Source organism: Pantherophis guttatus, chromosome 2, assembly GCF_059756535.1.
Source record: "Pantherophis guttatus breed Tessera chromosome 2, ASM5975653v1, whole genome shotgun sequence".
NCBI lineage: Eukaryota > Metazoa > Chordata > Lepidosauria > Squamata > Colubridae > Pantherophis > Pantherophis guttatus.
The window spans coordinates 254,821,468-254,953,605 of NC_142064.1; the positions used below are offsets into that span (position 1 = coordinate 254,821,468).

Here is a 132,138-nt window from a genome sequence, read left to right on the forward strand (position 1 = left end):
ACATTTATGTTGGGGTGCTTCTCCTTTCAGTCTGAAGTAAAACCTTGTTTGAGCCGAACTCAGCTCCTGGTGACTTCTTGGATATATCTGCCTGGCTTTCTTGGCAACTATAGCTAACTGGGTTTGTCACCTCCTCCTTTGGGGATATTTTTCCAATTTCCTAGTTTAGCTGTCTACCTTCAGATCTCTTAGTGGCCCCCTATCCCAATAACAACCAGCCAATGTTGCTTAGTTTCCCAGAGCAGACCAGGAGACCTAGAGTCATGTCACTGAAGAGAATTGCAGTCTGGAGATAGTATTGTTCCCTCTATCAAAACAACATGAGCAATTTGCTTCAAAGGACTCCTGATATTGTTTCTCTTCTTGGTCAACATTGTGAGGTTCTCCTGCTTGAGCAGGGGGCTGGACTAGAAGACCTCCAAGGTCCCTTCCAGCTTCTATTCTATTCTATTCTATTCTATTCTATTCTATTCTATTCTATTCTATTCTATTCTATTCTATTCTAGGCAATATCTATGGAGTTTCTCAGTCATCTAGGTCATGGTTGTCCTAAAGGTGTTTTTTCAAGAGGCAACTGGACTGTTTGATTTTTCTTTGAAGACGTTTCACTTCTCATCCAAGAAACTTTTCATCTTCAGACCTGGAAAAGCTTCTTGGATGAGAAGCGAAACGTCTTCAAAGAAAAATCAGACAGTCCAGTTGCCTCTTGAAAAAGCACCTTTGGGATATTCTAAGGGCAGTTTAAAGTAGAGCAATGACCCAGCCATGGTTCCCTATCACTGTTTGCGCTAAGACTAAGTGGGGCAGGACTGCCATCTATTGGGGAAGGCCGATGTATACTCCTGTACCACGCCGGCCAGTGACTTAGGGGGCCTCTCTAGCCCTCCATTTCTCTGAGTCTTTTTCCCCTTGCATTTGATTGACAGGAACTCCAGCATTCTTTTTCTGCTGCTGCATTCTCATGACTCTGTTTTCCTCTAAAGCCCAAAAAATCCTGGCCAGCCTTAATAGTACACCCTGAGCTATACAAGTGTTTTCCCCTAGGGTTGGGGAAGGAAATTCTATCAGCCAACAGTCAAGGAGGACCATCTAAAAATATACTTGATCAAGCAATAGTATCTGTGCAATTTCTGCAGAGATATGCAACCGGGACTCTGATTATTCTACCTCCTAGATCCATGTTTCTCAAACCTGACCACTTTTAAGATGTGTGGACTTTACTTTCCAGAATTCCACTAGAATAGAATAGAATAGAATAGAATAGAATAGAATAGAATAGAATAGAATAGAATAGAATAGAATAGAATAGAATAGAATAGAATAGAAGAGTTGGAAGGGACCTTGGAGGTCTTCTAGTCCAACCCCCTGCTTAGGCAGGAAACCCTACACCACTTCAGACAAACGGTTATCCAATCTCTTCTTAAAAACTTGCAGTGTTGGAGCATTCACAACTTCTGTAAGCAAGTTGTTCCACTGATTAATTGTTCTGTCAGGAAATTTCTGCTTAGTTCTAAGCTGCTTCTCTCCTTGATTAGTCTCACCCATTGTTTCTTGTCCTGCCTTCAGGTGCTTTGGAGAATAGTTTGACTCCCTCTTCTTTGTGGCAGCCCCTGAGATATTGCAAGACTGCTATGATGACACCCCAGTCCTTCTTTTCATCAAACTAGACATATCCAATTCCAGCAACCATTCTTTATGTGTTTTAGCCTCCAGTCCCCTAATCCTCTTTGTTGCTCTTTTCTGCACTCTTTCTACAATCTCACCATCTTTTTTACATTGTGGTGACCAAAACTGGATGCAGTATTCTAAGTGTGGCCTTACCAAGCTATTATAAAATGGTATTAACACGTCACCTGATTCTATCCGTCTGTTTATGAAGCCTAGAACTGTATTGGCTTTTTTGCAAGCTGCTGCACACTGCTGAGTCATATTTAAGTGATTGTCCACTAGGACTCCAAGATCCCCCTCACAGTTACTACTATTGAGCGAGGTACCACATATACTGTACCTGTGCATTTTGGTTTTCATGCCTAAATGTAGAACCTTATTTTTTTCACCATTGAATTTCATTTTGTTAGACAGCGCCCAATGTTCAAGTCTGTCAAGATCTGTTCTTCTTGTTTACAATAAGTTAGAATGAAGGAATGATCATGAGTAAAGCATGTAGCTGTAAAATGGAATGAAACCAGTGAGTGTCATGGCAAAGGTTGGTGTGCCCCTTACAAAGTAAGTTTGGGCAATTTTGTGAATCAATTGCTGGGGTGTGGAAAATCCTCTGCGCTCGTAAGATGTGTGGTTCATGAGTAAATAGCTAATGCTGTTTTGCCAAGTGCCAGGTATTGGCCAGGTGCCAGAGAAATGGTTCTTTTTAGGATCTGGAGATAATGAACAACCAGCAGCTAAGGAGAATTTTAAACCTTTGGGTTAACACTACAGCAAGTCAATAAAACAGACAGACAAAAAAGCAACGTATTAAGCAAGGTTTTTATTTATTTCCTGTAGTGTAACAGAATACAGTATTAACCACTGTTTTTATTTTCAGTACTCATGCTGTATCTTCTTACTGGGAGACCCTTGTGAGATCCAGCAGCCAGAATCTGTGGACTATGATAAAGTCACCCTGCTTGGGGTACACCACACATTGCAGCCAGCTGAGTAAGATGCGGTTCCTTGAGCTGTTGGGAGCCCCATTTTCAAGCAGCGGAGATACTCCAAGGTCCTTGATGCACAGCGCTGAGCCTGTGCGGAGGCTCAATCCTAGTGAGCAATTTTCAGGGGTTTATTAAAATTCGGCCTCAAGATTTCATGGCCTCCAGCTCAGGAGACAGCATGACCTGGCCTTGGCGAGATAACTCTGGAATGGGACCAAAAGTCTGATAAGGCAGTGCTCTCTGCAGCTGCGTGAAGATTCCTCTCCCCTTCTTTTGTTCAGCAAAAGAAACAGGATCAGAATGGGCTATAAACTTCTAGACTTTTCCTAACATGAAAGAGAAATCAAAATTTGTCACTGAACTCCGCAGCATACAATGGACTCCAAAATGCCACTACAGGCACTTATTGTCTCTCCAAAACAGCTAGGAGTGATCAGAAAGAGAATGTATTGCTAGCATCTGGCTTTATTGATTGATTTATTTTTATCCCCCCTTTATTATTTTTACAAATAACAAAAGGCGGGGCGGGGGGGCACACAATATCCCTTCCTCCTATTTTCTCCCAGGTGGGTTGGGTTGAATGAGAGTGATTGGCCAAGGCCACCCAGCTGGCTTTCATGGAGAAGGCAGGACTAAAACTCAGAGTCTCCTGGTAATTGGCCTAAAGTCACTCAGCTGGCTTTCAGTCCTGAGGCAGGACTAGAACTCACAATCACCTGGTGATTGGCCCCAAATCACTCCGCCGGCATTCATGCTGAAGGTGGGACTAGAACTCATACTCTCTTGCTTTCTAGCCTAGTGCCTTAACTACTAGACCCGTGATGGCGAACCTATGGCACGCGTGCCACAGGTGGCATGTGAAGCCATATCTGTGGGCATGTGAGCGTTGCACTAGCTTAGCTCCAGCATGCATGTGTGTGCCAGCCAGCTGATTTTCGGGCCTTCCGGGCCCACTGGAAGTCGGGAAATGAGCCGTTTCCAGCCTCCGGAGGGCCTCTGTGGTGGGGGTGGGGAAGGCCGTTTTCACTTCTCCAGGCTCCAAGAAAACCTCTGGAGCCCGGGGAGGGTGAAAAACAGGCCTACCAGGCCCACCGTGCCATCACGTGCCAAAAGCAGGGGGAGCGTGGGGGGGGGTCACGCGTGCATGCGCAGGGGGAAGGGCACGGGGGGACATTGAATTATGGGTGTGGGCACGCGCGCGCAAGACCCCCCTGCACTCCCCCCGCTTTTGGCACACGATGGCAAAAAGGTTAACCATCACTGTACTAGACCAAACCGGCTCCATGTTTTCCTATAGCTCAAGCAACCGCCTCCCCAATTTTAATAGTGGGGGGGGGATGATGATTGACAGATGGAGAGTGCAAAGCTTCACAGAAAATTTATTTATTTATTTATTGGTTCGATTTATATGCCTCCCTTCTCCGGAGACTCAGGGCGGCTTACAATGCGTTAAGCAATAGCCTTCATACTTTTGTATATACCTGCTTAGTAGGGCTTTTGCCCCCCCCCCAAGCGGTGTTCTTTTTTATACAAAGTCAGTTTATTGCCCCCACAATCTGGGTCCTCATTTCACCTACCTTGGAAGGATGGAAGGCTGAGTCAACCTTGAGCCTGGTGAGATAGAAAGTTTTCAGAACTTTTGCAATACTTTTACACACCATACTTTACAACTCCCTGAGGTATGTTCATCTACTTCAATTCTTCAATTTTGCCTTAAGATTTCCTTGACTGTCTTCTACACGTACAGAGTGCAATCCATGCAAGACTGAGATTGATTTCCCCTTGCATATTCGAGGCTGGAAAATTGATTTCTGTTGGATTACCATTATTTAGAAACAACAACTTTGTTTCCAAACCGAAGACACAAGGGTACTTTGACTTTCCATCAATCGCCACTGCCTCCTACCAAGCGCCAGGTGAGAGAGCCTTACCTGGAACTAGAGAACTCTGCACACTATTCATTGTTATTTTTTGTAACTTTTACCACTAAAAATATGCCTTGCCAAACTTCCTTTAGTTTCCATCCCATCAAGGAAAAAATCCTTATCACTGTATCCTTCCCACATATATTTTTGTTTTCAAGATCTGGTAAACAGAATGGTGGAAATGTAGGCTGCCCGTAATATTCACACCATTGTCCCAACTGTGTCCCAAAGGTGCTTTTTCAAGGGGCAACTGGACTTTCTTTGTTTTTCTTTGAAGACGTTTCGCTTCTCATCGAAGAAGTTCTTCAGCGAAATGTCTTCAAAGGAAAACAAAGAAAGTCCAGTTGCCCCTTGAAAAAGCACCTTTGGGACAACCATGACCTGGATGACTGAGAATCTCCATAGACATTTAGAAACTCTGCTGTATTCTGAGCTCTCATGTTATGGTATGTTAAGTCAACAAGATATGAAACCCAGGGCAATTTTAGAGAATAGACATTTATTGACTATTTTTAGCATAAAAGCAAGTAACGTAGGATAGCTATTTAGTATAATGTTTAGTAACTTCAGATGATTAACATAGTTCTTATACGTGGTAGAAAAACTCTTAACGAATCAATAAAATAAAAGAGACAAATATTAAAATGTAAAAGTAACAACTGAAAGGCAAAAAGTTAAAAATCTTATTTAGCTGATTTAAGATTACAACAATATATATAAAAAAACAGAGTGTATTAGCAGTTAAAACTTGTACGATTAACCAAATAAAAGAAATTATTATTTGGAACTGTTATTTGACAGGGGTGTCAAAATGGATTTCTTCGAGGGCCAGATCAGCATTGTAGTTCTCCTCCGCGGGCCAGCGGGGTGGGGTGGGGGAGACAGGATGGATGCCTCCTGCAGCACCAGCCAGCCAAAATGGCTGAACGGCCTCCTGCAGCACCCTGCCGGCTAAAATTGGGCTGCGTTGAGGCCTCCTGAGGCCCCCACACGGCCCGTTTTTGGCCTGCCGGGGCGTCAAGCAACACTCTGCTGGCCAAAAATGGGCCATGTGGAGATGGCAGAGTGGTGCTGGAGGCCGGGGAGGCCAAAAACGGGCCACAGGGAGGCCGCACACGGCCCGTTTTGGCCAGCAGAGGCACCACGAGTCGGTCCTTTGATATTTTCAGCCCGGCCCTATGGGCTGGATTTAAGCACCCCATGGGCTACATCCAGCCCGCGGGCCTTGAGTTTGACACCCCTGGTTTAGCCCAAAACTCAGTATTTAATTACTCTGTTCATCCGGGCTGATTGGTCAACCTCTTTCTCTTGATTTCCTGGAAACGTATCATCTAAAAGTACTTGAAGACTATCTCTCTAAGCTGGCACTCTTTTCCTCGTTAGGTACATTTTTACCATTTGGTCCTTGATGAAAAGAGATCCCCTTCTCTAAAAAGTAAAAAAAAAAATCCCTTGTTCTTAATATTTGCTATCTTAAAGTTTATTTGCAGAAAGTAAACTAGGAGTGGTTGTTAGAATCTGACCATTCTCGCATTCTCAGCATCATATGAAAAGATGCTAGAAAGACTCAAGAAGCCAGGAAGACTGAGGACCTATCACTTATATTTCAGTGGGCATAGTAATCCAAGCACTCATCTCTGTAAGAGATGATAGATCAGGCTGTTGGACCCAGCAGGGGATTGGACTAGAAGACCTCTAAGGTCCCTCTGTTATTCTGTTAATCGATAAGCATCTCCAAAGAAATACAGGCCTAAAATTGCCAACCCCAGAAAAAAAATGTAGGCATTCTATTCATTCCCCCATTAATGTGTGCACATAGATGTGTGTGTGTGTGTGTGAGAGAGAGAGAGAGAGAGATAGAGAGATTCATACTTGATTGTACCATCACTTCAAAAATGAGGGAAACCTGCAATGACAACAGAATTAATAGCAATGAATGAATGGACATTGTTTTTTTAATATAGATCTCAAGCTACTTACTGTACGTATCCCAACCCTTTTCTCTATCATAGACACACAAATTATGGAAAAAGAGAAGCACACGAGATACACTTCAGCTTTTCCTCCACTAGAAATAGCCCAAAAAGAGAGGAATGGTAGGATAGACAACCAGCTAGCAGATCAGCAGGCAGAGGTAGAGGTATCGGTCCATACAAATTGAAAGAAGATAAGAGAAGAGGTAATGTGTATAAAGAAGAAATGAAAATAGAAGTATTTAGTAGAAGCTAACATGAGCCCCCACCTCAGAAATGGTTGGCCAAGATTATTTTTTGAAAGGTTCCTGAACAACAATATCTCTAGCTGTTTCTTTTCTAGTTTTACCAAACACAAGATGACCGAATGGCCCAATTTACATTCTATTACTCTGAGGGAAATACAATAATAGAGAAGAGCCCAGACAGCCTCCATTTCCCTCAAGGGTTGAAAGACAAGTCTACATAAATTGATCGGCTTCATCCTGGGTGATTTCCCTCATCCCTTTGTGCACATTATGTTCAATAGCTTTTCTCTCTGCTTCGGGCACTTCTGGCAAGACAGCCTTCAGCTCAGAATTGATTTTTGTCACTCTGGCATGGATATTATATTCGAATTCTTTCTTTTGCTTAATGACCAAGTTCTCTATGGCTTGTCGGGCACTGTCACAGCCATCTGCTAGTTTCATACGCTCCATTCGGAATTGGGGATCGGAAGGGTCCATGGAAATAAGCCTACTCAGGCTGCCCACTTTATCCATCAAGTATTTTGAAGACACCTCGGTGTAGGTCTCAGATATCATGTGCACCAAGTGAGCAATGTTGGATGCATTGAAGGCCTGTTTATAGATCATATCTATGACAAAGTCTTTGTGGGAGTAATTCGGAATTTTGGGAAGATCTTCAGCTGATTTCACAAATTCTGTTAGGCGTTTATTGAGACAGGAATCAATGAGGTTGGAGATCATCTGGAAGAAACGCACCATTTTCTCCCACTGCTCCTTCACTCTTCCCATGGCATCCAGGCCTTTGATCAGCATCTGTTTGGCTTTTTCAAAATCAATCTCCTTTGTTTCACACTTCCTCATTTCACTGAGCACATCCAGCAAATCCTTATTTTGCTGCTTTAAGTTGTCAAAACTTTTTTGGTATTCTTCTTGACTTATCTTCAGTATTTCTTTCGTTTGCTCTATTTTCAAAACGCTGTTTTTCACCGCTGACGTCGACTCCTCTTGAATGTTTTTCTGGGATTTGGCCATATTTGGCGCCAAGGGACTAAAAGGGGACGTGCGGTTACAGGACTTGCTTCTGCTATCGAAAATAACAATATCATCTGAGAGAACGCCCATTTTCTTTATCAGTTTTTTCTTGTTTACTTCCCCTGACGCTACTGCTTCAATTAATATATTGGAAATATCTATTATATAATTACATATTTTCACTGCCAAATTTTTCATGCTGCACTTTCCTTCTTTTTTTATTTTTGCTAACAGTTGCTGAGATCTCTTTTTGGTCCATACGGTTGTGATTTCATTGTGTTTTTTATTGTAGAGGAGATCCATGTCAATATTACCTTCATCATCCACCATGGTTTGAAGGACGTCCACCAATTTCAGCATTTGAGCTGACAGGGCAGAGATGTTGTTCATGGCTATAAAGTCATTCTCACTTTCACAACCTTCCTCACTTCTGCTGTGGATTGGAATAGGCAACGTATTTTCCTTAAAGCTGAGAAAGGATGTCAGATGGGCAATTGGCAACGTCAAGGTTTCTCGTATAGTCGAAGTGAATTCCAGAATGACAGCATTCCAGCCAGTAGGAATGCTATCGATCGCTTTTCTGTAATCATCAAACGTTTCGGTCACTCTGTTCTTTATTTCTTTGTAATAGTCCTCTGCTTTCCCCTGGGCGTCTTCAGCTGCTGCCTTCCTTAGTTTCAGGTCTTCCAAGGCGCGCTTGGTTTCTGTCAACCCTTGTTCGTACTGCGATTTGGAACTTGTACACACTTCCAGGACTTCCCCAATCAGACAGATGACGTCATTGAACTTATTGTCAACTGCCTTAGCTAAAGAGGAACATTCGTTTGCAATCGATTTCAGGCTGGATAGTTGTCCAGGGAGCAAGGCATCTATCAAGGTAAGGTCATCCTGGAATAAGGTCTTGATGACCATCTTGATTTGCTCAGGGACGCTCATAGAAAGGAGCCGGATGCCATCCATATTCTTGTGGGCGATGCTGAAGGCATGCCAACCACTGTTGCTGACCTGCATTAGGGAAGCTTGGAAAGAGTCTGGATACCTCATATATTTGTAGCCTCCCTGGGGTGGGGCAAGATTGATGGCAAAGTCTCCTTGTCCTGCAGCAATGCAAGCCAGCTCCCCTAAGATGGCGATGGAGATGGGCCCAGGCATCAGATACTCCTCCCAGTTCGCGTGGGGCTTCATCATCAGTTCTGTCTCTTTTCGGACTTCCTCTGCTTTGCTGATGTTCATTATGGCTTGGGTAGCAAGTGCGCTTTTGGGCTGGACAGCCATTTCAGCCTAGATAAAACAAAAAAAAAAAGAGGAAAGGTTGAACGGTTGAAAATTGTAGTCTCTGGAATACCTGGGTTGGAAAAGATCCCAGGGACCTTAGAGTTTTTAGAAGACTTTGCCACATCCAGGATAACACACTCAGTGGTGGGTTCCTCCCGGTTTGGTCCGGTTCCGCCGAGCTGGTAGCAGTGATGATATGACGTCACCGAACCGATTCTGCCCCCTGCCCCCCCTGCATTATTCTTACCTTTTATTTGGCCCCACCCCCAATCTATTGCTGCCTCCTGAGTCCCAGCTGATGGCTAGAGGGAAAAATCCTGTTTAAACTCTTGCTGCGGGGCTTCAAAGGGCCGCCCTACAGCTGATCAGTGTTAAAAGAAAACAGATGAGTAGACCGGTGCCTGCAAAAATAAATGGGTAGACCAGTGCCTGCAAAAACAAATGAGTAGACCGGTGCCTGCAAAAATAAATGGGTAGACCAGTGCCTGCAAAAACAAATGAGTAGACCGGTGCCTGCAAAAATAAATGGGTAGACCAGTGCATGCAAAAACAAATGAGTAGACCGGTGCCTCCAAAAACAAATGGGTAGACCGGTACAGCTCTGCAAGCGGTTAAAAGCCTGGTAGACCTCTGCTAAATCCTAAAGAATTGTCACATGACCACCAAGCCACACCCACAAAATAAGCCAGGCCCACAGAACCGGTAGTAAAAAAATTTAGAACCCACCTCTGAACACACTCATAACTTTTTTTTTTTACTGACACCAATTTCCTTTTCAGAAATATGCATGTCAAGCACAGGAAATCAGGAGCTGAGGCGGTTGAAAGTTTACAACTTTATTGCATGCTAACACTCTCCACAAGAATTTGAATTACCAACCGCTAAGGCAAATTGATGATAAAGATCAATGGAATTCAAGAATGGCTGGACTTAGATCTCTTGTGGGCACGAAGGGACTTGGGATTCGAGGCTGATGACATGCTTGGCCCCTCCCTCAGGCTCAGCCTGCTTATCTCCTACAATGCAAAATTGGCCTGACTTGCTACATTTTCATGAATTAGATTTAGAAATTCACTTCTGAACCTTTGTTTCACATGTTCCTAGCTTGCTTCTCTCAGAAATGTTGGATCATAGCTCCAAAGTCAACCCAATGGCCACATTCACTAGAAATTTACAGAATTAATATCCAACACATCTGGAGAGAAAATTTTTTAATCAAATATTAATTTAATAAACATTAATTAAATGTTGTTTATTACACGTTGTTTTACCACTATTTGAATACTGTATTGTTATACTTCAATCTAAATAACTGAAAACAGCGATATGATTAAAAAAAACTAAACAGTAAAGCTAAAAGAAAAAAAAAAGAAACTATAAAGAAAAAAATGCAGGCCAATATACGAGTAATATTTTCTACTTGCCTAGTATGCCAAAACCAGTGAAATTGTAGTTATTCAAATCATTAGAGTCAATGTTTGAACAAATGAAACCAAGATTGTATGGAGACCTGTTATCTGATTTGGCAATACATAATCTATTCAAAGATTAAGAGTTGACCAATTCTGTTTAACCAAATTTTGAAGTCTCAGATATATTCATTCTTCAAAGAATAAATGTTAATCTTTAGTGCCACAGTAAAACCACAACACAGATAATCCTCAAGTTACAACCATTCATTTAGGGACCATTCAGACTTACAACAACACTGAAAAAAGTGACATATGACCGTTTTTTCACACTTATAACCATTGCAGCATCCCCACACTCCCTGGGCACAGGTGATCAAAATTCTGACAAGCGAAATCAATGGGGAAGCCAGATTCACTTAACAACAGTGTTAACAACATTGCAGATAACAACTGCAATGATTCATTTAACAACCATGGCAATAAAGATTGTAAAATGGGGCAAACCTCACTTAATAACTGTCTTACTTAGCAATGGAAATGTTGGGCTCAATTGTGATTGTAAGTTGAGAACTATCTGTGTATCAGAGGTGGTATTCAGCAGGTTCTGACCAGTTTTGGAGAACCGGTAGCGGAAATTTTGAGTAGTTTGGAGAACCGGTAAATATTATCTCTGACTGGCCCTGCCCCCATCTATATTCTGCCTCCTGAGTCCCAGTTGATCGGGAGGAAATGGGGATTTTGTAGTAACCTTCCCCTGGAGTGGGGAGGGAATGGAGATTTTACAGTATCCTTCCCCTGCCACGCCCACCAAGCCACCTCCACAGAATTTTGAATCCCACCACTGCCGTGTATCCAAATATTTTCACAGACAAATTCATTATTGTTTTATTATTCTTTTTTTTATTATTCATATTTCTATGCCGCCCACTCTCCGAGGACTCTGGGCGGCTTACACCAAAGACAGTATACTAAATAGCACATTGCCCCCAACAATCTGGGTCCTCATTTTACCCACCTCGGAAGGATGGAAGGCTGAGTCAACCTTGAGCCGGTGAGATTTGATCCGCTGATCTGCTGAACTAGCAGTCAGCTGAAGTAGCTGCAGTACTGCACTCTAACCACTGCGCCACCTTGGCTCACCTGGGCTTCAAACTTTCCAGTATATTAATTGGAAACACATTCACTTCTTTCAATGTAAGTTCCTCCTCCCACCCCCAGGAGAAACTTGGCTTATTATACCTTGAATAAATAAATAGTTAAGTATTAACTGAATGCATAAAGGAGATAAGCAAAGGAACTATCTTGTTTCTTTGGATTTCTCTTCCACTCCTTTCTGATGGAGAAAGGCGGTATATAAATAAAATAAAATAAAATAAATAAATAAATGTTGATTCAAGATTCTGATGTTGATTCAAGATTCAAGAGATTCCTCTGACACCCAAGAATCTGTTAAAAGTTAAAGTACAACTACTGATAGATTTCATCCACAGGTGAGATTTAAGGGGGGGGGAGGGGGAAAGCCACCTTGTTTTGTGAATTCAGGGAAGGTGAAGAGAAACAAGCTTAAAACTACATTCTCGCCACAATCTGACTCCCAAACCCTGAACACACACAAACTATTTTCTCAGCTTCCTTGCTCTGAGCTCAGCAATGACCCTTTTCAGCTAGTTTTGAACTACTGCTGAAAATATCAATTTTGACATCACCTTGTGAAGCAAGCACAGTGACATGTAATTTTCAGCTTTTGGCTGAATCCTGGCTTCCTGGGTCTCCCCCCATTTCATGTGAGGACGCCCCCTCTTTCACTACACAATCTGTCTCCATCCCCCTCACGGGGCTTTCATTGAGTGCGCCGTCCATAACCAGAAAATCAGCCCATCTCTTGGCTTTGCCCCGCGATATTCTGCATTTTCCGCCTCATGAGGGGGAAGTTTTATGCTCCCTTAAGCAGGGGGTCTCCAACCTTGTCAACTTTAAGACTTGTGGACTCCAACTCCCAGCAAAGCTGGCTGAGGAATTTGGGGACTTGGAGTCCACAAGTCTTAAAGTTGGCAAGGTTGGAGACCCCTGCCCTTAAGGACACAACCCTCTGGACGCTCATCTGTTCGTAAAAGAAGCCGTGAGCACCATCATAAAAAACATTCCCCCCGCCTCACCCACCCCACCCCAAAAGAGAGACTCACGTCGGCAACGTTTTGAAGTTCACACTGGACGGGAGTCGAAATCGGCTATTCGCTCTTGCGAGTATCTGCGATGCTTGTGAAGTTCAGGCAGCCGCGAGTCCTTTTTAATGCAGGCCTTGTTACTTTCAGTTTCTGCTTTGCAGCGATTCCTGCAAATCAAGCGTTTTCGGAGATGAGCCCGGGTAGTTAAAGGCAGCTGTTCTACCCAGAACCATAACCGAACCCTGGTTATCCCCCGAGGCCATTTCTGGAAACTTTGCATTTACATTTACATTTATGGAAACTCAAAATGGAGCATTGCATAGCAAAACAGTTTCTGGTTTTATAAATATGTCTCTGGACCTCCAAATGGGGAGTCATTTCAGGATTTTCTTTCTTTCTTTCTTTCTTTCTTTCTTTCTTTCTTTCTTTCTTTCTTTCTTTCTTTCTTTCTTTCTCTTTCTTTCAAATCAAAACAGTTTCTGGATTTATAAATACATCTCGGGCTCCAAATGGAGAGTTTCTTTCTTTCCTTCCTTCCTTCTTTCCTTCCTTCCTTCTTTCTTTCTTTCTTTCTTTTTCTTTCCTTCTTTCCTTCCTTCCTTCTTTCTTTCTTTCTTTCTTTTTCTTTCCTTCCTTCCTTCTTTCTTTCTTTCTTTGTTTTTTTGTTTGTTTGTTTGTTTGTTTGTTTCTTTTTCCTCTCTCTCTCTCTCTCTCTCTCTCTCTCTCTCTCTCCCTCCCTCCCTCCCTCCCTCCCTCTCTCTCTCCTTCTCCCTCTCCCTCTCCTCTGAATCTTTCACATCCATTTCTGCCAAGGACCAAGTCAGTTTCCTGCACTTTTTCCTGCTCCAGTTTAGCTAAGTGATTGGCAATTTCCCCCCCATCAAATTGGAAAGAGGGATTAGGAAGGATGCTACTAGACTCAGTCCTGGGTCTCCTACCTTTATTTTTTAAATAATGATTTGTGGGGGGGAATTGTGTATGCTGCATAAATTTGCAGATGATACACAATAGGATGGGTAAAGTTCTAAAGCAGATTCGAGTTTCAAAACCAACTTGAGAGGGTAGGAGAAAAGGCAGAACATAACAGTGCTTTGATGTTTTGCATTGTTTTAATGGTTTTTAACTATTTTTACTGTTTTAAAATGTTTTAAAGATTTTAATTCTATTATATATTTTTTAATTGTGAGACACCCAGAGTTGTTTGTTGGGATGAGTGGCTAAAGGAAAGAGTTTGGGGGAGGGAGGGAAGGTAGAAGAAAACAGAAAGAGAAAAGAAAATAGAAAGAGAAAAGAAAGAAAGAAGGAAAGAGAAAAAAAGAAAGAAAGAGGACGGAGGGAAGGAAGGAAGGAAGGAAGGAAGGAAGGAAGGAAGGAAATCTCTTAGAAAGCAATGCAACGTTCTTCACTAAAGAAATTAATATGAGTTCATACTGTATATAAATACAGGTAGTCCTTGATTTGTGACCACAATTGAGCCCCAAATTCCTGTTGCTAAATGATTCCTGTTGTTAAGTACATTTTGCCTCCTTTTTACTATCTTTCTTACAACAGTTGTTAAGTGAATCACTATAGTTGTTAAGTTAGTAACCGGGTTGTTAAATGAGTTTGGCTTTACCATTGACTTTACTTGTCAGAAGGTCACCGAAGGGGATTACACGATGCCCTTTGGACACTGCAACCGTCATAAATATGAGACTGTTGTCAAGCATGCAAGTTTTGATCACATAACCATGGGCATACCGTAACGGTTGTAAGTGTGAAAAATGGCCTTATATGTCACTTTTTTCACTGCTGCTGTAACTTCAAGTGGTCACTAAATGAACTGTTGTAAGCCGAGGACTATCTCTAATAAGGACCATCTAGACTGAGAGTTGCATTCATGAAAATGCAAAATGAGTAGTAGGGTGTATCATGTGGCTAGTGAAGGCAAAGAAGTACAAAAAAAAATATTAATGCAGCTGTTTCCATCTGACACATGTGCAATAAAACCAATGATATATTGCTAAAAGTGTGATTAGTATACCCCTGGTAAAAATATTTTATATCAATATTTCTTAAATACGTTCTGACAACTCTGAATGCCTGCATTTCTTGGAAACGGTGTGACTTCAGTTCTGCCCCTGCAGAAAAGAGAAGGAAAGAGAAAGCTTTATTTTTATCTCAGAATTGGCTGCTCCCACAGCTAGGAATATCCTAACTATATTTACACACAGAAATTGCTTTTTTAAACTGTTAGTGTAATTGATGCCAAGGCGCGTGTTTGTGTGTGTTTGCATATAGATATTGCTTAATCTTTGTTTGCAGTTAACTTCAGTGGTCTCCCTAGATCATCTGCACATTACCCTGTTTCCCCTGATAATAAGCCCAATCGGGCTTTTGAGTGCATACACTAAAATAAGCCGCCCCCTGAAAATAAGCCCTCCATGAAAATATTTAAACGCATGCACAGTCGGTCCCCACCATTTCCTATGGTTTCCTCCATGAGCCCCAAAATAATAAGACCTCCCTGAAAATAAGGCCAAGTGCTTATTTCAGGGTTCAAAAAAAATATAAGACAGGATCTTATTTTTGGGGCAACATGGTACTTCTTCTTTTAATCAAAGTTTTTATTTATGTATGTATTAATACTCCAAGAGAAAGAAATACAAAAGAAAATAGTAGGAAAGATAGGGGAGGGGAAAGGGAAGGGGAAAGTATGGGGGGAAAAGGGGGAAAAGAAAAAAAAAAGTCATTGACTTCCGACTTCCTTTGGTGCAGTAGAATAAAATAATAACATGAAATCTCAACTTTTTACTTTTTACATAATACAGGTAGTCCTCAACTTGCAATCACAATTGAGCCCAAAATTTATGTTGTTGAGTGAGAAATTTGCTAAGTGAGTAGCATTCGCTTGTGGACCCATAGGGGAAATCAGAATCAGAATAAAGCTGGAAGGGATCTTGGAGGTCTTCTAGTCCAGCCCCCTGCTCAAGCAGGAGATCCTATACCATTTAGGACAAGTGACTGTCCAGTCTCTTCTTAAAAACCTCCAGTGATGAAACTCCCACAATTTCTGAAGGCAAAGCTGTTCCACTGGTTAATTGTCCTATTAGGAAGTTTCTGCTCAATTCCAGGTTGCTTCTCTCCTTGATTAGATTCCATCCATTGTTTCTTATCCTGCCTTCAGGTGCTTTGGAAAATAATTTGACCCCGTACTTTTTGTGGCAGCCTCTCAAACACTGGAATTCTGCTATCATGTCACCCCTACTCCTTCCTTTTTCTAGACTAGCCATATCCAGTTCCTCAGTTCCTGCAACCGTTCTTCATCTGTTTTTGTCTCCAGGCCTTTAACCATCTTAGTTGCTCTTCTTTGCACTTTTTTTTTTTTTTAATTTGATTTATATGCCGCCCTTCTCCAAAGACTCAGGGCGGCTTACAATGTGCTCAGCAATAGCCTTCATCCTTTTGTATATTTATACAAAGTCAGCTTATTGCCCCCACAAACTGGGTCCTCATTTCACCTACCTTAGAAAGGATGGAAGGCTGAGTCAACCTTGAGCCTTGGCGAGATTCGAACCCTGCAGTAATTGCAGGCAGCTGGTCTTAATAAGCTTAATAACAGGGTGCCTTAAACCCCTGTACCACCAAGGCTCTTTTTTTCCAACATCTCAACCTTTTTTTTTTGTAATGTGGTCACCAAAACTGGATGCAGCATTCCAGGTGTGGCCTTACTAAGAAAGGCTTTATAAAACAATACGAATACTTGACGTGAAATGTTCAATGATTTATCAGTGCACATAAAAAGAATCAGTGGTGAAATCCAAATTTTTTTTACTACCGGTTCTGTGGGCGTGGATTGGTGACCGTGGTGCGGCTTGGTGGGTGTGGCAGGGGAAGGATATTGCAAAATCCCCATTCCCTCCCCACTCCTGGGGGAAGGATATTGCAAAATCTCCATTCCCACCCCATTCTGGGGCCAGCCAGAGGTGATATTTGCCGGTTCTCCGAACTACTCAAAATTTCCGCTACCGGTTCTCTGAACTGCTCAAAATTTCTGCTTCCGGTTCTCCAGAACCTGTCAGAACCTGCTGGATTTCACCCCTAAATATAATCCACAATCAGTGAACTGGTCCACTTTAATTTTTAGGGAGTTCCTCGATCAGATGGATGACAACATTGTAGTTACAGGTATTTCTCGAATTAGAAGCATTCACTGAGCGATTGTTTAAAGTTACAATTGCCACTGAAAAAAGTGACTGATGACGGTTGCAGCATCTCCGTGGTCTTGTGATCAAAATTCAGATCCTTGGCCACGGACTCATATTTATGATGGTTGCAGAGTCTCGGGGTCAAAGGGGGATCGCCTTTGGTGAATCGTTGATGAAGCATCTAAGGCAGCGGTGTGAAATTTGCGACCTGCAAGCTGGATACACAGCTTGCCTTCAGAAGTCGTGGGAGCTTCATCCCTGGAAGCCTTCAAGAAGAGACTGGACTGACATCTGTCAAAAATGGTGTAGGGTCTGCTGGGTGGGGGGTTGGACTACATGACCTACAAGGTCCCTTCCAACTCTGTTAATCTGTATCTATCTGGCCAGGCCCACCCCCGGTTTAGCGAAGGGGGGAAGTTGCGACATGTCACGTGACGACAACATGACGACACAAGTTTGACACCCCTGATCTAAGGTATTGTTTCAGAACTGAGTTCTTATGTTCGTTTCCACCATTAGTCTGAGGATGATGACTGGAACCTAGTCCTTGTTCGGTACCTAGAAGGTCCAAATTTAGAAGTAAATTAGGACACACAGACCCACATCAGAAATTATTCGTTGTGGTACGCCATGTAATCAATAGATATGGTTGCAGTGTCCTGGGGTCAAGTGATCCCCTTTTGCGACCTTCTAACAAGCAAAGTCAATGGAGAAGCCAGGTTCACTTTACAACCGTATTCCTAACTTACCGTAATAACTGCAGTGATTCGCTTAACAACTGTGGCAAAAAAAAGTAGTAAAATGGTGCAAGATTTACTTAAGAACCGTCTCACTTAGCAACAGAAATTTGGGGCTCAATTGTGGTCGTAAGTCAAGGACTACCTGTATTTACATACAATATGTACTCATATTGCAGATCATGCGATCAAAATTTGGGCGCTTGGCAAACCGGCATGTATTTGTGACAGTTGCAGTATCCCGGGATTATGAGATCCCAATTTGTGACCTTCCCAGCTGGCTTTCGAAAAGCAAAGCCAGGATTTGCTTAACAACTGCATGATTTGCTGAACAACTACAGTGATTCATTTAAAAACTGTGGCAAAAAACGGTCATAAAACGAGGCACAACTCCCTTAGCAACTGCCTTGCGTAGCAGTGGAAGTTTTGGTCTCCGTTGTGGTCGTAAGTTGAGGACTATCTGTTTTGTCAACTCCCTTAGCTCCAAGTTCCCAGGTTCTGCTTGGAGACAGAAAAGCTGCAAATATTCAAATGAGGAGAAAGTTCTCCTCACAGCAGCGGAGGAATTGAAATCACACCCTTTCCTGGAAGCGGCTGCATTGCTAGAAAACACAGAGGGTGAAAAGTTCAATGGGCTGGACCTCGTACGTGACCTTATTTGACTGGATGTGGAGATTTCTGGGCTTCCTCTGTATGCAAACATGAGTGTACGAGAGGAAGGTGTTTATTTGCTTAGGAAGTGGCTAATTTCCATATTTTCCCTGAACATTTCCCCACCGGATTCCAATCTTCCTCTTGCTTGAAAAGGATCAAGAAATCAATCAAATGTATTATGATCAAAATTCAGTAAGGCTACAAGAAGTTAAACAAGGCAGATAAAATGGAAAAAAGGAGTAATAAATGAATGCCGACTGAGTGTCTTTGGGCCAATCACTATCTCTCAAATGAACCTACACCACAGGGCTGTTGTGGGGAAAATAGGAGGCCAGGAGTATTAGATATATTGTATACGACATCCTTGGCTTAGTGTTATAAATTGACTTACCGTAGTTCATTTAGTGACAATTTTTATGATTTGTTTTCACACTTATGATTGTTGCAGCATCCCCATGGTCACGTGATCAAAATTAGGATGCTTGGCAACTGACTCAAATTTATGACAGTTGCAGTGCCCCGGGGTCAAGTGATCTCCTTTTGCGACCTTCTAACAAGCAAAATCAAGGAGCCTTGGTGGTGCAGCAGACTAAAGTGCTGTTAAGTAGCACTTAGCTGCCAGCAGCCTGCAATTACTGCGAGTTAAAATCTCACCAGGCTCAAGGTTGACTCAGCCTTCCATCCTTCCGAGGTAGGTAAAATGAGGACCTGGATTGTGGGGGCAATAAGCTGACTTTGTATAAAAAAGAACACCGCTTAGGGGGGGCCTGAAAGCCCTACTAAGCAGGTCTATACAAAAGTTTGAAGGCTATTGCTTAACGCATTGTAAGCCGCCCTGAGTCTCCGGAGAAGGGTGGCATATAAATCGAACCAATAAATAAATAAATAAATAAAATCAATGGGGAAGCCAGATTCACTTAACAATTGTGTTACTAACTTAACAACTGCAATGATTCACTTAATAGTGGGCAAGAAAGGTCATAAAATGAGGCAAAACTCACTTAAGAACTGTCTTGCTTAGCAGCAGAACTTTGGGGCTCAATTATGGTCATAAATCGAGGACTACCTGTATATTGCCTCATCTAAGTTTACTAACATAAATATATTGTGTCTTTTTTCCATTTTTCTACTAATGTATTCTGTTGCTGTAAGTCACTGATTCATTGTTCTCACTGTCAGGAAAATTTGGTCCGAACTGGAGGCAACCCACCACTGCTCCACATCCATTTGCACCACCCACGTGACCCTGAGGACACAGATAAACCTCCAAGTGGCCTCAACGACTCTCTAAAAAGAATACAAATGACCAGCTGTCTGCAAGGAGTATAAATCCTTCCATTCCCCACCATCCAGTCAGAGCTGAAGAAGCTTCTTGGATGAGAAGCGAAATTTCTTCAAAGAAAAAACAGAAAGTCCATGGCAGGGTTCCGATGGATGCCCTAATTAAATCATGAGTCTTGAGCCAAGCTTCAAAAGAAATCCAGGTATTTATTAGGAGGTTTATGTCAGCAGGTTCCCAACTGAAGCCAGCTCTGACCCTACGTAATTTATGCTCCAATTATGACCCTGTTTACCCCCTCCCCCCCCCCCAGTGTGTCTTCAATCACATTCAACAACAGAGCAATTTCAAGGGTTGTAGAGGTCACTCCCCTTCGACTGCTGCAGGTATCCCTGGGATACAGCCTTGAGAGAGATAAGCATGGAATGTGCATCTGTTTTTTTGCTGCTGTGCAGTTTCGCCCGTTTCCCATCCCCACTGACCTATGGCAACTAGAGAGCAGGCCAGGGATGCTTTGCGAGTTGACAGTCCAGTTGCCTCTTGAAAAAAGCACATTTGGGACAACCATCACCTGGATGACTGAGAATCTCCATAGATAATAAAAAACAAACGTTCTCTTTCTGTGTGTTTGTGTCTGTTTGTGTGTGTGTGTTTGTTTGTATATGAGAGCCAGCCTGATGTCATGATTAAGGCACCAGGCCAGAAACTGGAAGACCATAAATTCTGCCTTAGGCACAAAGGCAGTTTGGTGACCTTGGGCCTCTTCACATTTACAGTTTAAAATAATCACAATTCCAAAAATGGAGAAAAAAAAAATTTTTTTTTTGCAACGGTTGCAATGCCCCGAGGTCATGTGAACTCGTTTTGTGACCATCTGACAAGCAAAGTCAATGGGGAAACAAGATTCACTTAACAACCCTGTTACCAATTTAACAACTGCAGACAAATATCTCACTTAACAACAGAAATTTTGGGCTCCGTTGTGGTCATAAAACGAGGACTGCCCGTAATGGATGGAAATTCAACAGCAGTTGCTTACTCTGGCTTCCTTTGTAGCAGGGAAAACAAGCAATTTAAGGTCACTGTATTGAGGATTTCCCAGACAGAGGTGGGTAAAATGAGGACCCAGTTTGTTGGGGGCAATAGGCTGAATAGTGGTGGTATTCAATTTTTTTTTCCTACCGGTTCTGTGGGCATTGCTTGGTGGGTGGGTCATGTGACTGAGGGGCAGCACCTTGCTGTGAGTGACATCTAGTTGGCCATGCCCACTCAGTCACATGACCCCACCACCAAGCCATACCCACAGAACCCGGTAGGGAAAAAAATTGAATTAATACTTTATTTTTCCTTAACATCACCCATTCCCCAAGGCCCCGGAGCCTCGGCCTGCTCTCCACCCATTCTCCCTTAAGCGTGATGTGTTGCCCCGTTTCCCTCCTTCAGAGGCCCAGGCCCTTAATCTCCCTGCTTGCTCCCCCACGACCACCTCTTTCCTCGGCCCGTGGCTGCGACCTTACCTTCCTCCGGCAGCTGGCTGCCAGGGAAGGCAAGCCAGGGCTGAGCCATCGCCGCTGAGCTCCCCGCCAGCCTGTATCTTGCCCCCCTTGTCGCGAGATGTCTGAAGCCACCACATCTTTTTTTCGGTGCAGCTGGAGTCCAGCCACATCAAAAAAACAGACATGGTGGCTGCAGACTTCTTACAGCGAAAATTACTGACCTCCGGCTCCACTCCGCTTCTCGAATGCCCTGCCACCTCCCTGTTCTATGCACCAGCTGTGCACGCGCACCCCATTGCTTGCTGTCGCTGCACCAGAGGGACTTGCCTGGGCAAGTCTTATTTTTAGTGTGTCTGGAGTCCCTCAGCCGTGGGAGGAAGGTACGGTGGTGGCCGCAGGACGAAAAAAGTGGCTGTTGTGAGGGAGGAAGCAGGGAGATTAAGGGCCGGGGCTTCTGAAGGAGGGGAAACAGGACGTGTCGTCCTTAAGGGAGAGCGGGCAATGAGCAGGTGGAGGCTCCAGGGCAAGGCCAGAGCCCAGGAATGGTGCATTCCCTGACCCAGTTGAGGCAGATGGCTAATGGGCAGCGGCTCTGGGGCAATGTCGGAGCTGGGGAATGGTGCATTCCCTGACCCAGCTGAGGTGGGAGGTGGCTTCGGGGCCTCGGGGAATGGCATGTCCCTGGGCCCCGGCCCCTGACCAAGGCGAAGGGCAAGCAGTCGGCACGCATTGCTTACCTTTGGTGAGCTGAGCTGGGCACGGCGAGGCGACTGGCGAGTCGACTAGCTGGACTGCGTGGCGATGCAAAGGCAACATATATAGGGCGGGGGTGGGGAGGGCGAGCGAATGGGCAGGCAGGCTGAGTGAGTGGGCAGGCAGGCAGGGCGAGTGGCGACTGGGCGGGTGGGGGAGAGACCATCCAGAGGTCGTTACCGGTTTGGCGAACCAGGTCAAATTTCCCCTACCGGTTCGCCCAAACCATTGTGAACTGGCTGAATACCACCTCTGATGCGGACTCTATAAATCGCTTAGAGAGGGCTATAAAGCACTGTGATACGGTATATAAGTGCTATTGCTATTCAGGCCACTGATTTTGAGATGGCTAGGACTATGTACTAGGGGCTTACTTTGAAATTGGCCTCTTCACATCCTGCCCCACTCCCCCAAATAACAACAAATGATGGTGACCCAGTTGTGGCTAGATTGATACAGCTTTGTGATCCTGCGGTTGAAAATTTACTATAGAAAGTCCTTGCTTACTGACTGCCCTGTTCACATAGCATTCAAAGCTATGTGGCAACAAAAGAATTTTTTTACAGGTGGTCCTCCCACTTAAGACTGTTGCAGTGTCCCTGCAGTCACCTTATTGACATTTGTGTGCTTCACAGCTGGCTTCAAGAAGCAAAATCAATGGTATAGGCCCATGATGGCGAACCTATGGCATGCATGCCACAGGTGGCACACGGAGCCATATCTGTGGGCACGCGAACATTGCCCTAGCTCAGCTCCAGCATGCATGTGCGCACCGGCCAGCTGATTTTCGGGCCTTACGGTCCCACCAGAAGTCAGGAAACGGGCCGTTTCCGGCCTCTGGAGGGATGGGGAAGGCCGTTTTTGCCCTACCCAGGCTCCAAGAAAGCCTCTGGAGCCTGAGGAGGGCGAAAAACGGGCCTACTGGGCCCACCAGTAACCTTTTTGCCGCCGCGTGCCAAAAGCAGGGGGAGCGAGGGGGAGGTCGCCCGTGCATGCAGGGGAGGTTGCACGTGCATGGATGGGGGGGCAGGGGTGCTGGGGGGGTATTGAATTATGGGTGTGGGCACATGCGCGTGCTCCCTTTTTGGCACGCGACTGCAAAAAGGTTAGCCATCGCTGGTATAGGCCATGTTGTCAACATTTCAAGTAACGCACCCATTGAAAGCAGAACTCCGAGGCAGGTAGATTCCTCAAAGAACAATTTTATTGGATACATCATATTGGCACAACTGGTGAAAACAGACTCTGAAAGTTCCCACGGTTTTCACCTAATTAAAAAGTGAACGTTTCCTGTGTCCCCCAAGTCATGAGTCACTTTGTCCAATAGAGGTGCTGGCTGGTTGCTTGGTTACTCCACTCCTCCTCTTCCCAGCCACCTGTTGAAATGTCCTTGGTTCCCACAGGAAAGCTCTTTGTTTTGATTACAACCCCCCAGGTAGCTATTTCCCTACGTCCCTGTCTTGTGGCAACCCTGGAGCCGCAAAGATAGCCTCAGCCAGGTTTGCTTCAGGGTTGACAAATGTCGCATCCGTGGAGTGTCACTTGTGTCAAGGGTCAAGCTTTACCATAGTTCAGTATTAATTCAGAATGAATGTAGAGGTGGCTTTTGCCTGAACAAATATTTGTTTAATTAAGTAAGGCATGATCTTCAGGGCAGCCTAGTCTTAATTCTATACATTGCAATTTTGAATTCTATCCACTATTTTGAATTTTGTTGTTTTATGGGACCAATGAAATGTGCTTCTCTGTCCCAGTCTTTGCCCTTTGGAACAGCATCGCCTAGAGCAGTGATGGCTAACCTTTTTGCCATCACGTGCCAGGAAGGGGGGGGGCGGGGGAGATTCGCGTGCACGTGTGCCCACACCCATAATTCTATGCACCTCGCCCCATGTATACGACCCCCCCCTTCCCCCTAGCACACGATGGCCCGATAGGCCCGTTTTTTTTCTCTCACCTGGCTCCAGATCCTCTCTATGCATCTGGGGAGGGCAAAAACAGCCTTCCCCACCCCCTCAGCCCGTTTCCCAACTTCTGGTTGGACAGGAAGTGACTTTTTTGCTGTCCCCAGCCTCCAGAGACTCTGACGCATGCGCACCGGAGCTGAGCTGGCGTGCCAGGCGACATGGTTCCACGTGCCATCACGGTCCTAGAGATAAGGATGGTGTTCTCTCTCCTGGGTTCCAGAAATCACTCCTGCTTGATTCACTTGCGGAACTGCTTGCCACTTTGCTGGGGGGGGGGCAGGGGAAATAAAGGGAGCTATTAACCCCAAGGAAAATTGCACCCCCATTCTCCATCCTGGTATGTACCCAAGGGCTCCTTCCTTCTAGGAAGGAAGAGGGCTCACCCATCGACACCAATGCCCTCCAGCCAGCCATACCTTGTCAGCAGACTTCCAAGTCACTCTCTTGTTCCCCAACTCCATTAAGAGATTTCAGCCTTGATTCATAAATAGCCAATCGCCATTTGTCGGTTGGGCATTGTCACCAGCCAATTAGATGCAGAGACCAGAGAGTAGTGGAAAAGTGGGCAGGGATACGACATCCCTGCCTTGCACCACACAAGCTATGGGTTTCTGGGAAATGTAGTCAGAAGGCCCAGTGGTGCTGAAGCAGCCACAACTTCACCAAATTTCAATCCCATGGGAATAATGAATCCCAGGTTTTGGATGCATTCTTTAAGTTAGCCCATTTGAGTTACGTCGGTTCAAAAACTGTTGTCCTCTAACGTTTAACTTCCCCTAATTGAAGGTTACAAACAGACAAACTCTGAGAATTTAGAAGTTTATAGGTTAATTACAACTATTTTCTTCCTTTACTGGATTAATAGGCCATTGTTGTGTTTTTATAAAGAGAAAGCAATTGACAATATTTAAAATAAAAATACAAGTTTAAAGCAATTACAGGTATGTCAAGGCGCTGATTAATCCCATTCTGCCTTTGGGATAATCGCACCTTGATTAAGAGGGGTGGATCGAGACCTTTCCTTGCCAGCATACTTTAAGAAAACAAACCCGAAGATATATCTTCTAAGAAAACTCATATTTATTGTAAAGAAAATAAAACATCTAACTATCTAAAATTTAATTGTTACATTTTTGAAAAAGTTCGTGCCGGCTACTTCTCAGCAGTCGGACTTCTTGGCAAGAGAAGAAAGAAAAGAGTGTGAGAAGGAATGTGGGTGAAGAGACATGCGCAGTTTAGCTTACTGATAAGGATTCTTGGCAAGCTACGGAAAGTCTGATAGTCCAGAAATGAGAGCTCAGCTGGTAAATAAAACAATGCAGTGACAAGGTAGTCCTTGACTTACAACAGTTCGCTTAGTGACCAAAGTTATTACAGTACTGAAAAAAGTGACTTATGATCATTTTTCACACTTATGACTGTTGCAGCATCCCCATAGTCATGTGATTTACATTCGCATGTTTGATGACTGACTCATATGACGGTTGCAGAGTCCCGGGGTCATGTGATCACCTTTTGTGACCTTCTGACAAGCAAAGTCAATGGGGAACCCAGATTCACTTAACAACCGTGTTACTAATTTAATAACTGCAATGATTCACTTAACAAATAGCAATAGCACTTAGACATGTATACCGCTTCAGAGTGCTTTTACAGCCCTCTCTAAGCGGTTTTACAGAGTCAGCATATGGCCCCCAAATAATCTGGGTCCTCATTTTACCCACCTCAGAAGGATGGAAGGCTGAGTCAACCTTAAGCCTGGTGAGATTTGAACTGCCAAATTGCAGTCATTTGGCAGTCAGCAGAAGTAGCCTGCAGTACTGCACTCTAACCACTGCGCCACCGAGGCTCTTATGTGGCAAGAAAAATCGTAAAATGGGGCAAAACTCATTTGACAAATTTCTCACATAGCAACATAAATTTGGGACTCAATTGTGGTCGTAAGTTGAGACTACCTGTATATTACCTGATCTAATTTGCTAAAAGAAATATATTGTGTCTTCTTTCCATTTTTCTACTAATGTAGGGGCCAAGAACAACTCCTGTGGAAGGGCATGTGCAGCCTGGAAACTTCCAGAATAGGCCTCATCCTGCCTGAGCCAGTTTTTTGGCTGTAGAAGCATCCTCAAAAGAATCTTTCCTGCTGATATAAATACAGGTAATCCTTGACTTACAACAATTTGCTTAATGACCAAAGTTAACAACGGCACTGAAAAAAGACCATTTTTCACACTTATGACCGTAGCAGCATCCCCATGGTCACGTGATTTACATTCGGATGCTGGAAAACTGACTCACATTTATGACGGTTGCAATGTCCCGGGGTCATGTGATCACTTTTTGCGACCTTCTAACAAGCAAAGTCAATGGGGAAAACGGATTCACTGAACAACCGTCTGACTAATTTAACAACTGCAACGATTCAGAAATTTCTCACTTAGCAACATACATTTTGGGCTCAATTATGGTCATAAATCGAGGACTACCTGTATTGGAGCAGATTCGCAGAATGGGAGGTGCTCCTTAAATACAGAGCTACTAAGCTAGGAAACAGAAAACGATACAGCCAATTAAAATAACCAGAAGGGTTTTGTACAAAAAGCCAGTTGCCCAGAGCAAGGCCAGGATGACAAAACAGATGACAAAGTACCTACGGACATCCTTGTCCGCTAGCATATCCATAAGAGTGTAAGTGTTTCTGGCCAAAGTACTCGGAGTCTCAGAGAAGAATTTCAATTTCTTGATACTTCGTCTTATCTTAGGGCAGTCCAGCAGCCGGTGCTTGGGATTTTTCGCATCCAGGAATGGAAGCATGTGATGAGTGAGACTATCAATTTGAGGTTTCAAGGCATCGTAAATGAACACATAGTGGCTCGTCAGCCGAACTGCGTTTGCTTCAGAATGCAGGGTCCCCACCAGGTTAGAGCAGCCCCTGAGGGCCTCCTGCAGATTCAGAACATCCTTGTGGAAGTCGGTTAGCTGCTTTTTTTGCTCTTCCATCTCTTCAAGATTCTTCTGGGTCGTCTTAATTTTACTCTTTTGATTCTCCAACTGCTTCTCACATTCGGCAACTTGGTGCAGGGCCTTCTGTTCCTTGGCATGATAATCATTTACCATTTCCTGTGCCGCATCGGCCTTTTCCTCAGCCGCCTTCTGAGACATATGAGCGTCAATAGCCTGAATACCCCCTGATAATGGGACAAAGACAAAATCAGGGGATGTAACACGTAGCCAACAAGTTCTCCAGCCAAGATCATTCCACATATATTTACCATTTTTTTCAGACTATAAGACACACTTTTTTGTCTCCCAAAAGGGGTGGGAAAATGTCTGTGCGTCTTATAGACTGAATATTGCCAAAGCCCTGCCCACCCGCTGGCCATTTTTTGGCCTCCGCATGCTCCGTTTTCGGGCTTTTTTTCAGGCTTTTTTCAGGCTTTTTTTGTCCATTTTCAAGGCTTTTTTGATCCATTTTTCAACTTTTTTGGCCAGTTTATTATGAAAACCGGGCTGAAATAAGCCTCAAAAACGGGCCCAAAAAGCCTCAAAAATGGGCCCAACAAAGCCTCAAAAATGGGCTAAAAAAACCTTGAAAACAGGCTGAAAAAACCCCAAATAGGCCAAAAAAAGCCCCCAAAATGGGCTGGAAAAAGCCTTGAAAACGGGCTGAAAAAAGCCCCCAAAATGGGCCCCAAAAGCCTTGAAAACAGGCTGAAAAAAGCCTCGAAAATGGTCTGAGAAAAGGCTGGAAAAGGGCCAAAAAGGGACCAAAAATGGTACGTGTGGAGGCCAAAAACTTTTTGTTATTTTGTCGTCTTCTAAATTTAGGTGCATCTTATAGTCAGGTGCATTTTACAGTCTGAAAAATACGGTAGATGATTCCCTGCTAGAATTCTGGGAGTTAAAGTACGCCAGGCTTAAAGTTGCCAAGGTTGGAGACCCCTGGTCTAGTTAACATTTGGGTGGGAGACCACAAGGAAACCAGCTTATTAAACCAAGCATGGTGTTGACTCTGAAGCTAGCCTGATCGAGGCCATTTTGGAGGCTTCAGTGCTGCCACAATGGTGCTGAGGGATAGGGAGGGTGGACTAGAGATAGCTCGGGTTTTGTAGCCAAAACAAAATAGTTTCCCCTGTGAACCAAGGACATTCCCACAGGTGGCTGAAGAGAGAAGTGAAGTTCCCAAGCAATCGGACAGCACCTTGATTGGACCATGTGACTGATTTTTGGGGAAAGGGGGAAAATGTTTAATTAGGTGAAAACCGAGGGAACCTTTAGAGTCGGTTTTCACCAGCCTCTGCCAATATGATATATCCAATAAACTTGTTCTTTGAGGAAACAGCTTGCCTTGGAGTTCTGCTTGTTACGGGTGTATTATTTGGAACCCTGACATATGGTGTCAGTGTGACTCATTGAGTCAACTCCATGGAAGTCTAAAAGAGACGTGGTTGCTTTAATGAGAGATCAGTTGCTTGTGCTCCTGAGCACCCGAAAGTATTTCTTCCACCTCATGTTTTTGACATGTTTTGGGTGTCGTTAATACTCACCAATAATAGTTCCCACAACTGGTATCCACATCAACCGCAAGGCCTTATCTTTCCGCCTTTCTTGTTCTCTCATTTCTTCCACTGCAGCTTCTCTATCCCTTTTTGCCCTTTCCTTCATAGCTTTTTGGCGTTGATAGTCTTCTTTTTGCAACTCACCGCGTCTTTGCAAATCCTCCTGAAGGTTCTGAAACTTGACAAGCTCGTTCTCTTTGGCTTTCTGTTCATCCATGAGTTTTTTCTTTGAGACCATAATCTCAGAAGTCGCTGCATCCACATTCTCCAGGTCCCACAGAACCAATTCTTCTGTCTTGCCCAACTCCTCTGTAGCCTTCCCGATGTGCTCCTTTAGATCTATGTAAAAGTCAACATCTTCTTTTGCATGGTATAGACAATTGACCACAGAGGTTAACTCACATAGTCCTTGGTTGAAATGGTGTCTGACTTTTTTTTCAAATGCGTTGTCATGGGCACGCCTTCGTACAAGGGCCATACTTTCACTGAATCACAGTGGAGCCTGGTTTTCAGAGGAAAAAAAAAGAGGGAGATTTCAAAGAGAAGGTAGGATATGATTCAACATATAACTAATGGAGAACAAAAAAAAAAAAAAAGTTGCCCAAAGAATCATGGATATAGAAGCTCAAAATGACATAGCCACACTTAGTAAGGCTGGTAGCTTGAAATGGCTGAGCAAATATAAACGCATCTTCCAAATGTAAAAGGTAAAAGTTTCCCCTCACACATATGTGCTAGTCGTTCCCGACTCTAGGGGGCGGTGCTCATCTCCGTTTCAAAGCCGAAGAGCCAGCGCTGTCGGAACATGTCTCCGTGGTCATGTGGCCGGCATGACTAAATGCCAAAGGCGCACGAAACGCTGTTACCTTCCCACCAAAGGTGGTGCCTATTTTTCTACTTGCATTTTTTACGTGCTTTCAAACTGCTAGGTTGGCAGAAACTGGGACCAGTAACGGGAGCTCACCCAAATGTACAACTATTTAAAATCACAATTGCCAAAACATCTCAGGGAGACATTAGCAAGATTCAAACAGCTTGATACAATGGTTAGATTTGGGAGATTCCATTCTACCCCATACAATGAACGTACATGTATCTCTGGAGCTGAAGAGGTAGAAGATCTGACTCATATATTGTTTGATTGCTGTTTGTATAAGGAGAAGAGATAAATACCTTGAGCCACATATTAAACATATGGCCCAGTGGGAGACCCATATTAAAACAACATACCTCATGTGTGGGCAGAATCTGAAAGCAACATTTAATACAGCACAATTTCTAACTAAAATGGTCCGACTGAGATCGGCATATGTGGACATATGTAGGCTCCAAAAGATAGAAGATAGGTAAAGATTTCTCCTGTCTGACTCTAGGGGATGGTGCTCACCTCCATTTCGTAGCCAAGGGAGTCAGACACTTCCGTAGTCATGTGGCCAGCATGACTATATGCCGAGACATACAGAATGCTATTATCTTCCCACTGAAGTGGTACCTATTGATCTACTTCAGGGGTGAAATCCAGCAGGTTCTGACAGGTTCTGGAAAACTGGTAGCGGAAATTTTGAATAGTTCGGGGAACCAGCAAATACCACCTCTGGCTGGCCCCAGAGTGGGGAGGGAATGGAGATTTTGCAATATCCTTCCCCCATGAGTAGGGTGGGAATGGAGATTTTGCAATATCCTTCCCCTGCCACGCCCATCAAGCCACACCACATCCACCAAGCCACGCCCACAGAACCGGTAGTAAAAAAAATTGGATTTCACCGCTGATCTACTTGCATTTATGCTAGCTGAAGGCAAGAGAATATTAAATTCTCATGTTTTTGAATTTCCCCAAAGAGAGGGAACTGTAGTGCACCATCCCTTTAAAGTAGACCCAATTGCAAAGAGGAGGAAGCTGTCCCAAATCCCACCCTCTGGAGCCTGACCAGGGGCAACCATGACTTAAAACTAGGCCTGCTCTAAAGAAGCTGAATTGTCCTGCTTCGCTTTTATACAACATACAATAAGCTTACATGACAGCTGTGCTACAAAAGGCCCCCAGTGTCAGACAAAACTATCTATAGAAAAAGAGGAGGCTGATGGCAGCTGTTCGGTGAGACAGGTGATTACAAATAGCTTTTGCCATTCTGTTGACCTTTCACTCGGTTCAAAGAGATCTTTCTGGAACGGTTCAGAATCACTTTTGGTTTCCAATTCCTTGAAAAGGTTGCGATCGCCCAGAAATGTTCAATGCTTTCAAGTCAAAATAACTTATGAACAATTTAAAAGCAGCAACTTCTAAATTCCTTTCCCAAGAACCCTCCCTCCCTACTTTTAAATCCTATTTCTTGCTTTCTGATTTCGCCACATTAAAAAGTCCTCTTACCCCATGACTGCTAAGAGACTTAGATAAGGAACTTTTTCAAGAGCTTGTTGAAAAGCCCAATTCATGGTATCAATCTCTATCCATGGACCTATGGACCAGTGGTGGGTTTCAAATTTTTTTACTGTGGTAAAAAATTGTGGGTGTGACTTGGTGGGCGTGGCATGGCTTGGTGGGCTGGCAGGGGAAGGATACTGTAAAATCTCCATTCCCACCCCACTCCAGGAGAAGGATACTGTAAAATCTCCATTCCCACCCCAATCCAGGAGAAGGTTATTGCAAAATCCCCACTTCCTCTCGATCAGCTGGGACTTGGGAGGTGGAGAATAGATGAGGGCGTAGCCAGTCAAAATTTTTACTACCGGTTCTCCAAATTACTCAAAATTTCTGCTACCGGTTCTCCAGAACTGGTCAGAACCTGCTCAAACCCACCTCTGCTATGGACACCCTAAAAAGAAAAACTTTGAGAAGATGGGTTTGGGTGTCAGTTAACTTCAGTTAAAATTCCAAGTTGCTTCCTAACCTCAAAAAATTGTGGATCTCAGGATGAAGGTAAGAGAAGAACATAACAGAAGTATTGTTTTTCTCACACGTCCCTCACCCCTGGTGTCAATTTGAAATTCTGTGTTCCTCAAAGAAGATGCAATATTTCCTAACCCAGAGATATAGAGGGCATGATTTGTGGAGGATGTGGAGGACAGTAAGGTTTCATACTTAGGCAGGAAAAGCTAAAGGTAAACGTGCAGGTTAGGTGAAACCTGGCTCTAAAACAGTAACTGTGAAAGGGACCTGGGAGTGCTAGTAAATCATCACTTAAATATGAGCCAACAGTGTGCGGCAGCAGCCACAAAAAGCGAATATAATCCTGTTGTGTAAACAGAGGCATAGAATCAAGTACCCCTTTATAAAACCTTAGTAAGGCCACACCTGGAATACTGCATCCAGTTTTGGTCACCACATTACAAAAAAGACGTTGAGAAAAAGACTTTGGGAAAAAGTGCAAAGAAGAGCAACTAGATGATTATGGGCCTGGAGACTAAAACATATGAAGAACAGTTGCAGGATTAGAGTTTGGCTAGTCTAGAGAAAAGAAGGACTAAGGGGGACATGATAGCAGTATTCCGGTATTTGAGAGGCTGCCACAAAGAAGACGGGGTTAATTTATTTTCCACAGCATCAGAGGGCAAGACACAAAACAATGGATGGAAACTAATCAAGGAGAGAAGCAACCTGGAATTGAGCAGAAACTTCCCAACAGTGAGCACAATTAACCAGTGGAACAGCTTTGCCTTCAGAAGTTGTGGGTGCTCCATCACTGGAGCTTTTTAAGAAAAGACTGGGCAGCCACTTGTCTTAAACTGCATAAGGTCTCCTGCCTGAGCAGGGGGTTGGACTAGAAGACCTCCAAGGTCCCTTCCAGCTCTACTCTGATTGATTGATTTCTTTGAGTATCTTCAAAAGCTGTGTGCTGGAGGATTTTCGCACCTACAATTTCTCCTCCTTACAAGAGAAATAATGAAGCCTCTCCATCCTGGATCACAGGGAGTCTTCAGTGACAGATAAAGAACTGTATTTACCAAGTTGAGATAAATGGACTCAGTTGCCGTCCAGTCAATATTGATTCCTGGCAATTGCCTGGACAAATCCCTGCAGATTTCTTGGCAAGATTTTGGAAGCAGTTTGCCCTTGCCTGCCTTTTCTTTCTAGGATTGAGGGAAAGGGACTGCCCCAAGATAGGATAGAATAGGATAACAGAGTTGGAAGGGATCTTGGAGGTCTTCTAGTCCAACCCCCTGCTAAGGAAAGAAACCCTACACCACTTCAGACAAATGGTTATCCAACATCTTCTTAAAAACTTCCAGTGTTGGAGCATTCACAACTTCTGGAGGCAAGTTATTCCACTGATTATTGTTCTGTCAGGAAATTTCTCCTTAGTTCTAGGTTGCTTCTCTCCTTGACTAGTTTCCACCCATTGCTTCTTGTCCTGACTTCAGGTGCTTTGGAGAATAGCTTGACCCCCTCTTCTTTGTGGCAGCCCCTTAAGATATTGGGACACTGCTGATCTTGTAGATCACCTAGTTGGCTTCGCATAAGGCATAACTAAAACTCAGTGTCCCAGTTTCTAGCCCGATGCCTTAACTAGCACACAAAAACTGGTTCTCTTAAATTAACTCAAAGGAATGTCTTAAATTAGAACCCCTTGCTTTTTTTAAGAAAACAAAGTCATTTTGGCTAAAACTATCAAGAAAATAAAAACAAACTACCCCAAAAGCAAACATTTTGCGCTCATTTTATAAGCCTGCAAAAGATTGAGAGAAAAATATCCTTACCTTGCCAGAGTGTGCTAGCAAATGAAGAAAAAAAAATCAATTATTTAGTTTCTGTTTCTAAATCGTATAAGAGAACTTTAAAACCTCCTCCCCCTTCTAAGTACTAGTGACCTCTTCAGCCTTTAAAGTTAATAACAGATAGAGATTATTATCAAAACGAGGAAAGGAAGGAAAATATGTTTTGCTCAAAAGCCTCTCTCGGAGCTGCTCTGCAAAGCCACAAGGCCACCTCTTTTCTGAAAGCAAAGCGACCTTGGAGTTTCACTTCAATAACACCAGAAGCCCTTTGTCCTCAACTAACATGTTGTTCACTGATCTTTGAAGCAAAGGAAAACTATATTGGGAATAAGAAGTCCAACTGGTGCCAGGAGGCCAAAATATGTAAATAAATACAGCAGGTAGTCTTTGACTTATGACCAGAATTGAGCCCAACATTTCTGCTGTTAAGCGAGACATTTGTTAGTTGAATTTTGCCCCATTTCTCCAGTCTCCTAATCATCTTGGTTGCTCTTCTCTGCACTCTTTCTAGACATCTTTTTGACATCCTGGCGACCAAAACTGGATGCAATATTCCAAGTGGGGCCTTACCAAGGCATTATAAAGGGGTATTAACACTTCACATGATCTTGATTCTGTTCCTCTCTGCAGAAATGGATGGGAATCTTTTGGGGATCTGAGAAGAAAGCAAGGCAAGAGTGGACCACTCAAACCCTGAAAGGTCTCCCTATCCAGAGATCCAGAGGCTCATTTATTAAACGTGTTGCGTATAGGCAGGCGCGGCCGTAAGGTTTCACTCCGGTCCGCATTAACCGTGGGAAAATACTTTCAACCTATTGGCTAAGGGCTGTCAGCGCTAACCGCGGGAAAATACTTTAAAGCTATTGGCTAAAGGCTGCCAGCCCTCTATAAAAGAGCGCTGCCAGCCCGAAGCCTTTTGCCTTTCCTTAGTAAGGGATCAATAAAGACAAATAGTTACTTTTACCGGCTCCGACTCCATTCTTCGCCCAATCTAACTGCTTTGATTTGGAAGAGAATTTCCATAGATGCCCTCAGGAGCTACCTGAGCTCCCAGCTTCTCTGCTTTGCTGCCCCTCCAGAGAGCCAGTCATTCTGTAGAAAAGTTGCCGCCTTGATCCGGGAAAGCGCCTGATTTGCACGAATCGCTGCAAAACCGAAAGCGAAACTTAAAAAAAGGGCTGCCTTAAGGAAGGAGGCGAGTCCGCTTGAGCTTCGCAAGCATCAAAAAAAAAAAAAAAAAAACACCGGCCGAGCGAAGTTTAAAGGCTTCCCGCGGCGTCTGAATTTTCAAAGCAAGCAACCCGCCGGCGGTGGGTGGGGTGTTTATGCCGCTTTGTCGTCGTTTCTTGCAAAAGCGGCTGAGCCTCCGGAGGGTTTTGTGTGTGTGGCTTTAAAGGGGCGGAAATTTCCTCCCTCGCAAAGTGGAAAAGGCAAGTATGGCGCAGGGAGGGAGGGAAGGAAGAATTGGGAATTAGTTCGCTTTTGGGGGGTGGATGTTGTTGTTTTCCTATTTTTCTTCCTACATTTATTACTAACTCATCACCTGCAGTGATTCACTTAATTATTGTGGCAAGACAAATTGTAAAATGGAGCAAAAAACTTCATTTAAAAATGTCTCGCTTAGCAACAGGAAACTTGGTCTCAGTTGTGGTCATAAGTTGAGGATCCTGGAATGGATACTGAAATGTATCGATTTCAGGAAAGGAGAAAATGATAATAATTATATATATACAAGGGTAATAGGTAATGTACACATGAATATTCACAATTAGCGGAAAATTCCTCCCATGCAAAGTGGAAAATGCAAGTATGGCGGAGGGAGGGAGGGAGGGAGGGAAGGAAGAGCTGGGAAATTGTTAGCTTGTTGTTGTTTTCCTATTTTGGGGCTACTTTTTAAGGGCGTGAAGTTTTGGGGCGATGTATCCAACTATCATGGATGATAAGTAGAAAATGCATCGCAGGGAAGCAGATGACTGAGTCGGCTTCCCCATTAAGCCCAGTGCTTCCTGTTTGTCTCCAGCTCCTTTCAAAAGGACTCCTTTGCGAAACCAGTGGGGGAGGGCTCATGCCTTGCAACCTCCAACATGTCCCCCCCCCCCCAACATGTCTGGTTTACATGTACTGGTTTACATACTTATGACTGTATGTTAGTAACCTTGCTGCTGGTATCCTTAGGATTTATATTGACTGTTTCCTAATATGATTTGACTGCTTATTTGTTCCCTATGACTATCATTAAGTGTTGTACCTTATGATTCTTGACGAATGTATCTTGTCTTTTATGTACACTGAGAGCGTATGCACCAAAGACAAATTCCTTGTGTGTCCAATCACACTTGGCCAATAAAGAATTCTATACTATCTATCTCAGGGGTACTCAAACTTGGCAGCTTTAAGACTTGTGGATTTCAACTCCCAGAATTCGCCAGCCAGCCAGGGTGGATAAAAATCAATGATTTTTTCAAAAAAATCAGATTTTTTTTTTATTTAAATCGGATTTTTTTTATTTTTATCGAATTTATTTTAATAAAAAACTTTTGGGGTAAAAATCTATCGTAAGATAGTTTTCTATTTAAGATACATAAATAATTTAGTTTATTCAGCATGAAATGGAGCTTAGTTATGTAGCATGAGGCTGTATATTCTGCAGTACTGGGACTATCTGTGAGTCAACAGTGGGTCAAAGGAGTAGCAGAGATGACAGTTGCTCTTTAAAAATTATGATTTAAATCGAGTTGATTTAAATCAAGCCTTTTTACTAGTGATTTAAATTGTTATTTAAATCAACTCGATTTAAATCAAATCCACCCTGCAGCCAGCTATGCTAATTCTGGGAGTCGAAGTCCACAAGTCTTAAAGCTGCCATGTTTGAAGACCTCTGATCTATTCTATACTATACTATACTATACTATACTATACTATACTATATACATGCCCCCACCCTCGTTAATACAGGTAGTCCTTGATTTACAACAATTTGTTTAGTGACCGTTCAAAGTTAACCACAATACTGAATAATAGGGATTTAGGATCGTTTTTCACACATTGCAGCATCCCCATAATTACATGATCAAAATTCAGATGCTTGTCAACTGACTCATATTTATGACGGTTGCAGTGTCCCTGGGGGTCATGTGATTCCCTTTTGTGACCTAACAAGCAAAGCCAAATTCACTTAACCTTGTTACTAACTTAACAACTGCAGCGATACACTTCATAACGGTGGCAAGGAAGATTGTAAAATGGGGCAAAGCTCACTTAACAGCTGTCTTGTTTAGCAACAGGAGCTTTGACCTCAATTGTGGTCGTAAATCGAGGATCTGTACAGCAAAGCAGGTGTTAAATGGGCTTTGCCCTGTTTTGCGATGTCTTTTTGCCACAGTTGTTAAGTGAATGACTTAACAAGTTAATGACACAGCTGTTGAGTGTATCTGGCTTCTCCTTTGACTTTGCTTGTCGCAAAAGGGATCACATGACTCTGGGACCCTGGAACCGTCATAAATACAGGCCAGTTGCCAAGTGTCTGAGCTTTGATCAGATGACTACAGGGAGCAGCAAGAAAAATGGTCACAATTCACTTTTTTCAGTGCCGTTGAAACTTCGAACAGATCCTAAATGAACTGTAAATTGAAAAAAGAAAATTGGTTTCTTAGGGCTTTTAGTATGCAATGCTCAGTTCTGGCTATGCCTTTCTCAACAGATGGAGCCGAGGATGTTTTTTATTTAGAGGTTTAAGTGGCGGCAGGTCTGACACATTGAGGGGTTTCCCCGCCCTGCAGCGGCCTGTGAGAATCACCTGGAGGAAGAGACGCAGCCAGGGCCGGATTTAGATGAAAAGAGGCTCTAGGCTATTCCACTTATGAGGCCCTTTCACCTATAGTGAAAGTGTAATTTTAATTTTGCTAACAATTTGAATGCAGGCCCCTCTTGATCTTGAGGCCCTAGGCTGAAGCCTAGTTAGCCTATAGGAAAATCCGGCCCTGGACGCAGCCCAGACAACAGTGAGATAAGAAATTTCTGTGTGCAAAATAGGAATGCAATTGGAGAAAATGTCTCAGGGTTTCTCCTTCCTGGTTTACTTTAGGATAAAGGCAGGAAGCGCCTTCAGACTCTGTTTCTGTAACCCTGTAAGAAAAGTAATTTTAGGATTCATGACTTTGGTGTCCAAGGCGGATCTGTCTGGGATGGCAGACACCCCTTCGCCTCAGACTTCCAGTACTTGAAGGCAGTGGTGGGATTCAAGTAATTGAACAATCGATTCTCTGCACTAATGATTTCTTCCAACAACCAGTTTGCCAAACTGCTCAGAAAGTTAACAACCGGCTCTCCCGAAGTGGTGCGAACTGGCTGAATCCCACCACTGCTTGAGGGGCTGTACAAGAGAGGGTTGACTTATTCTCCAGAGCAGGACAAAAAGAAACTTGTCAAAGGAGAGATCCAACCTAGAATTACGGACAAAATTCCCGACAGTGAGAACAATTGAGAACAACTAACCAGTGAAATGCTTGCCTTTTCAAAAGGTGTGGGCGCTCCATCGTTAGAGGTTTTAAAGAAGAAATAGGACAGCCATTTGTCTGGAATGGTATAGGGCCGTGATGGCGAACCTGTGGCACGGGTGCCAGAGGTGGCACGCAGAGCCCTCTATGGGCATGCACACTGTCTCCAGCTGCTCTTCTGGTTTCCGGTGTGCACATGCGCGCCAGCCAGTTGGTCTTCACAGACGCTGCAGTGCCGAAAAATGGCCAAAAACCAGGCTGTTTTTTGGTCTGTTTTCCGGCCTTTTTGGGGCCGTTTTCCAGGCCCAAAACAGCCAAAAAACAGGCATGCACGTGCCAGCCAGCTGGTCTTTGGGTTTCCAGCACTCCGGCATGCACACATGCACAAACATGTATATGTGTTCTGGTTTGGGCTCTTGGTCCCGAAGAGGTTCGCCATCACTGGTATAGGGCAGTGATGGCTAACCTTTTTGCCATCGTGTGCCAAAAGCGGGGGAAGTGCGGGGTGGTCACGTGCGTGCATGACCCCCCCCCATGGCCCCCCCGCTTTTGGTATGTGATGGCATGGTGGGCACAGTAGGCCCGTTTTTCGCCCTCCCCAGGCTCCAGAGGCTTTCTAGGAGCCTGAGGAGGGTGAAAACAGGCTTCCTCTCCACTCCCCGGAAGCCCTCTGGAAGCCGGAAACAACCCATTTGCCAACTTCCGGTAGGCCCAGAAGGCCTGAAAAATCAACTAGCCAGCATGTGCACGCGTGCTAGAGCTGAGCTAGGGCAATGCTCGCGTGCCCACCAATATGGCTCCGTGTGCCACCTGTGGCACCCGTGCCATAGGTTCGCCATCGCGGGTATAGGGTCTTCTGCTTGGGCAGGGGGTTGGACTAGAAGACCTCCAAGGTCCCTTCCAATCGTATTATTCTTTGTTCACTTAACAGGCAGAAATAGAAGCAGTTCTAACCTGGGAAACCTGTTCAGGCTTTCTTCAATTGACCAACATGGCTTCAGTACGGGAAGTGTCCAGTTTCACCGAGGACCTCCTGTGCCCCATTTGCCTCTCCCTCTTTCGGGAGCCCCGCATGCTAAAGTGCGGCCACAGCTTCTGCGCTCCCTGCCTGGAGCCCTGCATCCCCAAAGGGCAAAGACGGGGCCTCTGCCCCGAGTGCCGCCAACCCTTCACTTTACGCTGCATAATGATCAACCGAGTCCTCTGCAGCTTGGTCGAGAAGGCCCGCCTTCTGAAGCTGGATGAAGGGACTCAGCTGAGTGGCACCGGAGGCTGGTTCTTCTGTGAGGAACACGAGGAGCCTCTCAAGCTCTTCTGTAGCCAAGATGAGGAGTCCGTTTGCGTCATCTGCCGGGACTTGCCTCAGCACCGGGGACATGACTTCCTGCCCATCAAAAACGCGGTTCAGACTTATCAGGTGAGAACCGGACCTGAGAGGAGAAAGAAGGTGGCCTCTGGTTGAACAAGACCCTTCCTCTCCCCCTCTCCCTCGTCTGTCTTTTTTCTCTCAATTTGTGAAATTTATTTGCCACTTATCTCACTGGGGGGCTACTCGAGGCAGCTTATTTTGCAAGCCAAGATAAAAAGAAGTATCATATATGAATCATAATAAGTATCATAATAAACAAGGATACTGAAACGAAGCTTTTGAAACCTCCCAAATATTTACCAGTAAATATAAGCTAGATTTCCACTCTGAAACGCATGAAGAAACACTAATATTATACTGAATCTGTATCGCATATATGCAATTCATTTCCCATTTCCTGAACACCCTGGAAACAACGAAGGAGTGGCCTGTGGACCTCTGCCAGTGAAAACGGAGCTTGGAAGGGTTGCATGCAGCCTTTCTGAGCTCCGTTTTTGCTAGCAGAGGGTTGCAGGAGGCCGTTGCAGCTAAAAACGGAGCTTGGGAGCCTGTTTTTGCTGGCAGAGGGTTCGGGCCACCTGACATGAGGTCAGCCCCCCCCCCCAGGTCAAACAAAGCCCTGATGTGGCCCTCAATGAAATCAAGTGTGACACCCCTGAGCTAAGCCATTATGGACTGGTTAGTTTCAAGGCACCGTTTAGATCAGGGGTCTCCAATCTTGGCAACTTTAAGACTTGTGGACTTCAACTCCTAGAATTCCTCAGCCAGCAAAGGAACTCTGGAAGTTGAAGTCCACGAGTCTTAAAGTTGCCAAGATTGGAGACCCCTGGTCTAGATCAGTGTTTTTCAATCTTAGCAACTTGACTTGAGTTGTGTGGACTTCAACTCCCAGAATTCCCCATTCAGCAAGATTATAGTTGGTAAAGTTGAGAAACACCGGTCTAGGTTGATCAATTGGTTGATTATGCACCATCAAGTCGTTTTCGGTCCTGTTGACCACATAGATTTCTAGCTTGACCAAGCCCTTACAGAAAGTGGCTGTGGAAGCTGGGACAGGTAGTTCTCGACTTACAACCTTTGTTTAATGATTGTTCAAAGTTACGACAACACAAAAAAGTGACTTGTGACCATTTTTCAACTTTCTTTTCCTTTCAGGAACAGCTGAAGGCATCTCTGAAGTCTCTTGAGGAAGGTCTCAGGCGGTTGAAAAGGAGCCAGTGCCACCAGCAGGATAACATTATCGAATTAAAGGTGCAGCTGGGAAGTGGTGAGGGTTGGGACTTCCTGTTTAATGCTAAACCAAGTGTATCTTCTCTCTCTTCATCCCAGCAACTATTGCTTTCGATGCTACCATTTGTGGCTCATTCATTTAATATTAGGTGTTTCATAGTCAGCATTTAATCCAGGCTCTTGCAATTCAGTCCAAGGAAAAGAAAAGCTACCTGCTTATTTGATTTGCATTCAAATCAACAATAAATGAATAAATATGCTGTAGTGTGGCATTCAAGTCGCCAAAGCAAGCCGGGCTAGCCTAATTTTAACGGTTTTAAATTTTAAATTGGATTTTAATGGGATGTTTTTAATTGTGGGCGAAAGTATTTAATCTGGTTTTAAATTGTTCTTAACTTTTATATTTATGTATTTGATCTTGGCTGTTCACCGCTCTGAGTCCTTCGGGAGAAGGGCGGTATATAAATATAATTAATAAATAAATAAAGTTGTCAACCATGCATTTTTCAGGATATACCATTCTGTTCCCTCTTCCCCTAGGATTCTCAATTTAGTTTTAAACATTTAGAAGCACTGTGGTGCTCTAAGCTATGGACACTCTTACAATTAGAACTTTGTGTACCAATAAAAGGGAATATTTGTAGCTCAGGTTTGAAGGGTGGGGTCCTTGATGCTTTCTGAACTTGCTTGTTTTCTTGGAGATGTTTCGCTTTGCAACTAGCTAACGTTATCTGTTCTAGAAGGGAGTGGGATTTGCACTCCGTTGTAGCACTGATGATATTACCTAGTTTGGTAATGAAATGTCTACAAAAAAATCATTCAAGCTCAGAGAGCAACAGTGTGTCTGTGTATGTAAATAAATGGAACTTTGTGTGCATTGTATGTACATCTGTGCATATATGTGTGCTGTCACTATATTATAAAAAAGGCAAAAGATTTAAATTGCTGGTGTTGCTTAGGTAATCATTATAGTGGCATCGATTGATTGATTGATTATGAGTTACCTGACAGTGAAATGTCTGGCATATAAGTTTAATAAATACATAAAATAAATTAGATGCTATCAAGTAGTTCTCAACTCCGAGCAAAACGGAGTTTCTCCATGACGATTCATCCCTTACCTGGTTTTTCAGATTTTCTAATGGTGCCCCCATTGCCACTATGTCCACCAGCTTTGCATTTGTTCTTCCTCATCTTCTCTTTCTTTCCATCTTTCCTAGTATTAAGAGTCTCCTTCAGATAGTTAGGTCTTTGCATCAGATGCCCGAAGTAGGCTGTTTTGAATCATTAGTGCTTCAAATAATAACTCAAATGAGTTGATTTGATGGTCCACTTATTCATTTCTGTATCGCTATGCAAGGTATTCTCGGGAGTCTACCCCAAAACCAACACCATTGTGGACAGGTGATCATTTCTGTTTGACCAAACCACAACTTTTTGCTGTGCCCCGTCTCTGTTTTTCCAGACCTGCTCCAAATCCTTGTCTGATCATATCTCTGAAGAGTTTGTGAAGATGCACCAGCTGCTGAACGACAGAGAGATGGCTATGAAACAGGCCTTAGAAAACCAGCGAGAAAAGAACTTGGCTCAGATGGAAACCAAGTTAAAGGAACTGGACTGCAAGGTGGCTTCATGTTCAGAAACTCTGTGCCGTGTACAGGCTGGCCTTGAATGCAAAGATCACATTAGTTTCCTTAAGGTAAGGAGGACCATGGGCTGTGGGGTTTTCTTGGGAAGGAGAAAATTGCTGGGTGCATAGATTGCACCAAACCATAGTTAGAAGGATAATTTGGAGTTCCAACTTGAGCCGGGGTTGCACAAGGATAAATAAAAATGAGATTCAGACAGTTGTAAGGGAAGAAGAAATATTTATTCCTAAAAGCAAAACAATTTGATTTTAAGGGCAGGCTGCAGAAGCCTGGTGGCGCAGCAGACTAAAGCAGTGCTGTTAAAGCACTGTTATTAACATTCAGCTGCCTGCAATTACTGCAAGTTCGAATCTCACCAGGCTCAAGGTTGACTCAGCCTTCCATCCTTTCTAAGGTAGGTAAAATGAGGACCCAGATTGTGGGGGCAATAAGCTGACTTTGTATAAAATATACAAAAGTATCAAGGCTATTGCTTAACGCATTGTAAGCTGCCCTGAATCTCCAGAGAAGGACGGCATATAAATCAAATTTAAAAAAAAAAAAGGGAGCAGAGGAGGGGTACAGTGGCAAACTTTTATAGGGGGAGTTTATCTGGGATGTGGAAGTGTTTACGTGCTGAGGTGTATATGTGTGTGGGTGTATGTTTGTGAACATACAGTTCTGCTGGGAAACTTAATTTAGTTATCTCTATTTGCATTTGCAGACCTTATCCTTTGATATGTGGATTAGGCTTGGGGAACTTATTTTGTGGGCTGAGGCAGTTTGCTAATTTAATTAAGCTGGAGACACTGATTTTCAGACTGTTGTAGGTTCTGTTAATATTTTTAAAGGAAGATGGAAACAGTATAAAGAATAAATATATATTTGGATATAAAACTTCTCACACCATGATTTGTTCAATTTAGGGTTTAGGGTTTGTCACGACTGACAAGATATTTTTTTTTTAATCTTTGTCAGCCACCCAGTCCTAATTTTATTTGTTTAAGAAAATGGATTCGGCCACCCAACTGGCCGAATCCATTTTCTTAAACAAATAAAATTAGGACTGATTTCCTGTAACAATTGCTAGATTCCACAGTGTTTGTTCATGTAAAAGAGAGATCGATCAGTACAGTATATGCACCATCACTTTGTGTTTTCAGTGGCATCGCAAGCACTCTGACTCTACAGTCCTCAATTTTTGTTTCTTCTATATGTATATAAGTTGTGATTTTATTTCACTGGGATTTTTTTTTCTGATAAGTTAAAGTAGGACATGATCTACTGAGAACAGAATGTTGTGCACCATTAAAATGCAGAAAGCTTTGGCAGGAAAGTGGGTGATAACCCATGGAAAGAATTATTTTGATTATTATCTCACCTTTCTTTTTCTTCTTTCTTTTCCTTCCTTCCTTCCTTCCTTCCTTCCTTTTCTCCCACAGGAGGCAAAAGAGTTGCTAGAGAGGTAAGTAGTGTTCCTCTTTTCTTATATATCAAATTACAGCCAAAATTAGGATCAACATTTCCTTTCATAAGCAAGGTGGTTGTTAAATGTTGACCCCAACCTTTTTTTTTTTTTTTTTTTTTGCCACCGTTGTTAAGTGAATCCAGCTTCCCCCATTGACTGCTTGCTTCAAGCCAGCTTGGAAGGTCGCAAATGGCCGTCACATGACACACACCCCCCCAACGCAGCAATTATGATAAATGCACACAGCTTGTCAAGCACCTGTATCCTGATCATGACCAACAGCTGTAAATGTGAGGATCGGTTGTAAATCACTCCTTTCAGCATTGTAACTTTGGTCTCTCAATGAATGGTTGCTAAGTCCAAGACTACCTATATAATAAATACATGAAAGGAAGAAAAACATGAACCAACAAGGAAGGCATCACATTACATTAGTTTGCCTCCTCACTGTAGGCATAATGGGCTTGGCTCGTGTCAGGGGCACCTATGGTGGCCCAGGCAGGGCTGGGGGGGATCCACTTTTGCTAATAGTTTATTTTGCTAGCACTCTGCCAGCGAAAACGGAGCTCGGGGGAGGGGGCCTGCGTGGCCACCCTGGGCTCCATTTTCGGCTGTGATGGCCTCTGCTGCCCTCTGCCAGTGAAAAGGGTCACTGTGTGCGGCCCTCCCAAGCTCCGTTTTCCCTGGCAGAGACACCGCGGGCCAGTCCTTTGTTGCTTCCAGGGCAGCCCGACGGGCCAGATCTAAACACCCTGTGGGCTGGCTCCGGCTGGCAGGCCTTGAGTTTGACACCCCTTGTTGTGGAGGAAATAAATCAATGTACCGTAAACCCTTATCTCTATTAAGATCTACTTTAACAAATGAGCCTCTGAAGCAGTTAACAAGAAATGTTTTTATTAATATAAAAACAAAACAATATCTATTCAAATACTAAATTTATTTATTTATTTATTTATTTATTTTATTTTATTTATTAATAAATTAATACATTTATTAATAATATTTTATTTAAAAATAAATAAATGAATACTAAATAGTATTTCATTACTATTCTTAAATATCCTGTCAGATAGATAGATAGATAGATAGATAGATAGATAGAGATATAGAGATATAGAGATATTTAGATGTGTTTTTCTTTTAGCCAGGTTTTTCCTGCGTAACCAAGGTTTTTCTGCAACCCTAGCTCAGTGGAGTCACATCCACTCGATTCTGGGCTTTTTTCTTTCTGGCAGCCAGCAGGCCCTTGCTGCCTAGTGAGAGACTTATATAGATCTATTTCTAGCTCATTAGCCATTATCAGTAAGCCACAGCCATATCTCATGTGGGTGTGACTCCACTGAGCTAGGGCTGCAGAAAAACCTTGGTTACGTAGGAAAAACCTGGCTGAAAGAAAAACACACATAAATCCTACGAAGAGTAAGAAAATAGATATTGTACCTTTACAGGGAGGATACATGAGATGTGGGTATGGCTTACTGATGATGGCTAACGAGCCAGAAATAGATCTATATAAGTCTCTCACCAGGCAGCAAGGGCCTGCTGGCTGCCAGAAAGAAAAAAGCCCAGAATCAGCGATGTTAGTTCTTTCTCAGAAGAAAAAGTCTGTAAACCATCAGAACTGCCCTTCTAACTGACTTTCAAACTGCTCACAGTTTTCTAACAGAAGAGCTGAACAGAACACTCCTAACTGCCAACTGCCCTTTGGACTGCCAATGGTTTCCTGTCAAGAATCTCCTTTTATACTGTTAACTGTGACAGTTAGGGGAGGGAACTATAAATAAAAGCCCTGGAGATTCAAACCCGTCAGCTGCCTTCTGATTGGCTTATTTACTTGTCCATTCCAAAAGCCATTAATAGGCACAGCAGCTGAGAAATAACTTTTCTCTCACACCCCTGATGCAGGGTATATTACTTTGCCTCCTCACTGTAGGCATGACTTCCTCTTCCACCTTTCAGAAGCTGCTGGATTTGCCAAAATGAGTAGGTGAAGCTCCTCCATGCAGTATACGGAAGGGAAGATGGCTACTTGTTTACTTCCATTAAAAAAAAACCTCTGCTACAATTATAAAGTTGGCTCCTCTTCCTTCTTGGGAGTAGAGGCAAAGCAAGGCTGATTTCGCCACGAAAAGACTTTAATTGGGACGGAAAATGTTCTTCTGGCCCCTTGGCTCCTACCCATATTACTTGTAAAATCTCTGTAAAACTACAAAAAGAAAAAGTGGAGATTTTCCTGAGTGAGTCTTCACTTCTGATGATGACGTGGGCATTTTCTTGGCAATATTATGGCCATCGCCGCCTCCTGGTTTTTGCAACTTCCCTGGGAAGTATTCATCAGATCTGAATCTACCTAACTTTTTTGGAAGTCATCCTCTGTTGGCCTTGTGCTGTTCTCTGCTGTGATTATTTTAAAAATATATGGGTGCTTCTAATAAAACCTGATTTATGGAGCAGGAGATGTCCCAGGTGTAAATGTCTTCCAGTTCTAAATCCTCCCTCTTTCCTCCAATATTTTCCTTGTGTTTTTCCCTTTATTGCACAAAATCCATTAAAGAGGCAAAAAATTAATAATAGGGCAGCATCATTCTTTTTTTGATCAGAAATGCTCAGATATCTCTCTGTAGAAGGACCCCGATCTGATTCCTCTAGTTTTGATAGAATTGGGGCAGCTTATTCTAAAATGGCTGATCCTTGGGATGCTCTTCTCCTACAGGGTCCGTAAGGAACAAGGAGCTCCGGATGAACGCGAACTAGATGCTGCACTGGTAGGAGAAGATGGGCTGGAGGCCAGCAGTGAAGACACAGATGAGTATGAGAATGAGACTGATGAAGATTTTGATGAGGAAGAAGATGAAGAAGAGACAGCAGAGGAAGAAGAAAAGGAAAAGGAAGAGGATGAAGATGGAGTGGTGGCTGTAGATTTGAACCTGGGCGAGTTTAAAGGACCTCTGCAATTCTATGTCTGGAAGAAGCTGCTGGGTGAGCTACATCCAGGTGAGTTGAGGTTTTTAGACCAAATGTATTGGTTATTGGTTTATTACTTTTATACCCTATTTTTTGTGTGGAAGTTCAAGGCTATGTACTCCAGCAATAATCTGTAATGTGATGATGATGATGATGACGTTATCCATTCAGTCATGTTCAACTCTTGGTGATCCTATGGCCCAGTTCTCTCCACATCTTCCAATTTTGCACTGCTTCTCTGGTTCTTCTATGCTCTGGCTGGTGTCCAGCTTTGATGGTGTCGAGCCACCGTGTTCTTTGACTGCCTTGTTTCCATTTACCACTAATTCTTCTAAGTATAATTACTTAACTGCTCTAATTACCCTATTCTATACTGCGTTTCCCCGAAAATAAGACCCTGTCTTATATTTTTTTGAACCCTGAAATAAGCGCTTGGCCTTATTTTCGGGGAGGTCTTATTATTTTAGGGCACGTGGAGCAAGACAGGGCTCCTCTTGCTGTCTTACCTGATTTCCAGCTCTGTCTCCCTAACCCTAATCAGAGGAAATAGTGGGGACCGGCTGTGCATGCGTTTATATATTTTCGGGAGAGGGCTTATTTTCGGGGAAATTACACCATCATGTGGTCTGGGCTAAAAGAGAGAAAGGAAGCTTCAGACATGTTGAGGATGGCAGTAGCTTTATTAACAGCTGCCTAATATTACATTCATTTGTGTCTAATTTTTCTCTGGGCCACTTTATACTCCTGCAATAGCCTGCTGCACAAGTCCGTTCTCGTTCATTCTGAATTTCCATCTTCCTTCTCCAGTCCCTGCAAGCATCATTTTGGACCCCAACTCAGCTCATCCCAGGCTGGTCCTCATGGAAGAAGACACCAAAGTACAGTTCAATCTTAACCGACGGTTCTGGCTAGAAAACCTTCCGGAGACCTTCACTTACACACCGTGTGTGGTGGGACAGAAGGGCATTACCACTGGCCGCTTCTACTGGGAGATCGATGTCGGGGACAGCACCGATTGGATAGTGGGGATGGCCAAAAAGTCTGTGAAGCGCAAGAAGCAGCTGAACTTTCTGCCCAAGGAAGGGGTGTGGGCTATTGAGCTGAAGGCGGGAGAGTACCAAGCTTTGAGTGAGCCCCGTACGCCCCTCTCAGTCTGCGGGAAGATGGAGAAAGTTGGGATCTACTTGGACTTTGAAGGGGGGCAGCTCTCTTTTTACAACAGCAGCATGACCCACCTCTACACCTTCCAAGCATGCTTCCATGAAGAGATGCTCCCCTTTCTCAGCACTCAAAGCAGCTACCCCCTCTCGGTGTAGGACTTGGAGCTTTGAGATCTTAGCTCATGGTGTAGCATTGCAGAGAACAGCCTGGTGAAAGTTGAAAACATTGAGATGCATTAAGTCCATGCTATTCCCTCTTTGCAAGCAATCGCTCAAAGATTCGAAACTGGTCTGACCTGACTATTGTGGTCCATGATGGTTGTTCTAGGTGCAGAGACTGCTATAAGTGTAGCTTTCAAGTTGACCTTCTATTTCCCACATGCTTAATTTCCTTGACCCATTGACCGTAGTGAGGCTAGAGGTTGCCTCTGTCCACCTGTGGTGCAAGATTTTTTACCTGCTTTCAATGCATTTCACTGCAGGCAAAAACAATGAAGGCAAGCCATATTTTCTGCCCTTGGTTGGGAAGGCCTTAGTAGAGATGTTCAAATATTCCAATACTTAGTTGTGTTTGTATCTGTAACAAGTGATGATTTTCCTCATCACCCTATAATGCTGTAGGGCATTCCACATCAAAACAACTAGACACAAGGACAATTGTTTCTCCCCCCACCCCTCAATGCCATCATCATGCTAAACAACTAATTCCCACAACACTGTCTTATGCCCTGGGATCCCAAACCACCCAGTAGGACTGTATTACTATTATCCTTCTCATCTTTCCCATTTCCTATTCCTTTAGCATCTTATGACTCTAACTTTGTTGTTTATATCTCATGGTTTATACTGACTTCAGGAAAGAAGTTCATGCTGAAAATGATCTTCAGTGACATGTTCCACTTCGTGATCTTGTATATTGTCAGACAGTGGTTCTCAATCTTTTCTTCACCACAGACTGCCTTTAAATACCTTTTGTGGCCACAGATCCCCAAGATTTAACTCAAGATTGAAATCATAACATTTCTTCAAGCCTTCACAGACCACCTGTGATATAGTTTGGTGCTCTGCAGTTGCTAAGAAAATTCTCAATGATGTCCTTAAATGCTTTTCAGGCCATGTTCTTCACTAACCTTCTAGCTTCACTAACCTTCTAGCTTCACTAACCAATTTTTGAACTGCTTGTCATTGATGAGGTATCTTAATAAATAATAAATCTCTCATCTGATCTGTGGACCAACTAAACTGCCTTCCTTAACTTCAGCATCAATTACTTTTGGAAACCTCTGTCTCAACCAAGAAAAACTTTCACCTTATCACTTTCACAAAATGTTTTATCAATCTGATTTTTATGTGGAGACAAAAATAACTTTTTCAGGTCAACAAGTGCCATGTCACTGGAGATTCTCGGTCATGCAGGTCATGGTTGTCCCAGAGGTGGTTTTTCAAGAGGCTGTTGAAAAAGTTGAGAGAGGGCGGATACATTTTGGAGAGAGAGGACCACTGCTCAAAAGAGTACTGAAAGAGGCCATCTATGTCAAACTTGAACAGCCCTCCCTCAACAGACCTAGGCTTACTGAGTCAGTACAAGACACAATTAGTCCCAAACAAACCTATTTTATTGTAACAGCTGAGAATTACGTTCATTCCCAGCTGAGTCCCAATTAATTGCAAAGCAAGTCCTTCGGAAGAAGTCCTTCAGGATAATCACCAACCTTTATCTTATCTACAATGCAGTCCTTTCAACAGTTCCAAGAAGGCTCCACATCCATTTGCACCACTCAGGTGACCCTGAGGACACAGACAAACCTCCAAGTGCTTCAAAGACCCTCTAAAACAGTGGTTCTCAACCTTCCTAATACCACGACCCTTTAATACAGTTCCTCATGTGGTGACCCCCAACCATAAAATTATTCCTGAAACCATTGAAAATATGTGTTTTCCCATGGTCTTAGGCGACCCCTGTGAAAGGGTCGTTCGATCCCCAAAGGGGTCCCGACCCACAGGTTGAGAACCACTGCTCTAAAAGAATGCAAATGACCAGCTGTCTACAAGGAATAGAAATCCTTCCATTCCCCTCCATCCAGTCAGAGCTGAAGAAGCGAAAAGTCTTCAAAGAAAAAACAGCCTGGTAGCCTCTTGAAAAAGCACCTTTGGGACAACAAGTGCCATGTTTTTTCTGTCCTGGAACCAAATTATTTTGGAGTGGCCATTTCTTTTTAATGTAATGCAGCTCTCCTGCATAGCTGTCCCATTTGCATGTATGACGTATTTGGCCTATCTCAGCTGCCTCTATTTCTGGATCTCAACAGATATTCCAATTGTGCTTGATATGCCAGATGTGTTTTAAGAACAGTTCTATATTTTTATGTTTCTTTTGTGTGTGCAGCACAGACCACAGATCATGAAGAGTATATGATGTCATTATATAACAACAGAATATTTCTACAAAGCAATATGTGATAGGTTACAGGGTTTTTTTCCTGATTAACAGCCAGAAAGAAAGTGCAGCATGAAAAATTTGGCAGTCAAAGTATGTAATTAGATAATAGATATTTCCAATATATACTAATTGAAGCAGTAGAGTCAGCGACATAAACATTAAAAACTGATAGAGAAAAAAAAACCCAGAACTCTTAGATTTGGGTTTTCCCAGATGTGCCAGTATAACTGTTCTAATAAATGGAACTTTGAAAAATGCCTGCCTCGGAGTTTTTACTTGGAGTTGGGGACTTTCTGGAATGCTGACAGACATGTTAATCTGTTGGACCTAGAATTGACAAGGCATCTCCAGATAGAAGAGTAGGAGACGATCTTCCACTCAAGGATTTTGAAGCAGTCTACTTACTGCCCAATATGTTTGGGTTCAACAGAAGAGTAGCTCAAGCGTTGTACGGTGAAGATGTTACCCAGTTGGGTAATGAAATGTCTGCAAGGAAACAACCAAGATCAGGGAGCACCAAGGACTCCAGGTTTGCTTGCCTATGTTTTCCACCAGAAAAAAAGAGAAGAAAATGCAATAATCAAAAAGAGGAATGGCTATATACTGTAAAAGGAAAGAAATTGTGTATTTATATATTAAGTCAAAATAAAAATGACCAACCTGAATTTTACTCGACATCATGTCCATGCTCCGGCAGAACATGGATACCCGGCTGGAAGGGGGGGGTTGAGCCACATGGGTGATGGTGGTGGAATAGGCTTCCGAGTAGGCGTTTATGTGCACGGGTGCCTTATGGGGTCGCGTGGGATTAGCTTACTACTCTGAGAACACTCTAGAAAAGTGACGGCATCCCAGTACGTCCGAAGGAAATGAGGAAGTACGAGACCTTCCAGCTGAAGGTAATCTGGAAGGAACTATATAAGGACTCGCTTGCAAGGGCGTGACAGCTGCGTCTTTGTTTTGCTAGCTTTGCATTCCGGTTTCTGAAAGCGCTGATTGCCACGATTAAATGAAGATACACCAGCTTAGCTTCAAGCGTGTTCTTTGAGCGTGGACACAGTCCTAGGGGAGCCGAGAGGAAGACGCAGCTCCCCCTTTTCACAAGCCGTTTTGGAGCCACCCCCCCCCGTGAAGGAAGGAACGGGATGGCAGAGGGCGTAGCGGCCGACGTGCTGCCGGAGGATACAGCGGAGACCGTGGGCGAAGCGGAGGAGGAGGCTGACGCCGGGATGGATGGGGCGGCCAGCCCGCCGGTGGTGCGGCCGAAACAGCATGAGCCCGGGGTCGAAGGCGCCCCTAGTGAACGAAAGGAACGCGAACGCAACGCCCGGGAGACGCCCGGCCCAGAGACAGGTGGGATGCGTCTTCAAACCCCGCCCTATGCCGATTCCCAGTTCCGGGATTGGAGGGAACGGCGATGGCTGGAAGACGAGGAAGGGGAATGGAGCCACTCCACTGGCCTGGGGCCTTCCACCCTAGAGATCCTACGCGACCGTTTTGGCGAGGCGAGCTTTCGCGACGCGCCCTCCTGGCAGCCATGGGCGCCCAGCATGGAGGGCGCCACCTCCTGGTCGGGAGGCGGTACGGCGGGTGGGAGTTCTGACAGCAAATTCCGCCTTGCCAGCCCGAAGCTGAAGTTGGAGGGGCGTGAACAACGCTGGGTGAGTGGAGAGCGGAGACAGGCTGTACATTCATACGGTGGGGGCGAGGGCAGCCACGCAACTCCCGGTGCCGCTACACAGCCCGGGAGAGAGAGGAGAATAGATCCCGTGAGAGACGCCCCTCGACAGCTACCCGGCACAGGAGATAGGCCACCACAACAGCGTTACAGAGACCCGCTACCGGCATGGGGCCACGGTCCCTGGGCACCCCCCCTCCAGCAACATCCCTGGGGATTACCGCCTGTGCAGGCTACATTTGATGGAACTGCAGGAAAGGTGGCACTGTTCCTGAGTCAGGTAATAAGCCATATGGACCTTTATGGCAGATTATATCCTTCGCAGTGGTCCATGGTCGTGGCGGTCACAGCAGTGCTAACGGGGGAGGCAGCTGAATGGGTCGCCGATTTACATAGTGAACACGCCCGCGAGTTAACGGATCTGGGCCTGTTCCTTGAAGCATTACGCAATAGGTTCGAGGATGAAACTCGGACCCAGGTCATCGAAGGTGAATTGGTCAACCTACGACAGCGTGGTCGCCCTGCCAAGGATTATGTCAAGGAGTTCCGTAATCTGGCAGGAAAACTCCATTCGTGGCCAGAGCGATTACTTATCCACCAATTCCAGGCAGGGCTAGATAGAGAAATAAAACAGGCCTGTGTATACCGGGGTCTAGGCCCACGATTGTCCGAATGGTACAAGGCAGCGGTGAGCCTAGACGTTGGTTTACGAGAATTCAGGCCTCGGAACACACCACCATTCCAGTCCCGTCGTGGTCCAGGTGGCAGATCCAGTGACCGCGGGGCGTTTAGAGGAACCCCGGCATACGGGCCGACCGCTACCGAGGCGAACAGACGCCCGTTCCGGTGCTTTCGATGCAACCAAGAGGGTCATAGAGCTGCGGACTGCCCCGTCGCAGCCCCGCGACTGTCAACTCCCCGGCCATCCGTTCCGACTACCACGCCACGTGACCGATCCCTACGAACACCAGAACGCTCTAGGGTGGCCACACAGACGCCCTCGTTAGAACCGACAACCCGGTCCAGTAATACCATGCCAGGGACGGCTCGTGTCCCCGACGCATCCGAAGAAAGCGACAACGGAGATGAGTTGCAGGATCCTATGGTAAGTGACCCTGTACACCCCTTCCTGATACCAGTGACCCTTAGACATCCTATCACTAAGAAGGAGTGTGAACAAAAAGCCTTAATTGATACAGGCTGTACTCGATGCCTTATGCGGCAGTCGGTAGCTGAGGGCCTGGGCCTTCGGATCCTGACTCTTCGTACCCCCATTAAATTCGAGCAGATGGATGGGTCCATCCTGGGAGGCACACCTACCGCCAGTGTTACAGAACCCGTATTCCTGCAAATAGGAGCCCATCAGGAAATGATCCGGTTCATTGTAGTAACCCAGATGATCGAACCCATCATTCTTGGGCTCGCGTGGTTGGACAGGTGGGAACCACACATATGGTGGGAGGGGGGTTATCGTAGGCTCAGACTGCCATGTACAAAAGAGAGGGTGGCTCTCCAGCAAGAAACAACAAGACAAGGTACATACCCCCAAGCATATAATGACCTCGCCCGAGTATTTAGCGAGGAAGAATGTGACATCCTGCCCCCCCATCGGGATACGGATTGTGGTATCGAAATACTTCCCGGAGCCCGGTTACCAAAACCCCGTATGTACTCGATGACACCACAGGAACTGAAGGAATTGCGAACGTATATAGATAAAAACCTGGCCCGGGGATTTATTCGTCCCAGTCGTTCGCATTTAGCGGCACCCGTCCTCTTTCGAGGTAAGAAGGATGGCGGCTTACGTTTATGTGTTGACTACCGGGGATTGAATGCTGTCTGCGTAGAACCGTTGTACCCCCTGCCGCTGATAACTGATTTGTTGGCTACCCTGGCGTCAGGGAAAATCTTCACGAAATTGGACCTCCGCGAAGCCTATTATCGGGTACGGATACGTCAGGGAGACGAGTGGAAAACCACATTTAACACTCCCCTCGGCAGCTACCAGTTCCTGGTGATGCCTTTCGGTCTACAAGGGGCACCAGCGGTGTTTATGCAGCTTATAAACGGTATTTTACATGAACACCTATATCGGGGCGTCTTAGTCTATCTGGACGACATTTTGATCTACTCTGATACAATGGAAGAACACGTCCAGCTGGTTAGACAGGTCCTGACCAAGTTGCTGGATGCACATCTTTTTGTAAAACTCTCAAAATGTGAGTTCCACCAGGAGGAGATCGATTATCTAGGTTTTCGAATTAGTCGTACTGGTATCCAGATGGACCCGAAGAAAGTAGCTGCGGTCTTAGAGTGGAAAGCTCCGCAAACCCGTAAACAACTGCAAAGTTTTTTAGGTTTTGCAAACTTTTATCGACATTTCATTCCGTCCTTTGCAAAAACAGCATTACCATTAACGGAGCTATTGCGAACAAAAGGTGTGGTGGCCCCTGGGAAAAAACCTAGGCCGGGATACAAATTACAATGGTCATCTGAATGCCAACAGGCCTTTGAAAATCTTAAACGGGCTTTTGCCACTGAACCCGTATTGATACACCCTAACACGTCACAACCGTTCGTAATACAAGCGGATGCTAGTGACGTGGCAGTAGGAGCTATTCTAATGCAGAAAGATGCGAACGGTATGTTAAGGCCTTGTGCATACACCTCCCGAAAATTTACAACCGCAGAAAGGAACTGGGCAGTGTGGGAGAAAGAGGCCTATGCTGTAAAATGGGCGTTACAGACATGGCGGCACCTACTGGAGGGCAATCCCATACCGTTCGAGGTCTGGACGGATCACAAGAATCTACAGGCCCTCCAAACACCTCGGAAACTGTCCCCAAAACAGGTGAGATGGGCACAATATTTTCAGCGGTTCCGTTTTGCCCTCGTGTATAAGCCAGCTAGAGGAATGTTTTTAGCGGATGCGTTGTCACGGATGCCGCAATATCACAGTAAACGAGATGAGGGTTTACAAGCAGTAATCTCACCCCTAAAAGCGTATGTATTGACAGCCCCGCAGACCGAGGATTGGCTCACGCTTTTACGGAAAGCCATTCGGACGGACGCATGGGCACAAAACAATGCAGCATCCCTGACCCACCGTGATGGCCTAGCGTGGTGGGGAGATAAACTCTATATTCCAGCAACATTGAGACAACGAGTGTTACTCCAGTGCCATGATAGGAAAACCGCCGGACACTTCGGGTTCCTTAAAACCCTACATCTGACGCGCAGACAATTCTGGTGGCCTAAAATGAGGAAAGACATTGACCAATACGTCCGGGGATGCCACACATGCGCGGTATCCAAGCCACAACCAGGGAAGCCACTGGGCTTATTACAAACCGTAGCCGAACCAAACAGACCATGGGAGGAAATAGCCATGGATTTCATTGTAGACCTTCCCAGTAGCAGAGGTTATACCGTTATTTGGACAGTAGTCGATCTTTTCTCAAAGCAAGCCCACTTTATTCCATGTAAAGGCTTACCCTCTGCCCGACGCCTGGTACGTTTATTCCTACAACATATTTACCGTTTGCATGGAGTGCCTAAGAGGATAATATCAGACAGAGGGGTACAATTCACCGCCCGATTCTGGAGAGGGTTTCTCCGTGATATAGGGTCAACCCAGGGCCTTAGTTCAGCCTATCACCCTAGTACGAACGGTGTTGCTGAACGCACGAATGCCATGATAGAACGATACTTACGCTCCTACGTTACCTACCAACAAAACGATTGGGTTGATTACCTTCTATTTGCTGAAACGGCATACAATAACGCAGTACATCGGAGTACCGGATTTACTCCGTTCCGGGTAGTCATGGGGAGGGACTTCCCTGCTATCCCGGAGTTAGACCTTTCCCTCCAAAAACCTATGACTCCCAATGACTGGGCTACTAACGTGAATGCTGTGTGGCCTCACGTAAAAACCGCTTTGACACGGGCAGCTGATGAATACAAGCACCAGGCAGACAAAAGGAGGGCTACATGTCCATCTTTTCAGATCGGAGACCTGGTTTATTTGTCAACAAAATACTTAAAGCTACGATTACCAAGTAAAAAACTAGGACCCAAATATATAGGCCCATTTCCTATCATTAGAGTAATTAACCCCGTAACATTCATGCTAAAACTACCCCCCTTATTGGGAAAGACCCATCCGGTATTCCACTCTAGCTTGTTAAAACCGGCCACTGCACCCACTGCAACACCAAAACCACCTCCTGGCCCGGTAACCGGTGCCCACTATGAAATACAAGACATCATCGATTCCAAACTACGTAGAGGCCAGTTATACTATTTAGTCCGCTGGACAGGGTATCCTGATAGTGAAGCATCCTGGGTACCTGTAAAAGACATAAACGCCCCTAGATTACTGAGAAAGTTCCACAAAGCAAACCCCCAGAAACCACATCCCTTACCTGACCATTAATATCATCTCTTTTTGTCTCCTCCTCTTAGACGGACGCCTGGTAGGGGGAGCCGCCTGTCGAGCGTCAAGAAGCACTCGACATCATGTCCATGCTCCGGCAGAACATGGATACCCGGCTGGAAGGGGGGGGTTGAGCCACATGGGTGATGGTGGTGGAATAGGCTTCCGAGTAGGCGTTTATGTGCACGGGTGCCTTATGGGGTCGCGTGGGATTAGCTTACTACTCTGAGAACACTCTAGAAAAGTGACGGCATCCCAGTACGTCCGAAGGAAATGAGGAAGTACGAGACCTTCCAGCTGAAGGTAATCTGGAAGGAACTATATAAGGACTCGCTTGCAAGGGCGTGACAGCTGCGTCTTTGTTTTGCTAGCTTTGCATTCCGGTTTCTGAAAGCGCTGATTGCCACGATTAAATGAAGATACACCAGCTTAGCTTCAAGCGTGTTCTTTGAGCGTGGACACAGTCCTAGGGGAGCCGAGAGTTTGCACCAAAATGAACAGTAGATGCTTTTCAAACAGGATACAATGATAGACAAATTAGAGTATGTCCATGTGACATGCTTTCACATATAGTATGTAGACACATGGATACAGTACATGTACATATCAGGGATCATCATCATCACCACCATGTTTATTGCAACTCTCGTAAGTTAGCTATCCTCACGTCTCTACGTAGACCTATAAGATCTAGGTCACAAAAATCCAGATAACATTCAAAATAGCAGCAAAGCCCTAAGTTTTCGCCTTCCCTAAAGATGCCTTTTTAAAGATTTGTCCTTATTTCCAGCAGGAACTTTAATAATAAATTCTTTTGCTTTTGTCCCCGATTTGCTATCTTGACTACTCTTTTATTATGCTTCCTGGCCCCACAGAACTTTGGAAAGCAATTATACATAAATGACCCAGACTTCATCTGTTGATCTATCTTTCAGGATAATACAATAGCACTTATATAGCGCTTCCTAGTGCCTTACAGCCCCCTCTAAGCAGTTTACCGAGTCAGCGTGTTGCCCCTAACAGCTTGGGTCCTCATTTTACTGACCTCGGAAGGATGGAAGGCTTGAGCCAATCTTGAGTCAATCAGGGTCAAACTACTGGTAGTGAGCTGAATTAGCCTGCAATACTGCATTCTAACCACTGCACCACCACTGCTCTTAATGCTCTGAAAATCAAAATAAAAGGGAGAGTGAAACCAGAAACATAAAGATGGAATTTGAAAATGGACAGGTTCTGGAGCATTGGAGTAAGCCACGGTGGAACAGTGATTGGAATCCAGTACTGCAGGCTAATTCTGCTGACTGACTGACTGCAATTTGGCAGATCGAATCTCACCAGATTCAAGGTTGAGTCAGCCTTCGATCCTTCCAAGGTGAGTAAAATGAGGACCCAGATTGTTGGGGGCAATATGCTGGCTCTGTAAACCACTTAGAGAGGGCTGTAAAAACACTGTGAGTCTATTGCTATTTCAGAAGGCTCAGCTGAGTGGGAGATGGGGTTATAGCTTGGGATGCTGCCAACTGCTCAAAGATCCCCTACCTTCTGTAAGAAATAATTACACACCTCCCCCCCCCCCAGAGAATGAAATATTTTGGGGAATATCAAAAGAGTCAGAATATTATATTTCCCCAAAGGAGAAATGGAGAAACATGCTCTTAAAGGCAGAAAGCAGCCCCAGTTTTCTGCATAGTAAAAGAGCCCCCAGCAGATGCCTGAACTCTTTAGAAATGATTATTTTGTGTCCATTCAGGAAGATTGGGCCAATCTATTCACAAACAAATCACCTTCAGCTCCAGTTGATAGGATTAAGAATTTGCATTCCGCCACCCAAACTCTTAAGGACAGGACTTGATAATAGGATTAACCCACCACCATTGAAATAGCAAAAGATACAAAAACCTCTTCATTGCACAATCCCAAAAACAATCAAAACTTTAAAGTCACAGAAACCTATTAAGATCCATCCACTCCTTCAGCCAATTTGTCAGCTGTCCCAGAATTTGATATCTATTGCTGAGCACATTGTAAGCCGCCCTGAGTCTTCGGAGAAGGGCGGCATATAAATCAAATAAAAAAAAAAAAAAAAAGAAACTACTTGCTGTTGTTGGTTCTGCTCATCAATAAACAGAGTCCTTCTTTCCAATCAGCCTCCATTTTATTTCTTTTCTTTTTTAAAAAAAATATTTTTATTAAACAATTTTTTTAAAAAAACAAAAAAAAACAGATATTTACATCTTTTTCTTTTCAACATCTTCACATCAGTGATCCATATTTATACATTTTCTCTTTCTTATCTTAATATATCTTTTATACATATATTTCTAGTATATCATATATATACCTTTATAATATATTCTATCATTCTAGTTATTTTATTTACATTTAACATAAACATGTACCTCATTTTCTTTCCACAATTTTTACATCTTCCCATTTATTTCTATATTTCCTCACCTAATTTAATCATTATTTAGTCTTCCTTTGTCCCCCTTTCCCCCCCTTTCTTCCAACCGTCTATACCATTTCTCCCAGACTAAGTAATATTCTGTTTCATCTTTTTCTTGTACCTCCTTCGTGAGTTTATCCATTTCCGTACACTCCCCAATTTTTCTAATCACATTGTCTTCTGATGGTACGTCATTGTTTTTCCAGTTTTGGGCAAAAACTATTTGTGCTGCTGTAATTATGTGAATGATTAACTATCTTATTTCTTTTTCATATGGCCCAGTAATTATTCCCAGTAGGAAAGTTTCTAGCTCATTTTATTTGTTGATTTATAATTTCTTCTATTTGTGTTTTAATTATTTGCCAAAATTGTTTTGCCTTATGGCAAGACCACCACATATGATAATAAGTTCCTTTTTGGTGTTTACATTTCCAACATAACGGAAGCCTCCATTTTATTTCTAGCACCTCTCTCCCAGATTGGAACCAGACGAAATTTTTCTTCCTACACTTGTTACTAATTTAATACCTGCAGTGATTCATTTAATTATTGTGGCAAGAAAAATTGTAAAATGGAGCAAAACTCACTTAAAAAATGTCTCGCTTGGCAACAGAAAACTTGGTCTCAGTTGTGCTCATAAGTTGAGGACCACCTGTATCCATTTCAGGAAAGGATGAGAAAATGATAATTATATATACATGGGTAATAGAAAATGTACACATGAATATTCACAATTAGCAAATCTCAAATTACTTTCCCATCCACCCACTCTTACTGTTCTCAAGAAAGAGTTATTGTCTTAATAATAAAAAGAAATGTATTACTTGTCATAGAGGTTTTGATAAGGATTTCGAGAAGCAAGGCCTCAGTTAACACACATTCCTTCTATCTTGTTAAGATGTTCAGGAATTTGTTTTCCTCACAACCCTTAGGACTATGAAATTATTCTTCCGATTATCTTTTCATTCATCTGTCGATTCTTGCAAGAGATCCACACCAGACCAAAAACCTGAGTTCTGTGGTTGCATAGGAAAGAACTGGGGATGCACAAATAATTTGAATGATTTAATTCAGAATTATTCCTTTCTTATTTCAAAGTAAGAAAATGTTTCTTTAAAAAAGGGGGGGGGCTTCATGGCCATTAAATATTCTTCAAATGAAGAAGGCTGGAATAATCGTTTCAAACGTTTAATCGTTTTCCTGAAGATTGTGTCAGCTGCCACCTTATGTTTGCTTGTACTTCAGGGACAAACTGCCATGAATTGTGGGGAGGGAGGAGGGAGGAAGGCAAGGGGGAAAACGAAAGTTAAGTTTCAGAAGCAGGGAGGAAAGTAGGGAAACGAAAGTTAAGTTCTGCATCTCCTGCATATCTTCCTGTACACAACTGGACATTACAAAAACATTCTACCTGAACTTGATTGGTCGCACGGGGTGGGTGATGGGAGGGGAAGATTAAACGTGGGGCTTTTGCATTCGATGCCTTTCCTGCAACACCCTTCGCATAAAGCCCTGCCTTTCTCAACAGATGGAGCCGAGGATGGCTTTTATTTAGAGGTTTAAGTGGCGGCAGGTCTTACACATTGAGCGGTTTCCCCACCCTGCAGTGGCCTGTGAGAATCACCTGGAGGAAGAGGAGGAAGAGACGCAGCCCAGACAACGGTGAGGTAAGTAATTCCTGTGTGCAAAATAGGAATGCAATTGGAGAAAATGTCTCAGGGTTTCTCCTTCCTGGTTTAGTTTAGGATGAAGGCAGGAAGCGCCTTCAGACTCTGTTTCTGTAACCTTGTAAGAAAAGTAGTTTTAGTGTTTTTGTGACTTTGGTGTTCAAGGCGGATCTGTCCAGGATGGCAGACACCCCTTCGCCTCAGTCTTCCAGTACGTGAAGGCAGTGGTGGGATTCAAGTGATTGAACAATCGATTCTCTGCCCTAATGATTTCTTCCAACAACCAGTTTGCCAAACTGCTCAGAAAGTTAACAACCGGCTCTCCCGAAGTGGTGCGAACTGGCTGAATCCCATCACTGCTTGAGGGGCTGTACAAGAGAGGGTTGACTTATTCTCCAGAGCAGGACAAAAAGTAACAGATGGAAACTTGTCAAAGGAGAGATCCAACCTAGAATTACGGACAAAATTCCCGACAGAACAACTAACCAGTGAAATGCTTGCCTTTTCAAAAGGTGTGGGCGCTCCATCGTTAGAGGTTTTAAAGAAGAAATTGGACAGCCATTTGTCTGGAATGGTATAGGGCCATGATGGCGAACCTGTGGCACAGGTGCCAGAGGTGGCACGCAGAGCCTTCTCTATGGGCACGCACACTGTCGCCAGCTGCTCTTCTGGTTTCCGGTGTGCACATGCGCACCAACCAGCTGGTCTTCACAGGCGCTGCAGCACCGGAAAATGGCCAAAAACCAGGCTGTTTTTTAGTCTGTTTTCGGGCCTTTTTTGGGCCGTTTTCCAGGCCCAAAACAGCCAAAAAACAGGCATGCGTACGCCAGCCAGCTGGTCTTTCGGTTTCCAGCACTCCAGCATGCACACATGCACAAACATGCACGTGTGTTCTGGTTTGGGCACTTGGTGCCGAAGACGTTCGCCATCACTGGTATAGGGTCTTCTGCTTGGGCAGGGGGTTGGACTAGAAGACCTCCAAGGTCCCTTCCAACCCTATTATTCTTTGTTCAGTTAACAGGCAGAAATAGAAGCAGTTCTAACCTGGGAAATCTGTTCAGGCTCTCTTCATTTTTTTTTTTTTTGAATTTGATTTTTATTATAACATATAGTGATACAATCGGTACATTTTCGGTTCATTGGTGCAATTATATACATATATACATCTACATGCATTATTGCTTGTCTTTTGTTGATATTGTTTCTTGAAGCTAGATTTAATTTCAATACACTTAAAGATAATAGTGCTCAACTCTCTAAGACTAAATATAATACTATTCATATAGATTTTGTTAATTAGTTAATATTTAATCTCTATTACCTTCTTTATTTCTTTCCCCCATCCATTCGTACCACATGTCCCACACGCTATAAAATTCTGAATCTTCTCTGTCATTAATTTCTGAAGTCAATTTGTTCATTTCGGCGCACTCCAATATTTTTCCAATAACATGTTCTTGAGGTGGTATTTGTTTTTCTTTCCAATACTGGGCAAAGGAAGTTCTAGCGGCTGTCAGAATATGTATAATTAAATACTTTTTCTTTTTTGCATATTCAGTTTTCAAAATTCCCAGAAGAAAAGCTTTTGGGTCGAAATCAAAATTTTCTTTTATTATTTCTCTAATCCACACCCATATCATCCTCCAGAATTTTTGTGCCTGATTACATGTCCACCAGCAATGATAAAAAGTACCCTGCTGATGGTCACATTTCCAACATTTAGGGCTCGAATTGGGGTAGATCTTCGCTATCCTAGCTGGGGCCATGTGCCATCTATAAAACAGCTTGTATTGGTTTTCCTTATAAGCCGTCGCCTTTGTCATTTTAAGATTATTATTCCATATTGAGTCCCATTCGTTCAGATTTATATTCTGTCCTATATTTTTGGCCCATGCTAACATCGGTTCTTTAACTACTTCCTCTGCCATATCGTACTCCAATAAGTAATTATATAATTTAGCTAGAATTTTGTCGTCCATACCCATCCATATCTTGTCGAATCCATTTATGCTCATTTCAATGCCAAATTCCTCCTTATCTTTTTTATATCTGGATTTAATTTGGTTATATGGCCACCAGTCTATAGAAATACCTTGTTCCATCAATTCTTCCCTTGTTTTAAGGTTCCCTCCCCCATCTAATAATTCATAATTCAACATGGCTTCAGTACGGGAAGTGTCCAGTTTCACCGAAGACCTGCTGTGCCCCATTTGCCTCTGCCTCTTTCGGGAGCCCCGCATGCTAAAGTGCGGTCACAGCTTCTGCGCTTCCTGCCTGAAGCCCTGCATCCCCAAAGGGCAAAGACGGGGCCTCTGCCCCGAATGCCGTCGCCCCTTCACTTTACGCTGCATAACGATCAACCGAGCCCTCTGCAGCTTGGCCGAGAAGGCCCAGCTTCTGAAACTGGATGAAGGGACTCAGCAGAGTGACACCGGAGGCTGGTTCTTCTGTAAGGAACACGAGGAGCCTCTCAAGCTCTTCTGCAGCCAAGATGGGGAGCCCGTTTGCGTCATCTGCCGGGACTTGCCTCAGCACCGGGGACATGACTTCCTGCCCATCAAAAACGCGGTTCAGACTTATCAGGTGAGAACCGGACCTGAGAGGAGAAAGAAGGTGGCCTCTGGTTGAACAAGACACACTCGCTCTCTGTCTCTCTCACTCTTGCTCATCTCTCTCTTGATTTGTAAAATGTATTTGCCACTTACCTCACAATGGGGCTGGTGAGATAAGCCTCTGGTTGAACAAGACCCTTTCTCTCCCCCTCTCCCTCGTCTGTCTTTTTTCTCTCAATTTGAGAGAAAATTTGAGATGAGCCCTGTTATTAACATCAAGCTGCTTGCAATTACTGCAAGTTCAAATCTCACCAGGCTCAAGGTTGACTCAGCCTTCCATCCTTTCTAAGGTAGGTAAAAAATTTTTTTTAAAAAAATAAATAAATTGTGAAATTTATTTGCCACTTATCTCACTGGGAGGCTACTCGAGGCAGCTTATTTTGCAAGCCAAGATAAAATACAAGTATCATATATGAATCATAAGTATCATAATAAACAAGGACACTGAAACAAAGCTTTTGAAACCTCCCAAATATTTACCAGTAAATATAAGCTAGATTTCCACTCTGAAACGCATGGAGAAACACTAATATCATACTGAATCTGTATCTCGCATATATGCAATTCATTTCCCACTTCCTGAACATTCACCCTGGAAACAGTGAAGGAGTGGCCTGTGGACCTCTGCCAGTGAAAACGGAGCTTGGAAGGGTTGCATGCAGCCTTTCCGAGCTCCGTTTTTGCTGGCAGAGGGTTGCAGGAGGCCATTGCAACTAAAAACAGAGCTTGGGAGCCTGTTTTTGCTGGCAGAGGGTTCGGGCCACCTGACGTGAGTGACATTAATCTGGCCATGCCTTCGGCCACGCCTCCCCCCCCCCCCCGCTCCCAGATCAAATAAAACCCTGAACTAAGCCATTATGGACTGGTTAGTTTCAAGGCACCGTTTAGATCAGGGGTCACCAATCTTGGCAACTTTAAGACTTGTGGACTTCAATTCCTAGAATTCCTCAGCCAGCAAAGGAACTCTGGAAGTTGAAGTCCACAAGTCTTAAAGTTGCCAAGATTGGAGACCCCTGGTCTAGATCAGTGTTTTTCAATCTTAGCAACTTGACTTGAGTTGTGTGGACTTCAACTCCCAGAATTCCCCAGTCAGCAAGATTAAAGTTGCTAAAGTTGAGAAACACCGGTCTAGGTTGATCAATTGGTTGATTATGCACCATCAAGTCGTTTTCGGTCCTGTTGACCACATAGAGAGATTTCTAGCTTGACCAAGCCCTTACAGAAAGTGGCTGTGGAAGCTGGGACAGGTAGTTCTCGACTTACAACCATTCGTTTAATGACTGTTCAAAGTTACGACGATACAAAAAAGTGACGTGACCGTTTTTCAACTTTCTCTTCCTTTCAGGAGCAGCTGAAGGCATCTCTGGAGCCTCTTGAGGAAGGTCTCAGGCGGTTGAAAAGGAGCCAGTGCCACCAGCAGGAGAACATTATTGAATTAAAGGTGCAGATGGGAAGTGGTGAGGGTTGGGACTTCCTGTTTAATGCTAAACCGAGTGTATCTTCTCTCTCTTCATCCCAGCAACTATTCCTTTCGATGCTACCATTTGTGGCTCATTAATTTAATATTAGGTGTTTCATAGTCAGCATTTAATCTGGGTTCCTGCAATTCAGTCCAAGGAAAAGAAAACTTACCTACTTATTTGATTCACATTCAGATCAACAAATAAATAAATATGCTGTAGTGTGGCATTCAAGTCACCAAAGTTGTCAACCATGCATTTTTCAGGATATTCCATTCTGTTTCCTCTTCCCCCGTGATTCTCAATGTAGTTTTAAACATTTAGAAACACTGTGGTGCTCTAAGCTACCATAAAGAACTCTCGCAATTAGAAATTTGTGTGCTGATAAAAGGGAATATTTATAGCTCAGTGTTGAACGGTGGGGTCCCTGGTACTTTCTGAGCTTGGTTGTTTTCTTGCAGATGTTTCACTACTCAACTAGGTAACATCAACAGTTCTGGAAGGGAGTGTGATTTGCACTCCGTTATAGCACTGATGATATTACCTAGTTTGGTAATAAAACATCTACAAAAAAACCAATCAAGCTCAGAGAGCAGCAAGGATCCCACAGAACTTTGTGTGTCTGTGTATGTAAATAAATGGAACTTTGTGTATTTATATGTATGTCTGTGCGTATATGTGTGCTGTCACTACATTATAAAAAGATTTAAATTGCTGATGTTGCTTAGGTAATCAGTATAGTGATTTCGATTGATTGATTATGAGTTACCTGACAGTGAAATGGCATACAAGTATAAAAAATACATAAATTATATGCTATCAAGTAGTTCTCAAATCCGAGGAAAACGGAGTTTCTCCATGATGATTTATCCTTAACCTGGTTTTTCAGATCTTCTAATAGTGTCCCCATTGCCACTATGTCCACCATCTTTGCGTTTGTTCTTCCTCATCTTCTCTTCCTTTCCATTTTTCCTAGTATTAAGAGTCTCCTTCAGAAAGTTAAGTCTTTGCATCACAAGCCCGAAGTAGAATGTTTTGAATCATTAGTGCTTCAAATAAGAACTCAAATGAGTAGATTTGTTTGATGGTCCACTTATTTATTTCTTTATCGCTATGCAAGGTATTCTCAGGAGTCTACCCCAAAACCAACACCATTGTGGACAGGTGATCATTTCTGTTTGACCGAACCACAACCTTTTGCTGTGCCCCATCTCTGTTTTTCCAGACCTGCTCCAAATCCTTGTCTGATCATATCTCTGGAGAGTTTATGAAGATGCACCAGCTGCTGAACGACAGAGAGCGGGCTATAAAACAGGCCTTAGAAAACCAGAGAGAAAAGAACTTGGCTCAGATGGAAACCAAGTTAAAGGAACTGAACTGCAAGATGGCTTCATGTTCAGAAACTCTTTGTCGTGTACAGGCCAGCCTTGAATGCACGGAACACATAAGTTTCCTTAAGGTAAGGAGGACCATGGGCTGTGGGGTTTTTTCTTGGGAAGAAGAAAATTGCTGGGTGCATAGATTGCACCAAACCATTGTTAGAAGGATAATTTTGGAGTTCCAATTTGAGCCGGGGTTGCACAAGGATAAATAAAAATGAGATTCAGACAGTTGTGAGGGAAGAAGAAATATTTATTCCTAAAAGCATAACAATTTGATTGCTTAACGCATTCTAAGCCGCCATGAGTCTCTGGAGAAGGGTGGCATATAAATCAGATTTTTTTTAAAAAAAGGGAAGGCTGCAGAGGAACGGGGTACAGTGGCAAACTTTTATAGGAGGAATTTATCTGGTATGTGGAAGTGTTTACGTGCTGAGGTGTATATGTGTGTGGGTATATGTTTATGAACATACAGTTCTGCTGGGAAACTTAATTTAGTTATCTATTTGTGTTTGCAGACCTTATCCTTTGATATGTGGATTATCAAAGGATAATGGGGAACTTATTTTGGGGGTTGAGGCAGTTTGCTAATTTAATTAAGGTGGAGACACTGATTTTCAGACTGTTGTAGGTTCTGTTAATATTTTTAAAGGAAGATGGAAACAGTATAAAGAATAAATATATATTTGGATATAAGACTTCTCACACCATGATTTGTTCAATTTAGGGTTTAGGGTTTGTCACGACTGACAAGATATTTTTTTTTTAATCTTTGTCAGCCACCCAGAATCCCTGAGTCAGTTGGGTGGCCGAATCCATTTTCTTAAACACATAAAATAAGTAGGACTGATTTCCTGTAACAATTGCTAGATTCCACAGTGTTTGTTCATGTAAAAGAGAGATCGATCAGTACAGTATATGCACCATCACTTTGTGTTTTCAGTGGCATCGCAAGCACTCTGACTCTACAGTCCTCAATTTTTGTTTCTTCTATATGTATATATGTTGTGATTTTATTTCACTGGGATTTTTTTTTCTGATAAGTTAAACTAGGACATGATCTACTGAGGACAGAATGTTGTGCACCATTAAAATGCAGAAAGCTTTGGCAGGAAAGTGGGTGATAACCCATGGAAAGAATTATTTTGATTATTATCTCACCTTTCTTTTCTTTTTCTTCCTTCTTTCTTTTCCTTCCTTCCTTCCTTCCTTCCTTCCTTCCTTCCTTCCTTCCTTCCTTCCTTCCTTCCTTCCTTTTCTCCCACAGGAGGCAAAAGAGTTGCTAGAGAGGTAAGTAGTGTTTCTCTTTTCTTATATATCAAATTACAGCCAAAGTTAGGACCAACATTTCCTTTCATAAGCAAGGTGGTTGTTAAATGTTGTCACCAACCTTTTTTTTTTTTGCCACCGTTGTTAAGTGAATCCAGCTTCCCCTGTATCCTGATCATGACCAACAGCTGTAAATGTGAGGATCGGTTGTAAATCACTCCTTTCAGCATTGTAACTTTGGTCTCTCAATGAATGGTTGCTAAGTCCAAGACTACCTATATAATAAATACATGAAAGGAAAAAAACATGAACCAACAAGGAAGGCATCACGTTACATTAGTTTGCCTCCTTACTGTAGGCATAATGGGCTTGGCTCGTGTCAGGGGCACCTGTGGTGGGATCCACTTTTGCTAAGTTTATTTTGCTAGCACTCTGCCAGCGAAAACGGAGCTCGGGGGAGGGGGCCTGCGTGGCCACCCTGGGCTCCATTTTCGGCTGTGATGGCCTCTGCAGCCCTCTGCCAGCGAAAAGGGTCACCGTGCGCAGCCCTCCCAAGCTCCATTTTCCCTGGCAGAGACACCGCAGGCCAGTCCTTTGTTGTTTCCAGGGCAGCCCGACGGGCCAGATCTAAATACCCTGTGGGCTGGATCCGGCCTGCAGGCCTTGAGTTTGACCCCTCTTGTCGTGGAGGAAATAAATCAATGTACCGTAAAGCTTTATCTCTATTAAGATCTACTTTAACAAATGAGCCTCTGAAGCAGTTAACAAGAAATGTTTTTATTAATATAAAAACAAAACAATATCTATTCAAATACTAATTTATTTATTTATTTATTTTATTTATTAATAAATTAATACATTTATTAATAATATTTTATTAAAATAAAAATAAATACTAAATACTATTTCATTACTATTCTTAAATATCCTGTCAGGTATATATATATATATATATATATATATATACCTGACCATATATATATATATAGGTGTGTATATATATATATATATATATATATATATATATATATATGCCTTCTGAACTGCCCTTTGGACTGCCAATGGTTTCCTGTCAAGAATCTCCTTTTATACTGTCAACTGTGACAGTTAGGGGAGGGAACTATAAATAAAAGCCCCGGAGATTCAAACCCGTCAGCTGCCTTCTGATTGGCTTATTTACTTGTCCATTCCAAAAGCCATTAATAGGCACAGCACCTGAGAAATAACTTTTCTCTCACACCCCTGATGCAGGGTATATTACTTTGCCTCCTCACTGTAGGCATGACTTCCTCTTCCACCTTTCAGAAGCTGCTGGATTTGCCAAAATGAGTAGGTGAAGCTCCTCCATGCAGTATACGGAAGGGAAGATGGCTACTTGTTTACTTCCATTAAAAAAAAACCTCTGCTACAATTATAAAGTTGGCTCCTCTTCCTTCTTGGGAGTAGAGGCAAAGCAAGGCTGATTTGGCCACGAAAAGAGTTTAATTGGGACGGAAAATGTTCTTCTGGCCCTTTGCCTCCTACCCAAATTACTTCTAAAATCTCTGTAAAACTACAAAAGAAAAAGTGGAGATTTTCTTGGGCGAGTCTTCCCTTCTGATGATGACGTGGGCATTTTCTTGGCAATAGTATGGCCATCACCTCCTCCTGGTTTTTGCAGCTTTCCTGGGAAGTATTCATCAGATCTGAATCTACCTAACTTTTTTTGGAAGTCATTCTCTGTTGGCCTTGTGCTGTTCTCTGCTGTGATTATTTAAAAAAATACATGGGTGCTTCTAATAAAACCTGATTTATGGAGCAGGAGATGTCCCAGTTGTAAATGTCTTCCAATTCTAAATCCTCCCGCTTTCCTCCAATATTTTCCTTGTTTTTTTCCCCTTAGTGCACAAAATCCATTAAAGAGGCCAACAAATAATAATAGGGCAGCATCATTCTTTTTTTGATCAGAAGCACTCAGATATCTCTCTGTAGAAGGACCCCAATCTGATTCCTTGATAGAATTGGGATAGCTTATTCTAAAATGGCTGATCCTTGGGATGCTCTTCTCCTACAGGGTCCGTAAGGAACAAGAAGCTCCGGATGAACGCGAACTAGATGCTGCACTGGTAGGAGAAGATGGGCTGGAGACCAGCAGTGAAGACACAGATGAGTATGAGAATGAGACTGATGAAGATTTTGATGAGGAAGAAGAAGAGGAGGAGGAGGAAGAAGAAGAGGAGAAGGAAGAGGATGAAGATGGAGTGGTGGCTGTAGATTTGAACCTGGGCGAGTTTAAAGGACCTCTGCAATTCTATGTCTGGAAGAAGCTGCTGGGTGAGCTACATCCAGGTGAGTTGAGGTTTTTAGACCAAATGTATTGGTTATTGGTTTATTACTTTTATACCCTATTTTTTTGTGTGGAAGTTCAAGGCTATGTACTCCAGCAATAATCTGCAATGTGATGATGATGATGATGATGATGTTATCCATTCAGTCATGTTCAACTCTTGGTGATCCTATGGCCCAGTTCTCTCCACATCTTCCAATTTTGCACTGCTTCTCTGGTTCTTCTATGCTCTGGCTGGTGTCCAGCTTTGATGGTGTCGAGCCACCGTGTTCTTTGACTGCCTTGTTTCCATTTACCACTAATTCTTCTAAGTATAATTACTTAACTGCTCTAATTACCCTATTCTATACTGCGTTTCCCCGAAAATAAGACCCTGTCTTATATTTTTTTGAACCCTGAAATAAGCGCTTGGCCTTATTTTCGGGGAGGTCTTATTATTTTAGGGCACGTGGAGCAAGACAGGGCTCCTCTTGCTGTCTTACCTGATTTCCAGCTCTGTCTCCCTAACCCTAATCAGAGGAAATAGTGGGGACCGGCTGTGCATGCGTTTATATATTTTCGGGAGAGGGCTTATTTTCGGGGAAATTACACCATCATGTGGTTTGGGCTAAAAGAGAGAAAGGAAGCTTCAGACATGTTGAGGATGGCAGTAGCTTTATTAACAGCTGGCTCATATTAGATTCATTTGTGTCTTAATTTCTTTCTGGACCACTTTATACTCCTGCAATAGCTTGCTGCACAAGAAGGCTCTTGTTGATTCTGAATTCTTTCTATCTTTCCGCTCCAGTCCCTGAAAGTATCACTTTGGACTCCAACTCAGCTCATCCCAATTTGGTCGTTGTGGAAGAAGCCACCGGGGTCAAGTTCAATCCTGGCCGACGATTTTGGCGACGAAAGCTGGAGCGCTTCACCTCCACCCCGTGTGTGGTGGGACGGAAGGGCATTACCACTGGCCGCTTCTACTGGGAGGTCGATGTCAAGGACAGCAACGATTGGATAGTGGGGATGGCCAAAAAGTCTGTGAAGCGTAAGAAGCAGCTGAACTTTCTGCCCAAGGAAGGGGTGTGGGCTATTGAGCTGAAGGCCAGAGAGTACCAAGCTCTGAGTGAGCCCCGTACGTCCCTCTCGGTCTGCAGGGAGATGGAAAAAGTTGGGGTTTACCTGGACTTTGAAGGGGGGCAGCTCTCTTTTTACAACAGCAGCAGCATGACCCACCTCTACACCTTCCAAGTGTGCTTCCATGAAGAGATGCTCCCCTTTCTCAGCACTCGCAGCAGCTACCCCCTCTTAGTGAGGGTCCTGGAGCTGTGAGAGTTTAGCTCATGGTGTAGCATTGCAGAGAACAGCCTGGTGAAAATTGAAAACATTGAGATGCATTAAGTCCATGCTATTCCCTCTTTGCAAGCAATCTCTTAAAGATTCGAAACTGGTCTGACCTGACTATTGTGGTCTATGATGGTTGTTCTAGGTGCAGAGACTGCTATAAGTGTAGCTTTCAAGTTGACCTTCTATTTCCCACATGCTTAATTTCCTTGACCCATTGACCGTAGTGAGGATAGAGGTTGCCTCCGTCCACCTGTGGTGCAAGGTATTTTACCTGCTTTCAATGCATTCCACTGCAGGCAGAAACAATGAAGGCAAGCCATACTTCCTGCCCTTGGTTGGGAAGGCCTTAGTAGAGATGTTCAAATATTCCAATACTTAGTTGTGTTTGTATCTGTAACAAGTGATGATTTTCCTCATCACCCTATAATGCTATAGGGCATTCCACATCAAAATAACTAGAGACAAGGACAATTGTTTCCCCCCCAATGCCATCATCATGCTAAACAACTAATTCCCACAACACTGTCTTATGCCCTGGGATCCCAAACCACCCAGTAGGACTGTATTACTATTATCCTTCTCATCTTTCCCATTTCCTATTCCTTTAGCATCTTATGACTCTAACTTTGTTTTTTTATATCTCATGGTTTATACTGACTTCAGGAAAGAAGTCCATGCTGAAAATGATCTTCAGTGACATGTTCCACTTCGTGATCTTGTATATTGTAAGACAGTGGTTCTCAATCTTTTCTTCACGATAGACTGCCTGGATAGCTCTGCAGACTAAGCACTGTAATTTAACACCAGCTGTCTGCAATTAAAGTAAGTTCGAATCTTGCCAGGCTCAAGGTTGACTCAACCTTCCATCCTTTCTAAGGTAGGTAAATTGAGGACCCAGTTTGTGTGGGCAATAAGCTGACTTTGTATAAAATATACAAAAGTATGAAGGCTATTGCTTAACGCACTGTAAGCCACCCTGAGTCTCCGGAGAAGGGCGGCATATAAATCAAATTTAAAAAAAAAAACAAAAAAAACCTTTTGTGGCCAGAGATCCCCAAGATTTAACTCAAGATTGAAATCATAACATTTCTTCAAGCCTTCGCAGACCACCTGTGATATAGTTTGGTGCTCTGCAGTTGCCAAGAAAATTCTCAATGATATCCTTAAATGCTTTTCAGGCCATTTTCTCTAGCTTCACTAACCAATTTTTGAACTGCTTATCGTTGATGAGGTATCTGATCTGTGGACCAACTAAACTGCCTTCCTTAACTTCGGCATCAATTACTTTTGGAAACCTCTGTCTCAAGTAAGAAAAACTTTCACCTTATCACTTTCACAAAATGTTTTATCAATCTGATTTTTATGTGGCGACAAAAATAACTTTGTCAGGTCAACAAGTGCCATGTCACTGGAGATTCTCAGTCATGCAGGTCATGGTGGTCCCAAAGGTGGTTTTTCAAGAGACTGTTGAAAAAGTTGAGAGAGGGCGGATACATTTTGGAGAGAGAGGACCACTGCTCAAGAGTACTCAAAGAGGCCATCTATGTCAAACTTGAACAGCCCTCTCTCAACAGACCTAGGCTTACTGAGTCATTACAAGACACAATTAGTCCCAAACAAACCTATTGTCAGCGTTCCAAATTATTGTAACAGCTGAGAATTACGTTCATTCCCAGCTGAGTCCCAATTAATTGCAAAGAAAGTCCTTCGGAAGAAGTCCTTCAGGATAATCACCAACCTTTATCTTCTTTAACACCCTGCCAAAGGCCGGCCTTGGCAAAGCCCCACAAAGTTCAGAAACAAACAAGAGATGCCGACTGGAAACAGAGTTAGCAACGTTGCTTTCCTACAAAAGGCCCAAGTGCCTTTGTTTCTCTTTTAAGCCTTAAGGGAGGGGCCAATCATCTCCTGGCCTTATTCCCGAGACGTCCCTTTTGCTTTAGCTGCTCTTGCCTTCTGGCAGCTCTGTGCATGCATGCACGCACTAGGAACAGGCTCCTCCTGTTCCACTGCCTCTCTGCTGTCCGACTCTGGGGGCTCTGGAGTCCATGCATCATTCCCAGATGGCCCTGGCCCCATCACTGCCTCCGATGCAGAGCCCTCATCCGGGCATTCCACAGACTCCACTGTCCAACTCCGCTGCCAGCTCCACAGGCTGCTGGCGGACCACAAGAAGGGAGGGATACGACATCCATCTCCAATCTACAATGCAGTCCTTTCAGCAGTTCCAAGAAGGCTCCACATCCATTTGCACCACTCAGGTGACCTTGAGGACACAGACAAACCTCCAAGTGCTTCAAAGACCCTCTAAAAGAATGCAAATAACCAGCTGTCTGCAAGGAATATAAATCCTTCCATTCCCCTCCATCCAGTCAGAGCTGAAGAAGCGAAAAGTCTTCAAAGAAAAAACAAAGCCTGGTTGCCTCTTGAAAAAGCACCTTTGGGACAACAAGTGCCATGTTTTTTCTGTCCTGGAACCAAATTATTTTGGAGTGGCCATTTCTTTTTAATGTAATGCAGCTCTCCTGCATAGCTGTCCCATTTGCATGTATAACGTATTTGGCCTATCACAACTGCCTCTATTTCTGGATCTCAACAGATATTCCAATTGTGTTTGATATAACAGATGTGTTTTAAGAACAGTTCTATATTTTTATGTTTCTTTCGTGTGTGCAGTACAGACCACAGATCATGAGTATATGATGTCATTATATAACAACAGAATATTTCTACAAAGCAATATGTGATAGGTTACAGGGTTTTTTTCCTGATTAACAGCCAGAAAGAAAGTGCAGCATGAAAAATTTGGCAGTCAAAGTATGTAATTAGATAATAGATATTTCCAATATATACTAATTGAAGCAGTAGAGTCAGGGACATAAACATTAAAAACTGATAGAGAAAAAAAAATCCGGACTGCTCAGATTTGGGTTTTCCCAGATGTGCAATATACCTATTCTAATAAATGGAACTTTGAAAAATGCCTGCCTCGGAGTTTTTACTTGGAGTTGGGGACTTTCTGGAATGCTGACAGACATATTAATCTGTTGGACCTAGAATTGACAAGGCATCTCCAGATGGAAGAGTAGGAGACAAGATCTTCCACTCAAGGATTTTGAAGCAGTCTACTTACTGTCCAATATGTTTGCGTTCAACAGAAGAGTAGCTCAAGCGTTGTACAGTGAAGATGTTACCCAGTTGGGTAATAAAATGCAAGGAAACATCCAAGATCAGGGAGCACCAAGGACTCCAGGTTTGCTTGCCTACGTTTTCCACCAGGGAAGAAGAGAAGAAAATGCAATAATCAAAAAGAGGAATGGCTATATACTGTAAAAGGAAAGAAATTGTGTATTTATATATTAAGTCAAAATAAAAATGACCAACCTGAATTTTAGAGGTTTGCACCAAAATGAACAGTAGATGCTTTTCAAACAGGAAAACATGATAGACAAATTATGTGCATATGACATGCTTTCACATATAGTATGTAGACACATGGATACAGTACATGTACATATCACCACCATGATTATTGCAACTCTTGTAAGTTAGCTATTCTCATGTCCCTACGTAGACCTATAAGATCTGGGCCACAAAAACCCAGATAATATACGAAATAGCAGCAAAGCCCTAAGTTTTTGCCTTCCCTAAAGATGCCTTTTTAAAGATTTGTCCTTATTTCCAGCAGGAACTTTAATAATAAATTCCTTTGCTTTTGTGCCTGATTTGCGATCTTGACTTCTCTTTTATTATGCTTCCTGGCCCCACAGAATTTTGGAAAGCAATTATGCATAAATGACCCAGACTTCATCTGTTGATCTATCTTTCAGGATAATATAATAGCACTTATATATCGCTTCATAGTGCCTTACAGCCCACTCTAAGCAGTTTACCGAGTCAGCGTGTTGCCCCTAACAATTTGGGTCCTCATTTTACTGAGCTCGGAAGGATGGAAGGCTGAATCAACCTTGAGCCAATCAGGGTCAAACTACTAGCAGTGAGCTGAATTAGCCTGCAATACTGCATTCTAACCACTGCGCCACCACTGCTCTTAATGCTCTGAAAATCAAAATGAAACCAGAAAAATAAAGATGGCATTTCAAAAAGGGCAGGTTCTGGAGCATTGGAGTGAGCCTAGGTGGCACAGTGGTTGGAATGTAGTACTGCAGGCTAATTCTGCTGACTGACTGACTGCAATTTGGCAGATTGAATCTCGCCAGACTCAAGGTTGACTCAGCCTTTGACCCTTCCGAGGTGGGTAAAATGAGCACCCAGATTGTTGGGGACAATAGGCTGGCTCTGTAAACCACTTAGAGAGGGCTGTAAAAGCCCTGTGAAGCAGTATATAAGTCTAGTGCTATTGATATTTCAGAAGACTCAGCTGAGTGGGAGATGGGGTTACAGCTTGGGATGCTGCCAACTGCTCAAAGATCCCCTACCTTCTGTAAGAAGTAATTACGCACCTCCCCCCCCCCCCAGAGAATGAAATATTTTGGGGAATATCAAAAGAGGCAGAATATTATATTTCCCCAAAGTAGAAATGGGGAAACATGCTCTTAAAGGCAGAAAGTAGCCCCAGTTTTCTGCATAGTAAGACAGCCCCTAGCAGATGCCTGAATTCTTTAGAGATGATTATTTTTTGCCCATTCAGGAAGACTGGGCCAATCTTTTCACAAAAACTTTAAAGTCACAGAAACCTATTAAGATCCATCCACTCCTTCAGCCAATTTGTCAGCTGTCCTAGAACTACTTGCTGTTGTTGGTTCTGCTCATCAATAAACAGAGACCTTTCCAATCAGCCTCCATTTTATTTTTATTTTTTTAAAAAATATTTTTATTAAACAATTTTTTTAAAAAAAACAAAAACAGATATACATCTTCTTTTCAACATCTAGATCCGTTCCAGTCGGGTTTCAGGCCTGGACACAGCACGGAAACGGCATTGGTCGCGTTGGTTGATGATCTCTGGAGGGCTCGGGACAGGGGTTGTTCCTCTGTTCTGGTCCTGTTAGACCTCTCAGCGGCTTTTGATACCATCGACCATGGTATCATGCTGCACCGGTTGGAAGAGTTGGGGATGGGGGGCACCGTATTACGGTGGTTCTCCTCCTTTCTCTCCGACCGGTCGCAGTTCGTGTTGGCAGGGGGGCAGAGGTCGACCTCAAGGCCTCTTATATGTGGAGTGCCTCAGGGGTCGGTCCTCTCGCCCCTCCTGTTCAACATTTATGTGAAGCCGCTGGGCGAGATCATCCATGGCTTTGGGGTGAGATACCACCAGTACGCTGATGACACCCAGCTGTACATCTCCACCCCAGGCCACCCCAACGATGCCCTTGAAGTGATGTCCCAGTGCCTGAAGGCTGTGCGGATCTGGATGGGGAGGAACAGGCTCAGGCTCAACCCTTCCAAGACTGAGTGGCTGTGGCTCCCGGCATCCCGATATAGTCAGTTGACTCCATCACTGACTATTGGGGGCGAGTCGTTGGCCCCCACAGAGAGGGCTCGCAATCTGGGAGTCCTCCTGGATAGGCAGCTGTCCTTGGAGGAACATCTGACGGCTGTAACCAGGGGGACCTTTTGTCAGGTTCGCCTGATCCGCCAGTTGCGGCCCTTTCTTGATCGGGATTCCCTGTGCACAGTCACTCATGCCCTCGTCACCTCTCGCCTTGACTACTGCAACGCTCTCTACATGGGGCTCCCCTTGAGGAGCACCTGGAGGCTCCAACTGGTCCAGAATGCAGCAGCGCGGGTAGTGACGGGAGCAGCCTGGCGCTCCCATGTAACACCGCTCCTGCGCGAGCTGCACTGGCTCCCAGTGGTCTTCCGGGTGCGCTTCAAGGTGTTGGTTATCACCTTTAAAGCGCTCCATGGCATAGGGCCTAGCTATCTTCGAGACCACCTGCTGCCACCGACGATCTCCCATCGACCCGTGCGCTCCCACAGAGAGGGCCTCCTCGGGGTGCCATCAGCCAAACAGTGCAGGCTGGTGACCCCCAGGGGGAGGGCCTTCTCTGTGGGGGCACCTACCCTCTGGAATCAATTGCCTCCAGAGATAAGGAGAATCCAAGACCTCAGTGCCTTCCGCCGTGCCCTTAAAACCTTCCTTTTCCAGCAAGCCGGGCTGGCCTAATTTTTTAAGTGTTTTGTTTATTGTTTTTAATTAATGGGGCCAAATTTATATATGTATATTTTAACTGTATTTTAATATTTGTACTTGATGTTTTTACTTGGCTGTTCACCGCCCTGAGTCCTCAGGGAGAAGGGCGGTATACAAATTCAAAATAAAATAAAAATAAATAAATAAAAATCTTCGCATCAGTGATCCATATTTATACATTTTCTCTTATCTTAATATATCTTTTATACATGTATTTCTAGTATATCATATATATACCGTTATAATATATTCTATCATTCTAGTTAATTTATTTACATTTAACATAAACATGTACCTCATTTCCTTTCCCCAATTTTTATATTTCCCATTTATTTCTATATTTCCCCACCTAATTTAACCATTATTTAGTCTTCCGTTGTCCCCCTTTCCCCACCTTTCCTCTAACCATCTATACCATTTCTCCCAGACTAAGTAATATTCTGTTTCATCTTTTTCTTGCACCTCCTTCGTGAGCTTATCCATTTCTGTACACTCCCCAATTTTTCTAATCACATTGTCTTCTGATGGTATGTCATTGTTTTTCCAGTTTTGGGCAAAAACTATTTGTGCTGCTGTAATTATGTGAATGATTAACTATCTTATTTCTTTTTCATATGGCCCAGTAATTATTCCCAGTAGGAAAGTTTCTAGCTCATTTTATTTGTTGATTTATAATTTCTTCTATTTGTATTTTAATTATTTGCCAAAATTGTTTTGCCTTATGGCAAGACCACCACATATGATAATAAGTTCCTTTTTGGTGTTTACATTTCCAACATAACGGAAGCCTCCATTTTATTTCTAGCACCTCTCTCCCAGATTGGAACCGGATGAGATTTTTCTTCCTACACTTGTTACTAATTTAACACCTGCAGTGATTCTTTTAATTATTGTGGCAAGAAAAATGGTAAAATGGAGCAAAACTCACTTAAAAAATGTCTCGCTTAGCAACAGAAAACTTGGTCTCAGTTGTGCTCATAAATTGAGGACCACCTGTATCCATTTCAGGAAGGGAGGAGAAAATGATAACTATATATATACACACGGGTAATAGAAAATGTACACATGAATATTCACAATTAGCAAACCTCAAATTACTTTCCCATCCACCCACTCTTACTGTTCTCAGGAAAGAGTTATTGCCTTAATAATAAAAAGAAATGTATCAGTTGTCATAGAAGTTTTGATAAGGATATCGAAAAGCAAGGCCTCAATTAACACACTTTCCTCCTATGCTTCTATCTTGCTAAGATGTCCCAAGAATTTGTTTTCCTCAGAACCCTTAGGACTATGGAATTATTCTTCCGATTATCTTTTCATTCATCTGTCGATTCTTGCAAGAGATCCACACCAGACCAAAAACCTGAGTTCTGTGGTTGCTTAGGAAAGAATTGGGGATGCACAAATAATTTGAACAATTTAATTCAGAATTATAATATATGCAGATGCAGAAGGTAGAATTCTGATGGTGGAGATAGTTGACAATAATACGAAAATTCTTTTGGTAGCAATATATGCTCCAAACAACAACCAAAGTGACTTTTATAGAAAACTGCATATGAAAATAATTGAAATGGAATATGACAATATATGTATGATGTGTGATTTTAATGGAATAGTGGATGAAAACCTGGACTATAAAATACATAAAATAGTAAGACATGGTAGAAAGACATTACCGAATTCCTTCTTTAAGATGATAGGGGAAATAAATTTGAAAGATGCATGGAGAGATAGAAATGGAAAAAAATAGACAATATACTTTTTATTCTGATAGACACTCATCTTGGTGTAGGTTAGATATGATATGGACAACAATGGAATTGACTTTGAATATAGAACAAGTAGAAATAGAAACAAATATATTGGTAGACCACAATCCTGTGATAGCTATTTGGAGAGGACGAAAAAGGAAATGCAGATGGACTCTAAATAATACAATATTAAAAGAGAAAGACTTTGTACAGAAAATGGAGAGAGTGTTGGCTTTTTTTTTCAAGGAGAGTAAGAAAGAAGATACATCGGCACAAAATCTTTGGGATACAATGAAGGCCTATGCCAGAGGCTTAATAATGGATTATACAAGGAAAAGAAATTTGAAGAAAAGACAAACATTTAAAATATTGACAGATGACTATAAGATTTGAAAAGGAACTCCAGAAAGATCCACATAAGAAAGATGTAAAAGTGAAAATGGATATAATAAAAGCATAAAATGGATTTACTGGAGAAAGAAGAATTAGCCCAAAAAATTAGAAGCACTAAACAGAATTATTTTGAAAATGTGAATAAACCAGGAAGATGGCTAGCATATAAATTGAAAAAAGAAAGAGAATCAAGAAAAATAACACAATTAATTGATGATCAAGGGCAAAGTAAATTTGGAAATAAAGAGATGGGAAAAATAATACAAGAATATTATAGACAACTTTACAAGAGAGAGATGATAGAGGAGGAAAATGTGGCAAGATACTTACAAGAAGCAAAATTACCTCGGATTCCCAAAGATATTGAGGAGATGTTGGAGGGGAATATAACGATGATGGAGTTAACAGAAGCAATTAAGAAGCAAAAGAGCGGAAAGGCACCAGGGTCAGATGGTTTACCTGCCGAATATTATAGGATATTACAAGAATCTTTAAGTCTCCCATTACTGGAAGTTATGAATGAAGTGATGATGAAGAAGAAAATACCCAAGTCATGGACTGAGGCATATATTACATTGATCCACAAAGAAGATACAGACCCACAACAAATAAAAAATTATAGTCTTATATCCCTGCTAAACTCAGACTATAAAATTTTTGCCTCAATATTGGCGGAAAGACTTCAGAGATATTTAAATAATTTTATACATACAGATCAAAATGGATTCCTTCCAAAAAGTCAGATTAGAGACAATATTAGAATAATCCTGGATACTTTAGAATACTATGAAGCACATCCTGAAAAGCAGATGGCTTTGATATTCTTAGATGCACAAAAAGCTTTTGACAATGTAAATTGGTGATTTATGACACTTCAAATGGAAGAGATGGGCTTTGGTAGGAAATTTATACAGGCAACTGAAGATATATATTTTAAGCAAACGGCAAAAGTAATGATAAATGGAGAATTGACTGATTCTATTGAAATAGAAAAAGGTACTAGACAAGGATGTCCACTGTCCCCACTGTTGTTTATATTGACATTAGAAGTTTTAAATAGAAATATTAGAGAAGAAAAAGACATAAAAGGTATGAAAATTCAAAAAGAAGAATATAAGTTGCAAGCATTCACAGATGACCTGGTTTTTATTTTAGAAGAACCATTAATATCAATAAATAAACTAATGGAAAATATTGGAGAGTTTGGGAAAGTAGCTGGCTTGAAAATTAATAGAGATAAAACGAAGATTGTGATTAAAAATATGTTGACAAAGCAAAAAGAAAAACTGATGGAGATGCAGGTCACAAATAAGGTAAAATATTTGGGGATATATTTGACTGCAAGATGTAGTACACTTAAAGAAAATAATTACAATAAGCTTAAGCAACAGATAGGGACAGATCTGGCGAAATGGGGAAATTTGCAGCTCTTTTTGATTGTTAGGATCTCAACTAGATTAAAAAAACAACATTATTTGAAGATTCCAGTCTGGGTATCTACAACTGAAGCATTTTCATATTCTGTAGTATTCCAAAGGGAACAAATTGTTAGATATTGTGAATTACTGGATGAAAAGGGTGAACTTAAATTAAAGCAAGAATTAGAAGATCAGGGATGTAAGATGGATTGGTTTTCATATATGCAAATATGTTCTAGATATGAAGAAGATCTTAAACAAGAAGGTTTGTACAATGTTCTGACTAATTTAGACAAGATTTTAATGGGTTCTGATGATTATGTAATTAAAAAATTATATGGATATTTGTTAGAGGTAAAATTGGAAGAACAAGTTAAAGAATCAATGATAGCATGGGGGAAAAATTTTGGTCATGGTATTGACTTAGAGAAATGGCAAAAATTGTGGTTGCAAAATTACAAAATGACAATGTCTACAGCATATAAGGAAAATCTGTATAAGATGTTTTACAGGTGGTATTTACCCCTGACGAGGATAGCCAGAATGTTCAAGAATAAATCGGAGAAATGTTGGAAGTGTCATCAGACCCCAGGATCATATTACCATATGTGGTGGACATGTGTAGAAGCCAGGAGATATTGGACTAAGATACACACGTGGTTGGAAAAAATGATAAAGAGACATATTGACTTTAAACCAGAGATATTTTTATTAGGGATTTTACCAGCGACATACAATAGAGAATTGCAATATTTAATTGTGAATGTTTTAACAGTGTCTAGAATTGTATTTGCTAAAAATTGGAAAGGAGAAAAGTTACCTATTGATGAAGAAGTTATTAAGAAAATGATGGACTGTGCTGAAATGAGTAAATTGACATTTGAAATTAGAGAACAGGAAGATAAACAATATTATTTGATATGGGATTTGTTCTATCAATGGATAGATAATAAAACATGGAGATGGAATATGAAATATGAAGTTGATGTAAAGAAAAAATATGTGAAGTTTTCTTTTTATGAGTAATAAGCTTTTGTTATATATTGGTACTTTGAAGATTGGATTATGCACAAAGGAATGTTAACTGATCGACACACTGCCTGTAATTGTTTGGAATGATGATGGTTTTATGTTTTGTTGTTGTTTTAAAATAAAAAAAGTCTTTAAAAAAAAATGGTCGTAAAATGGGACAAAATTTATGTAACAAATTTCTCACTTAGCGAGAGAGGAAGAGAGAGAGGTAGCTGACACTACAAAAATTCCATAAGGAAAAAGAAAAACATTAAATAAATACCGGGGAACATAAAAATTAATATATTGTTAACTAAATCTATCACTGTATAAAACACTCTTAACTAACAAATTAAATGCTAATTAGGGCTGGTTGGGGGACAGACGTCTGACGGAACCTGGCTGGAGGTATAAAATTGTCCTGGGGTCAGTCAAATGCTGGTGTTCATTTTATGTGGGATCTAAACTTTCTCTTCCTTCAGGACCAGCTGAAGGCATCTCTGGAGCCTCTTGAGGAAGGTCTCAGGCGGTTGAAAAGGAGCCAGTGCCACCAGCAGGAGAACATTATCGAATTAAAGGTGCAGCTAGGAAGTGGTGAGGGTTGGGACTTCCTGTTTAATGCTAAACTAAGTGTATCTTCTTTCTCTTCATCCCAGCAACTATTGCTGTCAATGCTACCATTTGTGGCTCATTAATTTAATATTAGGTGTTTCATAGTCAGCATTTAATCCGGGCTCCTGCAATTCAGTCCAAGGAAAAGAAAATCTACCTGCTTGTTTGATTTGCATTCAAATCAACAATAAATGAATAAATATGGTGTAGTGTGGCATTCAAGTCGCCAAAGTTGTCACCATGCATTTTTCAGGATATTCCATTCTGTTCCCTCTTCCCCCGTGATTCTCAATTTAGTTTTAAACATTTAGAAGAACTGTGGTGGCTCTAAGCTATGGACACTCTTACAATTAGAACTTTGTGTACCAATAAAAGGGAATATTTGTAGCTCAGGTTTGAAGGGTGGGGTCCCTGGTGCTTTCTGAACTTGCTTGTTTTCTTGCAGAAGTTTCGCTTCGCAACTAGCTAACGTTATCTGTTCTAGAAGGGAGTGGGATTTGCACTCCATTCTAGCACTGATGATATTACCTACTTTGGTAATGAAATGTCTACCAAAAAACCATTCAAGCTCAGAGAGCAGTCAATAGCCTGAATACCCCCGATAATGAGACAAAGACAAAATCGAGGGAATGTAACATGTAGCCAACAAGTTTTCCAATCAAGATCATTCCACATATATTTACCGTTTTCTTCGGACTATAAGACACACTTTTTTGTCTCCCAAAAGGGGCGGGAAAATGTCTTTGTGTCTTATAGACTGAATATTGTCAAAGCCCTGCCCACCCGTTGGCCATTTTTTGGCCTCCGCACACCCCGTTTTCAGGCTGTTTTTGAGGCTTTTTTTGCCCATTTTCGAGGCTTTTTTGACCCGTTTTTTCAACTTTTTTGGCCAGTTTATTTTGAAAAAATGGGCAAAAAACCCTCAAAAACGGGCCAAAAAACCCTTGAAAAGAGGCTGAAAAAGCTCCAAATGGACCGAAAAAAGCCTCAAAAGCAGGCTGGAAAAAGCCTCAAAAACAGGCCAGAAAAAGCCCCCAAAATGGGCCGGAAAAAGCCTTGAAAATGGGCCGGAAAAAGGCTGGAAAAAGCCTCAAAAACAGGCTGGAAAAAGCATCGAAAATGGCCCAAAAAAAGGCTGGAAAAGGGCCAGAAATGGTACGTGCGGAGGCCAAAAACTTTTAGTTGTTTTGTTGTCTCCTAAATTTAGGTGCATCTTATAGTCAGGTGCGTTTTAAAGTCCAAAAAATACGGTAGATGATTCCTTGCTCTTTAACTGTGGCAGCAGCTGAACTATTGTGTCTCAGCTTGGGGATCTAGGACAACTCGCCAAGGCCAACTCTTTGCAGCCAACTTGCCACGGGGCAACTCAATATGGCTAACTCACTACAGGACAACTCATTGTGGGACAATTCAACACTGTATTAATCATTTAATTCAGTTACTTTTATTACTGGTGACTATGTTCTGGTTGAAATTACTGTAATTCTTAAATTTCTGGATTGACTTCCTTTATTTTATTACTATTCCATTAAGATCCATTGAAATTAATTTAATTTTTGTATTTGTTAAATTGTCCTGCAGTGAGTTGTCTTGTGATGAGTTGGCCATGGTGAGTTGTTCCACAGAGAGTTGGCCTTGGTGAGTTGTCCCATTCCGCAGCTTTGGAAGCTGAACAAAGTTGGCCTGTGTGAATTTGAAGGTGGAGAGTTGCAGAACCTTACTGATTTCATTGCTTCAGTAGCAATGAAAAGTAGAGAAACCAGAAGGCAGTAGAAAACTAGAAACCCAGTTTGATGCAGTGGTTAAGGTGCAGGCCTAGCAACCAGGAGGCTGTGAGTTCTAGTCATGCCTTAAGCGTAAAATCCAGCTGGGTGACATTGAGCTAGTCACTCTCTCCCAGCCCAATCCAACTCACAGGATTGTTGTTGTGGGGAAAATAGGAGGAGGGAGGAATGTTAGGTGGCAGGTGGGTTTCAGCAGGTTCTGACCAGTTCTGGAGAACCGGTAGCGGAAATTTTGAGTAGTTTGGAGAACCAGTAGTAAAAATTCTGACTGGCCGCGCCCCGATCTATTCTCTGCCTCCCAAGTCCCAGCTGATTGGGAGGAAATGGGGATTTTACAGTATCCTTCCCCTGCCATGCCCACCAAGCCACGCCCACCAAGCCACACTCACAGAACCAGTAGTAAAAATTTTTGAAATTTATCCCACTGTTAGGTGGGATAAAAAGATCTATAATAAAAACAACGTCCAATGCTCTCTGTGAAGTCATAAGCAGAAACCCAGTAGAGAAATAGCAGTTAAGCAAATGGTTCCATTCTGATTTGGAACAGATGATAGCTACTACAGGTAGTCCTCGACTTACGACCACAATGGAGCCCAAATTTTTTTGTTGTTAAGCAAGACATTTGTTCAGTGAATTTTTCCCCAATTTACCACGGTTGTTAAGTGAATCCCTGCAGCTTTAAGTTAGTAACATGGTTGTTAAGTGAATCTGGCTTCCTCATTTGACTTTGCTTGTCAGAAGGTCGCAAAAGGTGATCACATGATCCCAGGATGCTGCAACCATCATAAATATGGTATGAATCAATTGTCAAGGGTCTGAATTTTGATCACGTGACACACTTTCACACTTTCGTTAAGTGTGAAAAACGGTCATAAGTCCCTTTGTCCAGTGCCGGTGTAGCTTTGAACAGTCACTAAATGAACTGTTTAAGTCGAGGACTATCTGTATTAGTTAGATTGACTAGACGCATACAAAGTTACACAAAAATTTACAACTGCACTGGACAAAGGGACTTATGACCGTTTTTCACTTACGACCTTTGCAGCATCCCCATGATAGTGTGATCCAACTTCAGATGCTTGGCGTCCGGTTCATATTTATGACCGTTGCTGTTTCCCCAGGTTACGTGACCACTTTTTGTGACCTTCGGATATGCAAAGTCCCATGGAGAAGCCAGATCCACTTAACAACCGGGTTACTAATTTATCAACCACAGCGATCCACCTAACAACTGTGGCAAGAAAGGTCGTAGAATGGGGCAAAACTCACTTAATAAGTGTCTCATTTCACAAAATAGTAATTTTGGGCTCAATTGTGGTCGTAAGACGAGGACTACCTGTATTGTAATTTAATCGACTAGCAACAACCTGCGTTCTGAGCTAAAGAGATAGGAATCTTTAGTCTCACCAACAAAAGTCAGTAATTTGCCAGCGACGGCAAATTACCTCAAATGCAATTGACCTACGATATGTCGTAATCATGTGTTCGATTTTTGCAGTTACCTGTGAGAAGGCCGATCTTTGCTGACCTGGAAGAAACCTAAGCAGGGTTGAGTCTAGTTCAGGGGTCTCCAACCTTGACAACTTTAAGCCTGGCGGACTTCAATTCCCAGAATTCGTGGGGAAATACTTTCAACCTATTGGCTAAGGGCTGTCAGCGCTAACCGCGGGAAAATACTTTAAATCTATTGGCTAAAGGCTGCCAGCCCTCTATAAAAGAGCGCTGCCAGCCCGAAGCCTTTTTGCTTTTCGCTAGTAAGGGATCAATGAAGACAAATAGTTACTTTTACCGGCTCCGACTCCATTCTTCGCCCAATCTAACAAAACCAAAAGCTGCTTTGATTTGGAAGAGAATTTCCATAGATGCCCTCAGGAGCTACCTGAGCTTCCAGCTTCTCTGCTTTGCTGCCCCTCCAGAGAGCCAGTCATTCTGTAGAAAAGTTGCCGCCTTGATCCGGGAAAGCGCCTGATTTGCACGAATCGCTGCAAAACCGAAAGCGAAACTTAAAAAAAGGGCTGCCTTAAGGAAGGAGGCGAGTCCGCTTGAGCTTCGCAAGCCTCAAAAAAACCCACCGGCCGAGCGAAGTTTAAAGGCTTCCCGCGGCGTCTGAATTTGCAAAGCAAGCAACCCGCCGGCGGTGGGTGGGGTGTTTATGCCGCTTTGTCGTCGTTCCTTGCAAAAGCGGCTGAGCCTCCGGAGGGTTTTGTGTGTGTGGCTTTAAAGGGGCGGAAATTTCCTCCCTCGCAAAGTGGAAAAGGCAAGAATGGCGCAGGGAGGGAGGGAAGGAAGAATTGAGGAATTAGTTCGCTTTTGGGGGGGTGGATGTTGTTGTTTTCCTGTTTTTCTTCCTACACTTATTACTAACTCATCACCTGCAGTGATTCACTTAATTATTGTGGCAAGACAAATTGTAAAATGGAGCAAAAAACTCCTTTTAAAAATGTCACGCTTAGCAACAGGAAACCTGGTCTCAGTTGTGGTCATAAGTTGACCACCTGTATCCATTTCAGGAAAGGAGGAGAAAATGATACTAATTATATATATACATGGGTAATAGATAATGTACACATGAATATTCACAATTAGCAAACCTTAAATTACTTTCCCATCCACCCACCCTTACTGTTCTCAAGAAAGAGTTATTGTTTTAATAATAAAAAAATGTATCAGTTGTCATAGAAATTTTGATAAGGATATCAAGAAGCAAGGACTTCAATTAACACACATTCCTTCTAAGTTTCTGTCTTGCTAAAATGTCCAAGAATTTGTTTTCCTCACAACCCTTAGGACTATGGAATTATTCTTCCGGTTATCTTTCCATTCATCTGTCGATTCTTGCAAGAGATCCACACCAGACCAAAAACCTGAGTTCTGTGGTTGCTTAGGAAAGAACTGGGGATGCACAATAATTGGAACGATTTAGTTCAGAATTATTCCTTTCTTATTTCAAAGTAAAAATTTGTTGTTGTTTTTTTTAAAAAGGGCTTCATGGCCACTGAAATATTCTTCAAATGAAGAAGGCTGAAATAATAATAACAATAATAAAATTAAGCTTTCCTGAAGATCCAGAGAAACATGGCGTCAGCTGCCACCTTATAGTTGCTTATGCTTCCTCAGACTACCATGAATTGTGGGGAGGGAGGAGGGAGGAAGGCAAGGGGGGAAATGAAAATTTAAGTTTTGCAGCACTGAGGGAAGCAGGAAAACCTAAGTTCTGCATCTCTTGGTGTTGCTGTTTCAAAGTCACCTGGCATACCAGCTGCATACCTTTCTGTACACAACTGGCCATTACAAAAACATCCAGCCTCAACTTGGTTGGCGGCACAGGGTGAGTGGTGGGAGGGGAAGGTTAAACTTAGGGCTTTTGGCATGCAATGCTCAGTTCTGGCTACTCATCACTGCAATGCACTTCTAATAAAGTCCTGCCTTTCTCAACAGATGGAGCTGAGGATGTTCTTTATTTAGAAGTTTAAGTGGTGGCAGGTCTGACACATTGAGGGGTTTCCCTGCCCTGCAACCGGCTGTGAGAATCACCTGGAGGAAGAGACACAGCCCAGACAACGGTGAGATAAAAAATTTCTGTGTGGAAAATAGGAATGCAATTGGAGAAAATATCTCGGGGTTTCTCCTTCCTGGTTTAGTTTAGGATAAAGGCAGGAAGTGCCTTCAGACTCTGTTTCTGTAGCCCTGTAAGAAAAGTAATTTTAGGATTCATGACTTTGGTGTCCAAGGCTGATCTGTCTGGGATGGCAGACACCCCTTCGCCTCAGTCTTCCAGTACTTGAGGGGCTGTCACAGACAAGAGAGGGTTGACTTATTCTCCAGAGCAGGACAAAAAGTAATGGATGGAAACTTGTGAAAGGAGAGGTCCAACCTAGAATTACGGAGAAAATTCCTGACAGAACAACTAACCAGTGAAATGCTTGCCTTTCCAAAAGTTGTGGGAGCTCCATCATTAGATGGAGGTTTTAAAGAAGAGATTGGACAGCCATTTGTCTGGATGGCGAACCTATGGCACGTGTGCCACAGGTGGCATGCGGAGCCATATCTGTGGGCACGCAAGCGTTGCCCTAGCTCAGCTCCAGCGCCCTGTGTGGGCCGGCCTGCTGATTTTTAGGCCTTCCGGGTAGGAAACGGGCTGTTTCTGGCCTCCAGAGGGCATCTGGGAAGGTGGGAAAGACCGTTTTCACCCTCCCCAGGCTCCAAGAAAGCCTCTGGAGTCTGGGGAGAGTGAAAAATGGGCCTTCTGGGCCCACCGGAAGTCAGGAAACGGGTTGTTTCTGGCATCCAGGATGTGGGTTGGGGAGGCTGTTTTCGCCCTCCTCAGGCCCCAAGAAAGCCTCTGGAACATGGGGAGGGTGACAAACGGGCCTACCGGGCCCACCTTTTTGCTGTCACGTTGCACGCACATGCACGGTGGGGCAGAGGCATTGAATTATGGATGTGGGCACAAACACGAACCCCCAAAGCTCCCCCCACTTTTGGCACCCGACGGCAAAAAGGTTCGCCATCACTGGTATAGAGTCTTCTGCTTTGGCTAGAAGACCGCCAAGGTCCCTTCCAACCCTATTATACTATGTTCACTTAACAGGCAGAAATAGAAGCTCTTCGAATTTGGAAAACCTGTTCAGGCTCTCTTTGAATCGACCAACATGGCTTCAGTACGGGAAGTGTCCAGTTTCACCGAAGACCTGCTGTGCCCCATTTGCCTCTGCCTCTTTCGCGAGCCCCACATACTGGAGTGCGGCCACAGCTTCTGTGCTCCCTGCCTGGAGCCCTGCATCCCCACAGGGGAAAGTAGCGGGCTCTGCCCTGAGTGCCGGCTCCCCTTCACTTTGCGCCGCATGAACCGAGCCCTCTGCAGCTTGGCCAAGAAGGCCCGGCTTCTGAAGCTGGATGAAAGGGCTCAGCTGAGCGGCACCGCCATCTGGTTCTTCTGTGAGGAACACGAGGAGCCTCTCAAGCTCTTTTGCAGCCAAGATGAGGAGCTCGTTTGCGTCATCTGCCGGGACTTGCCTCAGCACCAGGGACACAACTTCCTGCCCATCAGAAACGCGGTTCAGACCTATCAGGTGAGACCTGGACCTGGGAGGAGAAAGAAAGTGGCCTCTGGTTGAACAACGGTCAGTCAGTCAGTCTCTCCCTCTCTCTGTCTCTTTTTCTCCCATCTCTCTCTCAATTTGTGAAATTTATTTGCCACTTATCTCACTGTGGGGCTACTCGAGGCAGATTATTTTGCAAGCCAAGATAAAATACAAGTAGGGTTCATATCATATATCAGTGATGGCTAACTTTTTTGCCGTTGCGTGCCAAAAGCGGGGGGGATCACGGGTGCGGGTGCCCACATCCATAATTCAATGCCCCCCGCCCTCCCGCGCATGTGCATGTGACCCCCACACTTCCCCCTGTTTTTGGCACGCGATGGCACAGTGGGCCTGGTAGGCCCATTTTTCCTCCTCCCCAGGCTCCAGAGGCTTTCTAGGAGCCTGGGGAGGGCAAAAACAGCCTTCCCCATCCCCCTCCCAGAGGCCTTCCGGAGGCCGGAAACAGCCAGTTTCCTGACTTCTGGTGGGACCGGAAGGCCTGAAAATCAGTTAGCCGGTGCGTGCATGCGCACTGGAGCTCAACTAGGACAACACTCGCATGCCCACCAATATGGCTCCGCGTGCCACCTGTGGCACCCATGCCATAGGTTCGCCATCATGGTCATATATGAATCGTAATAAGTGTCATAATAAACAAGGACACTGGAATGAAGCTTTTGAAACCTCCCAAATATTTACCAGTAAATATAAGCTAGATTTCCACTCTGAAATGCATGGAGAAACACTAATATTATACTGAATCTGTGTATTGCATATATGCAATTGATTTCCCACTTCCTGAAGATTCACTATTTGATCTATGAACCACTAGGAGGCTGGAAAGGGCAAGAGTTTTGGGATCTGCTGCTGGCATCTTCTGTCATCTGGATTTGTTTACCTGTTGGATGACTTCTATTTGGAGGAAGGTTTAGTTCTGAGAATTGGTTGGGAGTGAAACATTAGGTTAAGGACATTATATGAGGAGCAGCATCATTGGGAAAGGAATTTCCCTCCAGGACTTACAAGAAAAACATACTGTTGGAAGAAATGTCCATCTGGGTTCAGTTCCAAGTGGGAAGAAAGACACTGGAAACATGGAGTCTGCTTGGAAGGATGGTTTAATGGTGAAGCAGAACCACCAAGCACGTGTGATTCTGGGTAGATGGCCACATGGAGTGGAGAGTGAGATCAGGGGTGAAATCCAGCAGGTTCTGGAGAACTGGTAGCGGAAACTTTGAATAGTTTGGAGAACCAGCAAATACCACCTCTGGCTGGCCCCAGAGTGGGTGGGAATGGAGATTTTGCAGTATCCTTCCCCTGCCACACCCACCAAGCCACGCCACATCCACAGAACCATGACTTATGACCATTTTTCACAATTATGACCATTGCAGCATCCTCATGATCATGTGATTTACATTCGGATGCTTGGTTTTTTCAGCATTAAAAATGTGCTGAAAACTAGGCTTATACTCGAGTATATACAGTAGTTATAAAATTAATCTTTTATATCTCTTTTCCAACCAACAATAGAAATAATTCCATAGTCTAAAGAATATTGATTCTTCCCTATCTTTAATCAACGAAGTTAAATCGATTCATTTCTGCACAGTCTAAAGTCTTTTTTATTACTTCTTCCAAGGGTATTTTCTCTGCTTTCCAATTTTGAGCATAAACAATTCTTGCAGCTGTTATCATGTGTATAATCAAATAAATATATTCCTTTTTAATTGTGTCAGGTAGGATACCCAATAGGAACAACTCTGGTTTGAGTTCAATACATGATTATGTCATTTCTTTCAGCCAGATTTTAATTTTATTCCAATAATTTTTTGCTTCAGGGCATGTCCACCACATATGATAATAGGATCCTGGTAATTGATGACATTTCCAACATTTTGCTGATTTATCTTTAAACATTTTTGCTAACTTCTCCAGTGGCATATGCCATCTATAAAACATTTTATATAGGTTTTCCTTATATGCGGTGGACATTGTTAGTTTATAATTCCTTTCCCATAGCTGTTGCCATTTTTCCAGATCAATTGAATATCCAAAATTTCTTCCCCAAGATATCATTGTTTCTTTTACCTGTTCCTCCTCCAATTCATTATATAGAAAAAAATATATGTTTTTAATTAAATTTTCTTCCGTTCCCGTGAGTATCCTATCCAACTCAGTCTTTTCCAAATAAAAATCATGTAACCTAGCATCTTTTTCATATCTTGTTCTTATCTGCATATACAGATATATGTAGATATACCAATCCCCTGTTCTTCCCGTTCTCATTTCTCTTTCCATTCCCCCTTATCTGTTAACAAATCTTTATATCTGACAATATTTCCAGAATTAAAAACATTTGGGTGTATTAAAGCTTCCATCGTTGATAACCATATTGGTATTTTCACATAATATTTATCTCTAACTTTCTCCCAAACCAATAACAATGCATTTTATCTATCTATCTATCTATCTATCTATCTATCTATCTATCTATCTATTTATTTATTTATTGGTTCGATTTATATGCCGCCCTTTTCCGGAGACTCAGGGCGGCTTATAATGCGTTAAGCAATAGCCTTCATACTTTTGTATATACCTGCTTAGTAGGGCTTTCGCCTCCCCCTAAGCGGTGTTCTTTTTTATACAACGTCAGCTTATTGCCCCCACAAACCAGGTCCTCATTTTACCTACCTCGAAAGGATGGAAGGCTGAGTCAACCTTGAGCCTGGTGAGATTTGAACTTGCAATAATTGCAGGCAGCTGGTGCTACTTAACAGCACTTTAGTCTGCTGCGCCACCAAGGCTCATATAATGTCTATGAAAGTATTATGTATCTTATGTCTACCATACCACAAAAAAGCATGCCAACCCAGTTGCAAATCATGCCCTTCCAATGTTAACAACCTTATATTTCTTAGTTCAATCCATTCTTGAAGTTAAATATACTCCCAAACATTTAACTTTCTTCACAACTTGTATATCTAACTTTTCTTTTATCTCTCTGTTTTGTTTTTCTGTTGTATTTTTCACCAGGATTTTTGTTTTGTCTTTGTTTATTTTCAAACCGGAGACTTTTCCATATCTTTCTATCTGTTCTAATAATTTAGGGCCTGTTATTTGTGGTTCCTCTATAATGAATACCAAATCATCTGCAAACACTTGTAATTTATACTCCTCTTTTTTAATTTTCATCCCTTTTATCTCATCATTCTGTCTAATATTTCTATTTAGGACTTCTAGAGTCAGAATAAACAATAGTGGTGATAAAGGACAGCCTTGTCTAGTCCCTTTCATTATATTAATTTTTTCCATCATTTCTCCATTCATCATTATCTTAGCAAATTGTCTATCGTAAATTGTTTTTATGGTATTTATAAATCTCTCCCCAAAGTCCATTTTCTGTAATTGTTTTATCATAAACTGCCAATTCACATTATCAAAAGCTTTCTGTGCATCTAAGAACATCAACACCATTTGTTTTTCTGGATGAGTCTCATAATATTCCAAAGTATTCAAAATCATCCTCATATTATCTCTAATTTGTCTTTTTGGTAAGAAGCCATTTTGATTGGTATGGATATATTCATTTAGCGGTTTTTTCAACCTATTTGCCATTATCGAGGCAAAAATCTTATAATCTGCATTTAATAACAAAATCGGTCTATAGTTTTTAATCAATTGTAAATCTGTATCTTCTTTAGGTATAAGTGTCACATATGCCTCTTTCCATGAGTCTGGCATCTTGGCCTTCAATAATAGGTCATTAAATAAGTCCAGCATTACATTACTGATCCCTTCTTGTAGTGTTTTATATAATTCAGCTGGTAGACCATCTGGTCCTGGTGCTTTTCCACTTTTTTGTCTTTTTATGGCTTCTGTTAGTTCCATCATTGTTATTTTTTCATCTAGCATTTCTTTATATTGTTCTGATATTTTAATTAAGTCAGATTTCTCTTAGTAGCATTGTACCTTCTCTGAGATCTTCTCTTGGGAATAGAGTTTTTGATAGTATTCTTGGATTACTTTCTTTTTTTCCTTAGTTCTATATTGTAATTTCCCTTCTCCATCTTGAAGATATTTTATAATTTTCTTCTCCTTTTCTTTTATTAGTTTATATGCTAACCATCTTCCTGGTTTATTTGCATTTTCAAAAAAATTCTGTCTCGATGTTCTCAATTGATTTGCTAATGATTCTTGTTCATTTAAAATTATTTCATGTTCCTTCAATTCCATCAATTTCTTGATTTTTTTATTGTCTTGACCATTTTTCTGGAACTCTTTTTCCAGACTTTTATACTCCTTTTCCAATCTTGCTTGTTTCTGGCGTTTCTTTTTATTCTTTTTTCCCAAATATGTTATTGCCAGGCCTCTAATATATGCTTTCATTGTATTTTATTTATTTATTTTATTTTATTAAAATTTATATGCCGCCCTTCTTCCGAAGGACTCGGGGCGGCTCACAACAATAAAATCACAATAAAATAGCAATAATAAATAAGATGAAAAGGTTCAATTAAAATCCCACAATTAATTAAAACTCCCAAAACAGAATCAGACAATTTGCTTAAAAAGCCATGTTTTCAGGTCTTTGCGGAAGGAATGGAGATCGGGCCGTCCGGAGTCCGGTGGGTAACTCGTTCCAGAAGGTCAGTGCAGCCACAGAGAACGTCCTCATCCTGGGCGCCATCAACCGACATTGTCTGGCCGACGGCACCCGGAGAAGAGCAGCCCTATGTGAGCACACTGGGTGGTGGGAGGCCGGTAGGAGGTGATCCTGCAACCCCGGGCCCATGCCATGAAGGGCCTTATAGGTGAGAACCAGCACCTTGAAGCAGATCCGAAGGACCACCGGCAACCAGTGCAGCTCAGTGTATCCCAAACATTCTGGAGTGATGTATCCTCCTTTTTGTTTATTTTAAAGAAAATTTCCAATTCCTTTTCCACAAATTTCTGAAATTCTTTTTCATTTAATATTGTTGCATTCAGAGTCCATCTTATCTTTTTCTTTCGCCCTTTCCATGTTATTGTTATTGGTCTGTGGTCTGCCCATAAGTTTGAGCCAATATTTACTTCCTGCACTGTTTCTGTAAGTCCAATTGACATCCATATCATATCTATCCTTGACCACGATAAGTGTCTATTTGAGTAAAAGGTGTACTGGCTCTCTTTCAAGTGTTTCTGTCTCCAAATATCTTGTATACTCAATTCTTCTGTCATTGTAAAGAAGGCCTTTGGCAGAGTTTTTCTTGGTTTTTTATTTGTTTTTACAGTTTTGTAGTCTAAATCTGTATCTGTTACAGCATTGAAGTCACCCATAATACATACATTTTCATAGTCCAATTCTACAATTTTCCTGTGTAGTCTCCGATAAAATTCTTCCTGTTTTTCATTTGGTGCATATAATGCTATCAAAAGTATTTGTTTAAAGTTCATTTTTATTTCAACCATCAAGAACCTGCCTTTGTTTGGGTTCTAGTTTTTCTTTAATATATAGTACCACTCCTCTTTTACTTTGTTGTATCAATGATGTAAATAGTACTCCTAGTTTGGGGTATTGTAATAATTTTGAATATTGTTTTCTAATATGCACTTCCTGTAAACATAATATCCATCTTCAAACTGTTTAATTTAGTCAATATTCTATTTCTTTTTATCGCTGCTTTCAATCCATTTACATTTAAAGATACTGCTTTTACTTCTTTTTCCATATTTACTTGTTGCTAGTTTTTAATTTCATCGCCCTAGTCTCTCTTTGTTCCGGTGGATCTTTAGCTCTCGCCCCTTCTCTGAGGGCCCTTTCCTCTTTGGCTTTTTCTTCTTTGTCCTTATCTTCATCTTTTTCTTTTGCAGCATCTACTGCTCCCAAATCTCCATCCATTGGTCCACAGAATTGTTGGTAAAATATTTTCGCTTTCTCAATCATAAAATGGGACAAAATTTATGTAACAAACTTCTCACTTAGCAATAGAAATGTTGGGTTCAGTCGTGGTCATAAATTGAGGACTACCTGGAGAGAGAGAGGGAGGGAGGGAGAGAAAGAGAAACTGAAACTACAAAAATTCCATAAGGAAAAACATTAAATAAATGCAGGGGAACATAAAAATTAATATATTGCTAACTAAATGTATCACAGTACAAAACACTCTTAACTATCATAATAAACACTAAGGCTGGTTTGGGGACAGAGGTCTGACGGATTTTAAACGCTGCTGAGCAGAACCTGCCAACACAAATGTCATACCAGGATTAGCATCTGCAAGAAGCAGGGAGGTATAAAATTGTTGTGGGATCAGTCAAATGCTGGTGTTCATTTTATGTGAGATCTGAACTTTCTCTTCCTTTCAGGAGCAGCTGAAGGCATCTCTGGAGCCTCTTGAGGAAGATCTCAGGCGGTTGAAAAGGAGCCAGTGCCACCAGCAGGAGAACATTATCGAATTAAAGGTGCAGATGGGAAGTGGTGAGGGTTGGGACTGTTTAATGCTAAACTAAGTGTATTTTCTCTCTCTTTTTCCCTGCAACTATTGCTTTCGATGCTACTATTTGTGGCTCATTAATTTAATATCAGGTGTTTCATAGTCAGCATTTAATCCAGACTCCTGAAATTCAGTCTAAGGAAAAGAAAAGCTACCTGCTTATTTGATTCGCATACAGATCAAATGAATGAATGAATGAATGAATGAAAAATATATATGCTGTAGTGTGGCATTCAAGTCACCAAAGTTGTCAACCATGCATTTTTCAGGATATTCCCTTTTCCCTTGGGATTCTCAATTTAGTTTTAAACATTTAGAAGCACTGTGGTGCTCTAAGATACCACAAAAGACACACTTACAATTAGAATTTAGAAGGGAATATTTGTAGCTCAGGGATGAATGGTGGGGTCCTTGGTGCTTTCTGAGCTTGGTTGTTTTCTTGCAGATGTTTCACTACTCAACCAGGTAACATCATTAGTACTGGAAGGGAGTAGGGTTTGCACTTTTGTTGGAGCACTGATATTACCTAGTTCGGTAATAAAACGTCTACAAGAAAAAGAAGCTCAGAGAGCAGCAGGGACCCCACAGAACTTTGTATGTGTATTTATGTAAATCAATTGAACTTTGTGTGTTTATATGTACATGTGTGTTGTCACTACTGTCAGCTTTGGAAGCCATATTAGGCCGGAAGCTTCCAAGCTGCCACCTTCTCATGTGTGGGAAAGTAGGAGGGGGGATTTAGTAGACATAATAGCATTCTTCCTATTGTTCAAGGTCAGGGCAATCCTGCATCTGGAGAAGGAGTGGTCGGAGTGATGTCTCGAGGTGGGATGGACATTGATTGGAGCATGTGATCGACTGAGGAGGAGATGGTTTGGGGGTTTTGATTTACTGAGGGAAAACCTGGACCACTCAGATTCGGGTTTTCCCAGATGTGCCAGTTTACCTAGTCTAGTAAATAGAACTTTGAAAAATGCTTGCTTCAGAGTCTTTACTTAGAGTTGGGGGGTTTTCTGGAACGCTGACAACTACATTATAAAAAAGGCAAAAGATTTAAATTGCTGGTGTTGCTTAGGTAATCATTATAGTGGCATTGATGGTCACCACCTTTAAAGCGCTCCATGGCTTAGGACTGGGGTATATACGAGACCGCCTTCTGCCACCAACAGCCTCCCACCGGCCAATACGCTCCCACAGAGAGGGGCTCCTCAGGGTGCCGTCAGCCAAACAATGCCGACTGGCGACACCTAGGGGGAGAGCCTTCTCTGTGCGGGCACCAGCCCTCTGGAATGAGCTGCCCCTGGAGGTTCGTCTCATCCCCGACCTGCGTACCTTTCGCCGCGCCCTGAAGACCCTTTTGTTCCAACAAGCCGGGCTGGCCTAATACGAATTTTATAATGGGTGTATGTTTGTTTTTAATCTATGGGCCAAATTTTTATATATTCGATTTTAATTTGTTTTAAATTTTGTAAATTTATATGTGTCTTAATATGGCTGTACACCGCCCTGAGTCCTTCGGGAGAAGGGCGGTATAAAAGTCCAATAAACATAAACATAAACATTGATTGATTGATTGATTATGAGTTACCTGACAGTGAAATGGGTGACATATAAGTTTAATAAATACATAAAATAAATTATATGCTATCAAGTAGTTTTCAACTCCGAGCAAAACGGAGTTTCTCCATGGCGATTTATCCATAACTTGGTTTTTCAGATCTTCTAATGGTGCCCCAATTGCCACTATGTCCACCATCTTTGCTTTTGTTCTTCCTCAACTTCTCTTTCTTTCCATCTTTCCTAGCATTAAGAGTCTCCTTCAGAAAGTTAGGTCTTTGCATCACATGCCCAACGTAGGATGTTTTGAATCATTAGTGCTTCAAATAAGAACTCAAATGAGTTGATTTGTTTGATGGTCCATTTATTTATTTTTTCACGGCTATGCAAGGTATTCTTAGGAGTCTACTCCAAACCAACACCATTGTGGACAGGTGATCATTTCTGTTTGACAAAACCACAACCTTTTGCTGTGTTCCATCTCTGTTTTTCCAGACCTGCTCCGAATCCTTGTCTGATCATGTCTCTGGAGAGTTTGTGAAGATGCACCAGCTGCTGAACGACAGAGAGATGGCTATGAAACAGGCCTTAGAAAACCAGCGAGAAAAGAACTTGGCTCAGATGGAAACCAAGTTAAAGGAACTGGACTGCAAGATGGCTTCTCGTTCAGAAACTCTGTGCCGTGTACAGGCCGGCCTTGAATGCAAAGACCACATAAGTTTCCTTAAGGTAAGGAGGACCGGGGGCTGTGGGGTTTTCTTGGGAAGGAGAAAATTGCTGGGTGCATAGATTGCAAGAAAACATTGCTAGAAGAATAATTTGGAGTTCCAACTTGAGTCGGGATGGCACAAGAATAAATAAAAATGAGATTCAGACAGTTGTGAGGGAAGAAGAAATATTTATTCCTAAAAGCAAAACAATTTGATTTTAAGGGCAGGCTGCAGAGAAACGGGGTACAGTGGCAAACTTTTATAGGGGGAATTTATCTGGGATGTGGAAGTGTTTACGTGCTGAGGTGTATATATATGTGTGTGTGTGTGTGTGTGTGTGTGAACATACAGTTTTGCTGGGAAACTTAATTTAGTTATCTCTATTGTGTTTGCAGACCTTATCCTTTGATATGTGGATTAGGCTTGGGGACTTATTTTAGGGGGTTGAAGCAGTTTGCTAATTTAATTAACCTGGAGACACTGATTCTCAGACTGTTGTAGATTCTGTTAATGTTTTTAATGAAAGATGGAAACGGTATAAAGAATAAAATATATTTGGATATAAAACTTCTCACACCATGATTTGTTCAATTAGAGTTTGTCACGACTGACAAGATCTCTGTATTATTTTTTTTAATCTTTGTAAGCCACCCAGAATCACTGAGAGTCAGTTGGGTGGCCAAATCCATTTTCTTAAATAAAATAAGTAAGAGTTGATTTCCTGTAACAATTGCTAGATTCCACAATGTTTGTTCCTATAAAAGAGAGATCGATCAGTACATGCGCTTTATATCACCTTGGGTTTTCAGTGCCATATCAAGCACTGTGACTCTACAGTCCTCAATTTTTGTTTCTTCTATATTTGTTATGATAGCATTTCACCAGCTCCGTTTTCGTTGGCAGGGTTTAGTTTAGTTTAGTTTAGTTTATTATATTTATATACCGCCCTTCTCCCGAGGGACTCAGGGCGGTGAATAGCCATGGTAAAAACAATGTACAACAAAAATTAAAAACTTATTAAAATAATTCAATCATAGGCCAAATTTAAAACATCCAGTTAAAATAATTTTAAAACCCTATCAAAACCCAATTTAAAACCTTTTATCCAGTAAGACCAGCTTGCTGGAATAATAGGGTTTTCAGAGCACGACGGAAGGCGCGGAGGTCGGGGATCCTTCGTATATCCAGGGGGCAATTCATTCCAAAGAAGGCTCTCCCTCTGGGGGTCGCCAGCCTACATTGTTTGGCTGACGGCACCCTGACGAGGCACTCTGTGGGAGCGTATTGGTCAGTGAGAGGCAATCGGTGGCAGAATGCGGTCCTGTAGATAACCAGGTCCTAAGCCATGGAGCGCTTTAAAGGTGGTTACCAACACCTTGAAACGCACCCGGAAGACCACAGGGAGCCAGTGCAGCTCGCGCAAGAAGGGTGTTACATGGGAGCGACGAGTCGCCCCCATTATTACTCGCACGGCTGCATTCTGGACCAGCTGGAGCCTCCCGGTGCTCCTCAAGGGGAGTCCCATGTAGAGAGCATTACAATAGTCCAGCCGGGAAGTGACGAGGGCGTGAGTGACTGTGAGTGACTCCCGGGTCCAGGGAAGGCTTCTTGAGGAGGGGCCTCACCACCGCCTCTTTCAGGGTGGATGGGAAGACACCCTTACTCAATGAAGCATTGGTAATCTCCTGAAACCAGCCTCGTGTAACCTCCCGGGAGGCCAGCACCAACCAGGAGGGACACGGGTCCAGTAAACGTGGTAGCGTTAAGCCTCCCCAAAATCCTGTCCATGTCCTCAGGAGTCACATGGTCAAACTCTTCCCAGGTAACACTCTCAAGACTCACCTCCGTCATCCCGTCCGAGGCTATCCAATCAGAGTCCAGGCCGGCCCGAATCTGAGCGATTTTATCATGCAGGAACTGTCCAAAATCCTCAGCTCTACCCTGCAAGGGGTCCTCCCTCATTCCCACCCGAAGAAGAGAGCGGGTCACCCTGAACAGGGCGGCTGGGCAGTTCTCTGCAGACGCAATAAGTGGAAAAATAGTTAGATTTCGCCACTCTTATTGCCACTAGGTAGGTCTTGATATAAGACCTCACCAGTGTCCGGTCAGATTCGGTGCGGCTGGACCTTCAATCACTCTCTAGGCATCTTTTCCGGCGCTTCATCTCTCTCAGCTCCTTGGAGAACCAAGGAGCCAATTGAGAACAGCACCGGGTCAGAGGCTGCAAAGGTGCGACGCGGTCCAAGGCTCCGGCGGCCGCCCTGTCCCAGGCGGCCGCCAGTTCCTCAGCCGAGCCGTGAGTCAGAGCCTCAGGGAATGGCCCAAGCTCCATCAGGAACCTCTCGGGATCCATCAGGCGCATGGGACAGAACCACCTGGTCGGTTCCGTCTCCCTGCAGCGAGGGGAAGCGGTCCAAAAGTCCAACTGAAGGAGCGAATGATCTGTCCATGACAAGGGCTTAATGACTAGGTCCCCCATTGTGAGATCATTCAACCACTGATCAGAGAGAAAAATCAAGTCCAGCGTGTGTCCTCCAGTGTGGGTGGGGTCATGAACTAACTGGATCAGGTCCATGGCCGTCATGGAGGCCATGAACTCCAGAGCCGCTTCCGACGTTTCACCGACGGATGGCAGGTTGAAATCCCCCATGACCATAAGCCTGGGGGTATCCACCGCTACCCCGGCTATTACGTCGAGCAGCTCAGGCAGGGCAGCTGCCACGTGGCAGGGAGCCAGGTACATAGTCAGCAAACCCATCTGCACCTTATGACCCCACTTCACAAAGAGGGACTCACAGCCAGCTATCTGATGAACAGTGGCCTCCCTCGGACTAAGACTTTCTTTAATAATCACCGCTACCCCACCGCCCCTCCCCTGGGCCCTCGGCTGATGAAATGCGAGGAAGCCTGGTGGGCACATCTCCACAAGGGGGACCTCTCCCCTCGTGGCCCAACCAGGTCTCCGTGATCCCAGCCAGTTCCACCCCACCCTCCTGAACTAAATCATGAATGAGGGGGGCACTGCAGGCTGGTCCTTTACTGGTTCCAGGGTGCTGGAAGCACTCAGTGGCCCAGATCTGCCCTGCAGACCTTGAGTTTGACGCCCCTGATCTACTGAGAGCAAAAATCTGTTGTGCACCATTAAAATGCAGAACTCTTTGACAGGAAAGTGGGTGATAACCTACAGAAAGAATTATTTTGACTGTTCTCTCTCTCCCTCTTCCTCTCTCTCTCTCTCTCTCTCTCTCTCTCTCTCTCTCTCTCTCTCTCTCTCTCTCTCTCCCTCTCCCTCTCCCTCTCTCTCTCTCTCCCCTTCCCTCCCACAGGAGGTAAAAGAGTTGCTAGAAAGGTAAGTAGTGTTTCTCTTTTCTTATACCTCACATTACAGCCAAAGTTAGGACCAACATTTCCTTTGATAAGCAAGGTGGTTGTTAAATGTCGCCCCCAACCTTTTTTTTGCCACTGTTGTTAAGTGAATCAGTGCAGTCATTAAGCCAATCCAGCTTCCCCCTATTGACTTTGCTTGCTCCAAGCCAGCTTGGAAAATCGCAAATAGCCGTCACGTGACACCCCCCCCCCAAAATGTGGCAACTATCGTAAATGCAGGCGGCTTGTCAAGCACCTGTCTCCTGATCACGACCAACAGCTGTAAATGTGAGGATCGGTTGTAAATCCCTCTTTTTAGCATTGTAACTTCGATCTCTCAATGAATGGTTGTTAAGTCCCAGACTACCTATATAATAAATATATGAAAGGAAGAAAAGCATGAACCAACAGGGAGGGCTGACCCTACAGGGCAAGTGTGTCAAACTCAAATTCATTGATGGCCACAGCAGGGTTGTGTTTGACCGTGGGGGGTGGGGGTGCGTGGCCAGCTTGATGTCACTCGTGTCGGGGACACCTGTGGTGGCCTGAGTGGTCTATCAGTGAAAACGGGCTCCTGAGCTCTACCGTGGCCCTCCCAAGCTCCGTTTTCACTGGCAGAAGCACTTCAGCCAGTCCTTCACTGTTTCTACGGCAGCCCCATGGGCCGGATCTAAACACCTTGCGGGCTGGATCCGTCCTGCAGGCCTTGAGTTTGACACCCCTGATACAGGGTACATTACTTTGCCTCCTCACTGTAGGCATGACTTCCACCTTTCAGAAGCTGCTTGATTTGCCAAAATGAGTAGGTGAAGCTCCTCCATGCAGTATACGGAAGGGAAGATGGCTCCTTGTTTACTTCCATTAAAATAAACCTCTGCTACAATTATAAAGTTGGCTCCTCTTCCTTCTTGGGAGTAGAGGCAAAGGAAGGTTGATTTGGCCACAAAAAGTTTAATTGGGATGGAAAATGTTCTTCTGGCCCTTTGGCTCCTACCCAAACCACTTCCAAAATCTCTGTAAAACTACAAAAAGAAAAAGTGGAGATTTTCTTGGGTGAGTCTGCTGACTGCCGGCTGCCTGCAATTTGGCAGTTTGAATCTCACCAGGCTCAAGGTTGACTCAGCCTTCCATCCTTCCGAGGTTGGCAAAAGGAGGACCCAGATTGTTTAGGGGCCATAATGCTGACTCTGTAAAACTGCTTAGAGAGGGCTGTAAAGCACTGTGAAGCGGTATATAAGTCTTCAGTGTTATTGCTACTGGGGCAGGTTATTCTTAAATGGCTGATCCTTGGGATGCTCTTCTCCTACAGGGTCCATAAGGAACAAGGAGCTCCGGAGGAACCTGACTTAGATGCTGAACTGGTAGGAGAAGACGGGCTGGGGGCCAGCAGGGAAGACACAGATGAGTGTGAGAATGAGATTGATGAAGACATTGATGAGGAGGAAGAGGAGGAAAAAGAAGAGGAGGAAGAGGAGGAAAAAGAAGAGGAGGAGGAGGAGGAGGAAGAAGAAGAAGAAGATGAAGAAGAAGAGACAGCAGAGGAAGAAGAAGAGGAGAAAGAAGAGGAGGAAGAAGATGGAGTGGTGGCTGTAGACTTGAACCTGGGCGAGTTTAAAGGACCTCTGCAATTCTATGCCTGGAAGGAGCTCCTGGGTGAGCTACATCCAGGTGAGTTGAGGTTTTAGATCAAATGTACAGGTTATTGGTTTATTACTTTTATACCCTATTTTTTTTTGTGGAAATATAAGGCTATGTACTCCACAGCAATAACCCTGTAATGTGATGATGAAGATGATGATGACGTTATCCATTCAGTCATGTCCAACTCTTGGTGATTCTATGGGCCAGTTCTCTCCACACCTTCCAATCTTGCACTGCTTCTCTGAGTTCTTCTATGCTCTGGCTGTTGTCCAGCTTTGATGGTGTCGAGCCACCATGTTCTTTGGTGGCCTGGTTTCCATTTAACACTAACTCTTCCAAATATAATTGCTTAACCGCTCTAATTACCCCATTATATATTATTACACCATAATGTAGTTTGGGCTAAAAGAGAGAAAGGAAGCTTCAGACATGTTGAGGATGGCAGTAGCTTTATTAACAGCTGGCTATTATCAAATTCATTTGTGTCTAATTTTTTTCCTGGGCCACTTTATACTCCTGCAATAACCTGTTGCACAAGTCCGTTCTTGTTCATTCTGAATTCTTTCCATCTTTCCTCTCCAGTCCCTCCAAGAATCACATTGGACTGCAACTCAGCTCATCCCAGCTTGGAACTTGTGCAAAAAGCCACCGGGGTCAAGTTCAGTCCTGGCCGACGGTTGTGGCAAGAAACGCCGGAGACCTTCACCGCCACACCGTGTGTGGTGGGACGGAAGGGCATTACCACTGGCCGCTTCTACTGGGAGATCGATGTCGAGGACAGCACCGATTGGATAGTGGGGATGGCCAAAAAGACTGTGAAGCGCAAGGAGAAGCTGAACTTTCTGCCCCAGGAAGGGGTGTGGGCTATTGAGCTGAAGGCGGGAGAATACCAAGCTCTGAGTGAGCCCCGTACGCCCCTCTCGGTCTGTGGGAAGATGGGGAAAGTTGGGGTTTACCTGGACTTTGAAGGGGGGCAGCTCTCTTTTTACAACAGCAGCAGCATGGCCCACATCTACACCTTCCAAGCTGCCTTTTCCAAGCGTGCTTCCATGCTGCCCTTTCTCAGCACTCGAAGCAACTGCACCCTCTGGGTGTGGGGTCTGGAGCTTTGAGATCTTAGCTCAGGGTGTGGCATTGCAAAGAACAGCCTAGTGAAAGTTGAAAACATAGAGGTGCGTTAGGATGGCTGTTTTAAGAGAAAGTTCATGCTATTCCCTCTTTGCAAGCAATCGCTCAAAGGTTCGAAACTGGTCTGACCTGACTATTGTGGTCCATGATGGTTGTTCTAGGTGCAGGGACTGCTATAAGTGTAGCTTTCAAGTTGACCTTCTATTTCCCACATGCTTAATTACCTTGACCCGTTGACCGTAGTGAGGATAGAGGTTGCCTCTGTCCACCTGTGGTGCAAGATTTTTTACCTGCTTTCAATGCATTCCACTGCAGGCAAAAACAGTGACAGCAAGCCATATTTTCTGCCCTTGGTTGGGAAGGCCTTAGTAGAGATGTTCAAATATTCCAATACTTGGTTGTGTTTGTATCTGTAACAAGGGATGGTTTTCTCTCATCACTGTATAATGCTATAGGTGCACAGCAAAACAACTCTAACCCTATTATGATTGCAAACATGCCTTTTATTCTTCCATGTTTTCTGTTTATGATTGTTTATACGTTTTCTCTAAAACAATTTCAATAAAATGTTTCTTTTAAAGAAATGTAGAAGTCAGAAGGTAATTGGGCTGCTTTATGGATGTGGTGAAAACTGGAATCATTTGTGGTATTAGAAAATATGGCAACGCAAATTGAATTGAGTTGATGTATCTTCAATTTACAAAAAGTCAGAAGGGACTGAATGACAAATAACTAGGTTATCATATAGATTTTGTTAGAAATTCTGTTATATATAGCACCACAGATCAAACAATATATACGATTTTGTATTTAATATACAAAATCGTCATTATTGTTTTCTTCTTTTTTTCTGTTTTGTATTTTATCTTTCTTGTTAAAAGAAAATATGTTAAAAGAACAAATAATTAGATTGTGATTCTTTGTGTTCAGCTTCCTTGCCCATTATATGAACTCTGCCAGCACACTAAGCTACAATGCAGTTTGTTTATCTGCATTTGGTCCACATAGGCTTAAGATCAAATGAATTGTGCAAATCCAATCATTGAGTTTACAGCTGAACTGAATTTTTACCTGAATCAGAGTTCTCTGCATTGAGGCACAATCTCCTATAGTACTTTACAGCGAGTCTTGACTTATAACCACAACTGGGACAGGAATCTCGGTCACTGGGCAAAATGGTAATTAAGCAAGATGCCTATGGGACTACTTTGCTCAGTGATCTCAATTCTGGCACTCCCAGTTGCAGTCATGTGATTGTGGGGGTCATGAAGCAGAGTGCAGGGGAGAGGCTGTGGGAGGCCTGACACAGGCCATGTGTGGCCGGTGGGGTATTGTAGTGTGGTGCAAAGCCACAGCCATCCCAGCTCATCCCTGCAGGGCAGGACGTGACGGCAGCAGCGCCACACTGGATTTGAAGTAGAGGCCTAAGGCCTTCAGCAGTCTCAGCCAGCTGTGACCACCCTAGTCTCTAGGGTGACTCAGTTGCCACCTCCTTTAATCAGGCCAAACTAAGAGAAGGCAAAGACTTAATAAGCCATTGTTAGTTAGTTCATGGTCAAACAACAACAGGCCCAATAGAACATGTGAGGAAACTTTTGACTACTGCAGCACATTCTCCCTGGGGCTGCCCTTGGAGACCAGCCAGAAGCTTCCACTGATAGGGAATGCAGTGGCTTGAGCAGTAATGGACATATTTCAGTGAAATTCGCAAGCTGCATTGGTTGTCGATTTGCTTCCGGTCCAATTCAAGGTGCTGGTTGTTCCCTTGCAGGCCTCCGTGGCCTAAGCCCTAAGGGACCATCACCACCATGATTATTGCAACTGTCGTAAGTTAGCTATCCTCATGTCCCTATGTAGACCTATAAGATCTGGGCCACAAAAATCCAGATAATATACGAAATAGCAGCAAAGCCCTACATTTTTGCCTTCCCTAAAGATGCCTTTTTAAAGATTTGTCCTTATTTCCAGCAAGAACTTTAATAATAAATGAATTTCTTTACTTTTGTGCCCGATTTGCTATCTTGACTTCTCTTTTATTATTTATTTATTTATTTATTTTTAAATTATGCTTCCTGGCCCCACAGAATGTTGGAAAGCAATTATGCATAAATGACCCAGACTTCATCTGTTGATCTATCTTTCAGGCTAATACAATAGCACTTATATATCGCTTCATAGTGCCTTACAGCCCTTTCTAAGCAGTTTATCGAGTCAACGTGTTGCCCCTAACAATTTGGGTCCTCATTTTACTGACCTCGGAAGAATGGAAGGCTGAATCAACCTTGAGCCGGTCAGGGTCAAACTACTGGTAGTGAGCTGAATTAGCCTGCAATACTGCATTCTAACCACTGCGCCACCACTGCTCTTAATGCTCTGAAAATCAAAATAAAAGGGAGAGTGAAACCAGAAAAATAAAGATGGAATTTGAAAAAGAGCAGGTTCTGGAGCATTGGAGTGAGCCACAGTGGCACAGTGATTGGAATCCAGTACTGCAGGCTAATTCTGCTGACTGACTGACTGACTGCAATTTGGCGGATCAAATCTCGCCAGACTCAAGGTTGACTCAGCCTTCGATCCTTCCAAGGTGGGTAAAATGAGGACCCAGATTGTTGGGGGCAATATGCTGGCTCTGTAAACTGCTTAGAGAGGGCTGTAAAGCACTGTGAAGCGGTATATAAGTCTAGTGCTATTGCTATTTCAGAAGGCTCAGCTGAGTGGGAGATAGGGTTACGGCTTGGGATGCTGCCAACTGCTCAAAGATCCCCTACCTTATGTAAGAAGTAAATACGCACTTCCCCCCCCAAGAATGAAATATTTTGGGGAATATCAAAAGAGGCAGAATATTATATTTCCCCAAAGTAGAAATGGGGAAACATGCTCTTAAAGGCAGAAAGTAGCCCCAGTTTTCTGCATAGTAAGACAGCCCCTAGCAGATGCCTGAATTCTTTAGAGATGATTATTTTTTGCCCATTCAGGAAGACTGGGCCAATCTATTCACAAACAAAACACCTTCAGCTCCAGTTGATAAGATTAAGAATTTGCATTCCGCCACCCAAACTCTAAGGACAGGACCTAATAATAGGATTAACCCACCACCATTGAAATAGCAAAAGATACAAAAGCCTCTTCATTGCACAATCCCCAAAACAATCAAAATTTTAAAGTCACAGAAACCTATAAAGATCCATCCACTCCTTCAGCCAATTTGTCAGCTGTCCCAGAACTACTTGTTGTTGTTGGTTCTGCTCATCAATAAACAGAGTCCTTCTTTCCAATCAGCCTCCATTTTATTTTTATTTTTAAAAAAATATTTTTATTAAACAATTTTTTTTAAAAAAAAACAAAAACAGATATACATCTTCTTTTCAACATCTTCACATCAGTGATCCATATTTTTACATTTTCCCTTTCTTATCTTAATATATCTTTTATACATATATTTCTAGTATATCATATATATACTCTTATATTCTATCATTCTAGTTATTTTATTTACATTTAACATAAACATGTACCTCATTTCCTTTCCACAATTTTTATATCTTCCCATTTATTTCTATATTTCCCCACCTAACTTAACCATTATTTAGTCTTCCTTTGTCCCCCTTTTCCCCCCCTTTCCTCCAACCATTTATACCATTTCTCCCAGACTAAGTAATATTCTGTTTCATCTTTTTCTTGTACCTCCTTCATGAACTTATCCATTTCTGTACACTCCACAATTTTTCTAATCACATTGTCTTCTGATGGTATGTCATTCTTTTTCCAGTTTTGGGCGAAAACTATTTGTGCTGCTGTAATTATGTGAATGATTAACTATCTTATTTCTTTTTCATATGGCCCAGTAATTATTCCCAGTAGGGAAAGTTTCTGGCTCATTTTATATAATATGTTCCTTCTTGGTGTTTACATTTCCAACATAACGGAAGCCTCCATTTTATTTCTAGCACCTCTCTCCCAGATTGGAACCAGACGAAATTTTTCTTCCTACACTTGTTACTAATTTAACACCTGCAGTGATTCATTTAATTATTGTGGCAAGAAAAATGGTAAAATGGAGCAAAACTCACTTAAAAAATGTCTCGCTTGGCAACAGAAAACTTGGTCTCAGTTGTGGTCATAAGTTGAGGACCACCTGTATCCATTTCAGGAAAGGAGGAGAAAATGATAACTATATATATACATGGGTAATAGAAAATGTACACATGAATATTCACAATTAGCAAACCTCAAATTACTTTCCCATCCACCCACTTTTACTGTTCTCAGGAAAGAGTTATTGTCTTAATAATAAAAAGAAATGTATCAGTTGTCATAGAAGTTTTGATAAGGATATCGAAAAGCAAGGCCTCAATTAACACACTTTCCTCCTATGCTTCTATCTTGCTAAGATGTCCCAAGAATTAGTTTTCCTCACAACCCTTAGGACTGTGGAATTATTCTTCCGGTTATCTTTTCATTCATCTGTCGATTCTTGCAAGAGATCCACACCAGACCAAAAACCTGAGTTCTGTGGTTGCTTAGGAAAGAACTGGGGATGCACAATAATTTGAACGATTTAATTCAGAATGATTTCTTTCTTATTTCAAAGTAAAAAAATGTTTCTTTAAAAAAAAGGGGGGGTGGGGCTTCATGGCCACTGAAATATTCTTCAAATGAAGAAGGCTGAAATAATCGTTTTTAAAAAGAGCTTTCCTGAAGATCGTGTCAGCTGCCACCTTATGTTTGCTTGTACTTGGGGGACAGACTGCCATGAATTGTGGAGAGGGAGGAGGGAGGAAGGCAAGGGGGAAAGCGAAAGTTAAGTTTCAGAAGCAGGGAGGAAAGTAGGGAAACGAAAGTTAAGTTCTGCATCTCCTGCCTGCATATCTTCCTGTACACAACTGGCCATTACAAAAACATTTTACCTGAACTTGATTGGTTGCACGGGGTGGGTGATGGGAGGGGAAGATTAAACATAGGGTTTTTGGCATGCGATGCTCCGTTCTGGCTACGCCTTTCCTGCAACGCCCTTCTCATAAAGCCCTGATGTTCTCAACAGATGGAGCCGAGGATGGTTTTTATTTAGAGGTTTAAGTGGCGGCAGGTCTGACACATTGAAGAGTTCCCCTGCCCTGCAGCGGCCTGTGAGAATCACCTGGAGGAAGAGGAGGAAGAGACGCAGCCCAGACAACGGTGAGATAAGAAATTCCTGTGTGCAAAATAGAAATGCAATTGGAGAAAATGTCTCCAATTTTCTCCTTCCTGGTTTAGTTTAGGATGAAGGCAGGAAGCGCCTTCAGACTCTGTTTCTGTAACCCTGTAAGAAAAGTAGTTTTAGTGTTTTTGTGACTTTGGTGTTCAAGGTGGATCTGTCCGGGATGGCAGACACCCCTTCGCCTCAGACTTCCAGTACTTGAAGGCAGTGGTGGGATTCAAGTAACTGAACAATCGATTCTCTGCACTAATGATTTCTTCCAACAACCAGTTTACCAAACTGCTCAGAAAGTTAACAACTGGCTCTCCCGAAGTGGTGCGAACTGGCTGAATCCCACCACTGCTTGAGGGGCTGTACAAGAGAGGGTTGACTTATTCTCCAGAGCAGGACAAAAAGTAACAGATGGAAACTTGTCAAAGGAGAGATCCAACCTAGAATTAAGGAGAAAATTCCTGACAGTGAGAACAACTAACCAGTGAAATGCTTGCCTTTCTAAAAGTTGTGGGTGCTCCATCACTAGAGGTTTTAAAGAAGAAATAGGGCAGCCATTTGTCTGGAATTGTAGAGGGCCGTGATGGCGAACCTGTGGAATGCAGAGCCATATCTGTGGGCGCGCAAGCGTTGCCTTAGCTCAGCTCCAGCATGCATGTGTGTGCAGGTCAGCAAATTTTCAGGGCCTCTGGGCCCACCGAAAATCGGGAAATGGGCTGTTTCCGGCCTCCGTAGGACATCCTGGGGGTGGGAGAGGCCGTTTTCACCCTCCCCAGGCTCCAAGAAACCCTCTGGAGCCTGGGGAGGATGAAAAATGGGCCTTCCGGGCCAATAGTGAAATCCTCCGCAGATCACCACCGGTTCACTGCCAGCACATGTGGCTGCATGCCAAACACGCGCTGCACATGCACATACACAATACATGCTAAATGCATGCTTCGCACAGAAAAAGAAGACTTCACTAGGTAAGTAGAACAGCGAGGGGTGGAACAGCTATGCCGCGCGACTTAGCTTCGCTAGAAAGCAGGATTTTTTTTTATTATTATGATTTTTGCTTTAATTTATATGCCGCCCTTCTCCGGAGACTCAGGGCAGCTTACAATGCGTTAAGCAATAGCCTTCATTCTTTTGTATTTTTTATACAAAGTCAGCTTATTGCCCCCACAATCTGGGTCCTCATTTCACCTACCTTAGAAAGGATGGAAGGCTGAGTCAACCTTGAGCCTGGCGGGATTCGAACTTGCAGTAATTGCAAGCAGCAGTTGTTAATAACAGTGCTTAGTCCACTGTACTACAGGCTCTTTCCTGCTTTCTAGCAAATATAAGCTGCACGACACAGCTGATCACTGGAAATACCGGTTTGGCTGAACCCATAGCTTTTTTTAACTACTGGTTCCCCTGAACTGGTAGTTTTAATCACTTGCCTGAACCAGGACGAACTGCTAGCGTTTTACCTCTGTTCCGGGCCCACCGGTAACCTTTTTGCCATCATGTGCTAAAAGGGGGGGAGCACTGGGGGGAGTCTCCGGGGGGGCTCACGTGCGCATGCATGGGGGGCAGGGCCCGGGGGCATTAAATTATGGATGTGAGCACAAGCGTACGTGACACACACACCCCACACTCCTCCCCCTGCGCTTTTGGCACGCAACAACAAAAAGGTTCGCCATCACTGGTATAGGGTCTTCTGTTTGGGCAGGGGGTTGGACTAGAACACCTCGAAGGTCCCTTCTAACCCTATTATACTATGTTCACTTCACAGGCAGAAATAGAAGCTGTTCTAACTTGGGAAACCTGTTAGGCTCTCTTTGATCAACCAACATGGCTTCAGTACGGGAAGTGTCCAGTTTCACTGAAGACCTGCTGTGCCCCATTTGCCTCTGCCTCTTTCGCAAGCCCCACATACTGGAGTGCGGCCACAGCTTCTGCGCTCCCTGCCTGGAGCCCTGCATCCCCACTGGGGAAAGTAGCGGGCTCTGCCCCCAGTGCCGGCACCCCTTCACTTTGCGCCACATGAACCGAGCCCTCTGCAGCTTGGCCGAGAAGGCCCGGCTTCTGAAGCTGGATGAAAGGGCTCAGCTGAGCGGCTCCGGTGTCTGGTTCTTCTGTGAGGAACACGAGGAGCCTCTCAAGCTCTTCTGCAGCCAAGATGAGGAGTGCGTTTGCGTCATCTGCCGGGACTTGCCTCGGCACCAGGGACACAACTTCCTGCCCATCAGAAACGCAGTTCAGATCTATCAGGTGAGAACTGGACCTGGGAGGAGAAAGAAGGTGGCCTCTGGTTGAAGAACAGTCACTCAGTCTCTCCCTCTCCCTCTCTCTGTCTCTTTTTCTCTCATCTCTCTTTCAATTTGTGAAATTTATCTCACCGTGGGGCTACTCGAGACAGCTTATTTTGCATGCCAAGATAAAATACAAGTAGGGTTCATATCATATATGAATCATAATAAGTGTCATAATAAACAAGGACACTGAAACGAAGCTTTTGAAACCTCCCAAATATTTACCAGTAAACATAAGCTAGATTTCCACTCTGAAGCGCATGGAGAAACACTAATGTTATACTGAATCTGTATCTCGCATATATGCAATTAATTTCCCACTTCCTGAAGAGTCACTATTTGATCTATGAACCACTAGGAGGCTGGAAAGGGCAAGAGTTTTGGGATCTGCTGCTGGCATCTTCTGGCATCTGGATTTGTTTACCTGTTGGATGACTTCTATTTGGAGGAAGGTTTAGTTCTGAGAATTGTTTGGGAGTGAAACATTAATTTAAGGCAGTGGTGGGATTCAGCCAGTTCCCACCACTTTGGGAGAACCGGTTGTTAACTTTCTCAGCAGTTTGGAAAACTGGTTGTTGGAAGAAATCATTAGGGCAGAGAACCGGTTGTTAAATTACTTGAATCCCACCACTGGCTTAAGGACATTATATGAGGAGCAGCATCATTGGGAAAGGAATTTCCCTCCAGGGCTTACAAGAAAAACATACTGTTGGAAGAAATGTCCTTCTGGGTTCAGTTCCAAGTGGGAAGAAAGACACTGGAAACATGGAGGCTGCTTGGAAGGATGGTTTAATGGTGAAGCAGAGCCACCAAGCACGTGTGATTCTGGGTAGATGACCAAATGGAGTGGAGAGTGAGATATATTTATACCCTCTCTTGGGCCTTGCAAGAAATGCATCCTATTGGTTGCCAGACTCCCAGGGGGCTGGAAACATGGAGGCTGCTTGGAAAGCTGGTTTAATGGAGCAGACCATTAAGCTCATGGTCCTGGTGCAATAGAGAGTAGATAATGAGTGCTATTTATAGCCTCTCTTGGGCTTTGAACTTGAGCTTCCTGTTCCTGTGGTAAGGGCAGGTATTCTATTGGCTGTCAGGCTCCCAGGAGGCTATGCGGGGCTCACAGCTAACCTTCTAGGCTGTCTGTGTCCCAGGCCTGGTTGAATCTTGCTGGGTGATGATGTAATGAAGGGGCTTTGGGCACTTCCTATTATGGCTTAATGGCTTTCTCCTGGTTTGGATCTTGAGGGAGGATTAATCCTATCACCCTGGTGCTGAAGGCCTTTTGTCTTGTAAATAGGATGGCCCAGTCTTTCTGGGGCTATTAACAAAGGTGGGGGCTGCTTTCCAAGAGCATGTTTCTCCTTTATTCATCCAGGGAGGTATAATATTCTACCTTTTTAATATTTCTTAGAATAGTTCATTCTACTTGGAGTGGGGTGTGTGCTAACTTTCTACAATACCTTTCAATTACACTTTCAGTTGCATTAGCTAAGCCATTATGGACTAGTCAGTTTCAAGGCACTGTCTAGATCAGCGTTTGTCAATCTTAGCAACTTTAAGATGTGTGGACTTCAACTCCCAGAATTCCCAGTTGGTAAAGTTGAGAAACACCGGTCTAGGTTGATCAATTGGTTGATTATGCACCATCATTTGTTTAATGACTGTTCAAAGTTACAATGGCACTGAAAAAAGTGACTTATGACTGTTTTTACAGTTATGACCATCGCAGCATCCCTATGGTCACGTGATTTACATTTGGATGCTTGGCAAGTGGTTCATATTAAGGAACAGCTGCAATGTCCCAGGGTCACGTGATCTACTTTTGTGATCTTCTGACAAGCAAAGTCAACGGGGAAACCATGTTCACTTAACAACCGTGTTACTCATTGAACAACTGCAGTGATTCACTTAACGGCTGTAGCAAGAAAGGTCGTAAAATGGGACAAAATTTATGTAACAAATTTCTCACTTAGCGAGAGAGAGGGAGAGAGAGAGGGAGACTGACTCTACAAAAATTCCATAAGAAAAACATTAAATAAATACCGGGGAACATAAAAATTAATATATTGCTAACTAAATCTATCATTGTATAAAACACTCTTAACTGCTATTAATGCTAATTAGGGCTGGTTGGGGGACAGACGTCTGACGGAACCTGGCTGGAGGTATAAAATTGTCCTGGAGTCAGTCAAATGCTGGCGTTCATTTTATGTGGGATCAGAACTTTCTCTTCTTTCAGGACCGGCTGAAGGCATCTCTGGAGCCTCTTGAGGAAGGTCTCAGGCGGTTGAAAAGGAGCCAGTGCCACCAGCAGGAGAACATTATCGAATTAAAGGTGCAGCTGGGAAGTGGTGAGGGTTGGGACTTCCTGTTTAATGCTAAACCGAGTGTATCTTCTCTCTCTTCATCCCAGCAACTATTGCTTTCGATGCTACCATTTGCGGCTCATTAATTTAATATTAGGTGTTTCATAGTCAGCATTTAATCCAGGCTCCTGCAATTCAGTCCAAGGAAAAGAAAACCTACCTGCTTATTTGATTTGCATTCAAATCAACAATAAATGAATAAATATGGTGTAGTGTGGCATTCAAGTCACCAAAGTTGTCAACCATGCATTTTTCAGGATATTCCATTCTGTTCCCTTTTCCCCCAGGATTCTCAATTTAGTTTTAAACATTTAGAAGCACTGTGGTGGCTCTAAGATATGGACACTCTTACAATTAGAACTTTGTGTACCGATAGAAGGGAATATTTGTAGCTCAAGTTTGAAGGGTGGGGTCCCTGGTGCTTTCTGAACTTGCTTGTTTTCTTGGAGATGTTTCGCTTCGCAACTAGCTAACATTATCTATTCTAGAAGGGAGTGGGATTTGCACTCCATTCTAGCACTGATGATATTACCTACTTTGGTAATGAAATGTCTACAAGAAAAACAATCAAGCTCGGAGAACAGCAGGGACCCCACAGAATTCTCTTTGTGTGCATGTATGTACATCTGTGTGTATATGTGTGCTATCACTACATTATAATAAAAAAGGCCAAAAAAAATGAATTTGCTGGTATTGCTTAGGTAATCATTATAGTGGCATCGATTGATTGATTGATTGATTATGAGTTACCTGACAGTGAAATGGCACACAAGTATAAAAAATACATAAAATAAATTATATGCTATCAAGTAGTTCTCAAATCCGAGCAAAACGGAGTTTCTCCATGACGATTTATCCCTAACTTGGTTTTTCAGATCTTCTAATGGTGTCCCCATTGCCACTATGTCCACCATCTTTGGTTTTGTTCTTCCTCATCTTCTCTTTCTTTCCATTTTTCCTAGTATTAAGAGTCTCCTTCAGAAAGTTAAGTCTTTGCATCACATGCCCGAAGTAGGATGTTTTGAATCATTAGTGCTTCAAATAAGAACTCAAATGAGTTGATTTGTTTGATGGTCCACTTATTTATTTCTTTATCGCTATGCAAGGTATTCTCAGGAGTCTACCCCAAAACCAACACCATTGTGGACAGGTGATCATTTCTGTTTGACCAAACCACAACCTTTTGCTGTGCCCCGTCTATGTTTTTCCAGACCTGCTCCAAATCCTTGTCTGATCATATCTCTGAAGAGTTTATGAAGATGCACCAGCTGCTGAACGACAGAGAGCTGGCTATAAAACAGGCCTTAGAAAACCAGAGAGAAAAGAACTTGGCTCAGATGGAAACCAAGTTAAAGGAACTGGACTGCAAGTTGGCTTCACATTCAGAAACTGTGTGCCGTGTACAGGCCAGCCTTGAATGCAAAGACCACATTAGTTTCCTTAAGGTAAGGAGGACTGGGGGCTGTGGGGTTTTCTTGGGAAGGAGAAAATTGCTGGGTGCCTAGATTGCACCAAACCATTGTTAGAAGGATAATTCAGGGTTCCAACTTGAACTGGGGCTGCACAAGGATAAATAAAAATGAGGGAAAAAGAAATATTTATTCCTAAAAACAAAACAATTTGCTTTTAGGGGCAGTCTGTAGAGAAATGGGGTACAGCAAACTTTATAGGAGATTATCCGGGATGTAGAAGTGTTTACGTGTTTATGTGTATGTATGTGTGTGTGTGTATGTGTGAACATACAGTTCTGCTGGGAGACTTACTGTAATTTAATTATCCCTATTTGTGTATGCAGACCTTATCCTTTGATACATGGATTAGGCCTGGGTAATTTATTTCAGGGTTTTAGGAACTTTGCTAATTTAATTAAGTTGGAGACAATGATTCTCAGACCATTGTGGATTCTGTTAATATTTTTAAAGGAAACAGTATAAAGAATAAAATATATTTGAATATAAAACTTCTCGCCCCAAGATTTGTTCAATTAGGGTTTGTCACGACTGACAAAATCTCTGTGTGTTTTTTTTTAAATCTTTATAAACCACCTAGAATCACTGAGAGTAGTTGGGTGGTGGCCAAATCCATTTTCTTAAACAAATAAGTAAGAACTGATTTCCTGTAACAATTGCTAGATTCCACAGTGTTTGTTTATATAAAAGAGAGATCGATCAGTACAGTATATGCGCTTTATATCACCTTGGGTTTTCAGTGGCATCTCAAGCACTCTGACTCTACAATCCTCAATTTTTGTTTCTTCTATATTTGTTGTGATAGCATTTCACCGGGATTTTTTTTCTGATAATTTAAACTAGGACATGATCTACTGAGAGCAAAAATTTGTTGTGCACCATTAAAATGCAGAACGCTTTGGCAGGAAAGTGGGTGATAATCCACGGAAAGAATTATTTTCACTGTTATCTCACGTTTTTTTTTTCTTTCTTTCTTTCTTTCTTTCTTTCTTTCTTTCTTTCTTTCTTTCTTTCTTTCTTTTCCTTCCTTCCTTCCTTCCTTCCTTCCTTCCTTCCTTCCTTCCTTCCTTCCTTCCTTCCTTCCTTCCCCCTCCCACAGGAGGCAAAAGAGTTGCTAGAGAGGTAAGTAGTGTTTCTCTTTTCTTATATATCAAATTACAGCCAAAGTTAGGACCAACATTTCCTTTCATAAGCAAGGTGGTTGTTAAATGTTGCCCCCAACCTTTTTTTTGGCCACCGTTGTTAAGTGAATCAGTGCAGTCGTTAAGCCAATCCAGCTTCCCCCATTGACTTTGCTTGCTCCATGCCAGCTTGGAAAGTTGCAAATGGCTGTCATGTGACACCCCCCCCCCCAATGCGGCAACTATCGTAAATGCAGGCGGCTTGTCAAGCACCTGTATCTTGATCACGACCAACAGCTGTAACTGTGAGGACCGTTTGTAAATCACTCCTTTCAGCGTTGTTCTAACTTCAGTGTCTCATTGAAGTCCAAGACTATCTATATAATAAATACATGAAAGGAAGAAAAACATGAGCCAACAAGGAAGGCATCACGTTACATTAGTTTGCCTCCTCACTGTAGGCATAATGGGCTTGGTTCGTGTCAGGAGCACCTGTGGTGGCCCAAGCGGGGCTGGGGGGATCCACTTTTGTTAGTAGTTTGTTTTGCTGCCAGCGAAAACGGAGCTTGGGGGGTCCCGCGCAGCCCTACGTGAAACGTATTGGACAATTATCTGAGGAACGACGCTGAGGTGATCTGCAGCTCACAGGTAACATTTAATATGAGGAATCATCGTAACTAACAGGCAACGCTAACTCCAAAAGAACCGTGAACCTTGGCTTGACAGCTCTTATATACTAGCTGTCAAGCGGCTAGCCAATCTGTGAACAGAACATTAGTCTTTACCCGCTAGGGGGCCTGCTCCCTGGAGCAGACTCAATACACTACACCACGGGCTCCATTTTCGGCTGTGATGGCCACCCGCAGCCCCCTGCCAGCGAAAAGGGTCACCATGCGCGGCCCTCCCAAGCTCCGTTTTCACTGGCAGAGGCACCGCGGGCCAGTCCTTCGCTGTTTCTAGGGAAGCCCCATGGGCCAGAGCTGAGCACCCCGCGGGCCGGTATATTACTTTGCCTCCTCACCGTAGGCATGACTTCCTCTTCCACCTTTCAGAAGCTGCTGGATTTGCCAAAATGAGTAGGTGAAGCTCCTCCATGCAGTACGTGGAAGGGAAGATGGCTACTTGTTTACTTCCATTAAAAAAAACCTCTGCTACAATTATAAAGTTGGCTCCTCTTCCTTCTTGGGAGTAGAGGCAAAGGAAGGTTGATTTGGCCACAAAAAGTTTAATTGGGATGGAAAATGGTCTTCTGGCCCTTTGACTCCTTCCCAAATCACTTCTAAAATCTCTGTAAAACTACAAAAAGAAAAAGTGGAGATTTTCCTGAGTCAGTCTTCCCTTCTGATGATGAGGTGGGCATTTTCTTGGCAATAGTATGGCCATCACCACCTCCTGGTTTTTGCAGCTTCCCTGGGAAGTATTCATCAGATCTGAATCTACTTTCCCCCAGTATTTTCCATGTTTTTTCCCCTTAGTGCAAAAAATCCATTAAAGAGGCATAATAATAATAATAATAATAATAATAATAATAATAATAATAATAATAATAATAATAATAATAATAAGGCAGCATCATTGTTTTTTGATCAGAAGTGCTCAGATACCTCTCTGTAGAAGGACCCGATCTGATTCCTCTAGGCTTGATAGATAGAGCCATGGTGGCGCAGTGGTTAGAATGCAGTATTGCAGGCTATTTCTGCTGACTGCCGGCTGCCTGCAATTTGGAGTTCGAATCTCACCAGGCTCAAGGTTGACCCAGCCTTCCATCCTTCCGCGATCGGTAAAATGAGGATCCAGATTATTTGGGGGCCATATGCTGACTCTGTAAACTGCTTAGAGAGGGCTGTAAAGTCTTAAGTGCTATTGCTATTGGGGCAGGTTTATTCTAAAATGGCTGATCCTTGGGATGCTCTTCTCCTACAGGGTCCGTAAGGAACAAGAAGGTCCGGATGAACGCGAACTAGATGCACTGGTAGGAGAAGATGGGCTGGAGGCCAGCACTGAAGACACAGGTGAGTGTGATAATGAGACTGATGAAGCTGTTTATGAGGGAGAAGAACAGGAAGAAGAGGAAAAGGAGGAGGAGGAGGAGGAAGAAGAAGAGACAGCAAAGGAAGAAGAAGAGGAGAAGGAAGAGGAGGAGGAAGAAGAAGAGACAGCAGAGGAAGAAGAGGAGGAGGAAGAAGAAGAGACAGCAGAGGAAGAAGAAGAGGAGAAAGAAGAGGAGGAAGAAGATGGAGTGGTGGCTGTAGATTTGAACCTGGGCGAGTTTAAAGGACCTCTGCAATTCTACACCTGGAAGGAGCTCCTGGGTGAGCTACATCCAGGTGAGTTGAGGTTTTAGACCAAATGTACAGGTTATTGGTTTATTACTTTTATATCCTATTTTTTTGTGCAGAAGTTCAAGGCTATGTACTCCAGCAATAACCCTGTAATGTGATGATGAAGATGATGATGATGGTGTTATCCATTCAGTCATGTCCAACCCTTGGTGATTTCTATCGGCCAGTTCTCTCCACACCTTCCAATCTTGCACTGCTTCTCTGAGTTCTTCTATGCTCTGGCTGTTGTCCAGCTTTGATGGTGTCAAGTGTTCTTGATGGCCTGGTTTCCATTTACCACTAACTCTTCCAAATATAATTGCTTAACTGCTCTAATTAGTCCCCGGAGAAGGGCGGCATATAAATCAAAATTAAATTAAAAAAAAATTACCCCATTATATATAATGACATCATAATGTAGTTTGGGCTAAAAGAGAGAAAGGAATCTTCAGACATGTTGAGGATGGCTAATATTCACATTCATTTGTGTCTAATTTCTTTCTGGGCCACTTTATACTGGAATAGCCGGCTGCACAAGTCTGTTCTTGTTCATTCTGAATTCTTTCCATCTTCCCTCTCCAGTCCCTGCAAGCATCACTTTGGACTCCAACTCAGCTCATCCCAGCTTGGTCCTTGTGGAAAAAGCCACCGGGGTCGAGTTCAGTCCTGACCAACAGATCTGGCAAGAAAAGCTGGAGACCTTCACTTCCACCCCGTGTGTGGTGGGACGGAAGGGCATTACCACTGGCCGCTTCTACTGGGAGGTCGATGTCAAGGGCAGCAACGATTGGATAGTGGGGATGGCCAAAAAGTCTGTGAAGCGCAAGAAGCAGCTGAATTTTCTGCCCAAGGAAGGGGTGTGGGCTATTGAGCTGAAGGCGGGAGAATACCAAGTTCTGAGTGAGCCCCGTACGCCCCTCTCGGTCTGCGGGAAGATGGAGAAAGTTGGGGTCTATCTGGACTTTGAAGGGGGGCAGCTCTCTTTTTACAACAGCAGCAGCATGACCCACCTCTACACCTTCCAAGCGTGCTTCCAACCTGCCCTTTCTAAGCGTGCTTCCATGCTGCCCTTTCTCAGCACTCAAAGCAACTGTACCCTCGGTGTGTGGGGTCTGGAGCTTTGAGATCTTAGCTCAGGGTGTAGCATTGGAAAGAACAGCCTAGTGAAAGTTGAAAACATCGAGGTGTGTTAGGATGGCTATTTTAAGAGAAAGTCTATGCTATTCCCTCTGTGCAAGCAATCGCTCCAAGATTTGAAACTGGTCTGACCTGACTATTGTGGTCCATGATGGATGTTCTAGGTGCAGAGAGTAAGTGTAGCTTTCAAGTTGACTTTCTATTTCCCACGTTTAACTTCCTTGACCCATTGACCGTAGTGAGGATAGAGGTTGCCTCTGTCCACTGCAAGAATCTCTGCCTCTGCAAGATTTTTTACCTGCTTTCAATGCATTCCACTGCAGGCAAAAACAATGAAGGCAAGCCATATTTCCTGCCCTTGGTTGGGAAGGCCTTAGTAGAGATGTTCCAATATTCCAATACTGAGTTGTGTTTGTATTTGTAACAAATGATGGTTTTCCTCATCGCCCTATAATTCTATAGGGCATTGCACATCAAAACAACTAGAGACAAGGACAATTGTTTTCCTCCAATGCCATCATCATGCTAAACAACTAATTCCCATAACACTGTCTTATGCCCTGGGATCCCAAACCATCCATTGGAGCTGTATTACTATTATCCTTCTCAACTTTCCTATTTTCCTATTCCTTTAGCATCTTATGACTATAACTTCGTTGTTTATATCTCATGGTTTATACTGACTTCAGGAAAGAAGTCCATGCTGAAAATGATGGTTTGTATTGATTGCTTTTATTTAGTATCCTATTATGATTTATGTTGATTGCTTATTTTGTATGCTATGATGATCGCTCAGGGTTGTTATCTTATGATTTATGATGATTGTATTTTATGATTATAATCATGATTATCACTTGTTGCTTATATGTACACTGAGAACTTATGCACTGGAGACAAATTCCTTGTGTGTCTAATCACACTTGGCCAATAAAGAATTCTATTCTATTCTATTCTATTCTATTCTATTCTATTCTATTCTATTCTATTCTAGTCTAGTCTAGTCTAGTCTAGTCTAGTCTAGTCTAGTCTAGTCTAGTCTAGTCCAGTCCAGTCCAGTCCAGTCCAGTCCAGTCCTAGGCTAGGCTAGGCTAGGCTTATGTATAATTATGTATACATAACCTAGAAAATTGAAGTCAATCTTGGTATAGAATGAAAGATCTGGACAAATGGAAAAATATGGAGTGGGACTGAAAGGAACATAGAATTCCTACCAAGCTAATAACATCCTCTTGATTTTACTGCCTGAATATAAGTTGGTGAAAAACGAGGTCTTTGAGAGCAGAGAAATTAGGTCCTTTGGGTCAAAGCAAATAGCAACGTTGGAGCATCAGGGTTGCCTCCACCATGTGGGCCATCAGACTGATGAAAGCAGAGGTTTCCTGGGCAAGATCCTCCCCTTTTGCACATCCCTGTGATACCCTGATGCTCATAGAGAAAAGGATGGAGCTTCCTCACATCCTATCGTGTGTCCCAAGTTACCTCTGGGGGATCCTTCTGACTCTTACCAGTTCAGAATTGAAACATGGCAGCCTCTTGCTCTGCCTGATCTTCCGGATTAATGCTCCAGGCAGAGTCCCTGTTCAGCCTTGGCCCACCCAGCAAATCAATGAAGGCAAAGCCAACTACTCTTCACTCACCATCTCATTACTCTCATCTGCAAGGTGGAAGCTAAAAAGAATTGTGCACGGATGCTAGAAGAGGTGGAGCACTATGAAGGGTTTGAAGGACTTGTCCAGGGGTCTTCAACCTTGGCCACTCTAAGACTCGAGCACTTCAGTTCCCAGAATTCTCCATCCAGCATGGTGGAGCTGGAGGGCAATCAGCAGAGTGGCGGCCACATGGGAGACTAGAGAACAGGGGAATTGACCAGCGGAGCCAAGAGACAAAGAGCTGAGCGGCACAGCCAAGAGTGGGACAACTAATTGACGGATCCAGAGGGTGTTCAGATTAGTGGCGGGTGGACTGGCAGGTGGCAAAGGCAACATAAGGGAATAGAATAATGAGGTCTGAGGGGTGCCGAACAGACCGGCAGTTAACAGAGGATGGGACTAAGACAGTGGAAGAGCTCAAGTGCTTGGGTGCAGAAGAGACCTGGACACTTGCAGCCCCATTAGGGGAAGTCCACAAATTTTACAGTTGCCAAAGTTGGAGGACCCTTAACCAGACAATGCTTAGGTTTTGTTTAAAAAAAACAATTGAGTCTTCCAGTCCTAGAGGGGATGTTTGAAAGCTGAACTCCATTCACACAAGAGGCCGTAGGGTTAAACTCTTGGGTGTGAAGACACACATAAGGCCTGCAGCTGAAGCTCTTGTTCTTCTTCCTTCCTTCCCTTCCCCTTTACAGTGAATGTAGTTCTGGGTGCAGACACAGTCCATCCTGACTGCCTTAAAATCTCCAAAGATCGAAAAAGCGTCGAAGGACTTAAGCCAGTTAAAGGAATAAACAATGTCCCAGACTGCAAGAGATTTGAATATAATCCTTATGTCCTTGGCTGTCAGAAGTTCTCATCAGGGCGACATTTCTGGGACATTATTGTAGGAGATACAACAGGATGGGGTATAGCAGGGGTGAAATCCAGTAGGTTCTAACAGGTTCTGGAGAACCGGTAGCAGAAATATTGAGCAGTTCGGAGAACCTGTAGCGGAAATTTTGAGCAGTTCGGAGAACCTGTAGCAGAAATTTTGAGCAGTTCAGAGAACCGGTAGCGGAAATTTTGAGCAGTTCGGAGAACTGGCAGCGGAAATTTTGAGTAGTTCTAAGAACTGGCAAATACCACTGTCGAGTCCTACTGGAGCTCGCCATCGATGGGGGGTATGGGAGAGGAAGGAGCGGAGATAAGCAGCCGCAGCGAACACACAATCAGTTCCTGGATAGCGATGATTGATGACGTTGCCGGGCTCTCCGATTCTGCTGTCCCTGCTGCTCTGGAGCTCGCAGCTGTTACTGTTAAGGGAATGGGGGGTGCTTGATTGATAATCACCACAGCTGTTACTGTTAAGGGAGTGAGGGGTGCTTGATTGATAATCACCGGATGTATGTTTAAGGGGCTGAGTCGGCTTGTCGTTCGTTCAGAACTGCGATAGTAAATAATCACCAGTAACGCACAGAGAATCAGGGTTTACTTTGGCAATGGTAAGCTCGCAATCAGAAGTAAAGTACAAGTCGGTGTTTTGGTTCAAAGTCAGCACTGGGTGTAACCACACCACAGCGCTATTTAACAAATAGCTCCTGGTAGGGGGGGCCGCCTGTCGAGTCCTACTGGAGCTCGCCATCGATGGGGGGTATGGGTGCACCTCGATATTGGGGAGCACACCAAAACCATTCAGTTTATTATAGTGGAGAAAATGTTAGATGTATGTTTAAGGGGCTGAGTTTGGTTAAATAGCGCTGTGGTGTGGTTACACCCAGCGCTGACTTTGAACCAAAACACCGACTTGTACTTTACTTTTGATTGCGAGCTTACCATTGCCAAAGTAAACCCTGATTCTCTGTGCGTTACTGGTGATTATTTACTATCGCAGTTCTGAACGAACGACAAGCCGAGAACCACCTCTGGCTGGCCCCAGAGTGGGGTGGGAATGGAAATTTTGCAATATCCTTCCCCCAGGAGTGGGGAGAGAATGGGGATTTTGCAGTATCCTTCCCCTGCCACGCCCACCAAGCCACACCACGCCCACCAAGCCACGCCCACAGAACTGGTAGTAAAAAAAATTGGATTTCACCACTGGGGTGTAGGGGTTGCCAGCAAGCCAGTGAACTTAACAAATGTTGATGTGCAGACCAGACACAGGCAGATTGGGGAATGGAAAGAGAAATACATGGCCATTTCTCCATCAGAAGGTTCTGACCTGGTCCTGATTGAGAGGCCCACGAGGATCTGCCTCTGTCTCAACTGCGAAGAGGGGCAAGTGAATTTTTTTTTGATATCAGAACCGCAGCTCTGCTTCATACAGAAATGGAAACAAATAAATAATAAATAAAATATATTCTCAGATGCTTCCTTGGTTGGAGACACCCTTCTGCGCTATTTCTTTTGGCGTGATGGTGCCTAGATGATGCTCCCCTCAAAGAAGGGACCTCCATAGGCAAAACTTTGGAAAAATCCCTATTTGCCAAGCCTGAAAGCCTTTAAAGCAAAGGTTCCTTAGCTTTTTGCTACTACACCTTGCTTTATTGTGTATTCTATGCCACACCGAGTTGCTTGCAGTTGTGTAGACTTGGAAATAGAAGGAATGGGTCAGTCAATATGAGATTGCCTTTCTACTTTAGAGTGACATTAGTCTTATGCTGTTTGAAAGCAAACAAATCAGTGATTATTCAGTATAATACATAGAAAGAGAGGACGCACAGAAGACAGTAGACAAAAAAAACCCCATACCATTTGTTATCAAGATAGGAGATGTGAGCACCTGTCTCAAGCCAAAAGTCCAATAGAATTGTTAATTGAATTGAAATGATAAAGAAATACATTATTAAATAAATACATTATTTGAGAAGATGCCCAATAACACTCTTTTCCCCTTTTTGCTTTGATCCCCTCTGCCTTTTATTGAGTAACTGTAAAAGAAGAAGCCAATCTACTGTGGTGGTTAAGAAATCAAGCTAGAAACTCTGAGTTCTCATCCTGTGTAGGAAGAAATATCCTTCTGGGTTCAGCTCCAAGTGGGGAAAAAGACACTGGAAACATGGAGACTGCTTGGAAAGATGGTTTAATGGTGGACAGGATCACATGGCTTGAGTTCCTGAACAGAAAAGGGGGCAAGACGCAGTGAGTCCCCGGGTTTTATGCTCTCTCTGGCTTTGAACTTCCTGGGGCCTAGAAAGAGTATCCTGATTGGTTGTCAGACTCCCACGGGGTGGGGGTCTTAGCTAGCCTTGCTGGCTGATGTAATCTTCCCAGGTGCCACGTGGTGAGTTTCTGTTGCAAAATGCACTGCATTTTGGGCCTGGAAGCCTGTACCACCCTAGAAGGGAAAATGGGGTGGGGGGGCTGTGCGACATCCCCCGTGCCCCGTTTTGGGTCTGGAAGGCCTTCTGCACCACCGTGGAAGCCACCGGCCAGTTCGCTCTCACAGAGAGGGACTCTTCAGGGTGCCGTCGGTCAAATTATGTTGACTGGCGACTCCCAGGGGGAGAGCCTTCTCTGTGAGGGCTCCCGCCCTTTGGAATGAATTACCCCCAGAGATACGTAGGATCTCCGACCTCCATACCTTTCGTCGTGCCCTCAAGACCCTGCTATTCCATCAGGCGGGGCTGACTATTTAAATGAATTTTAATTAGGTATTTTAATTTTGGAGTTTTTAACTAAATTGGGCCAAATTGTTTAATATTTTTAAATTTTAAATTTATGGTGTTTTGTGTTTTTACTTAGGCTGTGCACCGCCCTGAGTCCTGCGGGAGAAGGGCGGTATAAAAATATGATTAAATAAATAAAATAATAAATAAACGGGGCACGCGGGAGAACTCCTGGGAGTGGAGGGGTGGGGCGGGGCCAGCTAGAGGTGGGATTAGCTGGTTCTCCGAACTGGTAAAAAACTTAACCGGTTCGCCTGAATCGGTGTGAACCAGCTGCAGCCCACCTCTGCACATGACGTATCGCAACTTCCCCCCCCCTTTGCTAAACCAGGGGTGGGCGTGGCCAGCACGTTTGGCCTGTGGGCTGTGAGTTTGACACCTCTGTGTTATGGTGTCACATGGTGCATGAAAGGAATGGTGCTTGTGCGGCAACATCCTGAGGCTATTTTCTTCATTTTGACAAAAATGATGGATCTTGCAGGTGCATAGGCTGGTATTTATTGTGTGCATTTGATTTCCTTTCAATAAGATGTTGCTTGTCCCTCAAAATAAAACCAGCAATCCTAAGCATCTAATGCCCTTGTTGAAATAAAGAAAGCAAATACTGTAGTTTTTTTTAAAAAAGGCACTATAAAATAGTAAAAAGTAACAAACCAAGATCAGTGAGAGAATAACTGGTCTTACTAAAAGACGCAATAGCCCAAATGTGATGAAACTATTAAACTGTGTTTAATTCTTTAACCGAATAAGCAAGTGAGAATATCCATCGATAAATCAAACTACAATGTTTTGTTCACTATTTCATTGAACATAAACATACACAGGTAGTCTTTGACTTATGGCCACAACTGAGCCCAAAATCTATATAGCTATGTGAAATATTTGTTAAGCGAGTTTTGCCCCATTTTATGACCTTTCTTGCTACAGTTGTTAAGTGAATCACTGCAGTCACTAAGTTAATAAGATGGCTATTAAGAGAATCTGGCTTCCCCATTAACTTTGCTCGTCAGAAGATCACAAAAGCAGATCACATGAGCCCAGGACACTGTAACCGTCATAACTATGAACCAGTTGGCAAGCATCCAAATTTTGATCACGTGACCATAGGTTTACTACAAAGGTTGAAGTATGGGAAATGGTCATAAATCACTTTTTAAAAAGAAACTAGAAAACATATACAGGTAGTCCACCACTTACAACAGTTCGTTTAGTGACCAAAGTTACAACACTGAAAAAAGTGACTTATGATCATTTTTGACACTTATGACCAGGGGTAGGATTCAGCTGGTTCAGACCGGTTTGGGAAAACCGAATGTTAATTTTAATCTGGTTCGCTGAACCGGTTGTTCCAAAGACTGGCTGACCCCACCCACCCTGCCCCACCCCTCCCAGGAGTCTCCACGCAGCCCGTTTTGGATGCCAAGTAAGTGCAGGGTGTGGACAGAGGCTCTGGGAGGGCAAAAAACGGGCCTACCTGAAGTACCGGAAGTCTGGAAATGGGCCTGTTTCTGGCCTCCAGAGCCAGGGGGAGGTCGTTTTGGCTCTCCTGGAGGCTCCAGAAAAGCCTCCAGAACCTGGGAAGGGCGAAAAACAGGCGTACCAGAAGTACCGGAAGTCCAGAAACGGGCCCTTTTCCGGCCTCTGTGGAAGACTGTTTTCGCCCTCCTGGAGGCTCAAGGGAAGCCTCCGGAGCTTGGGGAGGGCAAAAATGTCCCCCCTCAATGGTGCAGGAGGCTGAGTAGGCCACGCCCCCATGGCCACACCCACTCAGCAACCGGGCAGAGAACCGGTTGCTGAAATTTTTCAATTCCACCCCTGCTTATGACCATTGCAGCATCCCCAGGGTCACGTGATTTACATACGGATACTTGACAACTGACTCACATTTAGGATGGTTGCAGTGTCCTGGAGTCTTGTGCAAAGACATTGAGGACATCAGATTCACTTAACAACATGTTACTATTTTAACAGCTGCAGTGATTCAGTAAACAAATGTGACAAGAAAGGTCGTAAAATGGGGCAAAACTCAAAAAATTTCTCACTTACCAACATAAATTTTGGGCTCAGTTATGATCAGACGTTGAGGATAATAGCCAAGTAATTATAACTCAGTGATCCATTTGTGGGGGTTATAATTGCCAGATTATATCGCCAGATTATAACTCAAATACTTTGGCCACCTAATGAGAAGGAAGGACTCACTGGAGAAGAGCCAAATGCTGGGAACGATTGAGGGCAAAAGAAGGAGGGGACGACAGAGAACAAGATGGCTGAATGGAGTCACTGAAGCAGACGGCGTGAGCTTAAATGGACTCTGACGGATGGTAGAGGACAGGAAGGCCTGGAGGAACATTGTCCATGGGGTTGTGATGGGTCGGACATGACTTCGCAACTAACAACAACAACAACAAATAATTGCTAGAGCTGCCCTGTTCCTCCCTCCAAGATACTGGATTCATATGAACTTGCTTTCTTCTTCTGGGCCGACCGTTCTCAGGTAAGTCTCTGAAGCATCCCTATTTGCAGGCAGAACGGCTCTCATCTCCTTTTCGATGGTCTCAGCTCTGGCCTCCAAACTTCTCTCAAACTCAGCTTTCTTCTGCAAGACCAGCTCCTTCACGGCGTTCCGCGCTGCGTCGCAGCCTTCAGCCAACGCAGCTCGTTCGGCAGCTAAACTTGGCTCCTCGGCTTCCATGGCAAGCAGGTGCCCTAAGTTGCTCACCCGCTCCATCAGGTACTTCTCCGACACCATGGTGTACGTCTCTGAAATCATGGCGACCAGCTGAGCCACACTGGAGGCATTGAAAATATGTCCGTAAACCAGGTCAGCCATGAAAGCTTTGGATGAGTAGCTGGAGACCTTCTGGGCACCATCCACGGTGTCGGCAAATTCTTTCACGCTCCACACCAGGCAGGTCTCGATTAAGTTGGAGATCATTTGGAAAAACCTCACCATTTTTTCCCACTGCTCCTTTACCCGACTGAGGGCCTCTAAGCCCTTTATGAGCATTTTCCTGGCCGTGTCAAAATCCACTTCCTTAACCTGGTACCCTCTCATAGCGCAGAGGATCTCGGTCAATTCTTCATTCTGCTTCTTGAAATTTTCAAAGCTTCTTTGATACTCCTCTCTGGTGGCCTTCAGAGCCTCTCGGCTCTGCTGGACTTTAAGACGGGCATTTTCCACTCCTGGGTTTCTCACTTCCCCCATCTTGGACACGTTGGGGGGTTTGGGCGAAAACGCCGGAGACCGAGTGTATATTTTGCTGTAGGAGTCAAATTCTGAAGCCTTCTTATGGAGTTGATGTATACCATCCAGCAAACTCTTCCCCACTTTCCCAATGCTACCCACGGATACGGCTATTTGCTCCAACTGTTGACAAATATCCAGGGCAGCTTGGCAAATCTCCTGGGCCTTGGCTTTGGGGTCACACTCATCCTCTTTTGCAATAGAGTCTCTCAGCCTTTGCAAATTCTTCTTCACCCACTCTGTTTTGATCTCCCCACTCTTTTCATCGAGAATCAAGGAGGTCTTAAGGCCTCCATGGTCATCCAAGAGGTTCCTCAAGCTAGTAGCAAAAGTCAAAAGCTCGGCTGACTTTGAACATATGATGCTGGCTGAGATGAAAGGAATCATCCTTGTCAGTCCTTCACCTCCACCCATCTCGGCTGCTTCTCCGAGACTCTTCTGCTTCCCTGCTAGCATCCGGCTAAACTCAACTGAAAAAGTCCCCAGGGTCTGGGTGAGAGTAGTGACCAGTTCCATTCCTACCGCATCCCACCCTGTAGGGATGGAGTCCATGGCTTCTTTATACTGTTGAAAAGACTCTTCCACTTGCTCCTTCATCTGATGATGGTACCGTTCGGCCATCTCCTTGGCTTCCTTGGCTGACTTTTCTCGGATCTTGGCTTGTTCCAGAGCTATCTGCACTTCCTTCAGCTCCTTCTCGTAGCCCCGCTTGGCATTGAGACAAGCCTCCAGGAGTTCTTGGATGAGGTGGATCACTTCTGTGAATTTGGCCCTGACCGACTTGGCCAGCCCGCCGCATTTCTCCGTCACTGCCTGGAGGTTTTTGAGCTGATTAGGAAGCAAAGCCGTGACAACCTCCGCCTCCTGGATGAGAGTCCGTACAATTGTTTTCATCTGTTCTGGGATGCTGCTCGCTAACAGTCTAATCTGATCCATGTTGACGTGGGCTTCATTGAAGGCGGTCCAGCCTCGGTTGCTGACTTGGCACAGGGAGGCTTTGAAGGATTCTGGATACTTGAGGTGCTGGAAGCCTCCCTCAGGAGGTAACAAGTTGATGGAGAAATCCCCCTGTCCTGTTGAGATGAAGATCAGCTCCCCTAGGATAGCAATGGAGATGGGTGCTGGCATGAGAAACTCCTCCCAGTTGGCATAAGGCTTCATGAGAAGCTCCGTTTCTCTCCGTACATCTTGCCCTCTGCTAAGGGTCTCTATGGCTTTGACCACCTCATCTGATTGTCCTGCTGACGCCATAGTGGATAGCCTGCAAAGAAAAATGGACACCACTCTTAACAAAGGTGTTTATAGGTAGTCCTCGGCTTACGATCGGTCACTTAACAAGTCTATGTTATGATGGAGCAGTGATCGCTAACCTTTTTGCCATCACATGACAGTAGCGGGGGGGGGGGTCGCATGTGTGCATGTCCACACCCATAATTCTATGCCCCCCGCCCCCACGCATGCACACACGACCTCCCCACTTCCCCCACTCCTGGCACGCAATGCCCTGGTAGGCCCGTTTTTCTCTCTCACCAGGCTCTACAGCCTTTCTAGGAGTCTGGAGAGGGCAGAAACAGCCTTCCTCACCTCCCCAGAGCCCCTCTGGAGGCCGGAAACGGCCTGTTTGCCAACTTCCGGTGGGACCGGAAGGCCTGTTTTTTGCTGTCCTCAGGCTCCAGAGCCTCTCTAGGAGTCTGGGGAGGGTGAAAACGGCCTTCCCCACCTGCCCCCCAGAGGCCCTCAGTCCCACAGTCATTTTGGACACTTGGCAAGCAACCTTTATGGTTGTTTGCAGCTTCCCAGTCACATGACCACAATTTGTGACATTTCCTCCCAGTTTCCAATGTTTACTTCTGGTTTCTGGCGAAAAAATTCTCATTAGGGAAATTTAATTTATTTAACAATCATGGCGTTTGGTTAATGACCGCCGTAAAAATATTTTTTAAAAAACCTGATCCAGTCACATACTGTCTCAATTTATGACCGCAACAACTTATCATTTATTTCCAGGCTTAATTACGGTTGTTAGTCGAGGATTACTTGTAAAAGAATGATCCAATTGCCCCAGGGAGATACAAATATCAGAACCCTAAAATTTGCAATCTTGAATCAAAATGGGCAATCTGAGGTTACCAGCAATAGGCTTAACAAATAGGGCTTGAAATTTCATATTGGTTCGATCATTCCTCCTAACATTTTGGTGCTATTGGCTGCTATCCCAAATGGTCACAGATGAAAGAGCTGTTCAGAACATTCATTCAAATGATTCTCACTTACTCCAAAGGGCAAAACTAGGAATAATGGGGAGAAACTTCAAGGAGATAGATACAGATCACACATCAGAATAATATCAGAATAACACAGTTGGAAGGGACCTTAGAGGTCTTCTGGTCTAACCTCCTACTCAAGCAGGAGACTCTATATCAGTGATGGCTAACCTTTTTGCCGTCGCATGCCAAAAGCGGGGGGAGCGTGGGGGAGGTCGCACACATGTGCCTACACCCATAATTCAATGCGCCTCACCCACCCACACATGCGCGCATGACTCCCCAGTGCTCCCTCCACTTTTGGCACGCAATGGTACAGTGGGCCACGTAGGCCCGTTTTTCGCCCTCCCCAGGCTCCAGAAGCTTTCTAAGAGCCTGAGGAGGGCGAAAACGGCCTTCCCCACCCCTCCAGAGGGTGGAAATGGCCTGTTTCCTGACTTCCGGTGTGCCCAGAATGCCCGAAAATCAGCTGGCCAGCATGCGCATGCGCGCTGGAGCTGAACTAAGGCAACGCTCGCTTGCCCACAGATATGGGTCCACGTGCCACCTGTGGCACGCGTGCCATAGGTTCGCCATCACGGCTCTATATCATTCCAGACAAGTGGCTGTCCAGTCTCTTTTTCTTAAGAAGAGAAGTTCAGAAGAAGAAGAGAAGTTTAATAAGCTCAGGAAGAACTACTTGACAGTAAGAGCTGTCGATCAGCTCTTGGTTTTTATACAAAGGCTGGAAGTTCTCTCTTAGGGATGGTGTAGTGAATCCTGCAGTGTGCCAGGAGTTGGATCTGATGAATTCTGAAGTCCTTTCCAGTTAGAAGAAATCATTTATTCTCTTCTCACCAGCTCTTTCCCCGCTTTCCAAATTAAGGTTGATGGCACGTATTCTAGTCCCTTCTAACACCTTCTAATACACAATAAGTACTTCCCACATTTCTTGGGGTGGAAAGGTAAGTATGGAAGCAGGTAGATGAAGAGAGAGAGAGAGAGAGAGAGAGAGAGAGAGAGAGAGAGAGAGAGAGATCTAGAACCCATTAGAATAGAATATGGTGAGATTCTGCAAAAAAACAAACAAACTGTACTATTACAATATAATCTAAAGGGTGCAATTACTAAATTCTCTCTTGATGAATGGAACAAAGATAGAATCTAAATCTATATTTACAAGTAAATATAGTAGTAGAGAAAGAGTGGAAAGCCTGGCAATTGGCAGGTTTGGGATTTCTAAGAGATGATCTCCAAATAGCTTGTAGATTATCTGGCTATGTTTCTAAAAGACAGCAGACATAGAAGGAAAAATCCCTAATTTTTCGCTGAGCAACTCAATCAGCTTAATCAAGAAGGAGCTGAGAACAAGAATAGCCAAGTTTTGTGAAATGAGAGGAAAATACGGTGATTCTTAAAAACAACTGATCTTTTTAAAACAAGTTCTCCATTTTGCTAGTTCCTAAACCAGGGTTCCCCATGCATGCTGAGGAATTCTGGGAGCTGAAGTCTACAAGTCTTAAGGTTGCAAAAATTTGGAGATCTCTGTCCTAAACCAATATACTGTTCTCTTGAATTGTTAAGCCTATCTACAATTTGACTAATACAGGAGTCGGCAATTTTAAACACTCAAAGAGCCACAAAGCTCCTAATCGGAAGCCCCCGTTCAATTCTGGAGCTGACCGGAAGTCCGGTTCCCCCACCATAGAGTCTCCTCCTAGAACAGTGTCCTTTTTCCTATGCTGACCGGAAGTCTGGTTCCCACCCCACCATAGAGTCTCCTCCTAGCGTGGTGTCCTTTTTCCTCTACCTGTCCTAACCGAAAGCCCTATCAATTGTGGAGCAGGCCAGTGACAAGGAGCTGCAGCAGAGGAATGAAAGAGCCACATGCGGCTCCAGAGCCGCGGGTTGCTGATCCCTGGACTAATGAATGGAAGGGATCAAACAGCCTAGGGCCATTATTACCTCATCATTTGCCATCTGATAATATTTTTTCTTTTTTAGTTTACTCTGGATCAAAGATTG

General features: G+C 43.4%; 7 protein-coding genes, 2 long non-coding RNA genes and 1 pseudogene across 12 annotated transcripts; 4 read left to right on the forward strand and 6 right to left on the reverse strand.

The window, feature by feature from the left end:
• Positions 1–5,058: 5,058 nt before the first annotated feature.
• Positions 5,059–13,283, reverse strand: LOC132711552 (uncharacterized). The gene is made up of 2 exons (XM_060690917.2): positions 12,679–13,283; positions 5,059–9,089 (listed from the first exon to the last, which is right to left on the reverse strand). Exon 2 carries the CDS (start codon positions 9,081–9,083, stop codon positions 7,011–7,013), a length of 2,073 nt encoding a protein of 690 aa, XP_060546900.2. The 5' UTR covers positions 9,084–9,089; positions 12,679–13,283; the 3' UTR covers positions 5,059–7,010.
• Positions 13,284–24,796: 11,513 nt separating this feature from the next.
• Positions 24,797–34,217, reverse strand: LOC117656564 (uncharacterized). 2 transcript variants are annotated; one of them, XM_087888132.1, is made up of 3 exons: positions 33,961–34,217; positions 28,278–28,791; positions 24,797–26,918 (listed from the first exon to the last, which is right to left on the reverse strand). In XM_087888132.1, the coding sequence occupies exons 2-3, from the start codon at positions 28,765–28,767 to the stop codon at positions 26,269–26,271; spliced, it is 1,140 nt and encodes a 379-aa protein (XP_087744258.1). In that variant the 5' UTR covers positions 28,768–28,791; positions 33,961–34,217; the 3' UTR covers positions 24,797–26,268. The 2 variants fall into 2 exon arrangements, with proteins under 2 accessions (XP_087744258.1, XP_087744259.1); XM_087888133.1 differs by having other exon boundaries at positions 33,967–34,050.
• Positions 33,896–59,923, forward strand: LOC117658285 (zinc-binding protein A33-like). 2 transcript variants are annotated; one of them, XM_060690895.2, is made up of 7 exons: positions 33,896–34,436; positions 38,434–38,915; positions 40,023–40,118; positions 41,563–41,796; positions 43,168–43,190; positions 45,907–46,187; positions 46,965–50,012. In XM_060690895.2, exons 2-7 carry the CDS (start codon positions 38,490–38,492, stop codon positions 47,471–47,473), a joined length of 1,569 nt encoding a protein of 522 aa, XP_060546878.2. In that variant the 5' UTR covers positions 33,896–34,436; positions 38,434–38,489; the 3' UTR covers positions 47,474–50,012. The 2 variants fall into 2 exon arrangements, with proteins under 2 accessions (XP_060546878.2, XP_087744257.1); XM_087888131.1 differs by lacking the exon at positions 46,965–50,012 and adding an exon at positions 59,845–59,923 and having other exon boundaries at positions 34,155–34,436.
• LOC148115605 (uncharacterized) lies at positions 47,315–50,427 on the reverse strand. Its single transcript, XR_015732709.1, has 2 exons — positions 50,163–50,427; positions 47,315–47,524 (listed from the first exon to the last, which is right to left on the reverse strand). It is a non-coding gene; the product is annotated as an uncharacterized LOC148115605 (long non-coding RNA).
• On the forward strand, positions 59,850–73,336 carry LOC117656934 (nuclear factor 7, brain-like). Its single transcript, XM_060690891.2, has 7 exons — positions 59,850–59,983; positions 62,107–62,566; positions 63,941–64,036; positions 65,281–65,514; positions 66,702–66,724; positions 68,757–69,031; positions 69,817–73,336. The coding sequence occupies exons 2-7, from the start codon at positions 62,141–62,143 to the stop codon at positions 70,338–70,340; spliced, it is 1,578 nt and encodes a 525-aa protein (XP_060546874.2). The 5' UTR covers positions 59,850–59,983; positions 62,107–62,140; the 3' UTR covers positions 70,341–73,336.
• LOC148115606 (uncharacterized) lies at positions 69,667–85,234 on the reverse strand. Its single transcript, XR_015732708.1, has 4 exons — positions 84,987–85,234; positions 73,489–73,618; positions 70,245–70,376; positions 69,667–70,159 (listed from the first exon to the last, which is right to left on the reverse strand). It is a non-coding gene; the product is annotated as an uncharacterized LOC148115606 (long non-coding RNA).
• On the forward strand, positions 85,152–104,030 carry LOC117668030 (zinc-binding protein A33-like). The gene is made up of 8 exons (XM_087888130.1): positions 85,152–85,741; positions 86,923–87,047; positions 88,076–88,556; positions 94,917–95,012; positions 97,097–97,330; positions 100,638–100,660; positions 101,987–102,345; positions 102,901–104,030. The coding sequence occupies exons 3-8, from the start codon at positions 88,137–88,139 to the stop codon at positions 103,428–103,430; spliced, it is 1,662 nt and encodes a 553-aa protein (XP_087744256.1). The 5' UTR covers positions 85,152–85,741; positions 86,923–87,047; positions 88,076–88,136; the 3' UTR covers positions 103,431–104,030.
• On the reverse strand, positions 99,248–100,231 carry LOC148115607 (uncharacterized; annotated as a pseudogene).
• A 4,380-nt stretch (positions 104,031–108,410) lies between the features above and the next one.
• Positions 108,411–120,277, forward strand: LOC132711540 (zinc-binding protein A33-like). 2 transcript variants are annotated; one of them, XM_087888128.1, is made up of 7 exons: positions 108,411–108,621; positions 110,394–110,872; positions 113,153–113,248; positions 114,491–114,724; positions 115,848–115,870; positions 117,793–118,196; positions 118,773–120,277. In XM_087888128.1, the coding sequence occupies exons 2-7, from the start codon at positions 110,453–110,455 to the stop codon at positions 119,312–119,314; spliced, it is 1,719 nt and encodes a 572-aa protein (XP_087744254.1). In that variant the 5' UTR covers positions 108,411–108,621; positions 110,394–110,452; the 3' UTR covers positions 119,315–120,277. The 2 variants fall into 2 exon arrangements, with proteins under 2 accessions (XP_087744254.1, XP_087744255.1); XM_087888129.1 differs by having other exon boundaries at positions 108,448–108,621; positions 117,793–117,881.
• A 3,746-nt stretch (positions 120,278–124,023) lies between these two features.
• On the reverse strand, positions 124,024–129,205 carry LOC148115608 (uncharacterized). The gene has a single exon (XM_087888114.1). It carries the CDS (start codon positions 129,119–129,121, stop codon positions 127,079–127,081), a length of 2,043 nt encoding a protein of 680 aa, XP_087744240.1. The 5' UTR covers positions 129,122–129,205; the 3' UTR covers positions 124,024–127,078.
• Between the last annotated feature and the right edge of the window lie 2,933 nt (positions 129,206–132,138).

Excerpts from the sequence above, each read along its gene's own strand:
- LOC132711540 (XM_087888128.1), top strand. The coding sequence starts at position 110,453 with ATGGCTTCAGTACGGGAAGTGTCCAGTTTCACTGAAGACCTGCTGTGC. Across the intron at positions 115,871-117,792 it reads GCAAAAGAGTTGCTAGAGAG|GGTCCGTAAGGAACAAGAAG; the intron begins GTAAGTAGTGTT and ends CTTCTCCTACAG. Across the intron at positions 118,197-118,772 it reads CCTGGGTGAGCTACATCCAG|TCCCTGCAAGCATCACTTTG; the intron begins GTGAGTTGAGGT and ends TTCCCTCTCCAG.
- LOC148115608 (XM_087888114.1), bottom strand. The coding sequence starts at position 129,121 with ATGGCGTCAGCAGGACAATCAGATGAGGTGGTCAAAGCCATAGAGACC.
- LOC132711552 (XM_060690917.2), bottom strand. The coding sequence starts at position 9,083 with ATGGCTGTCCAGCCCAAAAGCGCACTTGCTACCCAAGCCATAATGAAC.
- LOC117656934 (XM_060690891.2), top strand. The coding sequence starts at position 62,141 with ATGGCTTCAGTACGGGAAGTGTCCAGTTTCACCGAAGACCTGCTGTGC. Across the intron at positions 62,567-63,940 it reads ACGCGGTTCAGACTTATCAG|GAGCAGCTGAAGGCATCTCT; the intron begins GTGAGAACCGGA and ends TCTTCCTTTCAG. Across the intron at positions 65,515-66,701 it reads AACACATAAGTTTCCTTAAG|GAGGCAAAAGAGTTGCTAGA; the intron begins GTAAGGAGGACC and ends TTTCTCCCACAG.
- LOC117658285 (XM_060690895.2), top strand. The coding sequence starts at position 38,490 with ATGGCTTCAGTACGGGAAGTGTCCAGTTTCACCGAGGACCTCCTGTGC. Across the intron at positions 41,797-43,167 it reads ATCACATTAGTTTCCTTAAG|GAGGCAAAAGAGTTGCTAGA; the intron begins GTAAGGAGGACC and ends TTTCTCCCACAG. Across the intron at positions 46,188-46,964 it reads GCTGGGTGAGCTACATCCAG|TCCCTGCAAGCATCATTTTG; the intron begins GTGAGTTGAGGT and ends TTCCTTCTCCAG.
- LOC117668030 (XM_087888130.1), top strand. The coding sequence starts at position 88,137 with ATGGCTTCAGTACGGGAAGTGTCCAGTTTCACCGAAGACCTGCTGTGC. Across the intron at positions 97,331-100,637 it reads ACCACATAAGTTTCCTTAAG|GAGGTAAAAGAGTTGCTAGA; the intron begins GTAAGGAGGACC and ends TCCCTCCCACAG. Across the intron at positions 100,661-101,986 it reads GTAAAAGAGTTGCTAGAAAG|GGTCCATAAGGAACAAGGAG; the intron begins GTAAGTAGTGTT and ends CTTCTCCTACAG.
- LOC117656564 (XM_087888132.1), bottom strand. The coding sequence starts at position 28,767 with ATGGCCCTTGTACGAAGGCGTGCCCATGACAACGCATTTGAAAAAAAA. Across the intron at positions 26,919-28,277 it reads AGTTGTGGGAACTATTATTG|GGGGTATTCAGGCTATTGAC; the intron begins GTGAGTATTAAC and ends TCCCATTATCAG.